Below are 135,385 nucleotides of genomic sequence, written 5' to 3'. Positions count from 1 at the left end.
GAAGGAAGGAAGGAAGGAAGGAAGGAAGGAAGGAAGGAAGGAAGGAAGGAAGGAAGGAAGGAAGGAAGGAAGGAAGGAAGGAAGGAAGAAAGGAAGGAAGGACTGTAGGGAATACAGTCTAAAAAGTTATCTGACTTTCACCAGGAGCAATACCCAACATGTGAGAAAGAAGAGAGAATGTGGTCTGGACAACTCAGTTTGGGGATTTGTCTTGTCTCTCCCTACTACAATCCATATGACACTCAGCTATCAAATTAGTTTTCCTCAAGTGCAGATCTTGACTTCTAATAAAAAAAACTCCAATGGCACCATATTTACTTCCAGGATCAAATATAAAATATTCAGTTTGGGGGGCAGCTGGGTAGCTCAGTGGATTGAGAGTCAGGCCTAGAGACGGGAGGTCCTAGTTTCAAATCCAGCCTCAGACACTTCCCAGCTGTGTGACCCTGGGCAAGTCACTTGACCCCCATTACTCACCCTTACCACTCTTCCACCTAGGAGCCAATACACAGAAGTTAAGGGTTTAAAAAAATATTCAGTTTGGCTTTTAAAGTTCTTCATAGCATGGCCCCTTACTACCTTTCCGATCTTCTTATACCTTATTTCCTTACATATACAGTGATACTAGCCTCCATGCTCTTCCTCCAAAACACTCCACCTGCTTTCTGCCAAGTTCATCTTCACTGGTTGTCCCTCGTACCTGTAATTTTCTCCCTCCTCATTTCCTTCCCTGGCTTCCTAAGAAGTCCTCCCTAATTTTCCTTAATGTCAGTGTCTTCTCTCTGAGAAGATCTCCCGTTTATCTTGTATATATTTTGTTTAATTATAGTTGTTTACATATTGTTTTCCTCCTTTTTACTGAGAGCTCCTTGAAAACAGAGACTGTTGGTTTTGCCTTTGCTTGTATCACAATGCCTGGATACCTAGCAGACACTAAATTTTCACCTTGACTTGACTTTTAGGTTAATATCCTATACAGAGTGTCTCTGTGTGGCTGAGGTGGAATTAAGATGGAAATAATGTGTTTAGAAGGCTAATGAAGTGGAGGCTGGGATGATCAAGAAGATATCAGATTTTAAGTTGGAATTCCCAAGTATGAAGGCAAGTAGAGAAAAAGATTATTAGTCAAGTACAAACTTCCTAAGAAACAAAGGAATAGGATGTCAGTAGATAACCGAAATAGGAAGGAGTGATAAAGTAAACCTCAAAGGAAAAGAGTCTGCCATATGACAATGGCAAAAGGAAAGTAAAAGTAGGCATAAGAAAAAAAAAGAATGCCTCTTCCTTCTTCTAGACAAGTATTTCAAGGATGCAAATAGCATACCCAGTATTGGAGAGGGCACCAAATACAGTGTCTTCTGGGAAGAGTCAGATCCCCATGACCACAAGAACTTGGATAATGCAACAATTCAAAAAACTAAATTCATCTTCCCCCAAAAAAACTTCTCTCTCCTCCTACCTTTGATATTTTAGTTGATGGTATCCATCATGTTTGATTCTTCCCACTTCCCTATCCAATTAGTTGCAGAGTGCTACTGATATTATATCAGTAAATTCTGACATCCCTCTCTTATTGTTGCCATTAAAACCATCCTCATCTCTTCTTGTCTATTGTAATAGTCTTCTAAGTTGCCATCTTCATATATCCAGCTTTTTCCATTTTTTTTCAGTTTTCCATTTATCCTTTATGCCTTTACCTAATTTATTCTCTCTAAAGCATTTTTCCCATAATGCCACTCAAATAAACTCAACAAAATGCTTATCAATTAGAGTATCATTTCTTGATCCTGATCTTCAAAGCTCTCCACAACTGGATGCCAGTCCACCTTTACAGCATTATCTCATTCTTCTTCCCCTAAGGTCCTCTGCATTCCAGACAGCTGATAGTACTCTCTTTCTCTGTGTGTGTGTCTCTCTGTCTCTCTGCCTCTGTCTCTCTCTCTGTCTCTCTCTCTCTCTCTCTCTCTCTCTCTCTCTCTCTCTCTCTCTCTCTCTCATCATTGTCTTGCCCTTTCCTGTAATTGTGCTTTCTAGTATTCTATATTTACACTGGACCTTATTCCCTCTCACTTCCATTTTTTTGAAGTCCCCCTATTCCTCAAGGTACAATTAAGATGCTACCTCCATCATCCTAGACTTTTCTAACCATAGTCCCATCTCTATCCTTACTTGAAATTTATCTTTTTCTCCATAAGTTTCTCATAGCATTTTTCCTGGTCACCTCCCTCTCATTCTTCCTCATGTCATAGTCTCCTCAGGGATTCTTGCAGGGGAAGATAAATATTGAAATGTGAAAATGGCCTGAGCCCTAATAGGAACCCCTCACCTTAATGACACCCCTGGTCCTAGCTGCTCCTTAGACCACTCTAGTCATTGTCATAGTCGTCGTTCAGGCTTTTGAATTGAAGGCAGCTGGATGGCTGGGCCTGGAGTTGGGAAGATTCAAGCTGCAATCTGGTCTCAGACACTGAATAATCATGTGACCTTGGGTAAGTCATTTAACCACTGCCTGCCTCAGTTTCCTCAACTAGAATATGGAGGAAAATAATAGCACCTACTTCCCAGGTTTGTTATGAAGCTTAATGAGATTGGCACAATGTCTGGCATGTAATTGTTGTAATTGTTTTTTAATAAATAGTTGCTTCCTTCTTTTTTAATTTTGTTCAACTAACAAGTGTTGATTCATTGAAGAAATAAGCATTTTTTCAAATATCAGAGGAAATAATTATAGTTATTGCAAAATCTAGGTAGGTCAATTTAACTTAAAGGAATTTGTACCCCTAACATTTTAGGGGAGAAACTGACCTAGTTTGTATAGCTTCAAGGTTTGGTATAAAGTCATTATAATGTCAATATCCTGAGAAATTTCCTATCTATAAAAATGAGAAGTATCCAAGCATTAGAGAAAGTTTGGAGAGAAGGTGATAACTTTTAGAATCTTGGAGCTGATCAAGAACAAGGGCATGCATAAAAGAAAAGATGTTTGATGGAATAACTAAAGAAAAGATGAGATCCAAGATGATGTTGTCTTGACTACCAAAACTTTTAACTATCAAACACATTGCTTGCTTATAATCATCAAAGGGCATCAAAGGTTCTTTTGGACAAACTTCTTTGGATTCTATCTGGAGCAAGAGAGACAAATGATCATTGATGCTTGGGGGAGTTAATAGAATAAGTCACTGTACCAGGAAATAACTCAGTTTCTATGCTTTTTCTGGCTTTTCTTTAAAATCATAGTCAATCCTTAAACACTTCCTAATTGTGCGATCCTAGGCAAGTCACTTAACCCCAGTTGCCTAGCCCTTACTACTCTCCTGCCTTAGAATGGATACTTAGAATTGATTCTGAGACAGAAGATAAGGGTTTATAAAAAAATCATATTCGACAATAAGGAAATATTGGCAGAGGTCTTAATTGGAAATTAGAAATGGTAAGCATAAGTTACAACTCATAAAAATCCAATTTGAACTTTTTGAATCAAAAGATAATAAAAATATGAGAACAACAACAACAAAAAAGAATGGATCCAGTGGGGATGAGGGGAATCAGATTCTAGAGGTCAAGAACAGAAGCACTGTCACCCAAAGACTGGAATGTTCCTCTGGAGTTAGATCCCTGACAGGTAAGGTGACAGACACCCCACAAGAGACACCTGACACTCAGTCCAAACCAGGGCTCTTCCCCCTCAGGCAAGTTAGAGAACAAAAGAGAGCTTCCCATTGGCTAAGTTTTTATCCCTCTCCCACTGGCCTTATCTCATCCCCTAGGCTGGTGATAGAATTATGTCTACAGATTTCTTGTTAAGAAGGAAGCAGCTAAAGAGAGCTCTCAACGTCCAAAGGAACTATTTGGCTTTGGTTACAATTGCCCAGTTTAAGCAGCATCAACAGATATATCTCCTGGAAAAATTTGAAGCAGCTGTACCAGCTCTTAGAGACTAAGGAGCCATTCTGAGCTCTCAAGTAAAGACAGACCCATTTGTCTCCACCTGAATTTAACCCAAGTGGAGAGAGAGCAGCTGAGTTGTTTGTCAGATGGGAGCTTTAATACTCTGAAATTTTAAGAAGTTCTCTTCTTTCACAACTTTCCCCTTTACACACATTTCATTTGAGGCAAAATAAAGAGAGAGGTGGTAAGACATAAGACAGATGCCCAAAAATGAATTATTTTTTTCAGAATGGGTAGCCAGGTTCCTATATCCCCAAAGAAAAGAAGGGAGTGAAAAGGAAGTAGAACCAAAAGAGATTTTTAAAAAATCCAACCTCAAAATCTTCCCAGAATTCCAATTCAGAGCACAGGTTTTGGCAAGGTTTTTTAGTATATTTTGGCATTTGAGCTGAAAAACTTAGAAGAAACATTACTCTCCAGTTAACACAGTGTAGTTTATCTCTTCCTCACCCTTCAGAATGCTATGTCATGATCCCTAACAGCAAAGAGAACATTACCGTCATCCAGTGAGTCACAATTTGGGAGCCATATATTATGTTGGTGCCTGAGTCCTAAAGGGAGCCACTGCTTTTGACTTTATCAGGTTCTCCTTTTTCACATGACTTATATTGATGGAGATTATAGATACCACAAATGTCTACTTAGACAAAGCCTTCTCTGTTGGTTACTCTTTAGTTGTTTTGTGGTGAAAAGGTGAGTAGAAATTGAAAGAGGAGATACTTTATCAAATGACAGGACCACTAGGAACTATATTATATTATATTATATGTTATGTTATGTTATGTTTATTATGTTATGTTATGTTGTTATGTTATGTTATATATCATGTTATATTGTATTGTTATATTGTATCATATATTATATTGTATCATATATCGTATGTCATGTCATTATATATCATATATAATTTATATTGTATTATGTCATATTATATCATATTATATCGTGTCATGCCATGTATATCATATTGTATATAATTTATATTGTATATTATATTATATTCAGGCAATTTGGGGTGTTTTTCAGACATTAAATCACATATTCTGCTCACTCAGGTAATTTCATAACATTAGGAAAATGGAGGCACCGAAGAACAGTATGATTTTTCCAGGAACCACAAAAGCTAAATCTTTTTAAAAGATGAAACTGATTCTTTCACATAGCATCTCCTCTTTGACACAATTAATGGTTAACTTTCAAACCTCCTGTGTGAATTATCCACTTCGTTAAGATTTGGCTTCTCTCAAACTCCAGATATGAAGAAACCAGGCATTCTGCTGGTAGGGAAGGGAGTGAGTGGAGGGGCTCTCAGTCTACAAGTACCCTGCTAAAGTCCTTCCCTCCCAAATTAACTTATATTTAATTGTTTATTCTATATTCATTAATTTTATATTTACTAAATACATAAATGTATGTACTTATTGTCTCCCTCATTAGAATGTAAACTCTTTGTGAATGAGAATCGTTTTATTCTTTTCCTTTGTATTCTAATACCTAGCTCAGTGCCTGACACAAAACAGGGGTGTAATAAGTGCTTATATCCCAGTACCTAGATGCTTACTGGCTATGTGACCTTGGATAAGTCACTTAAACCTGTCTGCCTCAGTTTCCTCTTCTCTTGCTCATTTGACAGAGAAGGAAATTGAGGTAAACAGGATCAAGTGATTTGCCCAGGATCACAAAGCTAATAAGTGTCTGAGTCAGGTTTTAAACTCATGAAGATGAATCTTCTTGATTCCAAGCTCTAGCCACTGCACCGCCTAGCTGCCTGGTTCTTGAGGTGCTTCCAATGTAATGAGGGGGGAAAAGGCCATATGAAAGAAGAAAGAAGAGAACAAAGGATAAACTGTACTAATTTTAGAAGCTATAAGCATTCTGAGAAAGGACAGATCATTACAGGCTTGAGAAGCTACAGAAGTTTCATAGAGAGGTAATACTTGAATTCTACTTTTTAAAATGGACAAAAGGGAAGCTAGGTGGCACAGTGGATAGAATGCCAGACCTAGTCGGGAAGACCTGGGTTCAAATCTGGCCTCAGGCACTTTCCTGGTTGTGTGATCCTGGGTAAGTCATTTAATCCTGATGCCTAGCCCCTGCTGCTCTTTTGTCTTAGAATTGTTCCTAAGACAGAAGATAAAAGTTTTTAAAAAATTTATATTATTTGTATAATACAGGGCATTCCAAATACATAGAATAGTATAAACAAAGGCATAGGTATGAATAAGCATAAGGTAGCAAAGTTTTTCTTTCTCATATATAGCACATCTCTAAAATAGCAAAAAAGTTTCTTTGAGGAGAATTAAAAACAAAGCTGGATAATAATATTATTATCCAGTTAGTTGTTAATATTGCATAGCATTTCTATAGTGCTTTAAAATTTGCAAATTGGTTTATGTATGCTATCTCATTTGATCCTTACAATTCTTATCAAGTTGGTGCTGTTATTATCCTCATTTTGCAGACGAGGAGACTGAGACAGAGAGAAATGACTTACACAGGGTCACACAGCTAAATAGAAACAGGAGGCAGGATTTGAACTCAAGTCTTCCTGGTTACAAGTCCAGGAACTAATTTTTGGACATTAAAAGTCAAAGGAATTTGGCTTTGATATTGACAATAGAGATCCATTATGGGTTCTTGTGTTAGGGAGCAATACATGATGCATATTTAAGGAAGATATGAAGTATAGAATGGGATGAGAAGTAGAATCAAGGAGCCCAGTGAAGCAGCTCAAAAATAAATTAATTCCAGCTAATATTTTTATAGAGCAGGTAGGTGGTGCAATAGATAAAGTGCCAGGAGAGTCAGGAAGATTCTTCTTCCTGAGTTCAAACCTAGTCTCAGACACTTACTAGCTATGTGATCCTGGACAAGTCACTTAACCCTGTAGGTTTCCGTTTCATCTGTAAAATAAGCTGGAGAAGGAAATGGCAAACTAATTTAGTATCTTTGCAAAAAAAAAAAAAAACAGAAAGAGTCATAAAGAGTTGAACATGACTGAAGAAAGTCTGAACAATAAAAACAATATTTTAATAGGAAATAATTAACAGAGAAAAAATTACCATACCCATCAGCTTTCTTGAAATCAAGTCCCTGCCTCCATCCATACTGCCTCCTATTTCCCTACCATTCTCTCAGTCAAGAACACTTTAATGGAAGCACAGAGGGGAGGAGTTTAAAGGAATTATGATGACAATTTTCTTCTCCACTCTCTAAGTTCCCCTCATTGATTTCTGCAACCAATTCTGAGCAGGATTGTCTCTAGGAAAAGACATGATGGAAATGAGAATTGTTGAGAACACCAAAGCTCTTTCATCATTATCCGTAACATTATTATCTGCATTCCTGTATTCCAGGAATGTAAGCATTAATATCGTTAAATGTTTTGTTTTTGTTTTTTAATTTATTGTATAAGCTGACACCAAATCCATGTGTCTTACCTGATAGGGAAAGAAATAAAGTTAAACAGTATACGCTGGACTGTTCCTATTTTCTTTACTGCCAGCATGGCTTTTCTTACACCTCGTCCTCCTGGCCATCCAGTCCCAGCCTCTATGAGACCTCCCAAGAGGTCACTTCTTGTCTGCTGAGCCACCTACTGCTCAGATGACAATGTGATCAAGTAAACATTTATCTTTGTTACTGCCGCACGTGTCTGAGAAAAAAACAGCATCAAAGATCACGTCTGTTGGGATAACCTATTGATTTGTGTCACATTTCTCCCAATCTCCATTTTATTGTTGTTCAAGAAGAGGTCAGCCTAGGTCAAAAATAACTCTTTCCAATGGAAGCAACAGAATGAGGAATTCTAAAAGGAATTCTAAATTCTCTAAGGGGTGCTGGCAGGGGAAGTAATAGGAGATGAAAGAATCTCTACATCAAATGCAGACTGGAGGGATGGAAGGGCAGGGTGGAGTCTGTGAAATGAAATCTTAGGGGGAAAAATTGTGAGGGCATGCAGAATGCTGCTTGAAGTCAAATAATCCATAAAACAAGAATTAAAAATACTTTTATTTTGAAGGTAAATTAATAACGAAGATGATGGTGATGCTTATATACCACCTACCTTACAAATATTATCTTATTTGATCCTTACAACAACCCTGAGGAAGTAGGTGCTCTCATCTGCTCATTTTACAGATGAGGAAACTGAGGCAGATAGTGGTTGAGTGACTTGATTAGGGTCACACAGTTAGTAAATATCTAAGGCTGGAGTTGAATTCAGGCCTTCCTGACTCCAGATCCAGTGTTCTGATTGGTCTCACTGTTTCCAGTCTCTGCTGCTCCAATCCAGAATTCTACATACATAACTGCCCAAAAAATCTTTATGTGCAGGATTGACCAACCCAGTGGATTCCAGGATGGCAGGGACCTCTTCTCTCCTTTGCATTTTCTCATCTCCTCTTCCATTAGGGTTATTATCCCAAACAACTGGGCAGTGGGAAGAGTCCCCATCACCACCATGAGGAGAACGTTCCCAGTCTATCTTTCCCCTTCATCTGGGCTCCTTGATTGCTTGCAGAGTTTGGAATATATGAGTCTATTCCTTCTGAAGAAATAGAAGGGCGCCAGGCTTTACCAACTGCCTTTCTCCCACACTGTGATGCTAACTCCCTATGAACCTAACCATCTCTGGAGCCTGCCATCTACCCCATGGCAGAACTGGCTTTTCCATATGCTCTGTAGCTCTGAGCTTTCTTTTATGTGTTATCTTTCCCAATTAGTATGTGGTCTCCCTGAAAACAAGAGCTTTCTTTCTTTTTCTACCTATCCCCATTTCTTAGCACAGTATTTGGCACAAAGTAAGCATTTAATAAAATGTTTATTCATTCATTCAAATTATGCCCCTGCTCAAAAACACTCAGTAACTCCCTATCATCTATCAGATAAAATACAAAAATTTCAGCCTTGAATTGAAAAATCTTCCAATCTACCTTTCCAGGTATGCCTCTCATTTTTTCCCCTTCATAGGTATATGGGGGTCTCAGAAAAGACTAGCACTTCTGGTGTGAGAGCTTGCTGAGTTCTTTTCAGGGCTACTTTTCTCCTTTGGGGTCCATTTACTATCCAGCTCTTGTGACTCCAAGAAGCAGTAGGATGTGACAACCTCCCACACCCCACTACAACTGTCTCTGCAGAAAGGTTAAATCAGATTGAGGGCAACCAACAAGCCTCAAACCTACTGGTGAATTAAGGGGGTGTCTACCCCAAATAACACATGAAGACTTCCCTCACAGAATGAACAGAAGAGAACAATTTGTTCCCAAAGTCATGAAGGTGGAAGAAGCAGGCACTCTGGAGCATCTAGATGTTAGACATCAAAGGAGCCGAGGTCATCCACTGCATCCCAAGCCGACGCCAGTCCTCTTTTTGTCTTGTCACTGGACTTCAAAGACTGGCAGAGTGATGCCGATGACTTGGTGCAACTGTTTTATTTAAATCCAATTTATGCACAAGTCATAACATTTTTATCATTTTGCATTTACTTTTTTACTGACTCGTGATTTTATTATTTTACTCCTACCTCAAAATCCCGCAGCTACGAACAAGCGATTAGGCAGTAGGAGTAGATACATTGGGAGCTGCATCACCTCCCTGCACACAGGTAGCCCAGGACATAGAGTCATCTTCTTACTGGACCGAATCAGCGGTGCAATTCAACAACTTGTGGAGGTTTTGAAAGCCTCATTTTAAGAGCTGCACTACTCACCTTCTGGGATGAGGAAGGGACATCTGCTTCACTAAACCTAAGCTTGACCTCCTTCCCAAGGAAGGTGGGGATCCTACACTGTGATGAAAACATACATACACACACACAAAAAAAAAATACAAAAGCTCTTGCAAAGATGACTCACCATTGGCACTGGGAATGTGTGCACACTTATGCATAAACCCAAATGCAGTAGACCCAAAAGACAAACTACTCTTGTGAGAGAAATCAGCGGTTTTCACATCCAAATAGCAGCCTGACATGAAACAAGGATGGCCAGCTTACCAAAGTCAGATGTATATACACATTTTTCTGGACTGGACTGTTTAGGCGTATCAGGAAGCTGGCAAAAGTTTTACCATCAAATCTAATATATTTAATAAGTTAGTACGCTTCCCAAAAGGGGTGAATGCCAGGCTTATGACAATGTGATTACTACTTGTGGGAAAATGCCACCATCATTAGTGAATATGCTCTTATCGTGACAAACTCTATTTAGTTGGTGCTGTTATTATCCTCATTTTGCAGATGAGGAAACTGAGACAGAGGGATGCACATGATGATGAAGTCAAATAAAAATTTTATGACATTCTGGAGATCCTCATTTAACAGTATGCCAAAAGAAAACAAGTCTTACCATTTCCATGAAGGGGGAGGGAAGGGAGAGAGGGAGATAATTTGGATCACATAACTTCATAAAACTTATGTGGAATATTATTATTACATTTAATGGGGAAAATAAAATATCTTTACCCAAAAAAAGGAAAGCTTGCAATTCTAGGTGATTTTAATGCCAGAGTAGGTATAGACTATCAGATTTGCAACGTTGGGAGGAATGGAGCCAGAAACAACAACAGTCACTTACCATTGAAGACTTGTGTTCATGACATTCTCATAAACAACATTGTTCTTCATTTACCTAAATACAATAAAACTTTGTGGATGTACCCTCACAGCAAAATTTTACATCTAAGAGACTATGTCACAGTAAGGAGAAGAGACAGACTAGATGTAAGAGTGATGAAGGTGAGATGTGGTTTGGAGTGTTGGACAGATCATAGACTTATCCCCTCCAACCTAAGCTTTTGAATTCAGTAAAAGCAGAGGCCCTGAGGCAAGATAACTACCAGAAGAATAATGTCTACAGATTAGAGCACAGAAGTGCTCGAACAATTTGTTGCTGACTTGGAAGGAAAGCTGAACCAACATAGAGTTGGCAACAGTAGAGTAAAAAAAGCTTTCAGAGATTTGGTGTACTGTACCACATTTGATCATCTGGGCCAGAATACTCACAAATATCAGCACTGATTTGATAAATGTAATGAGGAAATTCAGAAGCTAATCAATGAAAAATGAGAGGTCCACAGGGTTTACAAACTTCTAAAAAGGCAGCATTTTATTCCATCAAAAGTAAAGTGCAAACACAACTGAGAGAGATGCAAAATTCTTGGTTTAATAAGAAGGCACATGAAATTTAGCTTTATGCTGAAAGTTATAACCCAAAGTACTTCTGTGATGCCCTGAAGTCTATTTATAGGCCAAACACCCATGGTGCATCTCAGCTACTCAGTGCTGATGGAGCCACACTGATCAGTGGAAAGGAAGTGATCCTGGAGAGATAGGCTAAACAATTCCATAGTGTTCTCAATAAGCCATCATCAATCAATGCTGAAGCCATTGGCCATATACCTCAGGTTGAAGTCAATCCCTCTCTAGTCAAACTTCTGAATGAAGAGTTTTTAATACCATTAGACTCCTTTCATATGGCAAAATGCCTGGTGCTGATTCTATTCTAGCAGAGATTTATAAAGCAAGGAGTCCACTGCTCATACAAAAGCTGCCTGAAATCTTCTGAGTTATATGCTGAGAGGTTTTCCCCCAGAAAATCAAGGATGCCTCCATTGTCCATCTCTATAAAGGATAAAGAAATAGGTTGTCCTGTGACAATCATAGGGGAACTCTCTCTCTCTCTCTCTCTCTCTCTCTCTCTCTCTCTCTCTCTCTCTCTCTCTCTCTCTCTCTCTCTCATTGCTGGCAAAATTCTTGCCAGAGTCCTCCTTAATAGGCTGATCTTTCACCTAGAAGATGGTCACCTATCTGAGAGCTAGTGTGGCTTCAGAAATGGCCAAGGAAAGGTCAATATGGTATTTGCTGCCCAACAACTCTAGGAGAAATGCCAGGAGCAGTTCAGATCTGTACACAGTGTTCATCAATCTGACCAAGGCTTTTGATACTGTCTATGGGGAGGACTTGTCTATGGGGAGGATCATGGCCAAATTTGGTTGCCTGGACAAGTTCACCAATATGTATACCAGCTCCTTCTTGACAGCATGCTTTTGCATGGATTCTGGATAATGGATGCTCTTGAGCTTTCCCATTCATCAATGGACTGGAGCAGGGCTGTGTGCTTATCCCTGTGCTTTTTAGCATGATATTTTTAGCATTGTTGTCAGATACTTTAAAGGAGGACAAAAATAGTATGAACTGATGGCAAGTTATTTAACTTGATAAGTCCATTAGCCAAGACTAAAGTGGAAGGAGTGTTGGTGCACGACTTTCTTTTCACAGATAATTGTGCACTCAGTGCAACCTCTGAGAGTGAATTGCAATAGAATATGGATGGATTCTCTGCCACTTGTGCTAATTTTGGCCCAACAATTAATACCAAGGAAATAGAGATTCTCCACCAGCCATCACTGCACTCCACCATATGTAGAACTATCAGGTACACCAAATAAAGAAATTTCGATTGCTATGGATAATAAGTTCACTTACTTTGACAGTATACTTTCCATGGATGTACACATAAATGATAACATTGACATATGCATTGCCAGAGTTTGGGAAGATCTGAAGGAAAGTGTGTGAGAGAAGAGGTATTATTCTACCTACCAAACTGAAAGCCTAGAGACATCATTGTTGTATGCCTGTGAAACCTGGACAGTCTACCAGGACCACACCAGGGAACTGAATAATTTCTATTTGAATTGTCTCAGGAAGCTTCTGAAAATCATTTGGCAAGATAAGGTACTGGACATTGAGGTGCTTTCTGGGTCTAAACTGCCAAGAATTCAAATTCTACTGAAGAGAGCATAGCTCCAATGGGTTGGCTCTTTTTTTTACAAATGCCAAATGTTTCTTTGCCTAAAATATAATTTTATGGAGAATTCACACAAGGCAAGCACTCATACAAAGATCAGAACAATACGAGGTCATTCTTAAGGTTTCTCTGAAAAACTTTGGTATCAATTGTGAAACATGGGAGACACTGGCACGGGATCATCCAGCATGACATACAAAGAAGGTGCTGTGTTCTGTGAGCAAGGCAGAATTTCAACAACTCAAATATGAGGTGCACAAATTTAGAGCCTTCTCCATCCCAAATGTTCAAGCACTATTTGTGCTTGGCCTATGGCAGAGCCTTTCAAACTCATATTGGCCAGATCAGTCATAATTGGACACACTGTACATTAAACTAGAAAGAGTGATATAATTTTGGAGCTCTTTGAGTATGAAGGACAACAATCGCCAACCAACCAGTATGTTCTAACCAAACTGGCCTGGTAGTTAGTCCCTGAACTCAACATCCATCTCCAGCTTCTATAGATTCACACAAGCTATTCCCAATTCCTGGAATGTATTTGTCTCCTCATGATCCCCTCTCTAAATCCTTGCTTTCCTAAAAATAGGTAGGAAGTGTAGTGGATAGAGCTCTTGAACTAAAGTGAGGAAAATGAGTTCAAATCTAGTCTTAGACACTTGCTAGTTAGCCGTGTGATCCTGGGCAAATCCTTAACCTCTATCTGCCTCAGTTTCCTCATCTGTTAAGGAGATATCATAGCACCTACTTTCCAGGGTTGTTGGGAGATTCAAATAAAATTCTTTCTGTAAGGCACTTAGCACAGTGTCTATTGTACATACTAGGTCCTATATGAATGCTATCTCCTATTATTATTAATGTTCAATTCAGATGCCACCACTTCTATAAAGACATCTCTGACCCTTGATTTGTTGATTGCCCTCTCTCTCCTCAAATTGTGTTTACACATTTGGATGAAGATTATATTCTCCCTAACCTTCAGTAATACATAAGTTCTTGAGATAGAGACTAATTTCATTAGGCTTAAGAGCTAGATTTAGAGGCAAAGGATCTTTATTTGAATATCTGTTCTAACACTTACTAGAACCTAATGTGACTGGGAAATTCATCTAAATTATCTGGGCTTTGGCATCCTTGTCTATAAAATTAAGGAGGTTGGAATACATGGCCTCTGCATTTCTTTCAAGTTAAACATCAATAATCCTATGATGTGATGTCTCCATGACCATATCACTTCCCAACTCAAAAATATTCAGTGGTTCCCCATTGCCTATAAACTACTAATTCTTTAGCCTGGAATTTTTAGGGGCTCTAGTGTTCTGGCTCCCATCTACATTTTCAGGCATTTTTCCTACTATTCTTTGGCAAACATATTCTAGTCAAACTGAGATATTTGCCATTCTTTGAACTCTATATGCCATTTTCCACCCACAAGCTACTTCTTAAGCCTGGAACACACTCCCACATCCCATAGCCATCAAGAAAACCTTCCCTGATATCTACCAGTTCTTAGTATTCACTACCTTTACAGCTAAGGACTTTGTCATTTATAGACAATGAGGAACCACTGAAGTGATCACTGGAGTGACATAGTACTTTCCTTGGACTTAGCTGTATACAGGTCATCCTCCTCTACCTCCTAAAGTAGAATGTAAGCTTCTCTAAAGATAGGGATTATAATTTTTTTTGCTTTGGATACACAGCATCATGCCTATAAATATCAAACATTTATTTAAGATAACAATTTATATTCCCACAATCCAGCACAATGGTTTGTACAGAGTAGAGCTTAACGCATACTTATTTTTTCGAAATGTTTTCATAGGATTTCCTCTAGCACATTTCAACTTAACATCTCATGTTCTCTTCTCAGTCTTCAAATACTTCATGAGGTGGATTGGTGGCCAGTGCTTCCATACCTGTTTTACAGAAAAGGAATGTGGAAGTAGGAAAAGACAAGTTACATAATAATAGCGAATCATGATTTGGGATAATTCCTGACTCACCTGCCATTCCTTTGGTCTTTCTCTTCTTTTGTTTTCCCTAGGTATAAAACCATTCTCTATTTCATGTGATGCTACTTATGCAACTCTCAAACCTGGGGGAGGCAAAGAAATGAGTAGATTGCTGTGATCTCCATAGAACCTTTGATAGACCTTATTAAAATACTCCAAAAATTCCCAAAATAGAAAAAGAAACTCAGATTTGAAAAGAATCAGTGTTTGAAGGAAATAGGGATTAAGCTTTTTAAAAAGATCTATAGAAGTCCAGTGACTTTTTAGAATTTCTACTTAATACTAGTTAAGATTCATATAGTACATTAAAGGTTTGCACAGTATTTCACCTATGTTAACTAATTCAATCTTCATTCCAACCCTATGAGGGAAGGGCTACTATTATTCCCATTTTACAAATGAGAAAACTAAGGCAGAAAGAGTTTAAGTGATATGCAAGTGTCTGAGGTAAAATATGAACTTCTTTTCCTGACTTCAAGTCCAGAACTTTATCCCTTGCACCACCTACCTGTCTACTTTGGAATAATAAATATTGTGTTGAATGGTGCTAGCAGGTTGACAATAATATTGTTATGAAACTGGTAAACATCTGGCCTGGCAAGAGCCTGAGAATAAAATTCCAGAAGAACCTTAGAAGATAAGGGGAATATAGATGATAATTATTAATGGAATAACATGAAATAGAATTTAACAAAGTAAAGAACTTTTTAGCTCAATCTACTCAATGTAACCCTTTTCTCCCCACCCCCAACTCTCATCCTGAGGTTAAGCGGAGTCAAAGAGTGTAAATCAGGAGTGAAGCCTTCTTGTGGATGCTTCCCTCCAGAATAGTTCTGGGGAGCCAGATCTGTCTCTTTCCGTTGGATATAAAATATACCTAATCTCTCTAGGGCTCTTTGAACTGGGGAACACCAAAGGCTGGTCCAGACTTCTCAAGGCTACTTTGTACCATAGCAGAATTCTAGATCTTTTCTCCTAGTTTTGACTAATGATTATGCACCTAGTTAGAACCATAATTCCCAGCAAGGCAATAACTTCAGAACAAGGGATAGCAACCACAGGTTCTCCTCAAGCAAAAAGGTACAAACTATGGAAATAAGGGAGAGGAAGGGAAGGGAAGGGAAGGGAAGGGAAGGGAAGGGAAGGGAAGGGAAGGGAAGGGAAGGGAAGGGAAGGGAAGGGAAGGGAAGGGAAGGGAAGGGAAGGGAAGGGAAGGGAAGGGAAGGGAAGGGAAGGGAAGGGAAGGGAAGGGAAGGGAAGGGAAGGGAAGGGAAGGGAAGGGAAGGGAAGGGAAGGGAAGGGAAGGGAAGGGAAGGGAAGGGAAGGGAAGGGAAGGGAAGGGAAGGGAAGGGAAGGGAAGGGAAGGGAAGGGAAGGGAAGGGAAGGGAAGGGAAGGGAAGGGAAGGGAAGGGAAGGGAAGGGAAGGGAAGGGAAGGGAAGGGAAGGGAAGGGAAGGGAAGGGAAGGGAAGGGAAGGGAAGGGAAGGGAAGGGAAGGGAAGGGNAAGGGGAAGGGAAGGGAAGAAAGAGGGAGGGAGGAATCCTTATCCCTACATTGCATACAGAGTCCAACTCTTTCCTTGTACAAAAAGAAAAGATTATCCTTTAGAACAGAGGTTCTTAACCTTTTTGGTGTCAAGGTCCCATTCTCAGAATAATGCTTTTAAATACATATAAATTAAAAAGGAAATCACTATTTAAATACAATTATCAAAATATTTTAAAAATAAAACATTTACTAATCCCCTGTAACCTATTTATAGACCCTCTAGGTTAATATCCCTTGTTTTAGATAGTTCCGTGGTTATCCAAGTCGAGTGAAAGGAAGGTTAGAATTCTTTCAAGAGCCATCTCAAGGGTTAACCAGGGCTATGGGTATTTATTTACAGGTTAAAGAGGCAAGATCTGATTGAAGGAAAAGTACGCCAAGGAGTTGAACGGGAGCTAACAAGGAGCTCTCTCCAGCGACACTGCGGGCGATTACTCCCGAGCACCCAGCCATACCAAAATCAATAAACAATTTCAGCGAGGCCCAGGGAACTTTGCCACACTTAATAAAAGTCTCCAGTCACAGTTATGGCTTCATTTCACCTTAACATCTTCTTTAACTGTCCCTTCTTTTCAAGATCAATTAGAGGCTCATGCAAAGAGAATAAAGAAAAAATATATATCCACACACACATACCCCTAAACAAACAAGGTCAAGACAAGTTTTGAACTCTTATATACACCTTCCTATTTAAATGGAGAATATGAGGCAGGCTAGGGAAGATGTTCTGGACAGTAAATGATTTGCTCTAGCTTTCAAAAACAAACAAAGGTTAGCAAATATGCAAAGGCTGATTATCTAGTTTCTAGATTATTCAAGGCCTTCCTTATCTATTCATTTCTGTCCTGCTGTGTCTTTTGGACATTTCCCACTTAAGGATGGACAGCAGAGAAGAATGGAGGTCAGACTGAAATCTGCCAATTAGCACTTCTAAGAAAATGGTTGGGGACTATAGTGAAGGAGAGAGAAGTACTTAAATTTATTGGTGAAGATGATTTTTTAATTTGCATCTTTCATTTACCCTTGTGTACACTGGAATCTTTATCTAATGATCGTGCTGAGGGGAGGTATAGAACCAGTGCCTGCCCTACTATAAGAATGGTTACTACTAACTGTATCAGGATTTGGGGGCACATATTACTTGGTAGAGATGAGTTAATCCATGACATATTTAAATCTGTACAATAATGAGAAATGTTAAAAAGCATGGTCTTAGGATATTCCATTTTTCTTGGATAGCAAATATGTGTATATATGTGTATATGTATATATGTGTGTGTGTGTATATATGTGTGTGTGTGTGTGTGTGTGTGTGTGTGTGTGTGTGTGTGTAAGAGTGTATGTAAATACAATTCCCAAGCCAGTCATTACTCTGTGATGTTATTGGTCCTTTTTGAAAACTAAGGATGAAAACATGTATACACACAACCTTCTGTATCATACCATCTTCTCTGCAAATTAGATGATGAGGGGTTTTCTGTGAGATTGATTGGAAAAGAGATAACCTCTTTTGGAGGTCTCTAATCCTAATTAATTTATCATTTTCCTTATATCCTTTGCTTCTGAAGTATAAGTAAAAACAAGAAGAGTTCCCTAATTGTGTGAAGCATGAAAATAATAATCTTCCAATAAACAAATACTTAAGTGACAGATGATTTTTATCAATGTAAGCACTCCACTATGGAGATGCAACTGCTCCATGTTTTAGTAAACAGGTGAATGAGTTGCAATGACTAAATAAATATGGTTTTAAAAGGGGGTGGGAGATGGCTCATCTGTCTAGAATAGGAGCCAATGTTGTCTCTGAGGGCTCCTCTAGAAGGTGTGACCAGCAGGTGATATAAAGGAAGGAACATGTTAGGTGAAGGTGACATCTTTCTCTTTTTTCCTTAATAGCATTCAATTCTGGAACAAGTTCTAGATGAAAAATAAACAGAAAATCTTTTTCTTCTCAACGCCTTACACAAAAGATGAGTAAACTTTGTTGACTATCCATTTACTGGTTTGTTTTTTCAATAGATTGCATTGCCTACCCAGTTATTAGAATTGTGTGTTAATAGACAATTAAGTAAAAGGTGATATTTTTCCCAAGGTCAACAGTCCTGGAATCTTCTTTGACTAAAGGATTGTTAATATATCCATGCAGCCTTTTAGACTGTAAACTCTTTATGGGCAGAGTGGTACAATGGGGAAAGTACAGATATAGTCAGAGAATCTCAGTACAAATTCCCTCTCTAACACTACCTATATGATCTTGGACAAATTGTCTAAGATCTCAGGCCTCAGTTCCTTTCTCTGTTAAATGAGGGAGCTGGACTAGATTTCCAAGTTCTTTTCAAGCTCTAAAGTTATGATATGAATGAAGTAACTGTAATTTTTCATCTTTGTATCCCTAGTATTGGTGTCATTATCAACTTCTCATTCTCATTCATCCCACATATTCAATGTATTGCCAAATCTTGTCATTTCTTCCTTCAAAATTCTTGTATAGCCCCCTCCTCTCTGCTTGCTCAGACATACATGACTCTAGTTCAAGCCCTCATAACCTCTCACTTGCACAGCTTTAATAGTCTCCAAATTTACCTTCCTGCCTTAAGTCCCTTCCCATTCTATTCTATTCTATCCTCCATTCAGCTGCCAAAGGACATTTTCCTAAAACACAGATATACTTGTGTTACCCTTCCCCTATCCCAACCCATCCCTACTCATCGAGCCCCAGTAGCTTCCTTTCACTTCTCTATATATATATGGCCAAATATAAAGTAACCTGGCATTTATCCCTTTTCATAACATAGTCCCTTTCTTATGCCCTTACTTCTCTGTTGTTATTAAGACTTTTCAGTCATATATGACTCTTTGTGAGTTCCTCTAGTGTTTTCTTAGCAAAGATAAATTATAGTGGTTTGCCATTTCCTTCTCCAGCTCATTTTACAGATGAGGAAACTGACGCAAACAGAATTAAGTGACTTGTCCAAGGTCACACAGCTAGTAAGTGTCTGAAGCAAAATTTGAACTCGAGAAGATGTTGTATAATAGTTGTCCTAAAATCCAGAGTTTGAAATCTTTTGGAGGAATTTTATGAGAAGAGACTCGCCAGTGCCTCAAATCAGGAAGACTCGCCAGTGCCTCAAATCTTTGGAAGAGGGTGTCATGGAGATGCCTGCGGAAACCACACTCTGCATCAAGAGATCCAGAATGAATTGAACTAAAGGGGGTTGAATACACTTATTCTGAATATAAACTCTTATGCCAAAGGGGATTGTCCCCTAATTGGCTTTTCGTCAATGCATCTATTAATTATTGTTTTTGTTTTCTTTCTCTTTTATTTCTGTCTTGTTCCCAGGTTGCTGTAATTTCCTCTTAGAAAGTACAATGTTTTATACACCTTTAGTGGGAGAATCCTTAGAAGTATAGGTTGGTTATTTGAAATGATTCATTGGAGAGACTAGATGTCTCCCAATAGAATCACAGGGGGGATCGTGAGAAGGGAATCTGTGTTTTGACTTGATTAATCAGAAATCTGGACTTCCTTTCCATTTGTTTTAAAGTTGAGTCAATCAGCAACCACAAAATTGATCCCACAGGCACTGCCCCCCCCCCGAATGGTGCCAGGCTAATTGAGGAGCTCTGACTGATTCCTGGGGGTGATGTAGGAGAGCTGGTAGGTATAGCAAGGACTTATAAGATGAGACCCTGCAGGAAGCTGGGGAAGTTTGTTGTTTTCTGAGGCTGAGATTCGGAGACAGACACTTAGTTGTTAGGCTCTGGATTAGGCTAGGAAATTCTTCACCTCCTTTCCATATTTCTCTCTTATTTTTTTCTTACTAATAAACCTAGCTATTAACAGTTTTGTGACTTAAGGGTTAATTACAATTTTGGTGACAACCCGTTCTAACCATTATAATGTCTTCCTGACTCCAGGACACTATTCCACCTAGCTGTCCCTTTATTGTCCCTATTATATGTCTCTCATATAATATTTATATAAAAATACACATGGTACAGTCAAGTTACATTGCCCTGTTTGCAGTCCCTTAAACCCAACATTCCATCACCCATCTCTTGGTCTTTTGTCCTCGCTGTCCTCCAAGTCTGGAAATGGTCTGCATCTCTCACCTCTGCCTCCTAATTTCTATAGCTTTCTTGTAGACCCATTTCAAAATCCTTCTTCTTTAGGAGGCCTTTCCCAGTCCCCTAGCTACTAATATCTTCCTCTTTCAAATTACATTCATCTACTTTGTATACTGGAACAGCAGTAAAATGAGCTGGAGAAGGAAATGGCAAATCATTCCAGTATCTTTGCTAAGAAAACCCCAAATAAGGTCATGAAGAATTGAACACAACTGAAAGTCTAAGCAGCAACAAAAACAAGTCTGAATATATCTTATCTGGACCTAATTATGCATCTGTTGTCTCCTTGTCTTGAATTTTCACTCCTTGAAGGGGATAAATGTTTTTTGCTCTTTCTGAACACTATTCCCATTATTCAGTACATTTCTGGGCACAGATGATTGTCAAATAACTAGCACAGTGCCATGTACAGAGGCACTAAATAAATATTACTCCAACTGAATTAGATGTCTCTTTAATTCTCATTTCCAGGTAAATCATTCTTATGTCTAATCCTATCATTCCTTAACCATTTATCTCTGCCATCCCTTCCCACCTACAGTTTGGCCTCCTATCAATAAGTTCATATTTTGTCCTTGTTTTGAGAAACCATGAAGCAATTGGTAGTCAACAAGAAACTCCAAATGCACATGGGACTATATTGCTTCTTTTTTTGGACAGCACTTTCCTGCCTTCTATCATAGATTTATGGGAAACATGGGAAATATTTATGGGGAAACATCTCCACTACCGAAAGGGATACCCCATAACCTCAGTGAACAGAAAATAACTTCATTCTACATCTCCACTGGTAATACTGAATTTTGGGGGTTTTGGCTATATGCTCACTCATCTTTCGGTTGTGAGAAATCTACTTGTTATTATCAACTCCTGGTGTTGCTCCAGCAGTTCATAATACTAAAAATTAGAGGCAGGCAGAAGATTCCCCAAGGATCCCACGATGAAGTATCAAGATATGTCAACTATCTAACTAAAGCCTATATCCTGGATTTATATACGTCTGTCCCAAAGACCAGGTTGGATAGTGTGACAAGTCCATCAGAAAGTCATTCAAGTATTTCCCTTGTTTTTGGTGGTCTTCCATAGCTATTGTATATGATTATTTCATTTAGGTTTTTTAAAAATCTAGAGTGACATGAGATCAAAACAACATATTAAATAATACAATCATTAATTCAATGGTGGCTGGATAGAATTAGCTATGTGTTTACTTTAATTTTCTATTATGCAGTGAATAACTCCCATTTGAAAAATTCACCAAATTAAGATTGTATCTGGCATGTCAAAACAACTCAAACATGCTTTTTTACAAAAGGGTGAGACCCACATCTAATTCTACATTACTGTTAGTCTGCTATTACAACTGTAAGTAGTCATCAGAAGCAAAGAAATGAAAGAGAAAACAGTAAGTCAAAATAGAAAAACATTTAATAGCAAAGCCTTGATACTGGCATAAGACTTGGTCAACTGAAGGTTAAGAAAAAACAAAAGTCTGTAGGATTGGCAAAGGGAAGAGGCTAAAGGGTAAGGCTAGAAATAGAGTTTGGTACAGAACTTCCAATCTCATTGGTACAGGGAGCTCCCAGGTGAGGAAACTCCTTCTATTAAGAGGAAACTCCTTCTATCAAGGCACATTAGTCCCTTCTCTGCACCTCAAGAGTCTTAGGAAGTTACCCCAATGCACCAAGCTTAGGTGGCTTGTCCAACATCACATAAACAGTACGTGTCAGAGGTAAGGCTTAAACTCAGGTCTTCCTGGTTCCAAGGACAGCTCTCTATCCACTATGTCATATTGTTTCTGTGTTGTGCACACGTATAAGCATATGTAATATTTTGTTACCTCTTTTTAAATATCTACAAGATAATATGTAATATCATGATATATATTTGTTATAAATATGTAGAAAGATAATAATTATGCTTAGTCAAGAGAAACAAATTCTCACACATCCAAAAATCTGTTGCTCTTTTTACCTTTATCTCCCACCACTCCCCACAATATATGCACATATAATTTAAAAAATAAAAATGTTTGTTGGGTGTGTTTATTTGTTTTGTTTGTTGGTTGGTTGTTTTTTTTTAGGATGAACTGGATATCAGTGGATTTGAAAACTTCCTTTAGTCATGGGAAATATGTGGATAGAGTACTGAAGCCTAAAACACCTAAATTCAAATCCTGCTCACTTGGTGTGCTTCCCTGGCAAGACACTCAATTTCTCCCAGCCTTAGTTTCTTCATCTATAATTGGAGAAAATAAAACCACTTAACTCTCAGTGCTGTTGTGAGATCAAATGAGATAATATGTGTAAAGTCCTTTGCAAACCTTAAAGCAGAATTAAATGCTAGCTATTATCGTTATTATTAATTAATATGACCAAAGTGACAATCAACCAAGGGATGAATAAAATGCCCCAGTTTGTTACATAAATGGCAAGAAGACTTGGTGTAACATTCAGGGATTTAGAAATACTTCATTTGAGCCATGCAGTAGATACATAAAGTGACCTCAGCTACAAATCAATCCCTGATTTTCTGAGTACATTTTGATGAAATGACCTGTAAAGTAATTGCATGTACAAGCCATGGGGATGACTGCAGAACCCTTCTATAATAAAAGAGGTTAAAAATATTCAAGAAAATGTGTCGCATAAACATACATGCAAGTGGATCATCTCACCCTTGAGACTCAATTAAGCAGCCTCTCTCCCAGCATCTTAAGCTGCTGCTTAGGTTTCCACATTGCTACATTTGGTGGCTCAATCTCTTTGCCTCTGAGCATCGTACCCCTGGCTTTTCTAACCCAACCCAGACATTTGCAAACTCTGGAGAAAGGCATCTCATAGCATTATTATCTATGTGGGGTGCTAGAAAGCCCTGATTTAAATCTTATTCTGATGGTAGAGGATTCTGCAGAGGAAAGGAAGGTTGAAACTATACCACTAGAGCCATAGCTTCAATGGGAGATTTATTTAGAGCTGTATCAATTTTTTTGTATGCTGTTATCTTTTTTTCCTGTGAGGTCAATCAAGGTTGAAGCAAGTTGTATCAGATCTTTCAGAGATCCTCTATGATGAAAATTCAGTCTTTCATAATAGTACGGTACTTAGTTTTATGATAATTGTGGAATCTGCAGGCAGTTAAGGGATGGAGGGACGATACGTGGAAAAACTAGGTAAATGAAAATAAGATGGTTTTTTTGAAGCATCTCAAAATGGTAGAAGGCAGAATAAAAACAATTTAGAAATTCAGATTGATGGTAGCAAATGATTCCAGGAAAAATCAAATATGGTGCCTTAATAATATTACTTAGTGCCACATCCAGAGACAGGAGGTGCTGGGTTCAACTCTGGCATGAGACACTTCTTAGCTGTGTGATCCTGAGTAAGTCACAACCCCCACCACCTAACCCTTCCCACTCTTCTGTCTTAGAACAAATACATAGTATATAGAATAGCAAGAGTTTAAAAAATATATATTTTCTGGTTCCTTATTTTAGTATCAAGATATTAGCTCTACTTTTTGAAGGTGTGAGTCCTTTAATGATATTAGCACTAACACTGTTGAAAGAGGAAAATATTCCCCTTTCCATATTGAACATTAAAAAGCATTTTCATTTCAAAAAAATAAATAACACTAGAAATTAAAAACATTAGTATCTTCCAAATAAAACACATCAAAAATATGCAGCTGTTAATGGACAAAGATCCTACTGAATCATTTGGAAGGTTGTATGACTTGAACTTGTGGTGATGGGTTGTGTTGAACTGTTCTCTCATCTAATTCCCACAAGTGATCAATGATAAGTTTTGGCAAGAAAATGGCCTGTCTGGAGTATCATCTTGACTATAGTGTCTATATATGAATAGCTAAAGGGCTTATATGATGATTAAAGCCATGATCTGGACATTGAAGGTACCATCAGCAACAGCAATACAATTATATGGGATACAGGTTGATTTAGGAAAAAAGGACATTCTATCACTAGTACCTGTGCCGTCATGAAACCCTGTCCCAATTTCCTGCTCTTCAATCCATCAAATACAGTGGTCAGACTGGACCAGTCTTGCACCAGGCACCAAAAAGACTCAAAACTGTTGAACAAATTCACTAGTTTAATTTTAGAGGACAACATTAGGGAAAAGAAACAAAATCCTAAGGTGCCACTTATTATCAACAGATTCCTAATGAGATCTGGTCTTTTGGACTGCCTGAATCTATTCATTGCAAGAGCTGCCCACTTGTAAATCCAGCTAACTAGAAAGTTTAGAGTGGTAGATCACTTGAGCTTGGGAGTTCTGGGCTGCAGGAGGCTAAAGCAATATGGTATCCACACAAATTTCAATATTCATATAGTGAGTATCTGAGTGTGGAATCCCTCTAGATCTCCTAAGGAGGTCAGGCAAGAAATGGAAGGGCTCAAAGCTGCCTGCCAATCAGGGTCTTGTAAATAGTTGATATTGGAGGACCCAGTTTTTAAATTTTTTTTAAATGTTGCAAAAAACTACACAAGAGGATCCTATTATCTCTCATAGCAAGATACCATTCAAGTCGAAGAGCCTATGTCTTTTAGATAAAAGCTTCACATTTTACATTATATGGAGTGACGTTCGAGTTAGATTATGGAAAGTCCAGGATATGGTGATATAGAATATCCAAAATAACTTACTTTAATAACTAAAGGATTTACCAATATGAACAGACACCCTTCCAGCATGCCTGCAGAATTTCTTTTGGGTCTTTATGGACAATCTTCATGAGTTACAATATCTGAAAACAAATTTGTCAAGGCTGATAAGCATCTCCAAGTTTAGTAAGACTGAGCCTGGGATGTGCAGTCCAACACTAGAACCAAATATTCATCTTTTCCAGCTCCGATTGACTTATCAGGTTGGGTTTCATGAGCATAGTCTCTGAGAACCCCAGATTACATCCATACCATGAGAAGGATTAGGACAGGCGGTGCTTTAGGGAAACTACATAGTAAATTCAGAGAACTAATTAAGAGTCAGAAAAAAAGGAGACAAAGGAAGATAGAAATGTATACAGCTGAGGGCTCTTTTTGAGTTCACAAATAAAGCAAAAAGAATAGAGAGCTCAGGAGTTGCAGAGAAAACTACGATCTTGACCTACAAGTCCAGTTATATCCTATTTTATTTTGTAATATAGTCTTTTCCAAGCATTGTGTTATCACATTAATGACAAGACTATTGTAGAGAACAGTAGTGTTTGGATTTTATATCTAGAATGTGAATTAGCTTCTTATGATAGAAAACTCTGAAAGTCATCAGAGCCTAGTGGATTCAGGCTGAGGTTTTTTCCACTTTGCATTAATAACTAAAAGTTTAGCTTGAATTAAGTTTAATTGAATCACTTTCAGCTCACTGTATTTTATCCCCCAAACTCGTAAGTGTTGTTTGTTTTTCTTAAAGTAGAATTTGAGGCAAAAAGCAGACTACCCAAGGTCCGAGAGATAGCTAAATTGCAATAGCCATAACCCAGGTAGCCTGACTCCTGCGGAATGAAATAAGCCCAGGCTTCTGTCCATGAAGCCATGCATAATAATCTGACTAATTCATTAATACAAAAGTGAAGCACTGCCTGCTTCTTCGACTGTCCCAGAATGGGTTTTAAAAACCACTAGAAATAGCAAATGATTTTTTGCCAAGTTGAAAACATCCAGATTTCACTGATGGGACTGGTGAGATGAGATACCATTCTAGAATCTTCTCCCGCTCCTCTGTGGACCCCTGTGATTGCAGCACTACAAAACCTTTTCTCTTTAACTCTGGTGGTGCTGTTGGAGTATGGGAAAACAGAGAAAAACAGAGAAAGTAGGAGAAGCAGCTACTAGTTGAAGAAAAAGAAATAATCTTCTCTAGGTGAAATTCTAAGTAGAGCAACTAAAATAATTTAAAATAAAGTAAGGGACAGAGGAGAGAGGAAGCTAGTGATCTAGTTGTAACTCCTCTAATGAATCATAGCTCTTTGGACTTGGAAGGTACCTTAGAGATTATCTGATCTGGCTGCCTGCCTCATGGAGTCAGTCAGTCAATAAATATTTATAGCCTACTATATGGAGGCACCACATGAAGCACTGGGACATGAAAAGAGGCAAAAGATAGTTCTCGCCTTCAAGGAGTTTACATCTAATGGAAATATTTTATTTCTTAATAACTTAACAGACCACCCAGCCTCTCCTTGAGTGCTTCCAATGAAAGGAAACTTTACTACTACTACTACTATTATTACCACTAACACTACTATTATTAATACTCTACTACCATTACTATTACTAATACCACCAACGCTATTACTGCTACTGCCACTACTATTACTACTACCACTACCACTACTATTATTGCTACTACTATCACCACTACTATTACTATTACCACTATTACTATTATTATTGCTACTACTATCACCATTACTATTACTATTACCATTATTACTATTATTATTGCTACTACTACTCATTATTACTATTATTATTGCTACTACTACTACCACTACTATTTTTGTTTAAACCCTCACCTTCCATCTGGGAATCAATACTGTGTCTTGGTTCCAAGGCAGAAGAGTGGTGTAATGGGAAAGGGATAGAGATAGGTTAAGATTTAAGAGAAGTGGAAGGCTGTCTTTAAGGCACATACTAGGTACTCAAGGGAAAAGATCTTAGCAGGCAGAAGGCAGAGGAGGAACAGTTTGGAAATGACAACAGGGAGAGTCAGTGACTTCCTAGAGGAGGAGGTTGGGGTTCTTCTTCTCTGGAAGGGTGGAGGAAAGCAGCATCTTGGAGCTTAGCTACCTCAACCTGACTGTAGAGGAAGAGAAATCCCTAAATCATCTTTGGAGGTACTCTGTTTGACTGGGAATATCTAGAAAAGGATATGATCATACCTGCTGTGCTTTCCAAGAAGGTTTTATCTAAAAATCCTGTCGGGGGCAGCTGGATGGCTCAGTGGATTGAGAGCCAGGCCTAGAGATGGGAGGTCCTTGGTTCAAATCCGGCCTCAGACACTTCCCAGCTGTGTGACCCTGGGCAAGTCACTTGACCCCCATTGCCCACCCTTACCCCTCTTCCACCTAGGAACCAATACACAGAAGTTAAGGGTTAAAAAAAATAAAAAATAAATAAAAATAAAAATCCTGTCAGATTGACTCTGAGGTTTTACCTCAGGGGTCAGACCCTCCTGGGGTGGACATAGCCATTTGAGAGCAAACCTAATGGGTTTTGGAGATAGCCTTTGGACTATATCAAACTAACTACTGAGGGTCATAGATAGGTAGCTTAGTCAGCTTTTGGGAAACACCTAGATAGAACTAGGGACCTGGTAAGTTAGCCAGAAGACTCGAAGGCTCCCTCTTGTGAGGGATGTAGAAGATTTTTTTGGTGAATAGCTAGATCTCTTAGAGTTAAGGACCCCTTGTTCTGATCCTCAGTGTGTATCTCCTCTTATAATAAAAGAGATACTGATTTTATATATCAATTGTCTCCAAGGTAACTGGCCCAGTGAGAGAACTACTATTATTTTTTAATTTATTTCCATGTTTACATGATTCTTATCTTCTCCCTCCCCTCTTCCCTTCCCCCTCCCAGAGCTGACAAGTAATTTCCCTGGGTTATACATATATTATCAATCAAACCATATTTCCATATTATTCATTTTTATAATAATCTTTTAAAACCAAAACCCCAAATCATATACCCATATAAACAAGTGATAAATCATGTTTTCTTCTGGATTTCTACTCCCATAGTTCTTTCTCTAGATGTATCACTACTATTATTGTTACAGTATTACCACTACTATTATAGCTACTACCACTACTACTATTACTACTACATCACCCTACTACCACTACTATTATTGCTACTAACAATACTTCTACCACTGCTATTATCACCTCTACCACTACCACCACCACTATTACTAGGAGTACCACCACTACTATTGTTGTTACTATTGTTGTTACTACTACCATTACTATTATTACTACTACTACCACCACCACTACCACCACCATTATTACTATCTAGCTAACACTGACATGGACATGTTAAATCACTTGATTAACTTAATTACATTTGTCTATTCGCTTTCTACTTGAAAAGATAGCCAAGAGTAGTTTAAGAAAGCACTAACTTAGAAAATACTAAAATAAAGGCAAAATTTATCTATCATTTCCACTCATTGGTCCTATTTCTGACCTCAAGAGCTACCACAAATGAATTTAATTCTCCTTCTACATGATGCCTCTTGACCATTTTAGGAAAATTACTATTTTCTTTTCCCCAGGCTAAAAATATCCAAGTAAGGTCAAGTTGTCTTCATATAATTTTCAGATTTCCTCATGATCCATTCTCGTTGCCTGTCTCTAGGTGTATTCCAATTCTTTTTTTTAAGGTGGGGGGTGCAGAGGAGATATAGATGGTGATTTCATAAATACAGAGAATTCCCAGTGAGAATACTTCATACACCAATTCAGATTAGGCACTCTTCTTCAATTTATAGTCATAAAATAATTGCTTGGGACACTGAGAGCTTAAGTGACTTCCCCATGACCATATAGCTATTATGTATCAAAATAGGACTTGATCCCAGGTCTTAATCCAAGACTGACCTTCCAGCTATTACACCAATACACTCTAGTTTGTTACTGTCTCTCTTAAAATATGGTTGTCTGGAACTGAATACATATATACGATCTGAATAAGGATTTAGATTGATCTGCATTTAGTTTCAACTTGATGAAGACTTTGGGGATCCTAATTGTGTCACAGATTTTTGTCAGCTAAAAATTTGCTAAGTATTCCTTCTCTCTTCATCTAAATCACTGATTAAAATATTAAACTGGAAAGGATACTAGCTATAGCTCTTTGGACCCCAGAGGTTTTCCTCCAGGGTAACATTATATTGTTAACAAGACTTCATGGTCATTCAATCAGCTATGAATATACTTAACTATATTATAAGCCACCTCACTTTTCTTCATCTTGAACCCAGTGATAGCATGAAATATTGTACCAAATAGCTCTCTAAAATTTAAATATTTTGTCTTTAGCATTTCCCTGATCTATCAAATCTTTTTAAAATTCAAAAATTTCTCCATAATTTCTCAAAAATTACTAACAACAGTTACATAAATACACCTATATTTTCCTCTCATATATTGCATATAATTGTATCAGGTGATTTGAACTCATAAATTAGAGGAGCCATGTTGTCTCTTCATATATTCTCATCTACCTTGGGCTTAATTCTCTTTTAACCATACTTAATATTCCTTTCATTTTGAGGCTCATTTTCATAACCTCAGTAGACCTATTCCTCCTTATTTTCTTGCTCCATTTATGGGCTCTAAAACAGCCCTCAGATGATTGAATTTCTGTGCTCTTTTGTCTCCTGATTCTAATCAGTAATCAGAATGTATTGGGTTTCTCCAATCCAAATATCCCAAGTCCCAAACATTTTATCTGCTAGGGCCCAAAGCATTAGTTACTAATATGTCTTCCTTTTCTTGAGAATTTATGGGCAAAATGGGACCTACAGCGAGAGCAAAAGAGACATTTGTGACTCATTCATATAGACATTCAACAAAACGCATTGATTTGATTTTTCAAAAATTATCTAAGATGAAGCATGTCATGGAATCAAGGTGAGAAGAAGGAAGGTTCATTTCCTGAAGTCAGAATAGAATCCCTTCACACTCTGCTTAAGGTTAGCTAACCTTGGAGAGACAAATTTTAGGCCTCAAGAAAAGCCTGTGGTAAAAAGGGAAATCAAAGATGGTCCGAGAAAAACTACTGTTTGAAACATCTGTCCACTTCACTAACCAACAGGAGCATCACAAAAAATTACCGTAAGCAGCTTCATCGTGACTGAAGCAACAACCTTGACCAGTCACTTCTGAGCCCACTTACATCCATAATGATACTGTCTCTCCACCTTTCCCTTCCCCCCACAAGCATGAAAGATGAGTGGCTTCATGGAACGAGTCCCCGAGCTGTGATGGGAATCCGTCTCGCTTCACTGCAAAAAATATATATATCCCAGTACAGCTGTGATGAATTCTTTCATTATTCATCTGCAATCTCACTGCTATTTCTTTCTCTTTCTCTCTCTCTTTTTAAAATAAAAATGAAAACAGATTAAATGACAAATGTTGAGAATAACTGGTTTTACATGGCCAGGCCAGAATATAGAAGACAGGGAGAAAGACGCAGAGAAGACACAGTAGAGCGCTCAAAACTAAAAGCCAAAGATAAGAAAAAAAAAATTCTGCACAGTAGGAAAGCTAGGAAGTTTTTTAAATGTTGACATGATCTGCATGGTGATTGCATAGGGTCAGCTCAAGGCTGAGGAGTTTATTTCCTATTTAAATGCTTCCATTTGGAACAATTTACAGCCCTCCAGATATTTGACTGAGAAAGCCTTTTGTATAGAAACTGTTCATCAACATTTCGGAAACAGACATATTCATGGGGCCAAGGAGAAACAACATCAAGAATCATAGGACTGCATCTCTGAAGTCAAAGGGGGTCACACTTTGGTATTTACAAAAAAATGGGAAAGACTTACATGGCAATTTTTAGTAAGAGGACAGATCTTGTCTTTGACAGTCTGCATTAACACTCAACATATTGTGGGTATGCAAGGAAAGCATCATGATATAGTGGCAAAAGCACTAGATTAGGAGTCGGGAGACAGATACTAGTCTTGGCTTCAGCTGGGTGACCTTGGACAAGTCTCTTTGATTCCCTTGTGCTTAGTTTGCACAAAGTATTCTCTTAATTATTATCCATTGAATTGAATTGAATTGATAAAATAAAAGGGGTCTCTGGATGGTCTAAAAGATTCTATGATCCTATAATTCAGCTACAAATGTTCAATGACATATGGATGAATAATCTGCCAAATTAGCGGTCATCTCTATGCCTTTTTCATGAAACAAAGCATCCAGAGGAAGTAGATATTTGCTTTATTTGATCTCCCGTTAATATGCAATCAACCAGATTGCACTCAACTAACTGGAGAATAACACAGACATATTTGAGCCAGTCCCTCCAAAAGGAGACAGAAGGTGCCCTGTACTCATGACATCCATCCTCTTCCATTCCACTATATGCAGGAACATGACAAGGCTTTTATTTTCAGGACAAAGCTTCATTGATTATTCCCTGTTAATGCTTTCCTGTTGATGGAGGGAAGAGACTGGAGGGAAATGGCAGAATGTAATATCCGGACCCCTCAAGAAGAAAATCAATTTGATTTGGTTTTACATTTCAACTATGGATAGCCTCTTCTTTCCAGCCCCAACTAACAAGTCATTGCTTATCATTCCTACCTCCCGAACCCCCAATCTTCAACTCATACACTTGCTCCATCTTCCCCTCTTCAAACCCATATGGAATGAGGTTAGAGTGTGGATAGAGAGCAAAGGGACTCAAAAGAAAAAGTCTACATTTCATTCATGTACTAGTAGCATTTTAGAGCAACTAAACAGGCTAGAGGCTACTTAGCAGTTTAACATCAGAAGGGAAGGACCTAGCCAGCCAGCCAAAAAAAAAAAAAAAAAACTTACCTGACTTATTGCAAATGCATCCAGCAGACAGCTAATCTCAAAGAATGACCTTGGAAAATTGACAACCTAGAAACCACATACCCCTTGGCACAATCTAGAAGATACAAGTTCAGAGGAAGTGGCAAGGAGCAGATCACATCAAGCATAGTAAGAGTACAATATATATATAGACCAAGTCAATAGCTCCACTACCCCGAACAACTTATGCCTTCTAAAGTTTACATTTTTAAAGCACAATAATAAACAAGCAGAACCTTGAAAGAGGTCCTTCTGTCCCTACTACTAGATTCTTTTTTAAAAACACAAACAAGCTCTGTGTTTTAATTAAACTAATTTTTGATTTTTATTTGTAAGAAGCTACTTAAAGAAAAGTGACTTCTCCTAGTTAAGTTGTCATTCAAACTATTACTTAAATAACTGGAGTAATTCTCATCTTGTGACTCAGGCTCCTTCACTGGCCAGGAACTTTTTGCAAGATGACTGAACCATATACTTTGGGTGGCAACAAGGCTAGTTTAGCATAGTTTCAAAACCCCATTTTTAAGAAAAAGTATTCTTCCTCTCCCCTCTTTGTGTATTTTCCAGGGAAATAAATGCTTTAAGAATAATAAGCCTATTCCTGATCAGCAGAATAATAAAATTTTCAAATTCTTGAAATTTCAGAAATGAACTCACAGTTCTAAAAAGCCCCATTGTATATTCATTCTTTCTAAAACAAAACAAAACAAAACTTACTTTATCTCTGTTGACTATTGTCCTATATCCTTTCTGCCTTTTGTAGCTAAACTCCTTTTTTTCCCTCTCACTTTCTTCCTAACCCCTTATAATCCAGCTTCTTTCCTTATCATTCCATTAAAACTGCTCTCTCTAAAGTTAAGGATCTCTTAGTTGCCAAATCCAATGACCTTTTCTCAGTTCTCATTCTCCCTGACCTCTCTGCAGCCTTTGACATTGTTGATTACTCTCCCCTCCTTGAAACTGTCTTTTCTCCAAGTTTTTGGGACACCACTCTCTCCTAATTTTCTTCCTACCTATCTAACCCCTCCTCTGTCTCTTTCTCCAGATCATGAGGTATCCCTCAGGGTTCTGCCTTGGGCTCTCTTCTCTCTTTGTACTACTTCACTTGGTGATCTAATCAGAGATTTCATTACCATCTCTATGACAATGGTTCTCTTATATACCATTCCTGCCCTAATGTCTCTGCTGACCTCCAATCTCTAATCTCCAACTGTTGTTCGTACATCTCAAACTGAATGTCCAGTAGACATTTTAAATTCAATATGTTCAAAACAGAATTTATCTTTCCCTCTATGCCCTTTTCTATTCCTACCTCCCATTGTTGTTGTCTGCCCTTCATTGTCAAAGAGGATCAATGACTTCACAGGGTGATGTTTTGACTTGTGCACAAACTGAACATAAGTGAGGCAGAGTTGTACAAAGTTGTATCACTCTCTCTTCCAGTAGCCAAGACAAAAGTCAAGATGACTCACAAAGTCATCTTGCAGCAGATGACCTCCATAGTCAACACCACCATCCCAGTCCCTCAGTCTCACAACCTAGGAGTCCTTCATCTCTTGGCTCAAGGCATTTTCTCTGGCTTTCCCCCTTGCCTGAATATTCTTTCTCTTCCCCTCTGACTACTGGCCTCTCTGGCTCCCTTTAAGTTTCAACTGAAATCCCACCTTCTACAGGAAGTTGTCCTTTAATTCCTCTTACTTACAGTGTTCTTCTTTAAATCATTTCCTATTTACTTTGCATATAACTTGCTTTGCATATATTTGTTGTATGTTGTCTCTTCTGAGTCTTTTCCCTCTTTATGTATCCCCAGTCTTTAGCACAGTGCCTGGAACATAGTAGGTGCATTGTAAATGGTTATTGGTTCATCTCAAAGCAAAAAAAAAAAAAAAAAAAAATCTCCACACAACAAAATCTCTTAATCCAAAAAGGGGTCATGCCATATTCTAGCACCTATATAATGAGGCTTGAATCAGGAATATATTTGCCAATTAATTCATAGTATGATTCTGAAGAACACTTTAAATTCCCTGGTACTTTCCTTGGTTTGTAATGGCACCTGTTAACATGTCACAAAAGATATTGAATTCTAATGGTGAGTTACTGTGTTTTGGAAATTACAAAAGATATGTACAACAGAGTTACCAGACATAAGATTATAAAATAAACAAACTAAGACAGTTAAAGTGGATTGGGAGCACATGATTGCAACAAAAAAAGCTGTTGATCCGTTAAAAAGGTTAATTTCCCTTAAAAATTTTGATCATGATTCTTAAATTTTAATATGTGGAATTTAAAATAATGTTATTTTTTTATTCCTAAATAAAAATGTTAGTGGTGTTTTAACAGAACATGCTGGATGTGCCACAGGATTTAAAGGAAAAATGGGAAAAGGGTTCTCCTCCCATCCTTGGCCAAATCGTGAACATAGTTAGCATCGATATCTTTTCATCTTTGTGTCTCTGATGAATTAGCACTGTACCTTATCAATAAGTAGGCACTTAAGTGTTTGTTGAACCTATGTTCACTTGAACTTGTGTTGAATTTACGTGATTTTAAATCTAATTTACTTAAAAGTGGTGGGAATGAGGCAAAGAAAATAGATACAAATCTCACACGAACCAGTTGGCATTGTTATGTTCAATGGTCACTGAATGTGAGAGAGACAGCCACACAGAGAGAGACAGAGAGGGACAAAGACAAAGACAGAAACACAGAAACACAGAGAGATAGACAGACACAGAGAGAAGACACAGACAGAGAGAAGAGGCAGAGACACAGAAAGACAGAGATAGACAGAGACAAGAAACAAGAGACAGACAGACACAGACACAGAAACACTGAGACAGAGAGGGGCAGATAGACACAGACACAGACACAGAAACACAGAGAGACAGACAGACACGGAGAGACAGAGGAGACAGACAGAGAGAAGAGGCAGAGACACAGAGAGACAGAGATAGAGACAAGAAACAAGAGACAGAGAGACAAACAGAAACACCGAGACAGACAGGGACAGAAAGACACAGACAGACAGACACAGAGACATAGACACAGAAACACAGAGAGATAGAGACAGAGAGAGACAGAATTTTTGTGAAAAGATGGTGAAACCAGAGACACTGAAAAGACCTGTCTTCTAGTTGTTCTCCCTCAAGGATGGCCTTAGGGAGATAACCCCTCTAGGTCTGTTTAATCATCTGTAAAATGTTCAACCTTCGTACCAATGACTTGAAGGCAGAGATGATATAATTCAAATCCCGACAAATCTCAACAGTTCTAGAATGATGAACCAAATCTAATATTAACAGAATAAAATGGAAGAACAATCAATAAATAGGAAAAGATCTGTAATCAATGTGACTCCATAGGCACAAAGCAAGTATGATCCTAGGATGAGAGAGATTATTTCCATTTTGCCTTGCCCCAATGAGAAAGCGTTTGAATTACTGTGGTCAGTGTTAAGTGCCTCATTTTAGAAAGGACACTAACAAGGTCAGTACTGGCAGCTGGGTGACACAGTGGATAGGATGCTGGGCTTGGAAACAAGACGATTGGAATTAAAATCTGGCCTCAGAAACTTATAAGCTTTGGACACTGGACAAATCACTTATCTAAGTTTCCTAATTTGCAAAATGAGGGGATAGGCCTCTAGAGCCTCAGAAGTTCCTTCCAACTCTAAATCTAAATCTTTAAACTCCATATCCAGAAAAAAAAATGAGACTGAAGGAACTGAGACTATTTAGCACTGAGAAGACTTAAGGGTGACAGGATAGCTAATTTCAAGTATTTTAAAGCGCAACATATAGAAGAACTTGTTTTGCTTGGTTCCAGAAATCAGTTGCAAAAAGGTAGGTTTCAACACATTTTTTTAATCCTAAGAATAAAAAGTTTTCCAAAAGCAAGATGGGGCTCTGCCTCAAGAAGTTGGGAGAAGGTGGGACTTCTGCTTAGGGACATTATCAGGGATTTGTTATGCATAAGATCCTCCTCCAGGGACCTTTGAGGTTCTCTTCCAACTGGGATATGAAAAAAAAAGGGGATTGGACTAAATTATCTCTAATGTCCCTTCTAGCTCTGATATCCCCTGAATCTATGCTTCTAAATCTACTAAGGTTTCAGTCATGGCTTTGAGATTCTCCCTCCTACTCCTTCCCAGAACAGTATTTAGAAAGATGACTTCTTTGCTAAAATAAAACAAGAACATATTGAAATAGTAACAAAAATCACATTCTCCCTGCCACAATCAAATCTTGGGGTCCTAAGTCTTGCTGTTCTCAGGAACAGGTCCTGGAGCTGCCAATGACTTAATGGGTGCCCCAAACCTGCTTTAACTCTTTGCGCTGGCCTTGGCATTGTATGTGGGGGGGGGGGGTTGGGGGAGGTTGCTCAGCCCGTGCTCTAGTGAGAGCGGTTTCACCCCTTTATAGCGTGGAAATGCCCCGATTCCACGTACCTTCAATGCTGCGCCCTGTTGTGGGGTTCCTTCGTTTGTCTGGATTTTTTTTATGTCCCCTTGAGGAGTCCTATATGCTTCGGTTAGGAGAGGTTAAGCAGCTGCTTTTTACTCTGCCACCTTCTTAACCCAGAACTCTCTAGTCTCTACTTGATTCTTGCCTGATAATCTATCGTTAAGCAGAGCCATAATCATACTCAGTACATGGAGATACTTGATTGAGCAGAAATTCCTCCTTCCCTACTGAGTTACAGATGAAGTTGCAAGGGAGATGCCCAGATGATCAAAGGGTTCATGTAACTCAGCATAAGTTTACAAGGTCTGGGGCTAAAAGAAGAGATGCCTACTTTTGACAACATCATCAGGGCATCTTTCATAATCATCTCTGACACTACTTTCTTCTAAAGGAATGGTTAATAGTGCAACAGAGACAAAGTACCAAACAGCCACAGAAACAAGATCAGTGCAAAAAAAGTGCACATAGACTAAAAGGGCATTAATAAAATTGCATTTTCTAAGAACGATAAACTGAATATGCTTTTTATCTGCAGGTGTTCTTTTAAGACACACAGGATTTTTTTTCCTGACCTTCATGGAGAGAGTTAGAGTTGGTTTGCAATCAGAATTTTGAGAATAATCAGCAGAAAAACAACGTCTCCTTTTGGGAATTCAGGACCTGTTCTTGTCTGCAGAATTCGGAAACTCAAACAGTAATGGAAGACAATAACTGCACAAGCAAAGGAAAAATATCTTTAGAGTATGGAGTGTTGTAGTAGTTATAAGCATTCAAAGTGCCAAATGGAGAGGTCTGTTTTAATTAATTTGGTTGTTCTTTAAAAAAAAAAAAAGATGTCTGAGGTAGCTTCAATGTTAATTCTAAAAACTCTTCATCCATATTTCTTAGAGGAAAGGGACAGAGGAAGCCTCTGGAGTACAAAGACCAAATACACCACTCGGACACATGCTGGCTGAGACTTTGGGCAAGGTTCCTTTGGACAGTGAAATCATTGGTCCGGTCTCTATTCTTATTTCTGGAGAAGCAGCAGGCAAACTCTCATACTATACTGTTTGTCCAACATACCATAACTGGCTGAGCTTTCAATTACTTCAGGTCAGCCAGTAATAGTTAAGCAACAAATTCAAATTAACACTGTCTGGGAGCCTAAAGCTAACCATTCGGTTGACCATGTGACATTGGTATGAACAGATAGTGGTCAATTTTCCCTCTGTTTTTATTATGTTCCCAAATGATCTCCAACCTTCTTTTAGTACAAATTCCTGCATTTGCCCAAAGATCTCAAACCCAGTGTCATAGTTTTCAAACTGTTGGCAATTGAACACATTCTGTACTAAATAATACTTGTTTTGTTCTACACATATCAAACTGGGAGAATGTGAGGCAGGGTTTCAAAGTGGTAGATGGAGTCCAGGTGGGATGCACCTCTTTCTAAAGTTCAGTCAGCTTCCTAAAGCAATTGTCTACTTTCACTGGTTGTTAACATGCTACTCTTTGTGTTTTGTCTCCATACAGATTAACTTCACATTGAAAAAAATTGTTCATACCAATTTCTTGGATGAGTGAAATTACTTAAATTTCTTTTAATTTAAAATGGAAGTAAAAGGAGTCTTCAAAGAGGAAGATTACACCTTGGATGTTTTGCTAGGACATGTTATCAATCACAAGACTGAGCACGATCACTTTGGCAGAGTTATCTCAGCAGAAACAATCACCCCCATTAACAATTCATAAACATATCATTTTGGAGCTTATAGGGACTGTAGAAATTACTTCAAGTCCCTTCCTTTCACAGGGGAGTAAACTGAGGCTTGTAAAGTTTAGATACTTTGGAATAATCAAAGTGGGACTTGAACTCAGGTCTCTTGATTCCCAGGTTCATGCTCTTTCCAAATACACCGTACAACCTACAAAGTTTAGTACATTTTTATTTTCCTGGGTTCCAAAGGTACTACCTTTGACTCTATGCTAGCTTTTTTCATAAATGAAAAGACTTTTATATAAAGTGTGAGTATTAAAATAGATTTGCTTTCTTTTACAATGTTCATATGGGGAAGATTTGAGTCCTTTTGGAGAGATCAATGACAGAGTCAAACAGCTGCCAAAAAGCAACTAGGTTAAGGAATCCCAATCTGGCACCCTTGCTGTGAAAAATGCCCGGCCATATTTTATAATAGTGCTACTTTATATGACCATCCTACTCATACTGAGTGACAAGACAATGGAGAAGTACCCATTCAAATGGCCTCACTCAAAAGTATGGAAACCAATTACATCACAGAGTAAATAAGCAAAACAGAAACACCAATATTCTCAGTTTCTGTAGTTATTGCTATCACATTATCAAGAATAATAATAAAGGTAGTCATAAAAACACCAAGTACTAGATCAAAGAACACAGGCAGCAGTGAAACATAGCATCTAGGATACAGGATCTGATTGAAGAAGTAGGTGCCATGATTAATTCTAGCAGTTATTAAACTCAGTGCTGAAGTATACAAAGATATGCACTAAGGAGTAAATTAATGCTTCCATTAACACATAGAAATTACTTATTTTTACCAGAACATTTCTTCATCTCCAAGTTTGAGTAATTTCATTAATTTTACCCAAACTGCTCAAACCTATTCTCTTTCCAGGAAACTCTCGTGATCTGGAGGAAAATCTAATAAATATTTCTCTTATCTAAACTTCAGTGGAGTTGTGAATTGATCCAACCATCCTGGAAGGCAATTTGGAACTATGCCCAAAGGGCTTTAAAAGGCTGTCTGCCTTTTGATCCAGCCATAGCACTGTTGGGTTTGTACCCCAAAGAGATAATAAGGGAAAAGACTTGTACAAAAATATTTATAGCCACAGTCTTTGTGGTGGCAAAAAATTGGAAAATGAGAGGGTGTTCGATTGGGGAATGGTGTTATCTATTGGTGATGGAATACTATTTTGCAGAATAAAGAACTGGAGGAATTCCATGTGAAGTGGAAAGACCTACAGGAATTGATGCAGAATGAAAGGAGCAGAACCGAGAGAACATTGTACAAAGAGACTGATACACTGTGGTACAATCTAACATAATGGACTTCTCTACTAGCAGCAATGCAAGAATCCAGGAGAATTCTGAGGGACCTAGGAGAAAGAATACTATCCACATCCAGAGAAAGAACTGTGGGAGTAGAAACACAGAAGAAAAACATTTGCTTGATCACATGGTTTGATGTGTATATGATTGGGGATGTTGACTTTGAATGATCACTCTATTGCAAATATTAGTAATATGGAATTAGGTCTTGATCAAAGATACATGTAAAACCCAGTGGAACTGCTCAATGGCTATGGGAGGGGTATGGCAGGAGGGGAGGGAAAGAATATGAATCATGTAACCATAGAAAATATTCTAAGTTATTCAAATAAATTTTAAAAAAAAACTAAACTTCATACTCATAGAAATCAGGTACATTTTCATCAAAATCTCTCCCAGCTTTTTGTCTTATGTGCCACACCTTCCTGCCACATAACAATTCTTTGACATTTGAAATATTTTGCTCCTTGATCCAGGAGAACATTGTACACAGAGAATGATATACACTGTGGTACAATCAAACATAACGGACTTCTCTACTAGCAGCAATGCAAGAATCCAGAGCAAGGCTGAGGGACTTATGAGAAAGAAAACTAGCCATATTCAGAGGAAGAACTGTGGGAGCAGAAACACAGAAGAAAAACAACTGCTTGAACACATGGGCTGATGGGGATATTATTGGGGAAGTAGACACTAAATAAACGATCATTCTAGTCCAACTATCGATAATATGGAATTAGGTCTTGATCAATGATACACGTAAAACCCACTGGAATTGTGCATCAGCTAAAGGGTAAGGTTAGGGAGACTTGGGGGGAGAGGGAAAGAACATGAAATATGCAACTATGGGAAAATATTCAAAATAAAAATTAAAAAAAAGAAATATTTTGCTCCTTTGTATTTACATGAATAGATTCTATAATTTCTTATTTGTGTAGACTGTTCCAACTCTCTGCTGTTATCCTCAACCCCAAGTAAAATATAAGTTCCTTGTGGGCACAAAGTTTGCCTTTTATCTTTATGAACCTAGTATCTAATACAGTATCTGGCATAGAGAGGACATTAAATGCTTATTGAATTTAAAACATGAATGTCTAGAAATACTGCTCCTATTATTCAACAAAGGTGAAATCCAATATTATCCTTTGTAGACTTCCATAAGAATTACCTGGGCCAGTGAAGTCTTTAATATAAAATGGAAGTAAAAACTATAGAAATATATAAAGAATTGGAACTCCTGCAAGGGGTTTAAAGTTTGAGTGAGATCCAATCAGGTGTTGGTATATTCTATCTCACTCACCATAACCAGTTCTCCAGAAACTTTTAGGACAGAATTTAGCAGAATTCAGCTTCCTTGTTAATAAATGAACATCAAATTTTTTGTGCATTCTTTCACTTCCTTTCTCCATTTCAAAAACAGAGAAAGGACTTCTTTCCTAAGAGCCATGGATTGCTCACAGAAACTTAAGCAATATCTTTCATTATTTACTCCCGTCACCTGCCCCTCAGTTCAAAAACGCAAATGGAAAAGTTCTGCATAATGTTCTATAAGCACTGGGCTCCTGACTAATATGACTACAGTACATGTTTTCCAAGAATAGAATGGGCTTGCTGAAGAAAATTTTAATGTGGTTTAGGTATGCTTCTTGAGAGAACTGGAATTCATATGCTTGATCAGTTTTCTCAGATCCAAACCATGTCATACAAAAACGTATATAGTAAGATCAGAATTCTGCTCATGACATGAAGTTCAGAGCACCAAGAGTACTTTAAGAATGTGGGGGTGGTTTAGTATACTCCTACTCTAAATATTTGGGACATAAGACCTTATTGACAATCCATTCATCCATTTTAAGAGCCTTGGCTAAATTTTAAAATATTTAAGTTCAAAAGGGAAAATACTTGAAAGTTGATCTTAATAGTTTACCATCATGCACAGTCTAAGCAACAGATTACTACTAATCACATACTTGTGCAGTCACATTTTGCTACCCAAATGAACTCATAAATCTCCACCAAAATAAGTCATTCTTATAGAGCTCCATAATCTGGTATCTACGTAATTTAGGGTTACAGTGTGCCTACTACCTTCACTTTCAGACTTATTTTACTCTACTCCTCTCCAGTTTCAGATTAATTCCCTCATGCTTGTTCTTGAAACTTGTCTATCCTCTAGGTCAGGGGTTGGCAACCTTTTTGGCCGTGAGCCATAAACGCCACATTTTTTAAAATGTAATTTCGTGAGAGCTGTACAGTGCTCACAGTGCACGCTCCTGTAACAGTGCCTGAAAAAAAATTGACTTTATGGCTCCTGCAGAAAGAGCCATATGTTGCCAACCACTGCTCTAGGATAATGGGTCACAGGATCACATCTTGGAGAGATGTTCACCCATTTTCTTCCTTCTAGGCCTAGCTCATCTGATACCTATTCTCATTTTGCTTATTCCTCCCAACTGGGGGAATCTCTTCCTTGTTTCTTAACGTTGTCTATTTGTCCTTATGTTTGTCTTGCTCATGTCATGCTTACCTGGGCACATCTCAATCCAGTAGCCAAAATTCTTTGAGGACAGAAGCCACACTGCTTTTTAATATGCACCTAACATAGATGTTTAATAATTAAAATTATCACACTAGGGAATACAAAAAAGGACTTCTGATTGGGACTTGGTCTACTCACATTTAAAAATCCTAAAATCATTCACCCGACTTGCTATAGAGATTTTTGCTCGTGTGAAAAATATCCACTTATTAACTATGAAGCCAACTGAAATTGTTGGGAAAGGCAAAAGTCTACTATAAAGTTTTACCTCTCGATCTAGACATGAAATGGATATCATTTTCTCCATGTCCTTCTCCCATCTAGGGAGCATTTTCTAGTGAATCATTCTAATCCCCAAAAAGTGAGGAATAAAAACAGAAAATCTGATACTATCATAGTTTTTATCAAGATTATAATAGTCCATGTAATTCTTCACTCAGAAAAAAGATATAAAGGTATCAGTGTTATAAGTAACACACATCTAGAATTGGTTAAATTTTATTGAAGCTGGTCTTCCAGATTCCCCTTAAGGAACATCTTCAGATTCTTATGTTATTAATCTTTTTTCCAAAATAGTCACCTGAATAGACAGAGTCTGAAGGCTTTTTCTTTCTTTTTGGCACAAGATAATTCCATTTGCTATTTCTCAGACTGGGCAATAATCCTGCCAATTTTGGCAACAGTTCTACTTCTCATCTTTGTTTACCTTTCTCCCATTTGACTTTTATCTGTTATGAATTCCTAGACGCAGAACAAATCATCTGTTTTAGGTGTTGTTAATTTCCCCTTCCGTCACTGCTCCTAAAGTTTCCTAAAGGAATGAGGTATCATGCAGGGTTTTTCTCCTACTGCAAAATCTCTCTGGGTCAGTGACTTCTGAAGGGAGAAGGGAAAATGTTGGTAGCAAAAAGACCCTTATATAGTCCCCAAAAAGCAATGAGTTGAGGTTTACTAATAAGCAACATTAAATAGATCCCTCTATATCTCCCACAATTCTTGAATCAAGGAACCTTAAGCTGGAACCTTTGAGGTCTTCTAGTGCATGAATCAAATCTCCCCTCATCCCTTCCTTCCCACAAGGAGTCATAGAATGTTTGTTTGGTATCTCCAGTGAATATTACCCTCATAAGGCAGCTCATTCCCTGAAGCAATGTCATTGGAACTATCTACTCTACCCATATCAAGTTCTGCTAATTAGCATCTAAATAATGCTAGAAAGGTAAGTCTATTCTTTTTAATTTAAATTTAAATCTAATTCTTTTTAATGCCGCTGTTATTCCCAAAAGAACTGACTGGACTTGTCTATAGTTCAGAACAAAGACTGGACAAACCAAAACGTAGAAAGTTTCTGAATAAAAGCATTTTATGCCTGAAATATGAGAGGCAGCAAAGTTACCACCACATCATTTGCCTGGTTTGTCTGATTTTTAACAGCCCAACGGTTAGTTCATCTCTATGTGATCACTGCAAATATTTTATCTTCATCCTGTAACTTTTTGAGTATGTTCTCTCATTTTTGAATAACTACTTCCTGGTATGGAGTCTTTTTATTCCCATAATGGAAAAAAATATTAGTTCACTCGGTTCAGCAACATTTAACATTGAATGCTAAAAGCCTATATATACACTATTACTTTACTATGGCAAGCTTTACTTAATGGAAAAGTTGGGATGCAAAAGACACCAAAAACAACAAACATTCATTTTAGACTATGGATCATTTCCCAACTAGAATAGTTTAGGCGCAATCTATTTTATTTTCCAATAGAAGATTATGATGATGTTCCAGTTGATTTTCAGATGCATTTGGATTGTTAAACAAATTCAAGTCTGTATGATCTACTTCTCACTGGCACATTACTAATATCTTTTTTTTTTTTAAGGAAACATTTTTCTCCTTTTCTCCTACCATAACTGTAAGAACGATTTTCTTAATGTTTCTTTTAAAAACAAAGTTCTTTAAAATGCTAGGTTTAAAAAAATCCTTCCCAAAGTCTTCCATTAAATATAATAAACTTGAAAATGAATGACTCTGTTAAAAATATGTTAATGACTTCTGTTGGTTTGGGAACATATGAAAATATACCAAAAAGTTAAGAGTGTGTGATGACAGGATATGCAGTTTATATTAACCAGAACTCTAAAATGAACATAAACTATGGGATCTAGCTTCAGTTATTCCTTTTGTACAAATCAAATGTTTGGCAAGCTAACGGTCTGGCTCAAAAAGCAGTGTCCCACACTGTTCTAAGGATTTCTGTCAATGACTTGATTTTGAAATATTATTTTCCCCAAAATTCTTTGCAGGATCTTATGACTGATTTCTTAAAACTCTGACGTAACAGAAAGGACACTGAATTTTTAAAAAACCAAAATATACTCAGGATGAATATTATCCTTCAGAAATCCATTTGTAGAGAATATGGAGACAACGCATCACAAAAAAGACATTTGGTCAATATTCATAATTCCTTAAGCATGCAAATACAGCACCTAAATCAAGGGGCACAATTTGCACCCCTATGTTGAAAAGCATTCATGTGCTTAATAGATAATGATTTTACTCAAGTACAAATTATTCCATCTTATTGAGTAGCATCTATTACAAGTACTCAAATGAACAAACAAGAGTATCCCCCCCCCCCAAACCAAGCATTCTGATAGGCAATCCTGGCTAATCATTTCATAAATTTGGCTCTCAGTCTGCAAACTGGGATGGTCAATAGAAAGCTACAGTTTCATTATCAGAGAACATAAGGCTTTGGAATAAAGGGAGGGAAACCCTACACATCATCCAAATAATACACTATAAAATTGAGAGCAATCAGGATATAAGGTGCCTCTACATACTGGTAAGGACAAAGTAATTGGAGACATTAAGAGAAAGAAGAGACCACCCCCCACCCTTGACTCCCAATTCCTTGTCCATAATTGGACAAAGTGGAGTTTAATCAAGAATATAATCAAAGACTAATTTGGTCTTAGTGGCAAGATATTTAGACCAAAAACATAAAAAGACTTGAAATTAATCTTCGGTTGGCTATGTGGCAAGTCACTTAAATGTCCTGTAGCTCTCTGTGCCTCACTGGGATATTGTTAAAGATAAATAAGTCTTTTCCTTCTAGCCAGAAAGGGGCTATAATGGTCAACACAATTATTATAATAAAGAAAAAGGAACACCTCTATTACCTTGGCCAGTTCTGCAAGGAAAAGCATAATGGCACTGATAACCAATAAGCTTGGCTTAAACCTAATAATAGCTTAGTAAGAACACTCTTTTAGTTTGTGAAGTGCTTTGATACTTTATAATTTCATTTGATCCTCTTAATAGACTCTTTGAGATAGGTCTGATGACAATTTTCATGACCATTTTGCAGGTGAGGAAACAAAGCCTTAGAAAATTTAAGTGGCTTGCCCCTAGAATCACATATTGCATAATTATCAGAGGCAGGATTCAATCCAGGTGTTCCCAACTCTAAGCCCAGTCCTCTATCAACTATACAACCACCCACATAGGTGAGTGGGCTTGGTACAAGGAAAAATAATACTCCATGACCACATACCCATCATTGACTAAGTGTATCACAGTTAACAAAAGGGCCATAACTCATTGCTGCTATTATCAAAATGCAGCATGTGCCTTAACGTGTGTCATCTACTTCATCTTTGTATCTGAACACAATGGACAACACATATGTCTTTGGGGGAGGAAAAAAAGGTGAGCCCTGAATCCCTCTCAATATCTAAGAGTATGATTTGAAAAGAGAAAGCTAAAGGGAGCCTCTTAATTATAATCTATTACTAAAAAAGCTACTGGGCTTCAAGAAATAGGAGTACTTTTCTCTCTTCAACATCTACTTTAGTACAGAAAATAGATATGAGAGAGTCCCTATAAAATGTACTGTGTACAGTATGCATGTAGGAGACAGTCAGTTTATATAGTCCCTCTTAAGTGGTTCACAGTATGAAGTACTCAAATAATATTCAGCAAGTACATTTAAGTTAATTGAGCCCCTTAAACAGATGGCTCTAATACTACTTTTGGAAATGGTGGCCTCACTTAAGCAGTTCCAATTAGTTACTTGTCCCTCATACAGATAATATTGCAACTAACCTTGGATGTGACTATAGGTTTTCCAGCTTAGAGTATTAAAGGGAGACCACAGAGATTTTCACCAAAAAAGAGATGACCCAAAAGAGCTGTTAGAGCAACATGTAAGCTTCTGCTTCAGATTATTGGCTTAAGAAATCAATAGCTCACATGATAAAAGGTCTGCTTGAGAAAGAATTTGACTTGGGAAATAAAATATTTTTTATATCTCACTAAATACCTTTAGAGTTGATTTTCACCTAAGTTATTCTCATTGTGTCAATTTGTACATATTTATGGGATTTCTTGCTCAGGAAAAAACACAGGAGAGAAGGCAATGAATAGCATAATCATGAGCAATGTTAAGACATCCACCAGGATAAGACAAACATGTTCTGAGGCACAGGTGGCTGGCCCATGTCTCTTCAAAGATCCAGCGTTGGTTGATGAGTTTTGTTGTTCTGAGACCACCAAAAGGCAAAATTCCAAAGACCCATCCTTGAAATCAGTCCCATGTTTTTGGTCTCCCACCTCTTGGCCAAAATATAATTTCCTACTAGCATTAGACTCAGTTCTCATACTTGTCTAAGGCTAGCTACAAAGTCAGCTCTTCTTCAAGTGTTGGCAGCTTTGCCATAAAATAAGATGCAAAAGCAGTCACCACGTTCACAACAACAAAGACATCTGCAAAAAAGCACCCGCTCTGTAAAAGTAGCTGTAGATAGATGTTGGGACAGCAATGACAGATAAACATAATAAATACAACATAGCAAGAATTTTTTTAAACTTCCCCAACATGTTAATACTTTTAAAAAGTGAATCATGGGCATGATTTTTCCAGTGGAGAGATCAAGCTGCTTGTGGTCAAAGATAAGTACGCTGAAGATGATGAGATAGGTATTACCAAATAAGATAGCTGGGACAATACAATCCAAAGTCCAAAATGTTTTTACAAATTCAAAATGCCTCTCTAGCCACAACCAGGGCTTTTTTCCTGTGGCATTTTAAAAAAGGTAGCTGGAGGTGACACAGTGGTTTTCTCTGCTGCATAGGTCCTGACTGACCACTCAGAATTCGGGGATTTCTGGACCTGAGATGATGGTAGGATTGCCTCTACTTCATCCATGTGAACAGGTAAAGCTGTTGGAATAAAAATAAGAAACAAAGGGAAGGGGGAAAGGGAGACAGAAGAGGCAGGAAAAAAAGTTCAAATTAAAATAATAGTAAAACCTTCAAAGAAAAAACAAAGTTCTACTAATCCTCAGAACCCTATTATTTTAAAAAGGTAGACAACAGAAATCCATACTTCAGTATCTGTGTCCACTAAAAACTAAGGTAAAATGCACTCAAATGAATAACATTTAGCTATGGGAATTTCTTTCTTTCTTTCTTTCTTTTTTAACCCTTATACTTTCGGTGTATTGTCTCATAGGTGGAAGAGTGGTAAGGGTGGGCAATGGGGGTCAAGTGACCTGCCCAGGTTCACACAGCTGGGAAGTGGCTGAGGCCAGATTTGAACCTAGAACCTCCTGTCTCTAGGCCTGACTCTCACTCCACTGAGCTACCCAGCTGCCCCCAGCTACGGGAATTTCTAATGTGAGCTTTTAACATATTTATCTTTACATTTTATTCTGACTACTCTTTGCCCTTTCAGTGCTAATATTCTTACTTCTTAAAAGGGGCAAAAAGAAGTAAGAATATTAGCATCAAAAGGACAGAATAGAGCTGATGAATTTACCCAATAATATATATAGAAGACAATTAAGATATGCTCTACATCTCCAAAAATATAGTTAAATATGGATTAAGTCCAAACTAGCAATAGGAAAGAATTGAATTATGAACAGTTTATCTCATTATCTTGAATGCCATTCTTTGAGAGATACATAGGATAGAGTATCAATGTTGGAGTCAGGAGGATCTTGGTTTAAAAGTCACATGTATGAAGATGTGCAATTTACTAAACTTCTTGATACATCTAGGCAATTAATCTGGATTTATGATCTGCACTAATATATGTTCCATACTAGAAGTTTCCTAGAGTTTGGAATAAGGATTGTGTGACTGAATATAGGGCTAGACCAAAAAAAAAAAAAAAAAAAAAAAGAAACACTATTTCTAGGATTTAAAATTCAACAGAGTACAACTAATGAGAAGGAGAAAGAAAGTTAACATTCCAAGTAATATCTCCTAAGCAAGAAGTATTTATTTCATATCCCAGAGACATGAAGGTTTAAGTTCATTTGGACTATATCTTCACAGTCATGATCATAAGAAAAATTCGCTAGCTCAATATCCACTGACATTATAGCTTTCTTACTCCTGAAGTTACTTGTTTGTTTTTCAAATAATTTATCCTGGAATCTACCTTTCAAAATCAGTGACCTACTACCCAGGTGAAGACACCTGTACATCTCTCTTCCAAAGAGACTATTCTACCCATTTTTTAAATAAATTCAATTCAAGAAACCACCAACAATAGTAATATAATGCTATAAGCTTTGCGAAACACTTTATAAACATTACTTTCATTTGATCTTAATCTTGTGAGATAGGTGACAATTATTATTAACTCCATTCTATAAAATGGAAGCTAGGTGGTACAATGGATAGATTGCCAGGCCTGAAATCAGAAAGACTCAACTTCCTGAGTTCAAATTTGGCCTCAGACCCTTACTAACAGTGTGACTCTGGAAAAGTCCCTTAACTCTGTTTACCTAAGTCCCTCATCTGTCAAAACGAACTGGAGGAAGGGCATGGCAAACCACTCCAGGATTTCTGCCAAGAAAAACCCAAATGAAGTCACAACGAGTGGGACAACTAAAATGCTAAATGACAGCATCAAAAGATAGGGATAATTTTATTACCTACTTCACAGGGTTGTTATGAGGATCATCTAAAGTATTTCATGAACTTTAAACCACTATGTAAATGAATCTGTAGAGAAGTAAGGGATAAATTAAGTCATGGAAGTGGATGAAATTAATAAAGGAAAAGCAAGAAGAAAATGACAAGGGCAGATAGGTTTGGAGAACCTAAGGGTTAAAAGATGAAGTACCATCAAAGAAGTCTGAGAAAGGGGAAACGGATAGGAAGAAAACAAGGAGAAAGAAGTAACTGTAATTAAGGGAGAAAAGACTCTTCAAGGAAGAATGCAAATGACACATAAAGGGTCAAGGAAGATAACTAAGAATACACCACCATATTTGGCAAAGGAGACATCATTGGAGAAAGACTACTCCAAAGGATGTGAGTAAATGCAAATAAAGAAATAAAGTTTCACTTTTATAAGCAGCAAATTGGCAAAGATGATAAAAGATGGTGATAGTAACATGGTTACTAGAGCCATGTCTGAATTGGTCCAAATATTCTGAACCACACTTTGATATAGAGACTCTCTATTTATACATATATACTCTAAGACTGTCAAAGACAAAAAGAGAAAGGTCCCATATACAACAAAATATTCATAGCAGCATCTTTTTCATAGCAAAGAACTACAAACAAAATGTGTCTATCAATTGAGTAATAGCTAAATAAGTTATAATGCATGAATGTGATTCAATATTATTGTGCATTAAGAAATGACGAATATGAAGACTAGAGAATCTCACTCTTCATATGAATTGCTAGAGTAAAATAAACAGAACCAGGAAATACTGTATTCTCAAAGACTATACCAATGTAAACAGAAAGAACCTCCCCCTCCCAATGGAAACTAGAAAAAAAATAAATTTTAATTTTATTGAGCAAAAAAATTTAGTCTTTGAAACAAGATGAGAAAATGTACTTGCCTCCCCATTTCATTGGTAAGGGAAGATTCTGGGTGTGGAACATGTCAGACTTCACTGATGTGTTGAGTTAATTTTTATGAATTTTTTTTTCCTTTTTTTCATTCTTTGTTACAAGGGATGGCTTCCCTGGTCAGGGAAAGGTATATCTTCAGAAGTAATAATAATGGAAAAATAAAAGTATTTGTAATAATTAAAGATTCATTAAAAATAAATCAACATTTGTTGATGATGTTCAGTTGTTTTTCAGTCATGTCTGACTCTGTGAACCCCATTTTGGGTTTTCTTGGCAAAGATACTGGCATGGTTTGCCATTTCCTTCTTCAGCTCATTTTACAGATGAGGAAACAAGAGGTAAGCATGATTACGTGGCCTGATCGAGGTCATACAACCAGCGTCTGAGGACAGATTAGAACTCAGGAAAATGAATCTTCCTGACTCCAGGCCTGGAGCCCTATCCACACTGCACAACCAACTGCCCCACGGTGATCTTGGAGATAGTTAAATCAATAGGATGGTAGAAACAAAACCACAGATTTGAGGTGAAAGTAAGTGGTGATAAAGTGATAGAGGTGTATACTACTAGTAAGAAGTTCAGTAATAGTCAGAATAAGGTAGGAAGCTAGCTTAAGTAGGGATTAACAGGGTCAAGAGAAGATTTTTCTTTAGGAAGATGCTAATGTCTTGAAAGAGATGAAAAAGCCAACAGTGAGAGATCAAAGATGAGAAACAGAAGGAGAAATGATTGATGAAGCAAAGTCCAAGAGGAGGTGGAGATGGTATCAAAGGCACAAATGGAGGGTTAGTCTTGGAATGGAAGAGGAACACCTCGTCTTCTGATATTAGAGTGCAAGTGTAGATTGATGAATACCTAGAGAGGTTTTCTGTTGTGAAAGAATGGAAATGAGGTGGCTCAAGATAATTACTTCAGCCTTGCAGAAGAGGTGATCTGCCGAAAGAGGGGGAGGATGGAGAAAGGAATGGCTAGGACTGAGGAAAAATAAGGTTTAAAACAATTGCTATGAGAAGTACGATAAGGAGTCAAAAATAAAAAACACTGCTGTGCTATGGATAAGGACTAAGTTGAGATAAGACAATAATAATAGTAGTAGTGAACCCAAATTAGCAATGGTTTCACAACTTTCTCTAGCAGCCAAAATTGATGTTGCTCATGAAAATAAGGTTATATTTTCATTTGGGTTCTTTAAGTGTTTTCTTGGTTTCAAACATACTTAGAAAATATCCCAATTTCCTTTATCCAGTAACAATAGTTTTAACAGTTCATTCAACCTGAGACAGTTGATTTACTCTACAATTCCGATTCTGACATATAAATTTGGAACCTCCCTAGGTGGCAAATCTAGGTGAGGTTCTTCTATGTGCAGGTCACATGGGACGCATAAAGCCCTTCCAAGTGAGATGATTTAAAGAGAATAAAAGGAAGTTACTACTTCTTTCTCAATCATTCTAGAACAGACCTTTTTCTATAATCTCTCATTTCTACCCTTCTGAGGTGAAGAAGGCTCACAAATGATTTCTGCTCTTTATTGACTACCCCTTTATTAACATCTTTAAATTCAGTCAATTTCAACTCAAAACTTTATACAGACAGGGGAGGGGAGGAGAAAACAGGGAAAGATTTGTGGCTGCATGTTTAAGAAAGAAGCTGAATTCATCACAATGACAGGGGAGAGTGTTGGCAGAGATCTGAGCTATTTATTCTTTTAGGAAAATCCTATAAAGAATGACACAAGGAAGCCTCTATCTGCAGTCTTGTTCATCACACTGGTGAAGAGTCCGATAACAGATGTATGCAGTAGCGTGATTTAGTGCCGGGAGCTGGCCCCTGATGTGTATTAATACAGCGGCATAGCGGAACGCACCTCTCTTCATCACTCATTTCTATAAAAGAGGTGGAATCTGAGATGGCCCGATGTTAGGCAGAGCAAGCCCATTTGTTCTACTGACTGATGGTGCAGGCTTGGGCTGTGTCCTTCACCTCTATGGGGCACTCAGGTTGCAAAAAAACAAGAAAGAAAAGAAAAGGAAAAAACAACTCACTGAAGCAAGACCTGGTCAACAAGTGAGACAAGAATAGTTAAGACTCTAAAAAAGAAAAGGTTTAAAACATCTTATTTAATTCTTTTCTGTTTGGGTAGTCCTCATCCTAAATTTTAAAAACTCTTTCCAACCATTTTCTCCTACAAAGAATAAAATGCTAAAAATAAAAAAGATGGCTAGACAATTAAAAAAAGTCACAACAAAGATGAGAGAAGAGATGCTGTAAGGTACTAGGCTGCTACAAGAATAGATAAGAGTGGTGTATGGGTGATCATCTAAGGGAACTGGGCAGATACCAACTCTAATAATCCTTTGATTAAGACTTTTCAGTTAGTCAACTATGGAATGCTTTTTAACAGTCAACTGAAATACAACAGAAGAATAGTAACAGAAGTAAATTTTTGAGCATAAAAAGCTTTAAAATGGTAAGTCATTTGTATTAAAAGAAAAAAGAAAAATTTTTTCTGAGGCTCACCCTCTTCCTAGCTATCATTTGCTGCTCTGCATTTTCATTTGTGCATCCCTTCCTTCAGGTCTTCAGATAAATCAAGTGGCAAATGACATAGTATGTTTAACATCAATAAGAAAGGACTCTAGATAATCTTAATTTTGATAGGTCTTGAAAATTTTACCTCCATTATTTTTCAAAAGCAACAGAACCTAAACTGGAATAAAATGACATTTAGTATTTTTTTCCAATTTTTTTCTCCTAATTCCAAGGAAACACAAAAATGTAACAAATTTCCATTGTAAAATGTACATAACTGAACATTTTGAGTCAGGAACTTTTCTGATGGGCAAGATATTACAATTCTTCCATTAGTGAAGTTTCATTATATTATAATACTTCAAGGAAGCATGATTTCATTGGAGAAGATATCTGTCTGACTCATGTAGATCACAGACCTTTTATGTCCTAGGAAAAGGTCTTTATGAATTACTATGTCAAAAAAAAAAAAAAAACAAGGGAGGAAGAAAGAAAGGGAAGAAGGGGTGGGAGGGAGGAGAAGGATCTTTCTTTTGAAAGGATGAGAACTGAAGAATGATTATTAGATTTGAAAGTCATCCTTTCAAACCTTTCTTTTTTGTCTACCGTCACAGCACAGTACATTGCAGTTCACAAAGAAGGAATTTAACAGATACTTGTGGAATGACTATAGGATTTAACAATGCTGACCACCTTCTCCTCAGGGATACTCTTTCAGGGATTTTGTGGCATTGCTATTTCTTGGTTCTCCTCCTACCTTCCTTGATTTCTTCTCAGTCTCCTTTGCTAGAGCATAAAGCAAATCACAGTCCTTACTGTGGATATATCCCAAAGTTCTGTCCTAAGCCCTCTTGTATTCTCTATCTACACTCCCTCATTTAGTGATGTCATCAACTCCCATGAGTTCCCATGAGATAACTATACAATTCATATATCCAACCTCAGCATCTCTTCTGAGTTTTAGTTTCACACCACCAAGCTGTCAGATAATTCAAACTAGAGATCCCAGACATATCTCAAACTAGACATGAACAAAACACTGTCTTTCTCCAAAAACATTTAGCTCTCTTATACTTTCCTATTACTGTCCAGGCTACCAGCATTTTTTTAGTCTCTCAAACCTGTAACCTCACCATTATCTCTTTAACTCTTCCTATCTGCCATACTTTACATATCCAGTCAATTTATTTCCTCATTCACATCTCTGCAATCTGACTTCTTTTCATTCCTCAGACAGCTGTAATATTATTAGGTCAAGCATTACTCACCTGGAAATAATAACTTCTTTAATTGGTCCCTCTATTTTTTCCCCATTCCAATCCATCCTTCCCATAGGTCCCAGGGGTTTTCTTTAAGTGTTGGCCTGACCATGTCATTCTCCTACTCAATAAACATCAGGGGCTCCCTGTTGCTTTTAGGATTAAATAGAACCCATTCTGTTTGGCTTCTAAAACACTGTGCAAACTGCATCCAATCTCCATTTCTAGCCTTATGAAATATTATTACTGTTTCCTCACTCTATAGCACATTTTCAAATAAGTATTTTTGCTTTTTCTCACAAATGATACTCTATCCATGCCTGAATAAACTTAAGTTTCTTCAAGACCTCAACTCAAGAGGGCAGCTGGGTGGCTCAATGGATTTGAGAGTCAGACCCAGAGACGGGAGGTCCCGGGTTAAAATCTGGCCTCAGACACTTCCTAGCTGTGTGACCCTGGACAAGTCAATTAACCCCCATTGCCTAGCCCTTACCATTCTTCTGCCTTAGAACCAATACCCAGTATTGATTCTAAGATGGAAGGTAAGGGTTTTGGGGGGGGGAAAAAGACTCAACTCAAGCTCCACTTTCTACCACAAAGCTTTCCTAAATCCATAAGTTGCTAATGTTCTCTCTCCCAAACTAACTTGTATTTACTATGCATATACTTATATGTTCGTGTCTTATCCCCTGATAAATGAAGCTTCCTTATGTGTGCAGGTTATTCCACTGTAATCTCTGTATCCTCAACACACAACACAGGGTAGGTACTTAGCAAATGCTTGCTTACTGACTGATTCTCTAAATATATTTTGTAAATTATTTGCTGCTAACATAAATGTAGTTTATGCGGGCTGGTCCTCAGATGGCTGACACAACTCTGTCAGCAGGCCCACAATTAAAATCTTCCTGAGTTGCAGAATCTGCCAAAATTGATGTTCTACTGGCAGACTCTTAAGAAACAAGGATAATTTACAGGCTGAAGTAAAGTATACTGCAGTCTATTAAGTAAACAATCATTGCACAGACCCTTAAACTACTCTGATTGGTTAATGCCTCTACCAGGACACACATTTTTTGAAAATTTCAAAATACAATGGGAAGACACGGAATCAAATCCAATTTACCTGCAGTTGGGCTGGACAAAGATGCTGTGGTCATAGGTTTCCGTTTCCTCTTTATGTCCCTTGAACATGGTGGTCCCAAGTGTACATTTGCCTGTCTGCACATGAAAAAGAGATAAAAGTTCTACCAACATATAAATTAAAGCAAGTATTACAATGTAAGATATTAGGTTGATTTTCTCTGGAAGCTTAACACCTTTTCCCCAACTTGTTACTCTCCACTCAAAAATCTTCAGTGATTCAATATTTATTATCTCTAGGATACATGTAAAGCCTTCAGCCTGACTTTTAAAGACCTCCTCAGTCTGACTCCATCTTTCACAATTTTTTTTTCCATCTCAATTCTCGTTTCATGCAAAATATAGCCAGTATGGTCTATTAATTATCCCCTAAACTCAACATTCCATCTCCTACCTTGGAAGCCCTTACAAAGGTTGTCCTTCATGCCTAAAATACATACCCTTCTCAACTCAGTCTCTTAGGATTTTAGCTTCCTTCAAGACTCAGGCTCACATAACACCACCTCTGTGATATGGCTCAGGTATCACCTTCCCTGACCTTCCTAAGCAGTTATTAGGCTCTCTCTCCTTCGATTCCTATGTATTTATTCAACCCTGTTCATGCTACCATCCACTTAAGTAAAATATCTAAGTTTCTTTAGGGCAAGCACCATTTCATTTTCTTTTCTTTCTCTCTTTTTTTTAAACTCTTACCTTCCATATTAGATACTAGGTAGAATATAGAATATAAGGTAGAAGAGCGATAAGGGCTAGGCAACTGGAGTTAAGTGACAGCTAGAAAGTATCTGAGGCCAAATATCAACGCGGTACCTATCTCCAAGCTCAGAGCTCTATCCACTGAACTATCTAGTTGCCCCCTACTGTTTCATTTTCATACCTTCATAACCAGCACCTTGCACAGAATGCCTGGCCCATAGATGGTGCTCAAGAAATGCCTATTGATTAAACTGCATCATAGAATATAAGAAAAATTTACATAGTTCCTTTGCTGATTTTAATCAAAATTTTGTCTAAGATCATTCAGAATTAATCAAAAGTAGTGTGTAACTTCACCAATCACACGCACTCACCCACCCTACCTTTACCATTTGACTTTAAGGCACCAAGTATTCATTTTCAAACAATGCATGACAATTTTAGGTATAAGAGCTAAAGAGTAATATGTTTAATTATTGAATAACTGAATTAATGAAATCTATTCCCAAATGGAGAAACACTGAAAAGCTTAATGCTGCTGAACTGGCATTTGCATAATAATTTAGTAAGAGTCACTTTTAACTACTCTACTTCTAAATACATGGATTTCTAATCCTATTATGGAATAGTAGTCAAGTAACACTTTCCTTTTTAACTTTTTTAAATAAATTAAAAACATTAGCTGTCATTAAAAACATTAATTGAGCCTGCAATTAAAAAATGTGTCCAAAACCGGACAGGTGATTTGATAAGTCATATTCGAAATACTGTGTTCAATTCCAAGTGCTACATTTAATAAAGGACACCAGTGACAAGAGAAGCACAACCAAGATGGTGAGGTGACTAGAAACCATGACCTATGAAGAGAGAAGAAACTACAGCTATTCAACCTAAGGAAAGGAAGCCTGAAGACAGTGAGAAGGGAAGGAAAGAGTCAGACAATACCTGCCTTGAAGAATTTAAGGGCTATCATATAGAAAAAGGTATCTGACTTGCTCCATTTCTCCCCAAAGAGCAATGAAGAAGCAGATTTCAACTCAATAAAAAGAAATTATTTTCTAATAATTAGTTGGCCCTGTTCAAAAAACAATTGGTTTCCTTTGAAGGAAGTAGTTACCTCCTATCATTAGAGGTTTTAAAGTGGACATTGGATGACCACCTGTGGATGGACACTTACTTTTATTTGAGTATAGATTAAACTAGATTCAATCCTCCTGAGACCCTGGCAAATCTAATTTAGATGAAAACTTCTGAGTTCAATCATAATGTCTCTAAAATATCAGGTAAGAAAATTCCTAATATCTAAAGAGAGGTTGGGTGTTCAGCCTTAATTTACATGTTTTATCTATTACTCTAGTTAACCCTTCGCCTCAGTATTCATTTGAGTAACAAAACAGCAGAATATATTACAATGCCTATGAACATGTATTGGGGTAGAAGTTTTGGGGAAAGTAAACCCTTTCTTGGGATCTCTCCTTTCTTAGATACACTGGCGGCCATCTTCTGCAGTGAGATGCCTGTAAACCTCATGGCCTTCTCTTCTTGGTAGGCCCCCCCTCCCTACCACAGTTGAATCCAACTTTAATTTTTACCATCAGTTGGGTTGCTTATTGGCTGCAAGTTTTTTATAGCTCCTCTGTATATTTCTACTCTTTCCTCTACTTCCAAACACTTAAAATCTCTATCTGTTAATAAGGAAAAGACTGGTACAAAAATATTTATAGCCACGCTCTTTGTGGTGGCAAAAATTTGGAAAATGAGGGGGTGGTCCATCGATTGGGGAATGGCTGAACAAACTGGTATCTAATGGTGAAGGAATACTATTGTGCTGAAAGGAATGATGAACTGGAGGAATTCCATGTGAACTGGAATGATGTCCAGGAATTGAGCAGAACCACGAGGACACTGTACACAAAGACTAATACACTGTGACACAATCAAATGTAACAGACTTTTCTACTAGTGGAACTTATAAGAAAGTACACTATCCACATCCAGAGAGAGAACTGTGGGAGTAGAAATGCAGAAGAAAAACATATGATTGATCACATAGTTTGATAGGGTTATGATTTGGGTTTTGATGTTAAAAGATCGCTCTATTACAAATGTGAATATATAAATAGATTTTGAACAATGATACATATGTATAGCCAGTGGAATTGCTTGTCAGATCCAGGAGGGGGGAGGAAAGATCGGGGAGATCATGAATCATATAACCATGGGAAAATATTCTTAATTAGTTAATTAATTAAATGGAATCTCCATCTATTTCTGATAGGTCCTCTCTTTTGGGCAAATTCCTTATTCAAGAAGTGTTAGGCCCTGTTAACACCAGCTCTGATTGATTCAAAGAAGTGAACTTATGACTGAACTCTTATTTTTCATCTAAAATAAAGCTGATAAAGCTACAGACATAAAAACCATGTGGGCCTTAGAGGTCATTATTGTTGTCCCTCATATAAAATAAGATATTTATTATAACAAGCTATTACAAACATAACTACAGAGATAATTTTGCTCAACAATCCTCTGATTATTAATGTCAATCAAGACATAAGAAGGATGTGTGCCTGCAAAAGATATTTGCCATAACTCACACAAAGCCCAGATGGACTAAGGATTTTGTATAGACAATAAGATATTCCTCCAGCCAAAAAGAGGAAGATGGAAGGAAGAAGACAAGGTATTGTGTATAGCTTCATAACATCATAGGACCACAGAATCTCAAGGGTGGAAGGGCCACCTAGCTCAGGTCATACTAAATGTACTCTACAAAATATGTGGCAAGTGCATATTGCATCTGTTTGAATACTTTTAGGGACAGAATATTCACTATTTCCAAAGGTCACCAATTCCATCTTCCTTACATTAAACCTAAATCTACCTTACTTCAGCTTCTCTCCTTCATCTTCTAGTTTTGTCTGCTGGTTCCAGACAGAACAAGTCTAAGCTTTCAATGCCATTCCTTCAAATACTTGGAGGTTTATCAAGTTCTCTTTGTCTAAATACTCTTGGATCAATCATGACACATAGATTATGTTTTTTTAGTCCTTTATTCTTCTGGTCAGCCTCTTCTACAGAATCCTTTCTAGTTTATCAGTGTGCTTGCTTCCTGAAATGCGGTGCGGGGACAAGCGTGAGAACAGCAAGGGCTTCCATCGAGCAAAGCTCTGGAAAGCCTATACAGACCTCCCGGTAGCAAAGACTCTGGGGTAGCTATAGTGCAGCTGAAGTCAGACACGTAGCTCACTCCTCACCTCAGGCTTCAACCTCCCCCCCTCGTTAAAACTGGATGTTCCAACCAAGAACCATTCTCTGGGAATCTGGGTTAGATGGTTACATATTGACATATTGTCTATAGAAAAATCTGTCTAGATTTGACGAGATAAACCAGATCCATTGTAGCACACTGTAAATCATTACATTTTCATTGTTTATGTGAAAGCTTACCTAAGCTCTCAGACTCTCTATAAAACAGAATCCGTAATCAATAAACCTTGCCTTGAAAGTCATCAGCTTTCTTGGCTCTCCCAATCACTGCTTGGTTTTCTCTTATTTTCTCTCATTTCCCTCGCCCCTAACTTGAGGACCTGTGGATAATTTGGCAAGGAGGATTTGTCATGCAGGACCTAGACATGAATGTAGTACTCAAAATGTGGACACAAGAACAAGAAACTAACCAATCCTACATCTCTCCTAATGTGACCAAGGATTGTATTAGCTTTCTGATGTGTTATCACCCTGCTGACTCATAATGAATTTGCTATCCACATACACTAAAAACCCTTTCTTAAGAATTATCTTTTTTCACAGATTTTTTCAGAGTAATTATTATCTAACCATGCCATCTCTTACATTTGTGAAACTAATTTTTTAATCCAACTTACACATTTACTTATCTCTATCCCCATAAAAATTTCATCTTACATTTGGCCCAAAAGTTCAATCTGTCAAACTATTTCTGGATCCTGATTCTATTATCCAATGGGTTGGCTGAGCCTCCTAGCTTTGTGTCATCTTTAAATGTAATGAGCATGACAGGTATGTCTTTAATCTAAGACAATGATAAGACTTAAATAGCAGCATAAGATGAAGCAGAGACCTCCTTCTAAGATGGCCCAGAAATAGAAGTGTATTGTGGGTTCAATCAGTTTTACAATTCTGAATCCATTCATACTGACTAGTCCACATTTCTACATTCTTCCCACAAAAACAGCATGGGAAGGATACTTTTTATAGGACTGTGCGCCAGGCTGTTGTATTTATTCTGTCACCTACCTCTACTTTGCTTTCTATACACATCTATTTAAAATGGAAATTGGCTGATGAGTTCTCTGTACATCCATATTTGTCTCTACATAATTCTTTCCTACTCATCAGAATGATTTCTTTCTGTACTTTCATCTTGAAAACTCCCTAACCCTCCTCAAGTTGATTTCCTTATATAAAATTTCATTCCATGGAATCCTGTGGACTCTCTCTGAAATCTTTTAAATTTTCCCTCCACAAAAAATAAAATTAGCTCAATATAGAACATATTAATCTCTGTCCAGATTTCCTCTCCCCAACTTCTTAAGATGGTTGTTACTTGATAGCATTTGTGGTTCTAGATCATTAGTCATTATAATGATAGTACTCACTCTGTCGAGTCTAATAGTCTTTATTCTTCCCTTCTCTGCATCATGTTATTTCATCTTACAATCTCTTGACAAAAGTTAGGATTCCCCTCTGCCTGTTCAAATTCTTTTCCTTCTCTGTTTTAATATATAGATGTTTTTGAATTAAAACCACATTCTCCTTAATTACCAAAGGATTAGAGGTTCCATAATCACTTTTGTCTCCTATTGTAGTATCAAGATTCCATGCTGAAGAACCAGGAGAACATTATACACAGAGAGGGATACACTGTGGCATAATCAAATGTAATGAACTTCTCTACTAGCAGCAATTCAATAATCCAGGACAATTCTGAGGGACTTATAAGAAAGCACACTATTCACATCCGGAGAAAGAACTGTGGAAGTAGAAACACAGAAGAAAAACTACTGCTTGATCACATGGGTCGATGGGGACATGATTGGAGATGTAGACTCTAATCGATCACTCTAATGCAAATATTAATAATATGTAAATAGGTCTTGATCAATGACACATGTAAAACCTGGTAGAATTGCACATTGGCTATGGGAGAGGGGTGGGAGGAGGGGAGGGAAAGAGCATGAATCATGTAACCATGGAAAAATATTCTAAATCAATTAAGTAAATAAAATTTTTCAAAAAAAAAAAAAAAGATTGCATGCTGAGCATATTGGACAGTTAGTTGGCCATGGCATAAAGACAAACACAAGTTACTCTTAACAGGTTACTAAAAAAGTCTTCCCATTCTGCTTTCTGGAATCAAGAGTCTCATTCCTTTATAATTCGGGCTAGTAGCTCTTGCAGTCAATTATCATTCTCAAGGGGAAAATTATTTTTCTTCCTGTCTTTAAAAAAAAAAACTTCCTGGTTCCTATCTGTCCTAGGTTTCTGGAAATCTTATCACCAACAAGATACTGCATTACTGTATATAGATACACAAACTGAGGCAATGATCTGGTTCTGAATTAACTCTTTTAAAGAACTAGGAGAAGCAGTGATACAGTGAAAAGGGCAATAAATCTAGAGTCAAGAGATCCACACTGAACTCTCTGGGCTTCAGTTTCCTCATTTATAAAATGAGGTCACTATATTGAATGACTTTTAAGGTCCCAATTTGTAGAATCCTTCCATCCACCTAAAGTATCTTTGCCAAAAGACCAACTGCTTGCCTATACAAATATCAGAGTATGTACCCTAGGGTCTGCTACCCAAGCTTAGAAAGAGTTTAGCTTGGCTCTTATGTATGCATAAATTCCTTGCCATCTGGCTTACTGCAATGTTTGTTTTCTTTGCTAGTTAATTGACTACCATATCTTTCTCTATGATAATGCTATTCTTTGACTACTGACCTTACATAATATTCCTATGTAGTTAGTTAGAACCAGGAAAAACCAGGAAAGGTAAAATATAAGAGGTCAAAATTTCCATTTTCTTCAAACCCTTTTCTGATGTTCCTGACCTAGCTACTGGTCAATGAGGCCAATCTTTAGCATATAGCAGACCTGGACATTCTAAACAAAGGGAGGGAAATAATATGAGGGTAAAAAATAGCAATATTTGCTTCTTCATCACTATAAATTTTATGCAAGAATACTGATTGGCTCAAATAGACTTTTGTCAACTAACAGTTCTCACTGTTGGCTGTAACAGAATAAGGAATCAAAAAGGGATAAGTCAGAAGGCGGATATCGCAAAGGGCTGAGAAGTGTTTGATTTTTCCCACTCTGTCTAGGGCTTTTCCCAGATTCTCTTATTCTTTGACTGGTCTCAGAAGCTAATGCAAGGCAAAGAAATTCCCAGCAAGATTATTAAACAATTTCTACTCTCTTTATTGACAGTATTCATCCCTCCGAAGAGATCATCAAGAACTGTTGTGAATTTCTAAGATCAAATTCCAGATTCAGTATTTGGTTATTAGTTGGTAAATCATTAATATGCTCAAATATTTATATAGTGGCCATAGAGTTTTTATAAGATCATGGTAATTTAGTAGGTAAGAGTGATGGGAAGTGGGAAGAAAAGGCTTTGGAACTAGAGAAAGAAAAACAAGAGGAATCTGAAAAGAATGCATCTACTTGGTACTGGTTAAGCATATAATTTTTGTAATTAAGGCTACTCTTCACAATGTGAAAATTCTTCTATCCTACAAACAATATGCTATGAGTCACCACGTACATCTTAAAAAAAGAATTCACTTTATAAGTGTGTATAAATATATAAGTATGTGTACATATAAATATATATTATATATGGAAAGAGAGAGACAGAGACACGACAGGGACAAAGACAAATAGAGAAAATGAGAAACACAGGAAGAAAATAAGGCTTGAATATCATGGAATTGCCAAAAATATGCATTTTAAGCTAAAATACTCCTCAAATTTTAATCTTTTATTTTTTCTTTAAAATTTTTTTTATTTTGAATATTTTCCCAGTTACATATTTCTTGTTCTTTCCCTGTCCCTCCCCCCCCCCCCCGAGGCCCCTGCAGCCAACGCACAATTCCACTGAGTTTTACAAGATCTAATTCCATATTATTGATAGTTAAACTAGAGTTATTGTTTAGTGTCTACATCCCCAATAATAGCTCCATCAGCCCATGTGTTCAAGCAGTTGTTTTTCTTCTGTGTTTCTCACCCCACAGTTCTTCCTTTGAATGTGGCTAGTTTTCTTTCTCATAAGTCCCTCAGCCTTGCTCTGGATCCTTGCATTGCTGCTAGTAGAGAAGTACATTATGTTTGATTGTACCACAGTGTATCCATCTCTGTGTACAATGTTCTCCTGGATCTGCTCCTTTCACTCTACCCCAATTCCTGGAGGTCATTCCAGTTCACATGGAATTTCTCCAGTTCTTTATTCCTTTAAGCACAATAGTGTTCCATCACCAACAGATGTTTGTTCAGCCATTCCCCAATCAAAGGACATTCTCTCATTTTCCAATTTTTTGCCACCACAAAGAGCTTAGCTATAAATATTTTTGTACAAGTCTTTTTCCCGATGATCTCTTTGGGGCATAAACCAAGCAGTGATATGGCTGGATCAAAGGGCAGATAGTCTTTTAAAGCCCTTTGGGGGGGGGTCAGCTGGGTAGCTCAGTGGATTGAGAGCCAGGCCTAGAGACGGGAGGTTCAAATCCGGCCTCAGTCACGTCCCAGCTGTGTGACCCTGGACAAGTCACTTGACCCCCATTGCCCATCCTTACCACTCTTCCACCTAGGAACCAATACACGGAAGTTAAGGGTTTTTAAAAAAAAAAGCCCTTTGGGCATAGTTCCAAATTGTCATAGAGAATAGTTGGATTAATTCACAACTCCACCAGCAATGCATTAATGTCCCAATTTTGCCACATCCCCTCCAACATTCACCACTTTCCTTTGCTGTCATGTTAGCTAATCTGCTAGGTGTGAGGTGGTACCTCAGAGTTGTTTTGATTTGCATTTCTCTAAATATAAGAGAGTTAGAACTTTTTCATGTGTTTGTTGATAGTTTTGATTTCTTTATCTGAAAATTGCCTATTCATGTCCCTTGCCCATTTATCAATTGAAGAATGGCTTGGTTTTTTGTACAGTTGATTTAGCTCCTTATACATTTGAGTAATTAGACCTATGTCTGAGTTTTTTGTTATAAAGATTTTTTCCCCCAATTTGTTGCTTCCCTTCTAATTTTGGTAGCACTGGTTTTGTTTGTACAAAAGCTTTTTAGTTTAATGTAATCAAATCATTTATTTTAAATTTTGTAATTTTTTCAAACTTTTGCTTTGTTTTAAAATCTTTCCTTTCCCAGAGATCTGACAAGTATACTATTCTGTGCTCCCCTAATTTACTTAGTTTCCTTCTTTATATTCAAGTCATTCACCCATTCTGAATTTATCTTGTAGGGTATGAGATGTTGATCTAGACCCAATCTCTCCCATACTATTTTCCAATTTAAATTCTTTTAAAGATAACATCCCAAAGCCAATATAAGTCATTAAAAAGGTTCTCCAAATTTGGGGTATGTTTATTCAATTGTCATTTAAGGGCTTGCTAAGTATAAAATATGGTGTTGGCACTAAGGAAAGATTAATATAAAAATTCACATTGATATATCACTAAAAAATTTACAAAATGCTTTCCCATAATAATCCTATAAGTTCAAAAATATTACTATCCCTATTTCACAAACGAGGCCACAAGGCTCAGAGAGAGAAGTAACTTCCTTCAGACATACATTTATATGTCAGAACCAAAGCTTCATTTAAAGATCAATGTTCTTTCCACCAGAACAAAATGTTTCTCATCTTCAAAGATAATTATGACATTAAATATTGTTGAATAATCTATCAGAAAAGGCTATACCCCAAAGTAACTTCTGAATCCTAAAGCAAACCAAGGAATAAACTTTTATTTTAAAAAGGAGGCCATATAATGACTATGAATTTAGAATCTATTCCAAAATGAGAGATACTGGCCTATTAGTTTTTATTACTTTTTTTTTTTTTTTGCATCTTATTAGCACAAGATCATAAAGCTAGAGCTGGAAGGACCATTAATGACTATCTAATCCAGCTCCCCCTCCCCCCCGGTTTTATCGATAAGGGAAATAAAGTTAAAGAAGATTTGTCTAAGGTTATACAGGTAGTAAGCACTGGAGGTGGGATTTGAACCTTGGTCCTCTGATTCATTGTGAGTAAGTGTTCTTTCCACCGATACCCAACTCCAGTTTTAGCCTCTAATAAATGAGTGAAGTGATAATAAGAGAATGAAGAATTCAATTAAACATAACTCCACCATTTATTAAACACCTAAATAGAAAAGGCACTGGAGATAAAGCATTTTTAATGGTTTAAGTACAGTCTCCCTGCATTCAAGGGACTTAAGGTCTAATAGGAGGAAAACAAGCCTGATAAAAAGTAAAATGTTTTGGGAATAAAGGATAGTAATCCAGATAAACTGTCACTAGAAAAAACATGATGTAGAAATCACTTTCAGAAGGGAAGAGGTAAAAAGATTGGTGAAATTTGGTAAAACCGCCTGTAGACCCTGACTACTTCTTTCATAGTTGAATAAAGACATAAAGTGAATTCCCTGAGATGGTAGCAAATGTTTTTAATTCACTGTAAAAGCAATAAGCAAAATTCTTCATTTTTCAAATAATTGATTTAGACAAACAGCAAAAGACAAATCACAAGTAGAGGTGAAAATTACTGATTATTAACAATTAATTGAAAATATACACACACAATATTTATTTCTATTTTATATTTGACTCTAGGATCCTGGAACGTGAAGGATCAGGTGAACTATTAAAATTGCAATGTTACTCAGGAAAGTAGGCAACAGATGACTATGTCCCTGGGGCAGGTAAGTACTTTTGGAAGAAAATATTTAGGACAAACATGTTTATTTATAGTACTAATGTTAGCAAAGAGTAACTGAAATGTCTTTATTTTTTTAGATTTAGAATGAGATCTTTTAATCATTTCTAATGATAAAAAGTAGCTTACATTCACTATGCCAAGCAAGTTTGATCATGATGATCTATAGTTATAGCCACTATCATTTCACTATCATGAATAAAGTTTGTTTCTGAGGACCACAATACACTAATTGTTTTCTTAATTTATTGATTCATCTTTAACATTTACTTAACACTGAATAACAAACATTACAGTTAAGTACTAGATTCTTACTAATTTGTACATACAGAAGGATTTGGGAGAAAACAAAAAAGGAAAAATAACAATTACAGAGAAACCGCAATAGGCTATAGCAATAGAAAAAAAAAGTCAAACATTATCAAGTTTCCACTAGTTTTACTCAAATCTGACCCATAAAAGTCTGACAAAAATCACTATAATTCACTTGTTCCTAAAGTCTCTTATAAGCCTTTTCATGTTAATTATCAGATCAGGGCATGTTAAGGAATTTACTCATCTTAATGAGAGGATCTGAATATTTTCAAATCTACTAAATACAGAATGATAGAGGTCTATTCATCAACAGAGAGGGAGGAAACAGAAACTGAGTATATAAAAAAAAAAAAAGACTGAGACACCAAAATTTTTAAGAGAAAAAGTCTCAAAGAAAGCCCAGCACTCAAAAGCAGAAACAGAGGAGATCCTAAAACCACAAGGAAGAAGGACTAAAATCTCAAAAAGAATACAAATATCTCTTAATGGATAATATATTAAGAAAGGTGATGTAACAGTGCTGATAGAAGACTCTTACATACTCCTCAGAGGACATGGAACAACATGAAACACAGAATGGTTCAAAAGGGAAATATAATCTCCACAAGAAGAAATTAGAACAACTATAGGTCAAAAACTGGAGCCTTCATTGAAGAATTCAGAAACATAATAGATTAGGAAAAATGAATCCAGAATAGATCATCTCTCTAAAGAAATGAAAGATTAGCAGATCTGGAACACAAAAATATTAAAATGAAGGAAAACTTGAAAGAAGGGAAATAATAATGTATAGATAAGACAAAATGACTGACCTTGAAGACAGGATGAATAGGGATAACTAAATAACCATAGTTCACCCAGAAGAACATGACAAATTAAAAAACTCAAGATTATAATGCAGGAAATAATACAAGAAAACTGTCTAGAACTTGAAGATACAGACAGAAAATTATTGACTGAGATATACTAGATAATCACAAGAAGGGAAAAATAAAAAGAACTCCATAGTTAAAATTCTAAGAAACAAGAAACAAAGTGATTAAATTTGACAATGTCAATGGCAAACAACAAATTTTGCAAGCAGCAAAGATACAAATATGAAGGAAATGAAAATAAAACACAAGATTACTACATGGCCATAAAAAAATTGCAAAAGAAAATGGAATCATATATTCCAAAAGTAAATCCTACATGACATCCTGCAAATCAGGGTTTAACAAAATAAGAGACATTTGAGCTACTTTTGCAACAGACAAACTAAAGAAGAATACTCAACCTGCAAAGACCTCATACAAATGGGGCATAAGATAAGAATAAACCTCTAAAGGAAGAACAAGTAATGAAATGCAATATTTGGGGTGGGGGTGGCAGTGGCAGTGTAAAGTAGTAGCTTAATCTCTAGATATTTTATGCCTTTTGAAGTTACTTGGAATGGGATTTTCCCTTTCTATTATTTCTGCTTTAATTTTCTCATCATGTAGAAATACAGTTGATTTTTGAGAATTTTTTTATCTTGCAATATTACTGAAGTTTTGTCTCAATATCTTTGCTAAGACTCTACTAGTCAAGTTTATCAGATCATGAACAAAGACATCTTTATTTCCTCTTTACCTATCTTTATGCCTTTAATTTTTTTTCCTATCTTACTGCGATTGCTATCACTTCCAGAACTATAATTTCCAGAACAGTGAAGGAATCTGCTTTACTCCCTTATTACTATAAGAGGTTCTAGTATATCCTCATTGTACCTGGTATTTGCTTTTGGTTTTCAATAGATGCTTTTATGACATTAAAAATGGTGCTGCTATACTTTGTAGGGTTTGGGGGGTTTTGTTTTTAAACATGAATGTGTTTTATTTCATCAAAAGCTTTTTCTGAATCTACTGGTTTTTAATATGATTATTTATATCGATTGTTTTCCTGATTTGGAAATCGCTCTTGCATCCCTGGTACAAATTCAACTTGGTAACAATAAATTATTTCTTCAATAAACTGCCATAGTTTTTTTTATAGAATTTTGTTTAGTTTTTGAGTCAAAATTAGTGATTGTATCTTATAATTTTCCTTTTGTATTTCACCATTCCCTAGGTATTAAGACAAAATTTGTCCCATAAAAGGATTCTGGTAAGACATTTTATTCCTCTTTTTTTTTTTGGAGAAAAAATTGTGAAGTTTTCATTATAAGTTTGGCAGATTTCTCCTATGTTCTATCAAGATAAGGTGATTTTTTTTCCTTTGGTCTTTTGTTAAAATATAAACTATGTAGGAAAAACTCTCTATTTGATAAAAACTGCTGGGAAAACTGGAAAGCAGCCTGGCAAAATTAGGCTTAGATTAACATCTTACAATATATTTGACAATACATTCTAAATGGATGTAAAATTGAGCTACAGCTTTAAGATTAAACTATTAAAAATTAGAAAAGTGATCACATGCCTCTCAGCTTTAAAACAATTAAGAAACATAAAGTGATAACTTTGATTAGATGAAACTGAAAAGCATCTTCATGGACAAAATTAACACACCTGCAATAAAAAGTGATACAGATGAATGTGAAAATTTTCTTTTTCAAATTTTTCTAAGAACAATGTGGTATCTAAAATATTCAGACATATACACAAGGAATAGCCAATGCCCAATAGATAAGTAGTCCAAGGATATAAACAAACATTTCTCAAAAGAATTGCAAAATCTACAATCACCTGAAAAAAAATGCTCCAATCATTAATAAGAGAAATGCACATCAATACAAACCTTAGGTTTCACCTTCTACCCTAAAAATTGGAAAAAATAAAAACAGCAATACAGACATTCTTGCTTTATGTAAATTTGCATTATACAAATTTAACTTTATGTAAGGAATTCTGAAAGAAATCTACATTCAAAAAAAAACCAAAACACTTTAAACTAACTTTACTTAACAGGATTGGGCACTTTCTTCTGCCACTCAGCGCTGCACTCCTGTCTCCTACACCATTGATGGGCAAACTTTTTAAAAAGGGGGCCAAAGGAAGGGAAATACTCATCCATCAGTCTGTTTCTAAGGAAACGCTTTTGAAATTTCATTGTATTGAATCCTAGTCATTGTATTTGTCAGATTAGGAATAATGTCGTATGGCCAAACAGAACATTTCAGGGGGCCACATCTGGCCCACAGGCCATAGTTTGCCCATCACTGTAACTATAACTCACCCAAAAAGAAAAGGTTTAAAAAAAAAAACCATCCAATGAAAGCAGAATGGGCACTTAGACCACCACAGGTGCTGAGAGAGAAGGTACTACTCTGGCCACCTACCAATGTATCCAGTGCATGTCACCAGTCCTCTCCTGTGTGTGTCCATGTCCATCCCTGATATGTTACACCCCCCTTCCCCAGTGTGTTCTTCCTCTCTATTCCTGCCAGACTCTCACATAACTAAAGGCCCCTGAATGTTCCTCCTCCTTCTTCCATTCTTCTGTCCCCAGGTCCCATGTGTCTTGGAACCACGTACTAAGGACAGGAAGCCAAATATGGAAAAACTGACTGGTTTAAGGCTAGGTAAAGAGTACCAAAAGAATGTATAATGTCACCTTATTTAACTTATATGCAGAGTACATCATGCAAAATGCCAGGATGGATGAATCAAAAGCCAAAATATTAAGGTTGACAGGTAAAATAGTCACAATCACATCCATGAAATTAAAAGATGCTTGCTCCTTGGAAAGAAAGTTATGGCAAATCTAGATAACATAATAAAAAGCCAAGATACAATCCTTGCTGACAAAGATCCATATAGTCAAAGCTATGATTTTTCTAGTAGTGATGTATAAGCTATGAGAGTCAACCATAAGAAAAGTTGAGTGTCACAGAATTGACATTTTTGAACTGTGGTGCTAGAGAAAGCTTTTGAGAGTGCCTTGGACAGCACAAGAAGATTAAATCAGTCAATACTTAAAAGAAATTAATTCAGGCTCTTCACTGGAAGGACAAATACTGAAGCTGAAGCTATAATACTTTGAAATATGAGCAGACAGGCCTCATGGGAAAAAATCCTGATGTTGAGAAAGGTTGAAGGCAAAAGAAGGGATGGGTAGAGGACGGGATGGAGAGTGACACAGAAGAAATGAACATAACCTTGAACAGGGTCTATAGGATCACAAAGAGTTGGACATGATTGAATGACTGAATAACAACAAACCTAGTGTCCATTAAACCCAAAGATCCTAGCTATGGGGCAAAAACTGATTTTTTGATTAAAAAAAAAAAATCCTAGGAAAACTAATAGTCTGGTAGAAAAGAAGCATAGACCAATATCTCACAATGTTAATATCAAGATAAATTCGAAATAGGTACATTATTTAGACATAAGGAATAACATTATAAGCAAATTAATATAGCACAGAAGAAATTACCTAGCTCAGTGATGGGCAAACTTTTTAAAGAGTGGGTCAAAGGAAAGGAAATGCTCATCTGTCAGTCTGTTTCTAAGGCAACTCTTTCCAAGTTTCATTGTATTGTAACCTACTCATTGTATTCGTCAGATTAGGAATAATATCATGCTGCCAGATAGAACATTTCAGGGGGGCCTCATCTGGCCCGCCTGCAGTAGTTTGCCCATCACTGAATTCTAGCTGATCTAATAAGGGAAGGATTCATGACCAAAAAAATTCAAGTGAATGTTAACAAAATTGTAATAAATCTACAACAAAAATGAAAATATAGAACTGAACAAACTGTTGGGAGAATTTGGAAGTAAAAGATTTATGGAATCTTCCAACTGAAATTATGAAAGATGTATTTATTTCTCATCTCTAAATAGTACCTTTGCAAAAAGAGATTGTGTACTGAGGAACAGAAATGCAAATAAATGTTAAAATGCAGAAAAGCTAAATATCCTTTATAAGTGACAATAAAAATAGTAATTAACAGAGATCACAAATAAAATATACAGATCTAAATAAAGGCTTATTAATGACATCCTGAATAATAAGTATATACAAAAACAATTAGTAATTTACATGACAGAGAATGATGAGACAATATATCAAAAATTCTTGGATCAGCTAAAGCAGTCTTCAGTGGGAAAATTATATTCATGAGAATATAAACTAAAAAAAAGGATTAGTGAGAATTGAATGTACAATTAAAAATAAGAAAATAAAGAAATTATGAAGATTAGAGGAGAAATAAACTGAACAGAAATTAATGGAATGGGAGGAACTCATGCCATAATGCATGCAACTGAGCTGAGAGGGCATACTGTAACTTTATTTTATCTAACCTTTAATTTCACCATGGTAATCTTTCCTTTCGTCCTAATTAATTCCTATTTCATTCCCTAAAGAAAATATCCTAAACCTCCCCTCACACCAAACAGAACATTTAAACAATCCAAGAAACACTGCCTCTTATTTTATTGAGAAAATTAAGATCCTCTGCCACTGAGCTCCCTCTTCTCTTTTTTCTCTTCACCATAAAACCCTTTAACCATTGTCCTTCATTCTTCTCCTTTCCTACAGTCTCTAATAATGGAGTGGCTTTCCTATCTGCCAAGACCTTGGTATCTGCCCTTGAGCTCAGCCTCACTAGTATTCTGCAGATTGGTCCCTGAATGATGACCCCATTCTCACTAATAAATTTCTTCATATCTACAAATTTCTTCCCTATTCAATTCTCCCCTATTCTAAGAAAAAATAAAATTTTAAAAACAACAAAAAAATTTTAATGGACTCTACCATATATGCCTGAAGAAAATCATACTGTGGCTTTCCCTACCTATCCTTCTCAAATTCCTAGAAAAAGCTTTCTGCACCTGCAATTTTACTCTCCTCAAGCCTTTACAAATATGGATGCCAACTTAACTAAGCAGCTGAAATTTATCTCTACAAAATTAAACTCTCTCTTAAATGCCAAATCTGATCTTTTCTCTTTCCTCGTGTTTTTTGATACTAGTGACTACTGTCTTCCACTGGGATTCTCTTTTCTCTGGGTTTCTGTAATGTTCCTCTCTCCTGGTTTTCCTCCTACCTGTGTAACTTTCTTCTCTCCTCAGTCTTTTTTGCTGGTTCATCCATATTGTACCCCTCACCTGTCTCTTACCCCAAAAACACACCTCTTTGGTGTACCTAAGGTTCTACACCACAAGCACTCTTCAATTTCCTGTCTACCCTCTGCCTCAGTAACCTCATCAGTTCCCATATGGTAAGCCATCATCCCAAACCAACATATCCAGATTCAAACTCTAGGACTACATTAACCAGGTGCCTCTCAGATATTTTAATTGGATATTCTAAAGATTTCTCAAACTCAGTATAGCCAGAATAGGCCTCACTGTCTTTCTACCAAAACCTACTACTGTATCAAACTCCCTGTTTCTGAAAAGAGCACTTGTATCATTCCAATTTCCCAATTTTGCATCAGTCTTGATTATTCATTCTCCTTCATTCCACATATCTTGTCCCTGCTAAATCCTATCCTTTCTATCTCCACAGTATCTCTCAAATCTGCTCCCTTCCCTTTTACTCATATCTAACATCTTCATTCAAGCCCTCCTTACAGCTTGCCCAATCTACTGAGATGAACTCTTAATTGGCTGTCCTGCTTTAATATATTCTAAATTCTAATCCATGCTCTGCTCAGCTAATAGATTTTTCTTAAATATAAATTGGACCACGTCACTCCTCTTCCTTCTCAATAAACACCAAAGGCTACCAAGGCTACCAAGGCTACCTCCTCCAACCCCCACCATTAGCACTAGGATCAAGTATAAACTCTTTTGCTTCCTTTTAAAGTTCTTTTCAATTAGGCCCCAACCAACTTTTCAGTCTCATCATACAATCAATGATCCTGCATTAAATTGGCCTTGTTGCTGTTCCTCACAAAGGGCACTACACATGTATCATCTCCATACTTCTGAATAGCCATCTCTAATACCCAGAATGTATTACTCCTTCTTCAATTCCACTTTATAGAATTCTCATTTTTTCAGATTTCTTTTCCTGATCTCTCTCTCCAACTGCTAGCAGCCTACATCTCCTTAACTATCTTGTATTTATTCCCTATATATTTTATTTTTTTATTTTATCTTTTAACATTTAATAATATTTATTTTTTAGAAGTTAACATGGTTACATGGTTCATGCTCTTACTTTTCCCCTTCACTCCCCGACACCCCCCCCCCCATAGCCAATGCACATTTCCACTGGTTTTAACATGTGTCATTGATCAAGACCTATTTCCAAATTGTTGATAGTTGCATTGGTGTGGTAGTTTCAAGTCTACATCCCCAATCATGTCCTCCTCAACCTATGTGTTCGAGCAGTTGTTTTTCTTCTGTTTCCTCTCCTGCAGTTCTTCCTCTGAATGTAGGTAGCATTCTTTTCCATAAATCCCTCAGAATTGTCCTGGGTAATTATATTGCTGCTAGTAGAGAAGTCCATTACATTCTATTTTACCACAGTGTATTGGTCTCTGTGTACAATATTCTTCTGGCTCTGCTCCTTTACACTCTGCATCAATTCCTGGAGGTCTTTCCAGTTCACATGGAATTCCTCCAGTTTATTATCCCTTTGAGCACAATAGTATTCCATCACCAGCATATACCACAATTTGTTCAGCCATTCCCCAACTGAAGGGCATCCCCTCATTTTCCAGTTTTTTGCCACCACAAAAACCCCAGCTATAAATATTTTCATACAAATCTGTTTATCTATGATCTCTTTGGGGTACAAACCCAACAATGGTATGGCTGGATCAAAAGGCAGGCAATCTTTTATAGCTCTTTGAGCATAGTTCCAAATTGCCTTCCAGAATGGTTGGAACAGTTCACAACTCCACCAGCAATGCATTAATGTCCCAATTTTGCCACATCCCCTTCAACATTCATTACTCTCCCCCTTCTATCATTTTAGCCAATCTGCTAGGTGTGAGGTGATATCTCAGAGTTGTTTTGATTTGCATTTCTCTAATTATTAAAGATTTAGAAAACACTTTCTTGTGTGCTTATTGATACTTTTGATTTCTTTATCTGAAAATTGCCTATTCATGTCCCTTGCCCATTTATCAATTGGAGAATGGCTTGACTTTTTATACAATTGATTTAACTCCTTGTATAATTGAGTAATTAGACCCCTGTCAGAGTTTTTTGTTATAAAGATCTTTTCCCAATTTGTTGTTTCCCTTCTGATTTTGGCTGCATTGTTTTTGTTTGTACAAAAGCTTTTTAGTTTGATATAATCAAAATCATTTATTTTACATTTTGTAATTTTCTCTAACTCTTGCTTGATTTTAAAATCTTTCCTTTCTCAGAGATCTGACAAGTATACTATTGTGTGTTCACTTAACTTACTTACAGTTTCCCTCTTTATATTCAAGTCATTCACCCATTCTGAATTTATCTTGGTGTAGGATGTGAGATGTTGATCTAAACCTAATCTCTCCCTCTCTATATATATTAATATGTATATGTTGCTTTCACCCTACAAAACACAAATTCTCTGACAATAGAAATTGTTTCTTTTTTTGCCTTTTTATTTCCAGCACCTAATATAATTCCTGACACATGAAGGCATAATATGAAGAAATAGTTCCTGTATGACTGAAATTGAAGAATTAAAAAACTTCCAACTAGCCATAACTACACCTACCCACACACACAACTGCTCCAAATAACCAAACAAAACCAACACTGTATTTACAAAAGAATCCCATTCACATTTATAAAGGAAAACAAATATATGTACTAAACAAACTATTCTCAATGCTATGAAATAAAACACTCATATATGGGGGGGGGCAGCTGAGTGGTTAGGTGGATTGAGATAGGATGTCCTGGGTTCAAATCTGTCCTCAGACACTTCCTAGCTGTATGACCCTGGGCTAGCCACTTAATCCCCCATTGCCTAGCCCTTATTGCTCTTCTGCCTTGAAACCAACACATAGTATTGATTTAAGACTGAAGGCAAGAGCTTTAAAAATAAACAAACAGGGGACAGCTGGGTGGCTCAGTGGATTGAGAGCCAGGCCCAAAGATGGGAGGTCCTGGGTTCAAATCTGGTCTCAGACACTTCCCAGCTGTGTGACCCTGGGCAAGTCACTTGACCCCCATTGCCTACCCTTACCACTCATCTGCCTTGGAGCCAATACTCAGTATTGACTCCAAGACAGAAGGTAAAGGTTTTAAAAAAATAAAATAAAATAAACAAACAAATAAATAAATAAACTCCTTTTGTGAAACAAATATAACCATAATCCCTAACTCAGGAAAGGACAAAGCAAGAAAAGGGAATTACAAATCAACACCATACTAATGAATTTTAAAATCTTAAAAAACCTAGTGAAAAGATAATAAAATATCCAAAAAATTATTCATTACAATCAGGTTGGAGTTTTATACCAAGCATGCAAGAATGGTACAATATCAAGAAAACCATTAACATAACTGATCATATTAAAAACTAAAGTATACAAAAACCATGATTAAATGGAAATATGTAAGAAAGAGCTTTTAATAAAATACATTAAAAATCATATAAAACACAGGCAGAGACTAGAACATTTTAATACGAGAAAATATAAATACTAAAAGCTAATAACATAGGCCAAAAAAAATAGGCAAAAGGAAAACAACAAGTTTTTCCAATAAATACAAGAGTGTAAGGATGACCCTTTCCCAAATGTTATCTGACATAATTCTAGAAATATTACAATTAACAAAGGAAGAAATTAAAGGCACAAAGATAAACAAAAAGAAAAGAAAACCTTCCTTCTTATTAAAAGTTTACTTAGGATAGTTTTCAGAATCAGCAAAAAAAAGGTAACTTTAGTAAAGCAGCAACATACAAAATCAAGTAACAAAATCAATAGTATTTCTAAATAAGAGCAATAACAAAATTCAGGAATAATAGAAAAAGGAATCCCACTCAAAATAAATAGAATATGCAGGAATTATCTAGGGGTTAATCTTAGGTACAAAAACTAAGCTATAGATTACAATTACAATAGGTTCCCTAAAGAATTAGAGAATAATTTAAATACCTGGCCCATCAGTAGAGCAAAGTAAATATAATAAAATGACAATACTACTTAGTGCTTAATTAGGAGTCATGAAGACTTGAGTTCAAATCCTGCCTCCAAACATTTCCTAGCTATGTGATCTTGTACAAGCTGTGCAAATGGAATTAACTCTAACACATTCATAGTCTAAACTCTACTTACACTAGGCATAGAGATGATATCATACCCACCTCCCTTAGTGGGGAGGGGAGATGAGTTACCCACATGTGACATTAAGTAACAAATCAAGAACAAGGGACTACCCTTTGGACAGTCCAAATCAGTGTAGAGGCTGCCATTTGTCCACTTGAATTAAAGGTGGACCCACAGGAAGTGACAAAAAACACTTTCTCTTCAAGTATGTTGGTTACTTCCTGCTAAGGGAGTTCCTGCTTTAAACTTGATGCTGAAGGATCTCGGATGAGACCTCAGGGAGCCTCTACTCTGAATGGTCACATGGGTAAGTTAGGCTGACTTCTTTGGCCTACCTAGGCGTTTTTCCAAGACTCTACCTTAAGAAGGCTCTAGCCTATCTGATTGCTAGGCCTTGTGGCGTGTAGCCCTCATTTATTTAGCCTTTTAACCTTCTCTCTCTGTCCAGGCCTCTGCAGGCCTGGACTAGCCTCTCCCTCTCTCTATTTCCCTACCTTTCACCTTCCTAATTGTAAATAAACTACCTTAAACCCTTATCCTGACTTGGGTCTATTTTAATTACGGAATCAATCTGAATTGTTGATTTCTGGTGGCCACACTTTAAATATATATCTATAAAATACCTAAAATCTCCCTCTTACAAAGCTCACTTCACTGCTCTCAGTCTCAGTTTTCTATTCTATAAAATAAGGATAATATAATTAACTTTAAGGATTACAAGGACAAAATGATGATTTATGTAAAGTGCTTTGAAAATCTTAAAAGCCCTATCTAAATATCAACTATTATTACTACTATTATCATCACAATATTAAACTGTCAAGAGGCTACATTACAGAGCTAGGCAAAATAATTATCGAATTTATTTGGAGGAACAAAAACTTCAGAACTTAAAGGAAATGATGGGGAAAAAAGGAAGAATGAAAGTGGCATAGAACTTCCATACTTTAAATTATACTATAAAAACAAAAATCAAAAACTATATCGTATTAGTCAAAAATAGAGAGTAGCAAATGTCAGGAAAACCTATAGGGAAGAGAGCAAAGAGAAAGTGATGATCAACAGTTTCAAAGGCTGCATAGAGATAAAAAATGATAATTGAGAAAGGGTCATTCTAGATTTGGCAATTAAGAAATCACTGGTAACTTTCTATTAAAAGGAAAGGCCAATTCCCCAACTGAAAATGGGAAAGGGACATGAATAGGCAATTTTCAGATAAAGAAATCAAAACTATAAATAAGCACATAAAAAAGTTTTCTATATCTCTTATAGAGAAATGCAAATTAAAACAACTCTGAGGAACCACCTCACACATAGCAAATTGGCCAATATGACAGCAAAGGAAAGTAATAAATGTTGGAGATGTGGCAAAACTGAAACACTAATGTATTGCTGGTGGAGTTGTGAATTGATCCAACCATTCTGGAAGGTAATTTGAAACCATGCCCAAAGGCTTTAAAAAGACTGCCTGCGCTTTGATCCAGTCATACCACTGTTGGGTTTATACCCCAAAGAGATAACAAAAAGACTTGTACAAAAATATTTATAGCCACACTCTTTGTGGTGGTAAAAAAATTGGAAAATGAGGGGATGCCCTTCAATTGGCAAATGGCTGAACAAATTGTGGTATCTGTTGGTGATGGAATACTATTGTGCTCAAAGGAATAATGAACTGGAGGAATTTCACGTGAAATGGAAAGACCTCCAGGAATTGCCGCAGAGTGAAAAGAGCAGAACCAGGAGAACCTTATACACAGAGATGAATACACTGTGGCACAACTGAATATAATGGACTTCTCTACTAGCAGCAATGCATTGATTCAGGACAATTCTGAGGGACTTATGAGAAAGAACAATATCCACCTCCAGAGAAAGAACTGTGGGAACAGAAACACAGAAGAAAAACAACTGCTTGATCACATGGGTCAAAGGGGACATGACTGGGGATGTAGACTAAACAATCAACCTAATGTAAATATTAATAATATGGAAATAGGTCTTGATCAATGAAGCATGTAAAAGCCAGTGGAATTGCTCTTTGGCTATAGGAGGGGGGGGGGGGAGAGGAGGGGAGGGAAAGATCATGAATCATGTAACCATGGAAAAATATTCTAAATTCATTAATTAAATAAACTTTTTAAAAAATAATAAAGGGGAAAGCAAGAAATCAGGCCACAGATTTAAGAGAACAAAAGGAAAGAAATAGAGGCAATGACTACAGATGACATCTGCAGAACTTATGACACAAAAGAGAAGAAAGAAGACAATGGGCTAGCACAGATAGACATATCAACTAAGCTCTTTGTTGAAGATAGTGGAGACATGAGATAATGAAGATTAGTGAGAAAGTACAAAGGGGCAGGGGAAAAACAAAATAATGTAACTAGGAGAAGAGAAATGGTAGACTAAGGGGAAAAAAAATCTTTAATTATAATGTTTGGCATGGGTTTATTATTCAAGATATTGATAATTAGCACAAATACATGAGACCAAGACATTTCCCAAAAGTTAAGTGACCAACAGATACCAAACAAAAGAAGACATGCCAACTACGAACAACTCTGTTAAGACTTGGCTTGAAATCACAAATAATGAAAAATGCAAATGAAAACAAGAAATACTCAACAATTTGGCAATAATGAAAAAAAGAGGGAAATGGTCAAGGTTGAATGGTTTGTGGTAATAAAAGCACACAAATAGTGCAGGCTAAACACCACAATCTGTAATTATTCAAAAAAAAAAACTAAAAAATCCATGCTCTTTGACCTAGTAATCTCATGGCTAGCCATATAGTCCAAGGACATCAAAGACTTTTAAAAAAGGCAGACCTCAGACCCAAAAATATTCATGGCAACACATTTTGTGCTACCAAAGAATTGGGGGAAAAAAAGTTCATGTTGATCAACTGGGGAATCTGTGATGTGTTTTACAAATGTTTTCTCATTTGATCCTCACAACCCACTGAGGTAGATGCTACTATGTAATTCCCATATTCGAAAACTGAGGCTCAGCAGGTTATTCTCCTATTCTTTAGGGAACCTTTTGTAACTGTAATCTTGCCTGGAGCCACACATTTATTAAGTATCTGAGGCAGCATTTGAGCTCAGGTCATCCTAACTCCATGTCCAGCACTCTATCCACCATACCACATTGAATCTCCACATGGATGGGCATCATTAACCAAGTTGTAAGAATTGATAACTACAATTAATTTTCAAAAATGAAGGAATTATAATTATTATATGAACAGGAATGACACAAAGAAAACCTGCAACAATGGGAATGGGAATTAGGATGGGAATGAATGGGAAGCTCATCACCACAACAGAAACACAGAGACTGAGCAAGTATGAAGGTATAATGAGCAAGTCTGGTCTCAGTGAAGGACGTGAGCACTTCCTTTCCTTCTTTAAAGGAGTGAGGGATACTATATGTAATTTCAGAGCTAGGTGATCTGTTGGTCAATTTTGTTGAACTTTTTTTCCCCTCTTTTTGATTCTTTTTGATTCTTCTTACAAAGGAGGGATTCTGAGAAGGGGGAATATAGTGAGTGATAATATGTAGGTAATACAGAAATAAAAACTTAAAAGATTATTGAAACAGAACCAAAAATTGACAAATGGTGGCAGGAGGATAGAAAGAGGAGAATACAAGTGAGGAAGAGTAAGGAAGTAGATGCAATAGAACCAGGTACCTGAGATAGGAGATTAAGAGTCAAAGACAAACCAAAGGTTTGAAAAATTTAAAAGATGAGGTTAAGTACAAGATATCCATAGAATCCTAGAATTACTGAAGAGACATCAGAGTTCATCAGTCCAGAAGTTTAACTATTTTTCCAGTTTCATATAGGTAATAAGTCTCTGAGGCATGTTTCAAATAATAATAGCTAATAGGAAGCATAATTTATATAGTACTCTCAGATTTGTAAAGTTCTCTACATGTTGTTCATTTGATCCTCAAAACAACCCTAAAGGTTGGTGTGCTTTATTATGCCCACTTTACACAGAGAAGAAAAAAAGAATAAAATTTAGTGACTTCCCAAGGTGGCACAACTAATCAGCATCTGTGGCAGCATTTGAACAACGAGTCCTTATTCGAGTATTTGGGATGTCTGGACATTCTGGAAGAAAATTTGGAATTATGCCAAAGTAACTGAGCTGTGCATACACTTTAACTAAATACCACTAATAAGTCGTTTCCCCAAAGAGATCAAAGGAAGTAGGAAAAGACCATTAACTACAAAAATGTACATTAAACTGCTCTCTTTGTAGAGGAAAAAGAGTTGGAAACAAAGGGAGTACTTACAAATTAGACAATGCCTGAATAAATTATGGAACATTAATGTAATAGATATTGTATAGTAAAAAATAACAAAAGGGATGGGTTCAGAGAAACCTGAGAAGATCTGTATGAACTGATAATGGAGTGAAAGGAAACAGAACCAGGAGAACAATTTATATATAACAACTTTGAAAAACTTAGGGACTCGGGGGCAGCTGGGTAGCTCAGTGGAGTGAGAGTCAGGCCTAGAGACAGAAGGTCCTAGGTTCAAACCCGGCCTTAGCCACTTCCCAGCTGTGTGACCCTGGGCAAGTCACTTGACCCCCATTGCCCACCCTTACCAATCTTCCACCTATGAGACAATACACCGAAGTACAAGGGTTTAAAAAAAAAAAAAAAAAAAAAAAACTTAGGGACTCTGATCACAGTGCAATTACCAACCACATTTCCAGAGGACCAGTGAAGAGACTACCTCTTCCTAACAGGGAAGTGATGAACTCAAGATGCAACAAAAACATATATTTTTAAGACAGAGACAATGGGGAAAATTTGTTTTCCATGATCACTACCAAGGTTTGGCTTTTCTTTTTCAAAAGGTAGGAAGGAAAGAAAATTAATGTTTGTCAATTGGGAAAAATCTAATTTTTTTAAACCTTGCTCTGGATTATATTTTTAAATGATTCAGAAAATTTTATTATGACAATACTGCATTTGTCTGTCTATATTCTGATGAGCAAAAATTGCTGTCTTGTATGAGAAGAACTTCATAGATGGGATAACCTTATGGTAAGTATTATTATAGGAGAATACAACTTCTTACATGACCTTCAGGGACTAAGGTGTCAAAAGGCTGAGAAAGGGCTGCCATGCATCCTCAGCAGGCACAAGATGAATAAAAGATTCATTCCTCTAAGCCCTGAGGCTACTTATGGTGGCTCCAAAGCTCAAAATTAATAGCATAAATAAATAGCATTTCCTTGCTTTTTGAAATTCATGGTAAATCAGTAAAACTAGTAGGGAATGCAGTTCTGATAAGCAGATCATAATGTCTGTGGGAAAATTAAACCGAATTACAATAAACAGAGACTATCAACCCAAATTTCATGTGAAGGTGGATCGCCTATGTTTTAACTAAGTAGGCATTATCTAGGGACTTTCTTTGTATCCCCAGGACCTAGAACATCTATCTAGGTGTTTAATAAAAGCTTGTGAAACCAAAAAATCAGGTACCTTCATTACTTCATGTATTATTTTAAATTAGACTAGTTAGAGAACCACTTTATTTCCAGGGTTTTTTTTAATTGGAAATTGGTTGAAGAAATCTTGGCATATGAAGGTAATGAAATATGAATTCATTGTAAAAAATTACAAATATGAGGAACTGAGGGAAGCTCAGAAAGTCTTGCATGAACTGACTAATAGCAAAATAAACAGAACTATAACAACAATAACAAAAAAATAAAACACATTAAAAAATCAGGTATCTTCATATATTATAGTTTGTTTGGAGTCATTTGTGTGCTTTGAGAATCTGCCCTATAGCTCATGGACATGCTACTTTAGAGATCAAATCAAACCAATAACCAAATTCTCAAATAAGAGTCTCTCAAAATAAAAAAACCAACAGGCATTTATTAAGAACCTACTATGTATTGGATATTATGCTAGGACCTGGAGACAAAAGAGAGAATTTAAAGAGTATCTTGCCCTCAATAAGCTTACAATCTATAAGGAAGATTTCCTTCTAGAATCAGTTAATCATTAATAATGAAGCATTTATGAAATAAGTATGTATGTGTATCATTATATTTTTGCTTTACTTCATTATTCATTTTCCCTTTTTTTTTTTAACCCTTACTTCCCATCTTAGAATACTGAGTGTTGGTTCCAGAGCAGAAGGTTGGTAAAACTAGGCAATGGGGGTTAAGTGACTTGCCCAGGGTCACAAAGCTAGGAAGTATCTGAAACCAGATCTGAACCCAGGACCTCCTGTCTCTGGGCCTGACACTCTCAATCCACTGAGCCACCAGCTGTCCCCTATATTCATTTTCCTATAAGCCATTTATGCATAACTCAGCACATATCAAAAACTCTTAAAAAGTAGAATTTTGATCAAAAGGCAGAGCCAAGATGGCAGAGTAAAGCAATGGAAAGCTAGAATCTCTCTGAAAATTCCCTCCAACCAACTTTAAAGTAAAATTTCAAAACAAACATTAAAGTGGAAGAACAAAGAAAGTGACAGAGGGAGGCAATTTTCCTGCAGAAGACATCTTGGAAGGTCTGTTTCACTGAGGCAAGAGGGGATCTTAGTCTACAGCAGGGTCACACCACCAAGTCCTTCCACTCCACTGCTTAAGGTTCTGAACCCAGGTCCAAGCCAATAGCAAGACCCCAAGATCCAGAGACCCCCTACACCCACCCCTTGAAGTTCCAAGCTCCATCATAAACCCCCCCCCAATGAGGCCCAAGCCCCAGTACAAGCCCATGATGAAGTCCCTTCTGTGCCAGAACAGCCATGGTGAGGCCCTGAGGGTGCATCTAGCCTTGAAAGCCAATACAGCAGGTCCAGAGGGAAATTGAATCAGTAGTGAGAAGAGGCTTCCAGGGCTCTCAGCCCATAGGCCATCATAAACCTAAAAGAAGTGAAATTTGTAGAAACTCAGAACTAGAGTAGCTGTAAGAAAATACTGAAATTGGGAAGAGATCCCACCTTTAAAATAAAAGTAAAAAAAAACAAAAAACTGGGAAATATAAACAAAAAAAAACCTAAGCACATAAAATTATTATGAGACAAGAGCAAGGCACAAACTAAAAGGAGACAATAAGATCAAAGCAGCTATATGAAAAAAAAAAGGAAGAAAGGAAGTAGAATTTCTAAAAAGTTAGATTTAATAGATCTCTAAAAAAAAGTGAAGAATTGAAAGAAATATGCTGCCTTCTCAGAGGTACAAGGTACCTACACAAAGCAAATGCAGAAAGACAGAAATAATAAATGCATCCTCTTCAGATCATAATGCAATAAAAACTAGTCAATAAGGGACTATGGAAAGTAATTAAAAACTAAATCTAATTCTAAGGAATGAGTGAGTCCTCATATAATAGGGCACAAAAACCTCACAACCAAACACAGAAAAACAAAAATATTAAATGCATCCTTTGCAGACCATAATGCAATAAAAATTATATTCAACAAAGGGTGACAGAAAGACTGAAAACTGGAAATGAAATAATCTTGTGCTAAGCAATGAATTGGTCAAAGAACAAATCATAGAAACAATCATTTCATTAAAAAAAAAAACAACAACAACAACAAAAAAACAACATACCAAAATTTGTGGGATACAGCCAAAACTCTACTTAGGGAGAAATTTATACAGAGAAAAAGTAGATCAATGGATTGGACATGCAACTTAAAAAAGAAAAAGACAAATTAAAAATCCCCAAATAAGTTGGAAATCCTGAAACTCAAAAGAAAAATTAGTAAAAATTTGAAAGAAGACCATGAACCTATAAATAAGGACAAGAAATGGATTTTATGAAAAAAAAATAGATAAACCACTGGTTAATTTGACTTTTCAAAAGAAGAAAATCAAATTGTAAGTATCAAAAATGTAAAAGTTAAAATCACAATCAAAGAAGAAGAAATTAATGGGTGTTATTTTACCCAACTATATGTCAATAAATTTGACAATTTAAGTGAAATAGATGAATATTTATAAAAATATAAACTGCCTAGATCAACAAAAGAAATAAACAAGAAAATAAATAAATAACCTCATCACAGAAAAAGAAATTGAACAAACCATCAAAGAATTCCCTAATACTTCAATACTACATAAACTATTTGGAAAAATAGGGGAAGAAGGAATATGATATTGAGAGCTAAGTCTAGAAGAGCAAAAACAGATTAAGAAAACTACAGACTCATAATGGAAAACCTATGACCCATGATGACAAACCTATGGCACACATGCCAAAGGGGGCACACCAAGCCCTCTCTGTGGGCACACCTGTAGTGGGCCACCAGAAGTTGTTACTAGAAAGCCAGAGGGACTCAGAGCAGAGCTGTTCCTCACTTCCCCAGCTACTCTGCCCAGTAGCCAATGGAAGCGCTTCCTCCCTCCTCTGTCTGGGGGGGGAGAGGTTAGGGTGGTGAAGGAGGGGGGCGGGCCTTACTTGTTGCATGAAGCTGTGGTGCAGACAGCAGCCTGTTGAGCCTGTGGCAAAGGTGTTTCCTCTAGTGGGATTGGAGAGGAGCTAGGTTTATGGGGAGCATAGCTCACAGCATGGCACATAGCTGAAGGGAAGCGGAGCATTGGGGCCACTCTCCTCCCCCTCTCCATACATGCTTCTCTCCCTGGCCCTTTGCTCAGCAGTCTAATAGGAGCACTTCCTCCCTCCCCTGTCTGGGGTAATGGGGCGGGGTAATGGGGTGGGCCAAAGGCAAGGAGCACGGGATTTGATCTGGGGAACAGGGTGGAGATTGGGCCTGGCACTCCATCTCTAAAAGGTTTGTCATCACTGTTAAAGACCATTCTCCCTAATGAATACTCGTGAAAATTTTAGATAAAATACTAGTACTAGCAAGGAAATTACAGCATTGTATCATAAGGATCATATGATGAGGTGAGTTTTCTACCAGGAATGCAGGGACGGTTCAATATTAGGAAAAATCAGCATGATTAACCATATCAATAGCAAAACTAACAGAAACCCTACAATTATATTAATAGATGCAAGAATGAGTGGGTCATAGAACAAATCATAGAAACAATCAGTAATTTCATTGAAGAGAATAACAATGACATAATATTAAAATTTATGGGATACAGACAAACCAATCTTTAGGGGGAGATTTTATCTCTCTAAATGCTTATGTCAATAGAGAAAAAAGTAGATCAATAAATTGGGCATACAACTAAAATGACTAGAAAACAAACAAATTAAAAATCCTGAATTAAAGACGAAATTGGAAATCCTGAAAATCAGAGGAGATTAATAAAAATCAAAAGAAAACCACTGAATTAAAAAAGTAAAACTTAGGGTTGGTTTTATGAAAAAATGTTTATCATAAGATAAACAATTATCAAAAGAGGGAATAAGAATACTTAACTAATCCCATCTCAGAAAAAGAAATAGAACAAGCCATCAATGAACTCTCTAAGGAAAAATCCCCGAGGTGAGATGAATTCATAAGTGAATTGTACCAAACATCTGAAGAACAATGAATCCCCAAATAATATAAACTATTTGGGAAAATAAGCAAGGAAAGACTCCTGCCCAAATTTCTTTTATGTCACAAATATGGTATTGATATCTAAGCCAGGAAAAACAAAAAACAAAGAAAATTACAGACCAATTTCCTTAATACAGATTAAAAACATTTAAATAAAATACCAGCAAGGAGACTATAGCAATATATCACAAAGATCATTCACCAAGACCAGGTAAGATTTATAACAAGAATGCAGGGCTGGTTCAATTTTGGGAAAATTAACCAGCATAACTGACCCTATCAATAACAAAGCCAATAGAAATAATATGATTATCTGAATAAATGCAGAAAAAGCTTTTGACAAAAAACAACACCCATTCCTACTTAAAAAAAAAAACACTAGGAAACATAAAAATAAGTGGAATTTTCCTTAAAATGATAAGTAGTATCTAACTAAAATCATCAACAAATATCTCTAATGAGGATTAAACTAAATGCTAGAAGCATTCTCACTACGATGAAGGGTGAAGCAAGGATGCCCAATAACACTACTATTATTCAATAATGAATTAGAAATGCTAGCTATAGCAATAGGAGAAGGAAAGAAATAGAAGGGATTAAAGGAAACTAAACTATCACTCTTTGCAGATGATATGATGGTTTACTTAGAGAATCAACTAAAAAAAATGAAATGAGTAACTGGCAAAGTCGCAAGATACAAAATAAACCCACTTAAGTCATCAGCATTCTATACATCACCAACAAAGTCCAGCATCAGGAGATAGAGAAATTTCATTTAAAATAACTCTAGAAAATATAAAAATACCTGAGAGTCTATTTCCCAAGGTAAAAACAGGAATTATATGAATATAATTATAACACTCCTTCACATAAAGTTAGACCTAAAACTTGTTAAAATGTTAATCATTCATGGGGAAGCTGAGTTAATACAATAAAAATGACAATTCTACCTAAATTAATTTACTTATTCAGTGTCATACCAATCAAAGTACCAAAAAATTATCGTATAAAGCTAAGGAAAAAATAACAAGAGGTCAAGAATATCAAGGGAATGAATGAAAAAAAAATGTAAAGGTGGCCTAGCCTTACTATATTGCAAGTTGAACTACTATAAAGTAGTAATCATCAATCTGGTCTATGCTAAGAAATAGAATAATGGATCAATGGAATAGATTGGGTATGTAATATACAGTTGTTAATGGCCACTGCAATTTAGTATTTAAGAAACCCAAAGACACCAGCTTTTGGGACAAGAACTCACTATATGACAAAATCTGCTTAGAAAACTGGAAAAGTTTATGGCAGAAACTAGGTATAGACCAATATCTCACACTCTATAACCAAGATAAGGTCAAGAAGGAACTTAGACATAAAGAGTGATACTATAAACAAATTAGGGGAGCATGAATAGTTTACCTATCAGATCTATACTTAAGGGAAGAATTTATGCCCAAATAAGAGATAGAGAACATTACAAAACGTAAAATGAATCATTTTTGATTATATTAAATAAAAAGGTTTTTGAACAAAACCAATGCAACCAAGATAGAAAGGAAACAGCAAATTTCTCTGATAAAGGCCTCATTTCTCAAATAGATAAAGAACTGAGTCAAATTTATAAGAATACAAGTCATTTTCCAATTGACAAATGGTCAAAGGATATGAATAACAAGTTTCAGGTAAGGAAATCAAAACTATCTATAGTCATATGAAAATGTATTTTAAATCACTAATTTAATCACATATGATTAGAGAAATGCAGATTAAAACAACTCTGAGGTACCACCACCTCATACCCATCATATTGGCTAATATGACAGTAAAGGATAAATGTTTTAGGCAATGTGGCAAAATTGGAATTGTGAACTGACCTAACCATGCTGGAGGGCAATTTGGAATTATGCCCAAAAGAATATAACACTGTGTATATATCCTTTGATCCAGTAATATCACTACTAGGTCTAAATCACAAAGAAATCAAAAAAAGGAAAAAGGACCTGTTTGTACAAAAATATTTATAGCAACTCTTTTTGTAGTGGCAAAGAACTAGAAATTGAGGGGATGCCAATCAATTGGGAACGGCTGAACAAACTGTGGTATATGACTAGAATGGAATACTACTGTGCTATAAGAAATGATGAGCAAGATGATTTCAAAAACATCTGGGAAGACCTACATGAACTGATTTAGAATGAAGCAAGCAGGAGAACATTGTACACAGTAAGAGCAATATTATATTATAACAATCAACTGTGAAAAGATTTGACTACTCTCAGCAATACAATAATCCGAGCCAATTTTAAAGGATTTAATGACAAAGAATACTACCCGCCTCCAGAAAAAGAACCAATGGATTCTGAATACAGATCAAAGTATATCATTTTCATTTTATTTGTGTTTTTATTTTTGGATTTTGGTTTTATTTATTTTCTCCAAAATTGACCAATACGGAAATATGTTTTGCCAGATTATACATTTTTAACCTAGATCAAATTGCTTACCCAGGAAAAAAGGAAAATGATTTGGATCTTATAATTTCAGACATGTGTTAAAAATTATTATTATATGTAATTGGGAAAATAAAATATTCTTTTTAAAAAGTAGAACTTTCATAGCATAATAACTGTTTTACTGAAAAGACCAAGCAAAATAATCTACAAAAAGATATAGTAAATTCTGAGGGATTTATGGAAAAGAACGCTACCCACATTCAGAGGAACTACAGGAGTGGAAACAGAAGAAAAACAACTGCTTGAACACATTGGTTGAGGCAGACATGATTGGGGATGTAGACTCGAAACTGCCACACCAATGCAACTATCAACAATTTGGAAATAGGTCTTGATCAATGACACATGTTAAAACCAGTGGAAATACACATCTGCCATGGAGGGGGGAGCGGGAAGTTGGGGGGTGAAGGGGAAAGTAAGAGCATGAATTATGTAACCATGTTAACTTTTCAAAAAAATAAATATTAATAAATGTGTAAAAAAAAGATATAGTAAAATAAAACATTTCATCATTTTTAGCATTGAAAAAATAAGACCACACCTGAACAATAAGAAAAAGATAGATTTGTTTTTAGGTGCTACCAGCAACCAATGACCTAAAGTCAGTTGAGAGTTCCTAGAAAATTCTTTGCAAACTGATTAGGAAAAGAACTTCTTTGCACTGTGTGAGCTTATCAGGTAGGTTCACAGGTACCTGTGAACAAAGGGACTGAGAGAACTCAAGAAGGCAACATTAGAAAGTGTGCTAAACTTGCAGCAAAGGACCTGAGTTTGAATTCTAGCTCTGCTACTTACTAATCCAGTGAATGGCAAACTTTTTAAAGAGGGGGCCCAAAGGAAAGGAAATGCTCATCTGTCAGTCTGTTTCTAAGGCAACTCTTTCGAAGTTTCATTGTATTGTATCCTACTCATTGTATTTGTTGAATTAGGAATAATGTCCCAGCCAAATAGAACATTTCAGGGGGCCCGCAGTAGTTTGCCCATCACTGTACTAACCTGAACACGCCACTTACTTTTCTGGTCCTGAGGTACCTTATATAAATTGAGGGAATTGGACAAGATAGAAATCTAACAAATTCCTGCACTAAATATATGAATTCCTGCAATCTGGTAAAAACTGGAAGCATAAGATTTCTTTTGTGGAATACCAACCAAGCCACATTACAAAGGAGAAAGTTTGACTACATAATGTAAGAACTTGGAAATGTCCTTTATGATTTGGCATCTAAGACTAAAGAAAGAGTCAATAAGGGTACATTTTCGCCAAAGAATTAAAAGTTAACTGTATAAAATTTAATGAAACACTCACAAATTAAGAGAAAAAAATTAAGACTATTTCTTCTTCAACATAGATAGATGGGTATTGGTTTCACTTTTAATTTTCTCAGACGATAGACTATACTTCCTTAATGCAAATATTCTTAAACAAGTATAATCTAAGGGTGATAATATTCTTTTCTTCAGCTTTGTTGTTATGCTCTTATGAAAAGTCTCTATATTCAACATAAATCACCAAGAACTTCCATATTTAATAGAGATCTCCTAAATTCAAAATATCACTGCATCTCCTACACAGACAATATCAATTACATCCTTAATCCCAATTTATTGGCACTCTAACCTCTATAGTATGATATAAGCAACTAAGAACTGAGTCAACTGAAGAAAGGTAAATTAAACTAAAAAAATTATCTTCTTTAGGTTTTAAATTAAATTTAAATTTAATCTTAATTCAAAGAACAAAAGGAAACGAGAATCTTAAATTATTCTGTGAAACATACTATCTCCTATAAGGAATCGTTACCTAAAAACACTAAGAACACAGATAACACCACCTATAAAATTTACTTTCCCCATTGATCAAGCCATGAAGCACCTTTGTCACAAACATGAAACATCTATGGTACCACTAGGAGAAGTGTATATTAAATCTCTTAACCCATCTTTTTTTTTTCAAACTAAAATAAACTATAGATCTTAGAGCAAAAAACCCACAAAGACCAGACCATTTCCCAACCCATTGCCACTTGCTATTATTTTTAAGTGCTTTTGCAATTATTTTTAAGGTAATATCAGTTTAAAATATTTTGCCTGTTCTTTCAAAAATATTAACATTACAATTCATGAGCAGCAATGTAGAAGAATCCTGAAAAACCATCAATGATCCTTCAGTTACACTGTAGCTATATAACTACAAGATGCTATCTATTATGAAGATGTTGAAGAACCTTTATACTTGTCAAATGTTTAGGAAACTGGAATTAAAGTTGTCCATGCAGAAGCTGAGTCTGCTCAGCAGCCTGAAAGGCTAAAACCTTCATAGCCTAAGCATGATTATCAAATTCTTTGTGCTCTTAAAGGAGAGTAATTATAGGCATGTGAAAAAAAGGAAGCACTCCCTGAGGTACTCTTCCTTGCATTCCTCCCAAGAGGCACCAGGGCCATTAAAAATTCCAAGATGAAGAGGAAAACAGCCTGGGAACAGCCAGGAGGCAATACAGCAAATTAATACACCAACTGTCCTCAGGGAATGCTGTGATAAAACAGGAAACACTTCTCTCTTCGCAAAATAAAATTATACACTAATGATAACACAGTCACCACACACACAAAAACCATTCTAATGATGGGTGTGAAATTCCCAATGCTGCCAAGATGCTTTGAATGAAATCTTTCCCCACTACATACAAAATGAGGCAGAAAAAAGGAAAAGCTGTCTCCTAAGACCAGCTCTCCTCAGTGCCAAGCATGTATCCAAAAAAAAAATCTCTTCCTCCTACACCCAAAGTCCACAGTCCCAACAACTGAAAATGAATTCTGACTATCTCGCCCCAAGAGCAATTGGAAAAGTCCTTCAGTGGCTAGAAATCTCTTCCTAAAAAGACTCTACAGAGAGAAGGCACACATGTTATCCTAGGGTAGTAAGAGATGACCTGGAAGGTTCAGTGTTTTATCATTCACATTTTCTAAAGGTTTCACAGAGGCTATGTGTGCTTATCAAATGATTAACAAAAAAAGGAATAGTATTTAGGAGTGAGAGAAAAGATAGGTATCATCACCTATATTCACTTTCCTTAGCTTTCAGCCAGTGCCAAATATGTGAAGCAATACACAATGTTTCTCCATAATTTAGTGTGCCCAGGAGTACAGCCTAGCCATCATGTTCCTACCCCCTAGCCACCAATCCTGATGGGCAAGAAATGGAAGAGAATAATGTGAATAATGAAATATAGAGATAAAAAAACACAAGCTACTGTGCAGGCACAGCTTTTTAAAGGAAACTGGGAATCCCAATAATTCAGCATCACATAATCTTACTGGCAGAGCTAAGCTAAGGACAAAGCTACTCACTCCACTTTACTCCTGACATGATATAGTATGCTAAGTCTATCTGAAGGGACATACTTAGCGTGTGATGAAAGCACCAGCCACCCAAAGGGTCAGGGAGCTGCATTCACATAAGTCTTTTTAAACTGAGGATTAAAATCCAGAATAAAGATTAAGGGAGGAGTGGTATACACTAACTAAAGAGTTTTCATATTTTCTGTACAACTATTTTTAACATTCTTCCTTTCAAAAAACTTTTTTCCAACTTTCCTATTTGATTCTGCTATATGTCAGAGGCCAATGACTGGAGTCATGTAGAAATAATGACTGACACGCCCATGAAGAGTTTTCATCTTTTAAACATTGCACAGCCATTCCTATATAAAAATTATTAGGTGGACAAATGCATGGAATAAGTTCTTTTTGCCATTAGATCAAACAGTATTTCACTAATTGGCATCTATCAATCTATACAAAAATTGCATTTATAATATATAACCAACAAATATGTTTGAAATAAACAGTTTAATACTATTCTCTGGTTTATCAATTTGCAGAGAATTAAGAACAGACCTTAGACTATTCAGCTCTATCTCTGTGGTAAAAAGAAAAGCATTTTCACTTGCTTTCTCATCTAGTTCCTTAAGAGAACCTCTCTCTAGAGAAGCAATATTAATAACAGTCTTTACAGATGAGGTTTTTATTGGCATTGACTAGAAGGAAATGAGAGAAGCCTCTCAAAGAGATCAGAAATATTACCTGGCAGAACAGTGTGCTGGTAAGCATCTTCGGTGGGAAGCATCAGCAAGAACATCCAAAGAATAGAGAGGAGAAAGGGGATTGAACTGAAAGAACAAAAAGGAAGTCATTTCAATAAGCCCCCACTTGAAGGATACAGCCTGACCTTGAAAAAAGAATCCTGCTGTCAGAGTGCTTTCTCTCCACTCTACTTCCATCATTTATGCCAACCCAAAACATTAGCACAAAACAATTTGGTGAGGTTATAGAATGCTCAACATTATGCTATGTGATTGTAGCCCAGCTAGTCCAGTTTCCTCAAAAAGAATGAATAATCTTCTATTCTGTTGGTCCTCTGAAAATCTTTTAATGAATCCAGGTATGCCCTCCACATTGTGAGAATGAGAGCATGGAGGCCCCAGGATCTAGCAAATCCATGTAAAAATTTTTGGCCTTCCTTTCATACCAGAGAAGTCTGAACTTTTTTTTTCTATTATGGGGTATTTACAGTACCTTACTGCAAAATTTGGATGAAGTATCTGGTCAAGGGTTATATGATGGTCAATGTTAAGTAAAAATGAGTTTCTAAACATTTCCTATGTCATCTGCAGCTTCCACAAAACTCCCCAAAAATTCCTAGTTAATTTCTTATGCCAACATGTGATATAGAGAAATCACAAAAGGGAAAGTCGAAATGTGGAAGTGATATCTATCACTTATATCTACAAAGGTACAATTAATAGGTGGTTTTGCCTGTAAACTTGGACTCCATTCAAACCCATTCTTGAGTAGAATGGTAAATTATTTCCTATCCTCTTATCTCAAAGAATCATTTTGGTGAATGAAAAAAGTATCTGCAATACAGTATTTTGAAAATGGTATGAGGCAGCTAAGTAGTACAGTGAACAGAGCCAAGCCTGGAGTTGGGAGGCCCTGGGTTCAAGTTTGACCCTAAATACTTTCTAGCTGTATGACCCTGGGGCACATCACTTAACCTTATATGCCTAGCCCTTGTCCTTCTGTCTTAAGAAAATCCAGGTTCTCGTCATAGTTATGTTACTACCAACTTGCTACATAACCTTAGGCCCATCTAATGTTTTCTCACAAGAACTATAGAGTGCCAGACACAAAGCTAAGATCACCTGGGTTCAAATCTCTCTTCTGAAACTTATGAGCTGTAATAAGAAATAAAAATAATACCTTATAGTACCTGCCTGCTTCACAAGGTTGTTGCAAGAGTCAAATGACATAATGTATGTAAAGTATTCTGCAACCTTGAAAGTGCTATGTGCTGATTATTACTGTTATTATTACCCATTCTGATCAATTCACAAGGTTATTGGGATAGAAATTAAAAGGTTTTGAAAAAGAGAATGCTATATAAGTTGTCAAGTTCTATAGGAAACACTCAGCATAAAGCAAGCTAATTAATACTTTTAATACCTCAAAATAGTTGTATATTCTTGCCTACTTTGTCCAGGTTTCAAAATCACTTTTGTCATCCCCCTTCCCAAAAAGGCTCCAAACTAAAAATATCTCCTAAAAAAACAAAAATTACTTTCTGGCTTTTAGAGATGAATACTGTTTTATTATTAGTACAGTAATTTAACTAATAGATATCCTTCCAAACCCATAGACACTTAAAAGTAAGAAAGTTTTATTGATCAAGCCTCCACAATTACAAATTCTCTTCTGCAAGACTAATCACCAGGAGGAAAAAAACATAAAACTAAAAGTGGAAATACTTCACCCCAGTTCATATGCAGTTCATTCTGTGATCTCCTCATTGCCAATTCAAAGCAAAATAACTGATTGCCATCTGATAGCCTATAAAGAATCAGCAACTAAAAAATAAAGTAACCACCACAAAACTGAACCTTGAAAACAAAATTAGCCATAGCAACCTTATAGGTGTCTTCTAAGGTACAGTATAATTCAGTAAGAGTCAAATATCCATGAAACACAGAAAACATAGGCTACCAAAACGATGTATGGATAATGACTTCCTTACCTCATGTGAACAGGCAGGAATGTGGGGAAAATCAGAAGTCAACGCTTTGTTCTTTCTAGAGAAAAGGAAATCAAATGAGAAAATAAAGATGACCAAAGAGCCAACTTACCTGGTTGCGCTCTCTCTTTCCTGTTGATGATAACCAGAAACTAAAGGGAGGGAAAGAACAAAATAGGAAGAAAATAAAATACAAAAAGCAGGGAAAAGATAAAGAAAAAGAAAACAAAAAGATGAAGGGGAAATGAATTAAGGAAATAAAAAAAGATGGAGTTGGGGGAGAGAGGGAAAAAAATATTAAACATGTGCAAGCCTTACACAGGAAACAACTTTTCAAAGGAAAAGCCTTCTAAATGAGAATAGCAAGTATGAGGCAACATGATAATGAACTCGGTTGCTAAGCTATGCAAATAAACTACTAACAACATGATCCCCAAGTCAACACAAGTTGAACCACAGATTACAAGCATCTTTGTCTGCTGTTATAGATTGAAATAGTACCTATATGTTGGATAAATACATTCTGTTGAAATTGGCTCCCATGGTAAGAAGAAATACCAAAGAGCCATTACAATAGAACTTCCTTTTATGCGAACTGAACACATAAATTCAGGTAAACACAACTGGAAATCAAAAAAATTAAAGGTAGAAAAATATGTAAAATAAAAATTCTTAACTAATGCACTAAGCCCATTCCATTATTCCAAGCAGAGTAAAGTTTGCAACAGTTCAATCACACTCATACTCATTCCAAAAAGCGTTAGTGTGAATCATTTACTGTTTTTTGCTCCTGTATCAGTCTTTGTCTGGAATTCATGTCAGAGTCAGAGCAGTGCTTGTCTGTTTCATTAATGATATATGGTTATTAATAATGGCTCCAAAGTAAAAGAGTAATGATGTTGGTAGCTCTGATAAGCCTAAGAAGTTTTAAAGGGCCTAAGTATGTTCATGTAAGAAATACTTATTAAAAAATGAAGTTCACTATTACGTGTGATTTTCAACTTATGTGAAGGGTCTTGAAACACATTAGTCACATAAAATGAGGCTCTACATGAGGTCCTACTGTATATCAAGTGGAATGAGATTTTGAGAATATGGCTGTCATAAGAAAGAACAGAAAATTCCTCCATCAACAAATAGTTTGCTCAAAACAGAGGTCGGTTCTTGAAGGACTTTAGCATCAGTAATTAACACAAAAATTCTTTCTCTATAAAGTTGCATAAGATCTCATCCACTTAATAGCAAGCAAAACCATTTCTGCCACCCAGTGTCTAGCCAAATGCTTTGAACACAGCAAGCGCTCAACACATGTTAACTACGTAATTGCAAGGGAGAAGATGGTAGCTCTAGGCAATTATCAATTTTATAGATTTCTATTAAGAGAAAAAGAACTATTTAAGAGTTCAGAGTATGAAAAACTTAAGGAGAGGCTGCCTTTTAACAATATTTATGTCTAAAGAGCAAAGAAAGAAGGAAAAGGAAAAGAATTTTAAAAATAGCTATAGAGAAACATGTCATATGGTTTAGTGCTCTAGATAGAACAAATGCCATAAAGAACACTTCAATGAATCTTAGAAGTCTCTTTGATAATGCTAACATTCTGGTTTGCATGGCAAATTTCTGGTAGTTATAAAAATTCCCCTTCTTTCTCCCCACTATATAGAACAGGAAATTCCTGATATTTCTGTTTCTCGAGGCCTAAATTAAACAACCAGAAATACACAGTACTTACTCTTTCTGACGTGGATCGCTAATAATGTGGCCTACCCTTTCAGGCCCTAAAGTGCTCATGCTGGTCTCCTAAAAAGACAGAGAAGTGAAATATGTCATCACTACCATGAATACTGCACTGACACAAGAGCATAATTGTCCACCAAATTTTTTTTTAACTACTTTAAAATGGTTAAAGTCAAACTCAGAGATGTTGGTCAACAGACAGACACAAAAATTAACACAGTCTTGTTTCCAATGGTTCTGGTGGGCTTACTGCCAGGCCGTAAGCTCCATAAGGAAAGGGATTATCTTGTGAATTTTCATATCCCCCAAAATCCTTAGTGCGGTGCCTTGGACATAGTGAGCATTCAATAAATGAGTTGAATGAATTGCTAAGGACTTGAACACTAAAATTAGTCACCATATATTTGTATCCCAACATTTTTTCTTCTCCAAATCACACAAGAAACAGAAACTGGTACTGTTTATATAAACATTGATCATTCCTTAGCCTAAGTTTTCAACATCAGGGTATCAGAAGGTAATGTAAATGATCACAGAACCATCATCTTTGGAATATAGTGAAATGACAGGAAAAACTCATTCTTCACTCACCATGAATATCCATTTCAGTATCTGTGAAGGCAAATGGACTAGGCTGTGTGCACATGCTAATACATAACATGTATAAATGTTAAGCCTGGGTAAGCACAAGTCAAGTGCGCACAAAAGTCAAGAAATATATAAGCTTGATGTGTGCACACAATCTCTGGGCAAGTATTCTATGTGTTCACCTGTGTGGTGAATTAATCTAAACATTAAGCTGCACATCAATTTACTATAGAAAATTAATTTGAGGTCAGGTTCTGCACAGGAATAGAGCTAAATGAAAAGGTTTTACACCCTGTATTCTTCATCCCTTATGGCCATGCTTCCTGGTCACAGACACATATGAAGTAGGGGAGAAGGGAGGGATGGGTGAAAAATGGGCTATTTGTTACAGCAGAAAAATTATTAAGTTAAAATGCCGTAATGTTTAAATTTACAGTTTATTACTGTGTAAATTGCAAGCTGTACTTTCAGTAATTAGCAGCTCGCTGGCAGGGAGCTGTGAATGAAACTCATTATTTATGATTACAATTTAGAAAAAGAGAAGAGAGGGACAGGGGATAGAGAAGTAGGGGGAGGTGGGTAGAATAGGTGACCTCCACTATAAATAACAAATACCCCTTTTAAGGTGATGAAGATGAATTTAACAAGCAAATATCCTATTCATTTGCAATTGTTAGATATATTTCCACAATAGCCTCTTGTTCCCTCCTAGTTAAACTAAAGTAAGCCTGATTTACTCCATACCAGTTGATTGCTCTTATTTTACAACAGTTAAAACGAAGTAAGGTAGTTGAAGGGGAGACTATTAGCAGTCATACCTAGTAGATGGAAAAGGGAAGGAAAGTGAGAAAGTTCCCCTTTTTCTCTTCACCACTAAATTCTCTTATCTTACTAGGTTCTCCAACAAAGAGCTTCCAACAAAGCAAGAGATATGGGACATCCTAAGATAATCAAAATGAGTTTCATAAGCATTCTCCCAACAAATAAATCCAGGTAATGTGAGGTAGTAAGAAAGGTGCCAAACTCAACAAGACACTTCTCTAAAATCTCAGATTCCCTACATAAAATGACTTTTCTATAGGGGGACTATAATGTGGCCATACTACAAAAAGTAAAATCTCTATGAAATATTTTAACTGACATTTTGTTCATTTAAACTTCAGAAAATAAATACACTCTGAATTATCTTCTTCATATTCCCTACCTCTTAACTCGCCTTCTGACCCTCTCTGGCCAAGTAGGGATCTTAATCTTTTGGCCTTGATTACATACTTCACAAAATTTTTAGAAGTCTTAAGGCCTCATTCAATAGCAGTTACTATTCTTGATGATCTTTGACAAATATTATGATGAAAGATTAAAATTACAATGAACAAAGAAATCTTCAGAAATTTAGATAAAGAGTAATGATAAGAGATAGGAAAAATATTATTACCCTACTTCTGCCAATTAATACATTGAGGGGCATCACCTTTCCAACAAGCCGCCTTCTTCCCTTTCTGAGGCATCGAGCAGCAGCTCCAGGGAGTCGATTCAAGCGTGCATGGAACCCTGAAAATAAAGGGTAAAAAATCTCAACATCCAATTTCAACAAAACAAAGATGTATTAATCAACTACCATGTGCAAGACACAGTAATATGTGCTGGCAATTTTTTAAACAATAAACCAAAAACAAGGAAAAATCCTAAAACTATATCTTCAAGAAGCTTGTAGTCTTAGTACTCAAAATAAACAACTGCTTATTGAAGATATGTGTTACCTTGAAGGCTTTACTAACAAATTTCTACTAATTTTGACATGGAAATTGGATTGATAAAACTCATTTTCCAAATTTTAGCTATTCCAAAACCCTAAGTCTTTAAATCTCATGATTTTAATTATACAAGAAGGATCTATGATGTCATCAGTTTGGGGAACTATCGTCACCAATGAAGATTACAAACTACTGCATATAAATAAACCCTGGCTTATTATTATGATGATATTTATATAACTAAATGACCAAGGCATTTAAAGGGTAAGTGTAAGTGACTTGTCTAGTCACATCTGATGTGACAGAAGTGGAATTTTACTTTATCTACTTGTTTCCAAGCCCAAAACTCTATCCCTTAAGCCATGTTTCTTCTATAATTACATTGTTTCTTTTTGATGGTTACTCAGTCAACAAACATTTATTAAGCACCTACTAGGTGCCAAGTAGTATCTAATGTATTGGGGGATACAAATACTAAAAAACGAAATAATCTCTGAGGGACAGGGAGAGAGGGCCAAAGGGAGGAAAAGAGGGAGGGAGTTAGGAAGGAAGGAAGGAAGAAAACAGAATACAAAGTACTTTGGGAGGGAGGACACAAAGGAGAGAGTGGTTTCAGATAGGGGATTAGGAAAGGCATGTACATATCCTTTGATCCAGTAATACCACAACTAGATTTGTAGCCCAAAGAGATTAAAGAAAAGGGAAAAGGATCTATTTGTGCAAAAATATTTAGAAGTAATTCTTTGTGTAGTGGAAAAGAATTAAGAAATTGAAAGGGCTGCCCATCCATTGGGGAATGGTTAAAAAAGCTGTGGTGTATAATTGTGATGAAATGCTATTGTGCTCTAAGAAATGATGAGGGACATAGTCTCAGAAAAACCTGGGAAGATCTATATGAATTTATAGAAAGAGAAATGAGCAGAACCAGGAGATCACTGTCTATGGTAATAGCAATACTGTATAATAGTTAGCTGTGAAAGACTTAGCTATTCACAGTAATTCAATGAACCAAGAAAAGTCTGAAGGACTTCCAATGAAAAATGCTATCCACCTCCTAAAAAAGTGATGGAGTCTGAATGCAGATCAAAGCATACTATTTTTCACTTTATTTTATTTGTATGTTTTTATTTTGGAGTCTGGGGGCTATATGAGCATTCTCTCACAGTATGATCAATAATGGAAATATATGGTTTGCATGATCCTACATGTAAATCCTAGATCAAACTGCTTAAGATCTCTGGGTGGAGAAGGGCAAGCAAAGGGAAGACAATCTGGATCTCATAATCTCAGAAAACATTAAAAATTATCACATGTAATTAGGGAAAATAAAATATACTAAAATAAGATAAATCAAAATATTTTATCACAATATATCCATATCATATAGAACATCATAATATTTAAGATTCATCTTGAAAGAAAGGAATTCTATTTGGCAGAAGTGAGGAAAAGAACATTTTAGGCATGAAGGAGGCTGTGTGTAAAAAAAAAAGTCAGTCAGTTTGACTAGACTAGAGAATACGGGACAAAGTACTGCACAACAAATTTGCAAAGAAATTTATAGCCAACTTGTAAAGCATAGACAAGCAGGATAGTTTTGAAAGTAATGTGATTTATTATATACTCTTTTTTTAAAGCAAACAATATGGAAAAGAAATTCATGGTTTCATCTATAATCTCTTTTTGTCATACTTCATACACAAAAATTTTTTTTGGTTATTTAAATTCAGACTTATAAAATCAAATTTTTAAAAAAGGTTATTTCTATGACTAAGTTTAGCCTTTTTGCCTGTGGATAATGTGAAATTATTTTCTAATTTCTGGGTTTGTGTGTCTGGCTTCATGTTTCTTTATAATTAATAATTACTCATGTTTGCACATTCTTCTAGCTTAGTTTCTTAGGGACTTCATATTGGGGCCAGGCTTTGGGCACTTCTGGAGTTTAAGATTGAACTCCTTCTTTATACTAATCTGTATTATATGGGGTGTCTAATACTAAATCCTAGAGTTAGGCAGGACATACCTCTGTGTATAGTGCATAATGCTGGCACTACATATAGCAACCATCTGGAAGTCATTACTAGGGAGTCTGATACAGGTGATCCTTCACTGTAGGCTATAAGCTCCTAGCTCTTTGGCTAGACCATGATTGGGGTTCCCTGTACATAGTTTCAGTCTCTAAGTTTAAATGACTTGCCTTTATCCTTGAGCTGGAAAGCTTCTTGTGAGCCAGGCTCCCTAACCAGGATTTTCTGTCTGGACTCCTTCTCTACTGCTTGTAGGCTTCTGGCTGTCTGTGTGGATCTAGGATAGAAATGCCCTTCTGTAGTTTCTCCTTAGACTTCTTAATCATTTCTAGATCTGGTGTTTTTAATCCCTGTTGGAGTAGCTGTGAAAAAGCTAGCCTTTTCTATTTCTAATCACTCCATCTTGAAGGAAGTCTTCCTTCTCTATGGACTATGGATAAGGAAAGATGCATATACTGTCAAGACTGGTTTTGATTAAAGCCTTTTCTTTTATTTTTCATCTTTGTTATAAAGGATGACTCATAGGGGAAAAAGTAATGAGGAGACTGAGGGAGGAGTCTGGAGGGTAGAAAAGACAGCAGGGAGAAATAAATTCAAAAATGATGGTGATATAAAAACAAAAGGTAATAAAATATTTAAAGACAATTTTAATAATCCAAAAATGAGGTGATAGGTGCCTGAATTATGGTTGTAGCATTCTGAGTAAAGAACATAGAAGAGATAAAGGAGACTTTGGGGAGACAAAATCAACAAAACTTGGAAAGTGATTAGATATGAAGGTATGTGGGAGAGCTGAAGAGAAAGGATGACTTCAAGTGATTAGAATTGTGGTGCCCTTAGCAGAAATAAGGAAGATTTGATGAGGGGAAAGTTTAGGGGAAAAGATAAATGAGTTTTGTTTTGAACATGTTATTTACAAGATAGTGACAGGATATCCTGGTGGATATCTCCAGCAAGCTACCTCCCTAGTGTTGAAGAGCTAGAGTTTAGGGAGCTTAACACCAGAGATAATAGATTTGGGACCTTTTGCTTACAGGTAGTAATTAAGGCTATGGAAGTAGATAATTGCAGTCATCAAAGGAAACATCCACGCTAAAGGAATAAATATATATAATGTTCCAACAAAACATGAAGAAACCAACAAACAAGAAGAGAATGAGAGAAAAACATCAGGGAAGTCCAGGGGAAGAGTATATCCAAGAGGAGGGAGTGGTCAACACGCTAAACACTAAAGAAAGATAAGTAGATGTGTAGTGCAAAAGGGTGAACTGAAAAAAAAAAAAAAAAAAAAGAAGTCACGAGATTTAGCAGTTAACAGACAATTATTAGTCACCTCAGAAAAGTTTGGTTGAATGCTGAACCTGGAAGTCAAACTGCAAGAAGTTAGGAAGTGAATAGGAGGTGAACAATTAGAGTCAATAAGTGAAGATAATCAATTCTCCTATGAGTCTCATTGTGATTTGGTGATTTAATGCAAGAGGTAATCTGTGGATTTTTTCAATTTCTATTTTACCCTCTTGTGTTCAAGAATGTCAGAGCAGTTTTCTTTGATAACTTCTTGTAATATAATGTCTAGCCTTTTTTTTTTTTGAACCCTTGTACTTTGGTGTATTGTCTCATAGGTGGAAGATTGGTAAGGGTGGGCAATGGGGGTCAAGTGACTTGCCCAGGGTCACCCAGCTGGTCTAGCCTTTTTTTTGATCATGACTTTCAGATAGTCCAATAATTATTAGATTATGTCTCCTGGATCTATTTTCAAGGTTGGTTGTTTTTCAAAGATATTTTTCATATTTTCCTCTATTTCTTCATTCTTCTGATTTTGTTTTATAGTTTCTTGGCATTTAATGAAGTCATTAGCTTTTGCCTAATTCTAATTTTTAAATACTGATTTTCTTCCATGAGCTTTTGATCCTCATTTTCCATTTGGTCCATTCTACTTTTCAAAGAATTGTTTTTAAAAAAAATTTTTTATTGTATTTTTGTGCCTCTTTTTCCTCGATCAATTTTGCTTTTTAAGCCATTTTTCTTTTTGCATTACTTTCATTTATGTTTTCTACTGCCTGAGACGAATTCCCTTTTTTTTTTTTTGAAGTTTTGCATGTGGTTGTTGCTTTACTCTTTTTGTTCCCCATAAAAATTTTCTATGATTAGATGTTTCTTTTGCTGTTTGCTCATTTTCCCAGCCTTTTTTTGGCCTGTGGACTAGGAGTTCTGAAAACCACTGGTTCTGTCTCCTTTGGTGATGGCTTCCAGGACTTAGAGCATTGTGAACTATTTTGCCCTGGGGCTACAATCTTAAAATGGCCAAGTACTACTGACTTTTGGGGTCTCATTTTGGGCTAATGCCAGCACTTGGGACTTCAAGGGGTGGGTAAGGAGTGCTCTGCTGTTGGTTTAGGCAGGGTCCTCCCAGGATCCCAAGGCTGGCATATGCCCAGGTTTGGAGCCTGGAGCAAGTGGTGGGAGGTGGTCAGCCAGCACTCTTCTGTGTGTAATTTCTGGTTCCCCCATATCCTGTGAAAATCTACTCTCTCTGCCTACCTTTCAAGTTATTTTCCTCAGAAGGGTCCCCCTCATTCAGTCTCCTTATTGGATTCTCTGACTTCAATCATTTTGAGGCACTATTTTAAGGTTGGTTTGGAAGGATTCTCAAAGCTGTTTTAAGTTTTTGCTGTTCCTATGCCACCATCTTTGAGTCTCATTGTAAAAGGAAACAAAGAGCTAAGAGGACAGTTTGATGGACTGCCACAGTTAATATTTTCCATATTTGAATGCATCTGTGATCTCACTGATGTGTGGATATTCCCCCTCCAGTGATATAGAGAGCAACCAAGTTTGCCCATACCTTCCCATTAAGGACCATCACAGGTTATCTACACAACATTCTAAGGGCCACCTTCTTCTGCCGTTAGTGATACCAATGAAATATATAGACTATCAGTCATTGCTTGCTCTTATGGCCCATCTTCTTTTTCATCACATTTATTTCTTTAATGAGACCTTTTATACCACTACTCCCATGAAATTCCATTTATAACTTGTTACAGACTATTCATGGTCACTATGCAATTCTACAATGTATTTTGGGTGACTCTCAATTTCAATTCTTCAGATACTGAAGTATTCCATGCCTTTCGACCATGCAACACCAATGAAAGAATACTATTGGGATAAAAGAACATTTGTTTTTGACACTATAAAATATTGGCATTATTAAAATACCTCTGTAATTTCCCAAAGGTAACAGGAACTACTTTCATGCTAATGTTCAATTTTAAACCCAGAAAAGAGTCTATCTTTTCTCAGAGATGGGAGCAAAGGAAGAGAGAATTTAAAATAACGTAGAGACATATTATGGTATGGAATAGAAAACAAGAAGTTACTGACAGTAGATGGCTTCTTCTTTGTTTTAAGTAGGACAATGGGTCCCTTTGCAAGGGTGGAAGAATGACAGAGAGGACTTACAAAGAAAAGTTTTGGAATAACTGCTATACACAGTGTGAGTCAAATAAGGGAGAATAAAAATATTCCTATTGGGCTACAGAGATCCAGTTAAGTATTAGATAATATAAATTTGTGGAAGATACAATCTGCAAAGCTTTGTGACATCCATCAGCATTTAAGTATAAAATACTCAAGATGGATTTGGAGGAGTTGGGAAGGAGAGAGCATTAAACTCTGGTAAGGGTTCAGCAATGTGTGAATGGCAATAATACCAAATGAGCCAGAGGTTTCAAGGGTATAATGCAGTACTGAGCTGAAGTATTCAACTACAAGATTCAAAATATGAAGCAAAGAAAACAAGGTCAGAACAGGGGTGATATACTAAAAAAGAAAAAAGGAAAGGAAGGAAAGGGACAGTGGGGATGAAAGTTGCAGTAAGAATAAAAAATCTATAAAACAAAAGGGTTGGATTCTACAGTCTTTGAGGTCTTTACCAGCTTCAACGTTCTTTAATTTTATGATACAATGGAAAAACTAATAGGAATAAAAGTTATTCAAAGAAATACTTTTTAATCAACTCTTTCTTAACAAGCCATTATTCTAAATCCATTTCTTACTAAAATCTATTCTCCTCAAGCCAACAGAGCCAACATTTCAGCATCTTCCAGTAGGAAGCTAACAAACCATCAGCTTCAGTGTGGCACAAGGAGTAAACAGTGAGCCAAGGCTGACCTGCAGTATCCTAACAGAAATGCAATGGGCAGTACTGAATTGAAGGAACTCCTCTCTACTTACCATATATTCCATTATACTTCCTTTTATCTAAATTTTACAGATGAGGAAACTAAAGCCTAAAGACATCTCATGGGGCAGCTCTGAAACCTCTAGCAACCCAGGTGAGTTTTAAGACCTCTAGCCTTAGCCTAAACTCATACCCATTATAGTTGTCTAGAGGAATCCCAAAACCATTCTCAAAGTTCAGATGTTTAAGTCATCATCAATAGGTAGGTAGGAATTTATAGATCTTTCAGCAATGTGACAATCACCCAATCCACAGATACTTAGATGTGTGTTTAAATAATTATATCATCAATCATGTTTCCCAAACACCTTCAGGTCTCACCTCTTTGAGCTGGGCGAGAGGGCAAAAGGAATGTGGAATCTGAAAGTTTGTCTAGTCCTGCATCCATTCTCTCCACTTCAGATCGATGATCGGGTGCCCACTTGGGGAGGAGATTAGGGACAGTGAATCCTGAGACACATTCACCTTCATAGAACCAATCACTCTGTTCATCATCTCCTGAAACAAGTAAGTCAAGTTACCAACACTTAAGTCCTATAAGGAAGCCTACTTGAAGGCTCTAATACAGAAACTGTCTTGAAACTCAAATTTTGTTGTTTCCAGGATGTGTTCTAGATATTCAAGCGTTATGTTGTGTAAGAACATCTTTTGCCCCAATATTTCATTAATGGGAGGAAGACAGGCAACTCAGCACTGACTCAAGAGGCTACCATTAAGAAACTAACATCATTAAGAAATTAACAGAATTTTAGAACTGGAAGGGATCTTAATGATGACATAATCCAATCCATTCATTTTATTGATGAGGAAATGGAATCCCAGAGAAATTATTTTCTTTGCTCAAGGTAACTGATTATTAATGGCAAGGCCAGGACTGAAATCTCCATCTCCTCATTTGTAACTTAAGGAATCTTCCTGCTAAAGGAGGAAAAAATGTCCTCTGTTATTAGAAAACTTTTATCTGCCAAAACAAATATATCATAAATTATCTCATTCCTCTTCTCCAAACCACAGAATTAAGAAATGGCAGGCGGGATAAGAAAGCACTAAAACCTAATATTACCCCAGTAATACTGGAAGAGTTAATAATATATATACATTAATCCTGCTGTGAATTGCAACCTAAAAGAGCTACTCTGAACCTGCCAGTCATCTAAATTTAAATACAGGATTGTGACAGATATTAAATCATTTTGGAGGTCTCCAAAAAGCAAAGGTAATGCAACTAATAAAGCTACTGTATCTTGGTAAATGATCTGTACCCAATGATATTTCTATGAGAGGAAGTCTGCCCATTGTCCCCTCAAAAAGACACACCAACATAACCAGCAATAACTGCTAAGAAAACAGGATAGTAGAATTAAAGATGATTTAATAAGATGTTCTATCTTACATATGTTCATTATACCTTCTAATCTCAAAAAAAAAAAAAAATTCCCCAGAACTTTCACTGAGCATATTCTGTGCAGATAAATGTTGTCAGATGAGAAAGGCTAAATGCTGTTCTGAAAGGGGATGTGGTAGTTCCTAAGCATCTGACTTGAAAAAAATTAAATATACCTTCACCAGGCTAAAAGAGATCTTGACAAGTCAACTAGAGGGGATTCTTAACCCTACTCAGGACTATAACGCTACCCCATAAAAAGATGAATATCTTTGGGGGCAGCTAGGTAGCATAGTAAGTGGCAGGTCTGGAGTCAAGGAGGATCAAATCTGGCCTAGCTTCCTAGCTGTGTAACCCCTAGGGCAAGCCACTTAATCAGGTTTGCCTAGCCTTTACCCTTCTGTCTTAAAAGTTGTTTTGACTGAACATATGAGTTTTTAAAAAATGAGTGTATCTTTCTATATTTAAAAAAAAAAAAAGAGTAAAAAAAAAAAAGACCACCAAGAAAAAATATTCAATCTCCCTTGGCAACTCAATACTTAATCCTCATTTTCATAAAGGTCTTCCTAAACTTAATCCTTTACACTACAGTCATGTCCCAATAATGTTTCATAAACTTAATAAAATGTATTAGGTCACTCCAGTGTTTCTCTTTCAATAAGTCAAAATAAAGGACCAAATAGTAGTTCTGGGCAATATATGCAGTTTTCTGTACATGTCAAAAGGACCTTGGAAGAATTACTAGACTTGACCTGAATTGAGTCTACTGAGACCCCAGAAGCCTACCTAGAGATAAAGCCTCCAAATCAAACTAGGCTACCTATAACAAATTATTTCTCCTTATAATATTCTAAGTGGCACCCACAGTAACTGACATTGCATTAAATAGTCCTAAAGTAATATGAAGGTAAGAATGCAATCTCATATTATGACTGAACCCCGTGATAGCTCTGAGGTGTGCAGATTATTATAGACCTTTGACAGCTCTGAAGTATGTGTGTGTGTGTGTGTGTGTGTGTGTGTGTGTGTGTGTGTGTGTGTTGGGGGGGGGGGGGGGGTTAGTCCTACATTTTCCAGGCAATAGCCGAATGCTTCCAGCTGTTAGTGGGTCTGAAAGAGTGAACTGTGAATTAGAGAATATAGTCACTATGGTTGTGCTATTAACTCCCTACAGAGAATCCTAGAATGTTAGTGCTGTTAGTGCTAGTTAAAAAAAAATCTAACCAAACTCCATTATATAAATAAAGAAACTTCAACCCAGAAGGGAGAAACATTTCCATAATCACATAAGGCAAGCCTATGAAACAAAAATGCATATTTTTAGGCAATAAAAGTAAAAACTCTTACTATCAATAAATTAAACCTGCTTGCAATGTTCCATATTATGAATTACATGTTTGTAGAATAATATGAAGATGTTTTCTATAATAAGCCACATGCATCAAAATTTTAATCTTTTTAGGAATAAAAATATATAAGGGCAATTAAATTTTTCCTGCACAAGAGTAAGAAAGTTTTACATATCACACAATTATAAAAGGAAAAACTAAGGACATATTTGTTGACTCACAATGAAAGACCCATCCCTATTATTCAAACACACTACACAAGTGCCACATTCTAATAGTCACTCTTATAATTACAAAATTTTACTCATAAATACTGAGCACAGCCTCAGGACTCTGAGATCAAGATTACCTTGACGACCTTCATCATTGGTGAAGAGACCTGTATCACTGCTACTACATACACTGCTGGTTTCACTGAAAAAAGGAATAAAACAAATAAAAAATACACATCAGTACCAATCATACAATATTTAAACACCTCAAATTAAATTTTAAAAGATCCTAAATTTTCATTGTATTCACATTCTATGTGAACAATTAAAACCTAAAAAATTTCCAGAAATTTTCAAAGGGAAAATTCCCATCAAGAAAAGAATTCATGGCTCTATGATTTCTAGAAATTTTTCATGTGTCAAATGTACATGGAGTACACTTGAACATAAATATAATAATATATTATACTCTATAATATGATATATTAATGCTATATTATGTTTATAATATTATAAATGTAATATAATAATAATAAGTATGAACATAATTAAATCTCTGGATTTAAGATACTCTTTGATGATGTAAAATTGCTTAATTAGTTTAGGGCATTATATACATATATAAATATGTAGTTTCCCCATAAGACATTTGCTACAACAAAAATAGTTTATTTAGAAAAGAATTAGTCAAGTTACCTAAATTTAAATTTAATTTTAAAAAAACTTTAGTCATAATAGTCATAAATGCTAATGACCCTAATATAGCTTATTTTTGCTACTGAATAAGAGCAGGCAAAAAGAGAAGAAACAGAATAAACCATCAACACTATACAATGTATAACAACAAAGTTCCGAGATTTTCTGAACTTCACGTCTTCCAATGTCAAAGTGCTAAAAGCATTCATTTTCAGAAAGGAGCTAGGGGACTGGGGGGGGGGGGGGAATGCTGCCACCACCACTACTACCAAACTTGCTTAATTCAATTTATGACATTTCTAATCAGCTTCATTTTCTGAACTAGCAGCAACAGCAGTTTCTGCAGCTTCTGATTTTATTATCATATCTTCAACAGATTTCTGAAATGGTTTTCTTAGATTGAAACCAATTTTTTTCAAAAGCTGCAAATAGAAGAACCTGAGGATGACAAGAAGCAAGAATATCGTAGATAATGGCTTTGCAATCTATTACAAAAGAGATAGATATATTGGGTAAAATTGCATTTTATGCAATGTCTAAAGATCAGAGGCAGCTAAGTGGCACAGTGGCTAATAATTATGACAACATTTATATAATGTTTACTATGTGCCAGGCACAGTGATTAGCATATTATAATTGTGCTATGTTTGAGTCAGGAAGACCTTCTTTCAAACCCTGCCTCAGATACTTAACTGTGTGACCATGAGCAAGTCATAACTTTCCTCATATGTAAACTGAGGGAATTAGAATTGAAGTCCTCTGAGGTCACTTCCAATTCTAAATCTGTGATCCTATAGATTAGGATCATGCTGCATTTAAACCTAACTTCTTTGTACATTAGTTCTGCAATAAGAGAATGTAGGTTCAGTTCTTGCCTTGGATGCTGCCTCCTTGTGTGGCCTCAGGCACCCCTCTCCTCAATCTCCATGAACTCTTTAATTTCATTTGTAAAAGGATTCTGGATTCTGGCGTCTCTGAAGTTCCACCTGCTTCTACAACTATCTATGATTCTATGGCCTAAGATCTACTTTATTCTGTAATCCAGTCAAATACAGTGGTAATGCTAACTTTAATTTGTCTTTCTTTGAATCTTGGCTATTTGCAACAGCATGAATTGGCTAATTCTTAATAAAATATTTCATTTTACTACATTCTTCACTTGTAAATGCAAACACTGGTTCCTTTTTCCATCTTTTTATATAAAACAATCAATCTCAAATATGTATAGCTTGTTTTTTACTAAAGAATACAAATAAATTCAACACATTAATTCCAAGCTATTCTACTCTTCGGCCTCCCTGGAGTTTCCTTCTGTTCTCAGCTAAGCATTTTTAATGCTTCAATGACATTTTGTATAGCATTATCACTATTTCCCTTTACAGTATAATTCCCCTACCCTCAAAAAACACTCCCCATTTTAAGTAATAATAAGTATAAACATTATTAAGCCAAACAAATCCATTTATTGGCCAAGTCTGAAAATGTACATACACCTTGTTCTACACTGCTAGTCCATCACACTATGTCAGGAGGTGGGAGCATGCTTCATCAGTCTTTTGGAGCCAATTAGTCACTGCATGGATTAAAATATTTGTCTTTCAAAACTGTTTTTCTTTACAAAATTCTAGTTATTCTATTTGTTCTCCTAATTCACTTGACTTTATATCAACTCACATAAGTCTTTGAAGGTTTCTCTTAATCCATTCATTTTTGTCATTTCCTATGGTGCAATAACATTTCACCAGATTCATATACTACTTTAATTAAGGCATTCCCAACTGAATTCCCTCCCTCTTGATTTCAAGTTCTTTTCTACAACAAAAAGTATTGCTAAAAATATACATGTGAATCCTTTTCCCCCTTTTATCTTTCTGAAGTATATGCTTAATTAATAGTATTAACAGGTCAAAGGATAAGCAGTTTAAGAGACTTTAGTGGTATAATTCCTTTCCAAAATGGCTAGGCCAATTCACAGCTCCAATAGTGCATTCCTATGCCCATTCTTTCACAAACCTTCAAAAGTTGTCATTTTCCTTTTTTGTCATCTTTGCTAAGCTGATGGGTGCAAGATAGGACTGAACAGCTATTGGTATATTATTCCCACTGTTAAAGAGATTTTCTTAATCTCTCCCTTTGCCTTCTAAAGAGGCTGATGAGTAGGATTTCTAAGTAGATCAGAAGTGAGCCAGAGCTGAAGATTCTGTTACCAGGGAGACCAGGACAGAGGAAAGGAAGTAGCTGGCTCTCTGACAGAAAGTTAGGGGGGACAGTTGGTCAGTGAGAAAAAAAAAAGCAGCTGCTGACAATTGAAGGTCTTTTTGCCTCTGGTATCTCTAGAGAAGGAGGTCTGTCTCTCAAGCAAGGGGTTACTGGCAGTTGGCTACTGACAGTTGGACTGCTATAGAAAACTGATTGGAATGGTGGCTGTCTATTATTTTAGGGAGTTAGATAGTTAATGAATAATTTATGGAGTAGATTAGGCCTGGTGTGCCAGGCAGAAGAACCTGTCCTGAGAAGACAGAGATAGTTTTAGGAAATTTTAGGTATATTTTTAGGGTATAAGTTTAATATTCTCTCCTCTTTTCTATCTTTCTATCTGTACATCTTTCTTAAATTAAACCAAGTTTCTGTCAAACTGCTCTCCTCACTTTGTCGAACTCCTTAATTTAATCCTTACACCACTAAATGCTTACTGATAACATGCTTTTCTTCTTTTTAGAACTGCCTGTTTTAAAATAAACCCACAAAAATTATCAGGAAGGCTTTTGATTTTTGTGGATTTTATATCCTGCTACTTTTACTGATGTTTTTGCTTCAATTCATCTTAACTCTCTAGAGCTCTCAAAATCGGCTATCACGTGACCAGAAAGCAGCAATAATCTTACTTCCTCTTTGCTTTACCTTATTCTCTCAATTTTTTTTGTTTATTACTAGAGCTCAAGAACTACAGCAAATATTTGTGGTGACAGACATCCTTGCTTTACCCCTGATTTTACTGGAAAAGACTCTTATTTCTCCATTACAAAGGATATGTACTAGGGCAAGCAATATGAAGGTCAAATTTTTAAGTTTCCTGCCAATATGTATTTTCCATTACTAGCAACATCATTCCCAGAGAAAATGATCTTGTGATGACTTGGTCTGTTTTTGCTTAAATCCTACATGTTATATTGCATTTCCAGGAAGCTGTTCAAAAAATTTTTTTCTTAACAAAATTGTTTTTCAATCATTTTTCCACTGTCTCTCACTCTGTGACTCCATTTTGGGATTTCTTTGCAAAGATATTGAAATGGTTTTACATTTCTTTCTCTAGCTCATTTTCTAGATGAGGAAACTGGAGCATATAGGGTTAAGAGATTTGCCCAGGGTTCACACAGGTAGTAAGTGGCTGAGGCCAGATTTTAACTTAAGAAGATGAGTTCTCCTAACTCTAGACTGGCACTCCATACATTGTGCCAACTCACTACCCATCCTAGTTGCTGAATATAAAAATGTTTATACATAGCTCATAATGAATAGTCACTTAAGGAAAATAAAAGGCACACTTTTTCCCTTTGTACAACAGCAGATAGGCTTCTGGATCACAATGAGAAAGAGCTATTTTCTTAAGTAATCTACTTCAAAATCATGAAAGACTTTTTTGGATTTTTTTTTTTACATCTGAAAGACACTTTATAGATGCAATTGCGTGTTTACTTAGCAGCATTTGGAAATTGTTTCATTTAAATAGAATATTAAAAAAATGCATTTTCTTTCTCCAGAAACATTCTAGTAATACTTTAACTCACAAAGTGGTCAAAGGATATGAAAGGCCTCAAAATAAAAGTGGTAAACTACAAATGGCACTAAGTTATGCTCCAAAAGCACTAACAGAAATCCAAATTAAAACAACTTTAAGATTTCATCTTACTCCATGCAAATAGCAAAAATAAAAACTGATGGATTAAGTCAATGATAAAGAGACTGTGATAAACAGGCAACAATGATGCAATTACTTGGTGAAGCTGTACAGTGAGTGGTTTAACCACTCTGCATGTCATTTTGGAATTTTACAAAAAAATTCAATTATGTTATTCAAAAATAACAAAGTGTCCATATCTTTTCTATACTTTACTAATAGTTGTATACCACAAGGAAATAAAATAGTCAATAATAGAAAAGATGCAAAATATATAGAAAATTTTCAACTGAATAAAAGGGCTGATCACTTAATTTTGAAACTACACACACACACACACACACACACACACACACCCCTTATCCTAAAGAATGTCAGGTTCCCATACAGGACTTATATCCCCAGTTTACTCTCTCAATAACTTGCCAAAACCAAACAGCAAGATGACCAGCTTTCTTAGAACATCTCATGAAGTACTTTGTTCTTAAATTAGTTTGAAGGAAAAAATAAAGCAGCAAAAAACCTAAGAAGGAAACTTAAAAACTAGTACCAATCATTTTTTTAAAAAAAGGGAGTGAGGTGGCTCAGTGGCCTTAGAGCCAGGCCTAGAGATGGGAGGTCCTAGGTTCAAATCTGGCCTCCAACACTTCTTAGCTATGTGACCCTGGCCAAGTCACTTAACCCTGACTGCCTAGACCTGTACTTCTGTGGCAAACTGATATATTGTATTGTATCCATTCTAAGACAGAAAGGTTTAAAAAAAAAAAAAAAGAGTACAAATAGTAAACTATAATCAATGTCAAATTTCTCTGTGTAATTACAAACATTTAAATCTTTGAACTTCCCAAGCAAGTAAGAAATGAAAATGCATTGGTTAAGTTACAGAAAAAAGGATTCTTAGTGTTAATGCATAAAATCAGGATAAAACAGACCCAGCTCTTACTGTACCTTGTTTGTCTCATCTTCCAATCCAAGAATACAGTGAGAAAAGAGGCACTATATGTCTTGGATTAATGAAAACCTAGGTTCAAATCCTACCTGAGATTCTTATTCTTATTCTGGGTTTAGTTTTATCAACTGTAAAATGAGATTTTCAAATCTCTTTTAGTTCCAAATCTATGAATCTATGAAACTTCTGACCTTAAGTTTAACCGTTAGAAGAAGGAAGCTGCTGGGCAAACAATAAAACTAGCCTGGTACCATCCTGAACTGGTACCCTGTCCCTTCCCAGAGAAAAAGTAAATAGAGAACAAAGACTCCATGAAAATGGGTTCTACTTTAAATGAACAAGTTCACTTTTAGCTTTAGGTTGTGGAATTGTTTAAGCAATTGGGGGATTAATAAAACTGTCCTTTTGAATGCCATCCTCTTATATTAAATATCCTTAGTATTCTTTTCTAAAGTACACCTGAAATATACCACTGTGATCTTTTAGAGTTTGCTCCCAGGGTACCTAATGACTTCCCTTTGAACCCTATACAAAGATTTAGTTTTAATTCATTCACTATTCTCTGGAGCATAAAGGAAGACCTTCAAGTCAGGCTTTAAAAAAAGTTTCAGAAAATAACAGATAGAGCAAATTCACTATTTCCTAAAGAAAATGCCCAACTTTATGTCCCTAATTCTCACCTAATTAAAATTTCAAAGTTCCTCTAAATTCTCACAACTAGGTACAGTCTCTTCATGATAGCCTATATCAAAGTCTCTCCAAGAGAGCCTGCTCTTTTACCTGAAAGAGATTGCCAGGCCCATCACATCACTTGTCATTAATGCCTTTAAGATTGAAAAAGGAGGAACTCGTTTAAGGTATATGCATCATCTAGTAAGGATTCATAATATCTCACTATCCACAAGAGGAGGTGGTGATGGGGGCAGAAACAGTAATACTAGTAGAAGTCAGTATTCTGGTTACTTACATAAATAAACAAGTTATCAAAGTAAAATGAATGCTCTTAGAAAAACTAATACACATTACACATTTTAAAAAATATAAATGAGAGTTCAGTGAACAAAAATAGATTCTAAAAATGGGTGTCTTTTTTACCTAAAGGACCTAAAATTATCATTGCAAACAACTATACCACTATAAAATTTTTAAATAATTTAGATATCTCTGTTGAAGATGCCCAAAGTTCTGAGGTGCTACTATACTTCTATTAGTAACAAAATATAGAGAAAAATATCACTATCAGCATCCCCCATTTGGGGGACTAAAAAACACAATCTTCAACCTGCTAGATGTCTTTTTTCCCAAGTCCAGTAAACACTGATTAATGACCTCCACTTGCAAAGGAGGCTACTTACCTTAACCATGAAATAATGAATGCTATTGATCCAACAAGCTACTGCTATAGAGTGTTATTGATCACCCAATCTTTGGTTAAAATGGTCCTCATTTAGCAATTTCACTGTCGCCAACACCTAGAGCAAAGCATGCTCATAATTAAAGAGTTTGGGGGAGTTTAAGTGAGAGGTGATGGACAGAGAGCTCAGCTTTCATCCATTTATTCCTGCTTCTGAACTATTGTTTGTGTCAGACAGGATATTGATTTTCTATAAAAATAAGAAAACAAGAGGCACTGCAGGGCTGCAGAAGGTCAGCCTGGGCTACAAAGGAGGGGTAGGCTTAGCACTCTGTCTCTGTCACTTGCCTTCTAGGAGAAGGGAATATTTTCTTTCCTGTGAAATTGGCCTTTAATACATCACTTCAGGAAGGCTCTTGGCTGCCACTTCAGGCCATCACCAAACCAATTCACTTAACCCAGGAGAAAAGAGCTGAACTACACATTCAGTGGGAACAACCAAGTTGGTTTGTTAGCCCAGGATACAATGATTAGACTGTGAATAAACTCAATAGTTGCTGCTAACAGACTTGGAAACATAAACTATAGAAGCAATTTGATAAAATAAATCTTGTCACTCCCGTCCCCAAAATCTTATTCATAGCTTCAATATACATATATAGCGTACATATATAGCGTGCATATATATGCACACAAAATTGACAACTAAATGCATACTATATATAAAAAATTTATACATAAACGTATAAATAATCTGTATATATATAGACACATTCAGGGAAAAAGGAATACAAAAGAAGAGGTACATTCATGATTGTTTTCAGGAGGTCAAAAAAAGAACTGGTTGTTGTCATAGGATGGTGGAAAAGGGAAAAGAAAAAACAGAAGAAAACTAAAATACTCCATATTTAGTCAATCCCAAAAAAGGACTATGATAACTTGGACAGAAAAATACTTTCGATTAACTGAATTATGCCAACATTTTAAGGGGGGGAAAAAGCAGTCTCTACTTTTCTTTAAAAAGTAAATTTTCAAATCACTAAACAACTTTACCATGAGGTTTTCTTAAGTTAGAACTACTTTTGCTAATTCTTGGTTCAATCAAGGTAGAAAGTAAAGTTACTAATATTTGAATCTAACAATGAGACTAGATAGACAGTTCTGGAAGTCTAATGGTTAATAGCCTTAAAACTTCCACATCTAGAATTACATGTAAATGAACAACAAAATATATGACCTAATTTATAAGGGAAGCAGAAGAGGGTCCTATAAAAATGGGAACATTTATCATTAATTAAAAAATTAACAAATTTTAACATCCAATATTTTGATAGAATCCTCAACTCCATGATAGTACATCCCCTGAAGAGCAAGTAAAATCCTCCCATTTCACAATGGAGAAAATCTAGAAAGGGGAAAACTTATAAAGCTTCTGTTTTCATTTACATTGGATTCCTGATAAAGATGTGATAGAGCTTAGAATCCTTTAATAACTATAAAAGTTTTAACAAGGAATTGATCCTTCTGCTTCAATCAATCCAAGGAGAGCCAAAACCAGAAAAGGAGTTATTTCCAATTTCAAAAAAAGAAATGTGTGTTCCTGACACATTTCGAATGAGAATTACATCCACACACTTATTTCTAAGACAAACTTGGTAAGAAACAAAGTCCTAAAAGAAATCACAAGTTCTGTTCCCTTCAAATAATCCCAGCTTTCAGATAATCTATATATAGATATCTATAGTCAAGACTAAATCTTGTAAGATGAAATAAATATTGCTTGTGAGCCAAGATGGTAGAAAGACTGATGTAATAAACTCCAAATCTGGTAAGGGGGGTTTTTTTGGCCTCTAGTTCATGAACTTTTTTTTTAATATATATTTTTTAAAGACATTTCAACATAAAGTTTCCTTTATAGTTCTATACATCTTATTTTATGTATTTGAAAGCATTATTTTGAAAAAGGTCCATAGGTTTCACCAAATTTCCAAAGGGGATCCATTAGATAAAAAAAGGTTAAGGGCCCCTGGTCTAGAGCCCCTAGACCATAAGCAATAGAGAGAAAATAGAATAGAAAGAGTAGAATCTATATGAAAAACAATTAGCCTTAGAAACAGCCAATGTAATATAAAAAACAAAAAGATGCCATGAAAATAAAGTTTTTAGAAAGAAGTAGTAAGATATCCCAAATACAGTGATAATTATTAAAAACTATAGTTTTGTACTTATACTAAAATTAAAAGCCATAATGATCCAAGAAATATAGAAGCAATTTTAAAAAATAAGAAGAGGAAAACCTAGATAACTCAAGAGTTTCAATAATGTGAAAAAGAAAAAATTAAGAAATCTGTTTCCCAAGTACAAAATTCAAACAAATCCACATGAAAATAGGCAAGTATGTAAATAATGTATTCAAGGAAGGGAAGGGAGGTCAAACTGTGAACTCTCCTTGATATAATTCTGAAGACTAGAGAATATAAGATTTAATGTAAAATCAAGATGCTGGGATTAAAAACCAATCAATAAAATCAACAGACACTCAAGTGCAAAGTAGCTTTTCCTCTTCCTGACACATCCTAACTTGAAATTCCCAGTGATTTATGCCTATTCAGTCAAAGCATCATTTTGGAAAAGCAAAGTCCTAGCAGAGGTTACAAATTCTGTGAAAAAAGTTTAGGCTGAATCAGAAAAAAGGCTGATGGAACACATCAAGTTGAATCCTTTTAATATCAACTACAAAGGCTACTGGCTCCTTTTATCTGGAATAAAATGGTTAAGAAAGACTACACTGACATGTTACCCAAAATTCCTTACAAGTAAGTTTTTTATTAAATTTAATATGAAAAAGCTAATAGGAACCAATGTTATTTATTTTTTGATGCTTCCTGTGTATAGAAATAATCTGATGGTTTATATGTTCAACATGTTACATATTTTAATTATCCAAGTGTTTTTGGTAGTTTAAAAACAGATATTCCTAAACAATTCATACTATGTAAAAATGTTGACATGAAGAGTAACAAACAATCTTTAAAGCCAAATTCAAAGTTTCATATTACAGGCAACAAATGCTTCTAATTACCTACAAAAACATGCTCATATGTACAATGCTTAAGATGGATGATTTATGAATATCAACTCTCATTACTATTTAAGAAACTTGAGGATATCTAAGCTATCAGTTAACATCAGACTACAAAATCAAAACTGCAGAAGCAAATTTGTTATTAAAGGCTTGCACAAGACCATGAGTTTGCACTTTGGAAAAGGTTAGTTGGGGAAAACCTTTGGTTGGTATAGGGGGTGGCCTCACCATTCTGACATGTTCTCATCAGAGCCCTGTTTTTGTTCATCGGCTTCACACTCCATCCTCTCCTTCCTGACCGATTTGCTAAGGAAAGTCCTATTTTCTGCAGACTCACACAACCCATGGCCTGATGAAGTCCAGGGAGCATTCTCCTTCCAACGTGACAGCCTCTGCTTCTTGGCAGATTTGAATCTGCAGCCTCTCTCATAGCTCCAATCTGACACCTTGAGTTTTTGTTGGAGGCTAGCAGCCACTTCTGAGGTCACTCGTTTCACCTTCCTCCTCCGCCTCAGGGGTCTACAGGGTGCATTCTCAGTAAAGGAGTCTGATTCATGCCAGGAGTGCTGCTTATTCTTTAAGGTGGAATTAAGAGCTGGATGTCGCTTGGCCACCATTGTGTCGTCAGAGTCACTGAAGTTGGTGACTGCAGCCACTTCCCGACAGTCCTTCAAAGCCTCATCCAAGCTAGATTCTGAGGCCTCACTATAGCAACAGGTGTGTTCTGCTAAGTGGGTGAAGTCAGAACGTCGCTTTCGACCCCTCCGTTTTCGAAGCTGTCTTCTCTGCTGTCGAGGGCTCAGAGCCATTTCCTCCCATAGTTCATCTAGTTTATTCTGCTCTGATGTCTGCTCCAAGGCCGAGGCCAAATCGTGTACCAGCTCATCCATGAAGTCTGACAAAAAAGAATTAAGAATTAAGGGAAACAAATAGTGTTATACAGACTATATTGCCATGCTATACACTTATATACCAATAACAACTTCTATCACTGAATATATCCTTTCTGGAGCTGCAAGAAAGGAAATATAGTCACTTTTCATTAAAATGCACTCCAATTCTTTTCCTATAATCTTTGCTCTCCTCTCCCCCAAAAAACTACTAAAATTAGGTGGTTGGCATATGCTCTAAGTCAGAAGACTACATGTTTTTATAAAGAAGAGCCATAAAGTTTCACATAAAATAGGAGGAAGCATAATGGAAAGAGAACTGGGAGAGAAAGACTCACTGGGACTTTTATAAAATGGGATCTTTTGTGAGAATGACAATTGAAAAGAATTATTTAAGCAACTCATACAAGAGAAAACTTGTTAATATCAGCACTTAAGAACGTAATTCAATGCAAAAAACTACTTAATGCCAGCTCTTTAAGAATACTTAAAGGAATTGAATTACCAACATTTAATCTTCTCCTTAATGACATTGGCATCCTTGTCAATTGCAAGTCTAATTGTTACCAAAAAAAGAGACCTAAATACCATTAAAGAAAACCTGGATAAATCTAAAACTGAAATGGCAGTTTTTGTATGGGATTGAACTTGGTTTAAGATTCCTGGCTAATTGCTTTTCAGTACTTTCTTTTTATTCACACTGACTCAAAACAATGAGACAACTTTGATATTTCACAGAGGTTTAAAGCAGGAATTGTACTTTAGGACAACTTTATATTCAAAACTTTTATGAGGGCAGGAGTAGAATGCTTTCAAAAATGTTAACAGCCTAGGACAACTTTTCAACAAAACCACAATACCACTTCTCCAAGGTTCAGAAAGGGGGCACAGATGTGTGGACTAAGTCCCATCCCTTTCCAACCCATATCCCTGGTAAGGGAAGCTCAGAACCAGGAAAGAGGGGTATTATTTAATGTTTTCTTGTTCTTTATTAAGCAGCACATTTTAAGCCTAAGTTTTAAAAAATCTTAATGTTTACTACCAAAATCAAAAGTGGTAGTTACTAGTAAGTATATGGCTCAGCATTCAAATGCATTTGTGATCACAGCAATTTGGCCATTCTCTCCAAGTCATCCTTGCCTGCTCAGTGTGTCCAACTCTTGTTTGTGTTCTCCCATAAGATATCCAGAAGGCCATCCTATATGCAGGGGAGCCTTCCTGACACTCCTGCTATCCCTTTACACTTACCACCTAACCAGCCCACCTTTTTTTAATCCACTTATACACCTCCAACTCTTAGATTCACTGAAATCCAAGGCAGGCACACACGCAAGACTAAGGGAAGCATTCCAAATTCCTGACAGAGTAAAGAGCTGAACTGTTTGACAGATGGGGAGGAGAGAGGTGGGAGGTGCTGGAGAAAATGGAAGACTGCTCTCTCCCAAGGCAAACACAGAGAGGTTTGGGGTTCGGTATCAAGATACCAATCGTGGGCTTAATAGTGGGCGAAGAGCTCCTTTCGCCTCAGGTTACTAGTATCAAGACAGGCAAGGCCATGGGCAATGAGTTACACCACACACTCTCCTCCAGAGCGCAGAGGGGTGATGGGTCTGCGTGTAGACTACGTCCCAACCCCTTTCTATCCTATATTTTGGATTAAGGGAGGCCTTGTGCTCCAGAACCTGAGGAAACCAATAAAGGGGTGGTAGAAAGGGGAGAGAAGGTGGAAGAGGGAGAGAGGGGAAGGAGGGAGAGGAGGAAGTGAAAGGAAATATAGGAAGAGGGGCAAGGAGGCATTGCCTAGGAAACGGGGTCAGGCCCTCCTCGCGCTGTCTGGGACGTCCAGGCGTGAAGGCCCCCGGCTGCTGCTAGCCAAGGCCCAACACTTCAGCAACCTACACCGATTCCCCACCAACCCTCCCAGGGTCCCGCCCACTGCCGCCGCACACCTTAGGGGAAGCCCCGCAGGACTTCAGCCATGATCACCCAAGGAGTCCAGTTTCCGAGTCCGAGAGGGAGATGTCATGGACCCAAAGGACGCCCCCAAGGCCCCAGCCTCCCGCCCATGATCTCACTCACCGGCTGCCGCAGCCTGCTTCAACCGCCACCGCAGTTTGGGCCCCGTCTCTCCGCGGGGGTTTCCCTCTGTGACCTCATTTCCGGTCCTGGTTGGTGGAGGGGAGGAGCAGGAAGAGGAGGCGTGGGAGGAGCTGAAAACACCAAGCACGAGAAGTCCCGCCCCTCTCCCTTCCCCCATGCCTCAACGCTTCCTGGAGAACGGCTGGCACAAACAGAGGCAAACTAGGGCCTCCGTGGGAGGAAAAGTGGTGAGAAAGCCACGTGCACTCCGCCCTGGGGGCGGGGTGACCGCTGAGTGCTCAGGCACGCCTCCTTGAGTTTCCGAGCTCCCTGTGCGTGTGGATGCGTCCCAAACCGCCCCTCAATTTTTGAAGGAACTTGGAAGTTCCCTGCTTGTTAGAATGTTTGATCCTTGCTCCCTATTTTTTTTATTTTAAAGAAAGTACATCTGGCGGAACGAGGGTACCAGGAGCTTAATTGACTTGCCCCAGGAACGTGTGCAGCCTGTACATATCTAATTTATGGGTGACCCTGAGCAACCCAGTAAGTCACTGCCTCAGTTTCCTTCTGAAAAACAACCACGGAGCCTTTTAAGTGGGCTCTGTGGCCTCCAGGAAATTTATCACCTTTTCTTCTCCCTTCGAGTCAGGATAGAATCAGGTCGAGTGAAAATGTTTTAAGTGAAGGCATGTAAAGCACTTTGCAAACCTTAAGTGCTATTATAAATGCTATTTTATATATATATATATATATTATAATCAATTACTGTAGCAGCCTGGGATACACTGTCCCCTCGTTTTATGGAAGTGTTGTGAGACACCCTCAGGAAGGAGGAAGAGGAGGAAATATATATAATTGGTAAAAATTGAAAGGCAGTTTACAAATATCTCATTTTCTCATAGGTGTAATTATTCCCATTTTGCAGATGAAAAAACTGAGGCTGAGAGGTTAAGTTCAGTTCAGCAAATGTTTATGAAGTGTCTACTGTATTCCAATAAGTACTGGGGAGGCAAAAGACAATCCTTGCCCTCAAGGTGTTTACCATCAAATGGACACTTCTAAGCATATATACTGACTCTATGATCCTGGGGCAAGTCACTTAACCTCTCAGTGCCCAGAAGCAACTCTCTTTAAGATCTTAAATTGAGGAGCAGGAGCTGATCTGCATTACTAAAGTTTCTTCACATCAATGAATCAAATTCCTAAAATCACAAAACTACTGCAGGAAGGGACCTAGTTAACCTAAAACCTCAAAATGTAAGATATTTTGCCCAAGGTCATAAAGCTAGTGTCAGAGGTAGGATTTAAACTCAAGTCCTCTGAAGAAAAAGTCCTCTCTCCAGACCCAAGGATATAAGTGCAGTACTCTATTAGAATGGGAGTTAGGAAGTCTTAAGTGCTGGTCCCCAAGCATTGCTACTAACTTAGAGCAGTCACTTAACTTCTGTGCCTCATTTTTCTCATTTGTAAAATAAGAAATTGAACTAGATAATCTCCAGGGTTCATCCAAGAGCTAAAATTGTGTTTCAGTTCTAACATTCTATGTTATTTCTTAGGAATCCTAGACTCAGAAATGGAAGGTCCCTTCAAAGACAGTATTTGGGTTTTTTTTGTTTGTTTATTTCTTTTAACCTTTACCTTTTGTCTTAAAATCCATACTAAGTTGGGTGGGGGGAGGGGGGAGGGGGGAGGGAGGAGGGGGTGAAAGGGAAAGTAGGAGCATGAATCATGTAACCATGTTAAAAATGAATATTAATAAACGTTTAAAAAATTTTTAAAAATCCATACAAAGTTTAGTTTCCAAAGTAGAAAAGCTGTAAGGGCTAGATAATTGGAGTTAAGTGACTTTCCCAGAGTCACAATACCAGGAATCTGAGGCCAAATTTGACCCCAGAATCTCCTATCTCCAGACCCTGGTTTTTTATCCACAGAATCACCTAGCTGCCCCTCAAAGGCTACATTTGAATAGAAATCCTTTGAATGGCATTTTCAACAAGTCATCTAGCCTTTTCTTAAAGACTCCAGTAATAACTCACTTCCAAAGTGAAAACACTTCCCCTTTAGAAATTCCCAATCATTTAAGGTTTTCCTTATGTGAAGTTAAAATATATCTTCTCTGTTATATTCACCCATTCAGGATACCTACCTTCCATCCTTTAGAACAAGTCAAAAAATTTTAATCCTTTCTCCCCATTTCAACTCATCAAATACTTAAAAATAGCTATCATGCTTTACCCTTAAAATTTTCTCCTCTCCAAATTGAATTTTCTCCATTCCTTTACCACATCCTTATATAACATAGTGTCTTATCCTCTCCCCATCTTGGTGCACACATCATAAAGGTTTTACAGTGGTGTTATTCTACAGGTGAAATAGTAATTTAGCACCTTTCCAGATCATGGATCTAATCTAGTGTAAATTTTTTTAAACAATGTTTCTTCCTCCTGTTAAAAGGAAGAGAGAGTTTGAGTAAGTTTGCAGAGAGCAAAGGCATGAGACTAACAGGGAGAGAATTCTAGAATGTGAAAGTGGGCTCAGACAACAGTTAACTAAGGTTTGAGTGGTCTTTCTCTGGTTTGACCTGGAGAGACTGGCTGCTTTTCCTTGATGGCTGCTTTTCCTTGATGGCTGATATTACCCAGTACTACCCTGATTTCCCATAAATATAATATATATATATATGGTAGATGCTTACCTGCTGCTTGCTGTTATCTACTGATTTTCCTGGTGTGATCCTGAACCATCTGGGCCGTCTGTCTGTAAGATCAGGTCTGGGGTCCTTTGTGGATCCAAGATCTCTCCCTGGGCCCTGTTAATTTTGCCACAGACCACTACCTCTATTACCATCCAAGGTGGGTTGGTTTAGTTCAGGCTTAGCAAGTTTAGGGACTGGGATCTATAGACAGGTAAGAATCAGTGTAGTTCAAACCTCTAAAGATTTCCCATGAGGGATCAAATTTAGATCTGGGAGGGTTTAGGTAGTTGATGTTAGGTTAGGATTACCCAAAATTCCCGTTTAACCTTTCTCGGTTATAATAAATACAATATCCATCCCTGTTACTGAGTGGTCTTTGTGTGTCATCTCAGAGTCAAGCTCTGCCTGCACTGGACTTGGTTAGCCTTTCCATATCTGTTAATCTTCTGATATTGGCCCTATCTGAACCATCTGGTCCCATCCCCTACATCACCCTCTCTTATACTCCTACCCCCCCCCCCTTTTCTAATTTGAACATTTTTTTTTCAAAAAAGATAATCATGATAATAGTGTGGTCTTTTACATACAAAAACATGTCATAGGCCTTTATATTAGAAAACTATCAGCTAGAATCATTGGGAGGGGGGGTGAGCTGGAGAAGGAAATGGCAAACCACTCTGGTATCTTTGCCAAGAAAATCCCAAATAGGGTCACAAAGAGCCAGACATGAATGAAATGACTGAACAATAACAAATCCATACTCATTTGCTTAGAGAAAATGAAATCTATGGTCATGCATCACAGAATTAGAGAATTATAAGGACAGTCATCTAATCCAACCCATACCATGAGAGAATTCCCTATATCCTAAAAATGGTCACCCACTCTGCTTTTAGATTTCTAATGAGGAGACCCAACTACCTCTTGAGTAAGCCACTCAGTTTTTGAATGGCTCCCATCCTTAGTAAGTTTTTCCTAAATATAAAGTCTAAGTTTGCCTCTTTGAAACATCTTCCATTTTTTCTCTGGTTCTGCTTTCTAAAGATGACAAAACAAGTCAAATCCCTCTCCCTTGCAACATTCCTTCAAATACCTGAAGACAGCTAATGGACCACCCCCCACCACCAAATTTTCTCTTCTCCAGTAAACTCTAACCAGCCCTCGAATGGCTTAGATTTAAGATCCATCACTATTTTCATTACTTTCTTCTGGACACTCTGGTTTATCAACAAACTTCCTAAACCTGGACACCTAGAACTCAACAGAATACCTTAGATATGGTCTGACCAAGGTAAACTTCAGATGAACTATCTCACCTTTTATTTTCTTTTTAAGCCCTTACCTTCTGTCTTAAAATACTTGAGGTACAGGTTTTAAAAAGTACTAGGTATTGATTCTAAGATTCTCTAAGAGAGATAAAGGTTAGGCAATAAGATTAAGTGACTTGCCCATGATCTCACAGCTAGGAAGTATCTAAGGCCCAATTTGAACCCAGGATCTCCTATCTCCAGCTCTGCCTTTCTTATTCACTGAGCCTCTAGCTGCCAGAAACTATCGCTAACTTGTTCCTAGAACTATGCCTTTCTTTACTGCAGCTCCAAGATAGCATTTACTTTTTTGGCTTCCACATCATATTGCCAATTCAGAGTAAAGCTAATAGTTCAGTCCAGAAGAAGATTAAATTCATTCATGACTTCGGTTTTGTTATCCATACTCTCTAAACCAGGGGTCAGCAACCTTTTTGGCCATGAGAGCCATAAACGCCACATTTTTTAAAATGTAATTTCGTAAGAGCCATACAGTGCTCACAGTGCACGCTCCTGTAACAGCACCTGAAAAAAAAAAATTGACTTTATGGCTCCTGCAGAAAGAGCCATATCTGGCCCTCAAAAGAGCCAGATATGGCTCGAGAGCCATACGTTGCCGACCATCACCTTATTATTCTTTAGTAGTTTCAATCACCAATAAGCATTTTTTAAGTTCAGTAATATTTTTCCCAATTACATATAAAAACAATTTTTAACATTCATTTTCTAACATTTTGAGTCCTACATTCTCTTCCCCTTTTCCCTTCCTCTTCTCCTTATCTAAATGCTAAGTAATTTGATATAGATTATACATTCAATAAGCATTTATTAAGCATTTACTATATATCAAGCATCATGTTAGGGTCCTTGGGATAGAAAGACAAAAATGAAACAAGTCCCTTGCCCTCAAGATATTAGTTTATATTCTGTCAGAGAAACCAACACTTCCACAAATAAGTTAATTTAAACCTTTTTTTCATCTAGACCCGTATTTCATCTGTTCTGGGATCTCCCAGTGAAGGTGATACCTCTGCCAAAGGAGACAAGCAATTGTACTATATGTAGTCTTGGAGAGTTGTCTGGAATTCTAATAAGTGACTTACCTGGGGTCACAAAGCCCTTGTGTAATGGAGACAAGATTTGAAACTATGGCTTCTTCGTGACAAGTCCAACTTTCTCTCTTCTTCATTATGCCATCTTTCATCTAGAACATGTATTAAAAAGTAAAATTGGCAGAAATAATGTGTTAGACGAGGCAGAGTATCAACAAAGACATTTTATATACAAAGGACCTTTAAAGAAAGCTGGAGAATCTCAGAGGCAAAAGTGAGGAGGGAGCTAATTCCAAGCTTTAGGAAAGCATTTTTTTAATTGAAATTTTTTATTTAATTATTTTATTTAGAATATTTTTTCCATGGTTACATGATTCATGTTCTTTCCCTCCCCTCCAACCTCCCCATCCCCAGCTAATGCACAATTCCACTGAGTTTTACATGTATCAAGATCAAGACCTATTTGGGAAAGCATTTTATGTCAATTCATAGAGAAAGGAGATAGAATGGCATATACAAAGAACAGTCTTTAGGCCAGTTTGGCCAGACCATAGAGTTCCTGAAAGGTAGCAGTGTGTATTGCAGGGGTTTGATCAGGTAGGACTTCTGAACAATTGATTTCCCCCATCCCACTTGTTAAAATTAAAAACTGTAATGGGATGATACTTAAGACAGTGAGGTATTTAAGGTTTTTCCCCTTTCAGATTTTGAGTGGTTACATTCATATCATATAAAGGACATGAAGCTTTGATACTCTTACTTTAAGTAACCTTTTTGCAGATCCTAAAAGGTATAAACCAGAGGTGGCCCATTTCACCTTACCTGACCTTTTAGGGAACACGAAGAAATTCCTCACTGAATATGATAGAATCACAAGGCAGTTAGCCATTGATCTAACTTTGTTGTAAAGTTTCAGTCACATCCATGGTGGCTTTAAAAAACAAGATCAGTCTCTGAGAATGGAGTCATTTGTGGCAGTCAAGAAGAGAAACTTCTATGGAGGAAGAAACTAAATCTTGAAAATTGTTCTTTATATTTTCCTTTGTAGCTCTTGCAAAATATGTTTGGGTTGGGGGCAGCTCAATGGGGGCAGCTCAGTGGAAAGAGAGTCATGTCTAGAGATGGACCATATATGAAGAGCTTTTAATTGCCAACCTCTATATTTCATCTTCAAGATAGCTGGGAGATCCTAAAGCTTTTTAATCAGGAGGTTGACATGGTGAGATGTGTTTTGGCAGTATCGACTTGGTAACTATATGGAGGATGGATCACTAAGGAGACAGAAAGTAGAGGTAAAGACACAATTAGGAAGATATTGGAATAGTCCAGAAAAGAGATGATGAGGTCCAAAATACTGTATTTGTGAGAAATGGAAAATGTAAGAGAAGGGAACAAATGTGAGGTATATTATAGAGATATAATTCATAAGACTTAGCAAATGATTGGAATAAGGAAAAAGGAAAAGTTAAAGAATTAACTCCAAGTTGTGAGCATAGGTAACTATCAGGATGATTTTGCCTTTGACAGAAATAGGAAAATTTAAACATAGGTGACATGATTGGATCTATACTTTAGAAAGATCACCTTGGTAACTGAAAGACTGGAATGGAGAGAGACTTACGGTAGGAACAGAAAGTTATTGCAGTAGTCTAGGCATGAAGTGATGAGGGCTTCTACCAGGTTAGTAGTAGTGTCAAGAGATAAGAGGGTATAATGTTGTAAAGGTAGAACTGATAGAACTTGGCAATGGAAAAAGAGGAAAGAAAACCTAAGAGCGTGATGTTAAGTTAGCTGATAAATAGTCCTACAGGTGTCTCATTTCATTCCACTGCTGAACCTGCCAGCCTGAATCAAACCAGACCTCTAACATTTGGCATTATTCAACATATTTGTATTGGAATGGCATTGTGGCAGAGGGAAGGATATGTGAAGAAGTAGGTTATTAGATGTCCATATTCAGCAGAGGGAGAGCCTGTGACCACGGTAATTTATGAGAGCATATGTAAAGTCTTTTCAATGGGAAAGAGAGGGACCCTCCCCGCCAAACCCAATTAATTGCCAACCAACAGGATACTTTTGCAGCACTACAGTTACATCATGATCTGGATTCTTTTGTCTCTGGCCAGAATTAATCTATCTCATAAGACTGCACCCAAATTTGGGAGTCCCAAGCCACTCAAAACTCAGGATCCAGATTTAAGAAACTTTGGGGAGGTGTACACTCTATGACCAAGAATAAGGTTTCCCTGCAATTCAGGCCATGCTAGCTGTAAGACTGCAAGGAAATCCACTACTATATGAGTAAATTCATAGTGTCCTGGAAGGTAATGGGGCACCTTAAATATAAGAAGCTGTCAAATATTAATGGCTAGTCTACACTCATATGGGGGACCCTAAAAGGAACATACCTTAAGATCGTAGTTTCCATTGCAGGTTGTAGGATGCAGAGCACCAAAGGAAAGGCTGTCTACCTGTTGTGAGAGTTATTTCGAATAAAACCAAATAGAAACTTCCAGTGTTGCCCAATCCATCCATTAATACCAAGCAATATTGGATAGGTAAGGAAGGGGAGAGATATTCCTTTCCTAGTAATAAAGATGAAGGATGCTGGAGTTCTTAGTTATACCCCTTTCCCTCACAACAATCTTATGTGACTAGTGGGGAAGAAGGTGGATGGCACTTAATGGTTTACAGAGAGATAAACAAAATTGTTGATTATCACCATTCTTGAGTTGCTTCTCTTGGAATTCTAAATGCATAGGTTTGCTCATGAAATTTTTTTCAATTTAATTTAATCAAAATTGTTCATTTTATCTTTTATGTTCATCTCTAACCTTTGTTTCATTAAGAATCTCTCCTTATCCATGGTTTTGGATGGATCCTCCTATTCTCCTCTAATGTGACTTCCTCTGTCATTCTGGATAAGTCACTTAATGTCTCAGTGCCTAAAACAACTCTCTAATATTTTAAGTTGCAGAAAAGGTGCCACTTTTCATTGGCAGAGGTACTTACTCATTGTTTGCTTGCTACACTAATACAGGTTTGCTACAGGTTTGATCAAAGGAAAGGGGAATCCATACTGCAAAAGTTGGTGTCTCTGGGTTTATTGAATACTATGCTACTATGTTATATGGCTTCTTATTCTAGCTAATTTAGCATGTTAATTAACTTTTCTATTTTTTAAACAATACCAAGTATTTTTTATTTCTACTTTATCGTATTTTATGAGATCTGATGACACTAGACCCTTTCATTCCTATTTTTTCACTATTTCCCTCAAAACTCTTGACCTTTTCTCCCTCTAGATAATTTTGCTATTATTTTGCTTAGCTATATGAAGTGGAGCCTTGATAATTTGATTTGTATAGCACTAAATCTATTAATTGAATTCAGTAGTGTCATTTTTATTATATTGGTATGGCTTAAACATTAACAACATTATATCTCCAATTACTTGAGTCTTCCTTATTTTTCTGTAAAGAGAATTTTCTAATTATATTCTTATAAATCTTCAACATATCTTAATAGGTTATCACCCAAAAATGTTATATACTTCATAATTTCTTTAAATAAAATATATTTTTCTATCTCGATTTCTTTAGTAATATACAGAATTTTGTGGTTTTATTTTATATGCTGCTGCTACTTTGGGAGAGTTATTGTTTACTGTTTTTGTTGTTGAATCTCCTAGGAACATAGGGTTTGGAAATACACCCTGAAAAAATTGAGTGTCTGGTCTGCTCAGACAAATTTGAGGGAATATACATTAGATGGAGGACATAGTTAATTCTAGGAATAGTCCAGAACAAGCTACTGAATTTAGACCTCCTTGCTTTACTATGATCTAATTGGAAAGGCTTCTAGCATTTGCCATTGAATTAGAATTAGCACTTCATTTAGATAGATACTAAAGGTCTATTTGTTCCTATGCTTTTTAGTATTTTTAAAACATGAGTGATATATTTTGTCAAATATATTCAGAATCTGTTGATGTTATCACATGATTTTTATTACTAGTCTATCTTAGAGAGAGTGAAAGGCAAACATCAGTTTACAAGTTTACAAGTACCCTGTAAAACCTCAGGAAAAAAGATGATGAACAATTACGAGTATTGTTATCTCATAAAGCTAAGAGAAGCAGTGGAGAGTAAAATCAGTCTAAAGGAAGCTTAGCAAGGTATTCAACTAAACAAAGTCACCCCAAGGGTGCTTCAGGATAAATATGAATAGAGAATTCCAAACAAAAGAAAAATGGAAAAATTTACAAAAATTATTACAAAAAATGTTTTCTCCATCAAGGACAGTGAAACCACTATTTTGGACCTTAATATTACAATCCCTGAAGTACTTGCAAAGGAAATATATAATTAAAGAGAACAAATATAGGAAAAGCAACCAGTTTAGATCAAATAAAGAGAGGAGATACACACTGGAGATTATACAATTCTGAGGGAATAGAGAGACCAAACTTACAAGGCATCTGAAAAAGAGGTATATATACTAAAGGTGTGGAAAAATATCAATCTTATTGACACCTTCCCATCTCCCCCAAAAAGGAGGAGTTGGAGAACAACTTACTGACCTATAAGACTCTTCTCCCAGCTACACAACATCTTTATGAAAGTCCTTTATCTATGTTGTAAGAGAATCCTCCATGAAGGGTGTTAATGGAGAATAATCAGGCTTTCACGAACAATATTCGACAAAGAACCACATCTTTACTATCTCATATTTGACTGAAAGATATAGAAACAGTATGATACCGATGTGTTTACTGTTTGTTCATTACAAAAAGCCCTCAGCCCAGTAGAATACATCAGTGCCTTACAGGGTCTTTTTCTTTGTTTCTTACAATCAAGTGTCTCTCATCCATATATCAAGATGATTCTGGATTCCTTGGGCTATGTAACAACAGAAATAACACTATTCACTGACATTCTGATAATAAGTATCACGAAAACCATAAAATAGGGAGATCTATGCCCCACCAAAAGTATTCACCACCGTGATAGAAGAGATCCAGCACAAAGTCCATAGCAAGGAGTTAATCCTCTGTGGATTATGAGGTCCTCCACATGTTCCTCTTTGCAGATAACATTACACTGATTACATCAAACCCCATGACATTGCAAAGTCTCCTAGAAGAAATCTATAACACTTAAAAGATTTTGATCTGTTAATATCATGGCAAAGTCCAAATGGATAAAGAATTATCTATTGCTTGGATTTCAAGATGCATTTTAACCAACACCCTAAAGAGTTTGTCCAATAATATATATGTGTACATATATATACATATATGATAGATGGTCCAAGTGGATAGTGAAGAACTTACCCCATTTAGGTTAAATTTGCTTTTGAGAAGTTATAAAGCTCCAACTTCAGGCTTCCCATAATCTTGAAGGCTCGACTTTTCTGTACAAACATTTTTACCAGTATTGCTGTGTGGCATCAAGCCCTAAAGCACTGCTGCTTTTGCTTAACAGGGCAGTGGAAAAGCGTATGGCATATGGAAGATATTAAAAGGCAATAACTTTTAAACTTGGGGCAACAAGGTAGATGGGTCTGGAATTAGGAAGACCTGAGTTCAAATGTGACCTCAGACATTTATTATGTGGCCATGGGCAAGTCACTTAACCTCTGTTTGCTACAGTTTCCTCATCTGTAACATGAGCTAGAAAAGGAAATGGCAAACTACTCCAGTATCTTTGCCAAGAAAACCCCATAAACAGCATTAGCATAACAATTTATGACCAACAAGGAAAAGGAACAGGGACAAAATGGATATCATCAAGAAACTATAACAAAGAGAAGATGGTCACTTGTCAAGAAAGGTAAAATAAGTAAATAGCTTAATAATAATAATAAAAAAAAGCAAACAAATTATTTTCTACAATGGTGTCCTCTCAGTGTCAAGAGAAATTACAAAAGGCTTCCAGGACTTTGGGTGGACTCCTATGGAGAACCTCTGGGAGACTATGGATACATAGAACAAGATGGGGAACCATAGATAATTATCGGTCTACATTATTGGAGAGAACTCTTGAACTGATGAAATCAAAATGGTTTATTTGAATATTGAGTATTGTGGTTATAGTTTTCCTAATTCTAAGCCATCCTGATATAGATCTACCCTGGCCATGTTGAATAATTGTAAATATGTTCATGTAGTCTCTTTACTAATATTTTATTTAATATTCTTGCATCAATATGCTTTAGCAATTTTCTGACTTCTTTCCTGAGTCTGCTTCTGACTTTGGATTTTTTCTTCTCACCTTAGAAATGGCTCTACCCCTTCAGCCCACCCCTTAACTTCCTCATTGGTGAGTTCTTACCTAGAATTTCTATTTGTAGAAGTGCCTGGGCCAGCCATGATCCACTTTCTTCTCATCTCCTTTCCTTTCCCCTGAGAGTCTTGACTCTCCAGATTTTTCCACCTCCACCCTAACTATTTCCTCAACCTGGAGATATTACTTCTCCTGCCCTGGGCCAGCCATGGTTCTCTTCTCTTTCTCAATTCTGCTTTCTGACTTTCTGGACTTTAGCACTTTTACCCTAGCATAGATATATTTCCCCTCCTCCCTCCCTCCTTGATTTTTTAGCCTCTCTTTTAAGTATCTTTTCTGCATTGAATGTAAGTTCCTTGAGGGCATGGACTGTCTTTCTTCATTCTTGTATTTATTCCTAACATTTAGCTGTCTGACATATAGTAAATAATTTCTGATGACTCATCTATAGTGGTATTGGTGACACCAGGTCTACCTCACTTCTTTTCTATCAGAGTCAAGAGAACTGACACTGCCCTCTGCCATTCACAGGACGGACTCTTGTAGGACTAGGGCTATCTACCCTGAGCATGTGAAGACTTCTTTCTCCTGGCAGAATGAACAGATGAGAACTCTTTGTGCTAATGGCCATAAAGGCAGCTGAAAAAAGCACTATAGAGCACTTAGAACTTAGTCAGACATTGAAAATGCCAAGGTTATAGCCACTGCATCTGGACCATCACCAGTCATACTGATTTCTGTCTTGCCACTGGACTTAAATTACTGGAAGAGAGTGAGGCTAGTGACTTTTTGCAACTCTGCCTCACTTAAACTCAATTCATATATAAATTAAGCTTTTACTCTACAATGTCTCTGATCCTCTGAAAACAAAGGATAAACAACAATAATAGGACTCTCAGACTCCTAAGGAAAAATGACTATTTCTTCTTCTTACAGGTAGCCAGCTCCCACCTCTTCTTCTCCCAATATTGATGATCCAGAAATGAAGACTACCTCCTAAAAAACTATCCCATCCCCTACTATCACTACTCCTCATTCTCTGATCCTTATCTACTTCAGCTATACCACCACTACCTCCATCTCTCCCTCCCTTTTCCACTCTGTCCCCCAGAACCTCACAAACAACCAGGATTCCCAGTTCATCCACATCTTCTGCTCTTATGTACTATACCATCACTTGATCTTAGCCATACATGGAGACGTTCATATATTCGATGTCACCATTACCATTCATGTTACTATGGCAGTATTCCATTTGCATATTCAGAATCTGATATTGTTCCATTTGACTGTTACCTCATATCCCTTCTATTCTCTCTGAACCTTAATTCTCTCAAACTTATTCTTTTTTTTTTTAATAATTGTTGGTTCCAAGGCAGAAGGGTGGTAAGGACTGTAAGGGCTAGGCAATTGGGGCTAAGTGACTTGTCCAGTCACACAAATAAGAAGTGTCTGAGGTCAGATTCGAACCCAGGACCTCTTATCTCCAGGCCTGGAGCTCTATCTATTAAGCCATCTAGTTACCCCCTCAAACTTATTCTTAATTTTCACTATAAGCTCCAGTTTCTCCATTGCTTAATGCTCTCCCAGACTATCACTGGTATTATTTTCTTACTTTCCTCAATTTTGACAATAAAGTTCAATTGTTCCCTGTCTTTTGCTGGACAAGTCCCCTTCTGTTTCTTAAGCCTCCCACACTTTCCTCCCCTTATTCCAGTAAAGGGAATAACCAAAGCAAGGCAACATTTGACACTGTTGACCAGCTCATCCTCCTAGTTTCTCCCTCCTTTCTGAATTTTCACAATTCTGCTCTTTCCTAATTCTCTTCCTACCTTTCCATCCTCTCCTCCTCTCATTACTCTATATTCTCTTAGTGATTTTTATCAGTTTCTTGTGGATCCAATTGTCATCTCTATGTAGATGATTCCCAGATCGATATATATATATATATATATATATATATATATATATACACCTAGCCCTCTTCCCTTTCCTAAGATCTCATCTTGTAACATTAGTAGCCTACTGGATGTCCTATAGGCACCATTTCCAAAACAGAAATCATAATCCCCACTCCCCAGGAAACTCACCCTTCTTCCTAACCTCCCTCTTCCTTTTGAAGGTGCTACCAAACCTCACAGTCATCCCTTCTCTCCCCACTTTATTCAATTATCTGCTAAGTCTTGCTGATTCTGCCTCAATAAAATATCTCATGTCTGTCCCTTTCTCCCAGTTCACATGGCCACCTCCCTTTTGCAATCTGAATCTGAATGATTACAATAGCCTTGAAATTGGGCTTCCCACCTATAATCACTTCCACTCTTCTATCCGTCTTATACACAGCTGCCAAATTGTTATTTCCAAAGCACAGGCCTGACCATATGCTGTTCCTCTGCTCAAGATGCTCTAATGGATTCCAGCTGCTGCCTCTAGGATAAAATAGAAGATAATAAACAAGGGCAAGTCACTTAACCTCTATTGCCTAGCCCTTGCCATCCTTCTGCCCTGAAATCAATACCCAATATCAGTTCCAAGATAGGAGGCAAGGGTTTTAAAAAATCATAAATCACAGAATTTTCAGTTTGGAAGTACTGTTGAAGATTATCCAGTCCAATTCCATCATTTTACAGAGGAGAAAATGGAGGCCCTGGGAAACTTGAGTCAAAGAACCTAGAATCAAATTCTGGCTCTACTCCACTTAACTCTGTGACTTTAGATAAGTCAATGGGGCCTTATTGTATTTCAGGTTCCTTCTCCATAAAAATGGGATGATTAGATTAAATGACCTTCCCCATCAGCTCTAAATTTATGATGCCAGAACATTATGTGACAAGCCATTTTGTCAGGGTAGAATTATTTGGCTGAGAGAGGCATTGGTGATCATGAGTCCAACCCTCTGTTTCTATAGATGATTAAGAAACTGAGGCCTGGATGATGATGTGATTTGCCCAAAGTATGGAAGAACCAGGATTGGAAACCATGTCTCCCAACTCTCTACTGTACTTTCTTCTGTTCCTCATTTCCCTTTAAAATTCCTGGCATGAAGTTTTGAAGATTCCCCTTAGCTTTTGGGAACACAGGAGGAGCACTTGCTACTCCCAAAAAATCACACCCTACCCTCAAATATACATGATCTAGGTTAAACAGCCCCAATTTCTTCCATCTATTGCCATTCACTGGACTGAGAGGAAGCCCTCCTCTTAGCATTCTCCCCAAGAGCTTTTGATGATTGCAACTCCTTTGTTGTCTTCTTCATAGGATTACACACCAAAAGAAACCTTTGAAATCATCCAGTCCAACCACACTAATTTTATTGCTAAGACCTAGAGAGCTAAAGAGATTTGTCTAAGGTCCCACAGGTCATAAGCAGGAAAGGCAAGGATTTGAACTACAGTCCTTTGACTCTAGACCTGCTGTTTTTTCTATATCACATTCCCTAGTCTTCAGAGGAGTAGGGGAATTAGGCTGGGATGAATACTTGAAATCTTTGGGTGATCCAAACTTACATACTCCCACCACAAAAACATCTTTC

The 135,385-nt window shown here is 36.7% G+C and overlaps 1 protein-coding gene across 1 annotated transcript; it reads right to left on the bottom strand.

Moving 5' to 3' along the window:
• Window positions 1–46,537: 46,537 nt before the first annotated feature.
• GPATCH2L (G-patch domain containing 2 like) lies at window positions 46,538–120,543 on the bottom strand. The gene is made up of 10 exons (XM_044664954.1): window positions 120,513–120,543; window positions 117,772–118,438; window positions 107,699–107,763; window positions 104,938–105,114; window positions 98,061–98,140; window positions 95,997–96,064; window positions 94,268–94,322; window positions 92,278–92,363; window positions 54,957–55,051; window positions 46,538–47,372 (listed from the first exon to the last, which is right to left on the bottom strand). The coding sequence occupies exons 2-10, from the start codon at window positions 118,431–118,433 to the stop codon at window positions 47,203–47,205; spliced, it is 1,458 nt and encodes a 485-aa protein (XP_044520889.1). The 5' UTR covers window positions 118,434–118,438; window positions 120,513–120,543; the 3' UTR covers window positions 46,538–47,202.
• Between the last annotated feature and the right edge of the window lie 14,842 nt (window positions 120,544–135,385).

This window comes from Gracilinanus agilis, chromosome 2 (assembly GCF_016433145.1).
Source record: "Gracilinanus agilis isolate LMUSP501 chromosome 2, AgileGrace, whole genome shotgun sequence".
NCBI lineage: Eukaryota > Metazoa > Chordata > Mammalia > Didelphimorphia > Didelphidae > Gracilinanus > Gracilinanus agilis.
The sequence above is the reverse complement of the archived record's forward strand: the minus strand, read 5'-3'. Positions and strand labels throughout refer to the sequence as shown.

What these genes read in the sequence shown, in the direction of transcription:
- GPATCH2L (XM_044664954.1), bottom strand. Translation starts at nt 118,433, where the DNA reads ATGGATGAGCTGGTACACGATTTGGCCTCGGCCTTGGAGCAGACATCA. An exon ending in AGCGATCCACGTCAGAAAGA is followed by an intron (nt 94,323 to 95,996) that starts GTAAGTACTGTG and finishes CCTTTTCTCTAG; the next exon opens with AAAGAACAAAGCGTTGACTT. An exon ending in TTCCTGCCTGTTCACATGAG is followed by an intron (nt 92,364 to 94,267) that starts GTAAGGAAGTCA and finishes TTGTTCTTTCAG; the next exon opens with TTCAATCCCCTTTCTCCTCT.